The sequence below is a fragment of the Odontesthes bonariensis genome, chromosome 6, assembly GCF_027942865.1.
Source record: "Odontesthes bonariensis isolate fOdoBon6 chromosome 6, fOdoBon6.hap1, whole genome shotgun sequence".
NCBI classification, from domain to species: Eukaryota; Metazoa; Chordata; class Actinopteri; order Atheriniformes; family Atherinopsidae; genus Odontesthes; species Odontesthes bonariensis.
In genome coordinates, this window is record NC_134511.1 from 2,673,567 (window position 1) to 2,786,275 (window position 112,709).

Consider the following 112,709-nt stretch of genomic DNA (forward strand, 5'->3'; position numbering starts at 1 on the left):
ATCCTTTATAGTTGCTGCATCACTGTTTACATGCTTTAACTTGTACAATATTATCCAGCTTCTGTGTGTCCACAGGTGTCATGGAATAATTTAGGATATAAAAACAACTTAGTACGACAGATAGATGCAGTGTGAGGTCACACTTGACAAATGTTCAGCAACAGCTGTTGAGTTTTCTCGAGTAACTGATATGTTATCAGCCCAAGACCTCATCTTTGAATACAATTGTCTGCGTTGGCCGGGAATCGAACCCCGGTCAACTGCTTGGAAGGCAGCTATGCTAACCACTATACCACCAACGCTGTGGAGAACAACATCTGGCCCAACTGAAGCGAGACTGACAGGTAAGTGCTTAAGGGTTAGCTGTGGTCACATCATCCTTCACATACTTCGTAATTATCTGAAGCATCAGAGATCGATCAGAGAGCTTCAGATGACTCTGTGGCGCAATGGTATAGCGTCTGACTCCAGATCAGAAGGTTGTGTGTTCGAATCACATCAGGGTCATTGCTCATCCTTTATAGTTGCTGCATCACTGTTTACATGCTTTAACTTGTACAATATTATCCAGCTTCTGTGTGTCCACAGGTGTCATGGAATAATTTAGGATATAAAAACAACTTAGTACGACAGATAGATGCAGTGTGAGGTCACACTTGACAAATGTTCAGCAACAGCTGTTGAGTTTTCTCGAGTAACTGATATGTTATCAGCCCAAGACATCATCTTTGAATACAATTGTCTGCGTTGGCCGGGAATTGAACCCGGGTCAACTGCTTGGAAGGCAGCTATGCTAACCACTATACCACCAACGCTGTGGAGAACAACATCTGGCCCAACTGAAGCGAGACTGACAGGTAAGTGCTTAAGGGTTAGCTGTGGTCACATTATCCTTCACATACTTCGTAATTATCTGAAGCATCAGAGATCGATCAGAGAGCTTCAGATGACTCTGTGGCGCAATGGTAGCGCGTCTGACTCCAGATCAGAAGGTTGTGTGTTCGAATCACATCAGGGTCATTGCTCATCCTTTATAGTTGCTGCATCACTGTTTACATGCTTTAACTTGTACAATATTATCCAGCTTCTGTGTGTCCATAGGTGTCATGGAATGATTTAGGATATAAAAACAACTTAGTACGACAGATAGATGCAGTGTGAGGTCACAGATGACAAGTTCAGCAACAGCTGTTGAGTTTTCTCGAGTAATTGATATGTTATCAGCCCAAGACATCTTTGAATACAATTGTCTGCGTTGGTCGGGAATCGAACCCGGGTCAACTGCTTGGAAGGCAGCTATGCTAACCACTATACCACCAACGCTGTGGAGAACAACATCTGGCCCATCTGAAGCGAGACTGACAGGTAAGTGCTTAAGGGTTAGCTGTGGTCACATCATCCTTCACATACTTCGTAATTATCTGAAGCATCAGAGATCGATCAGAGAGCTTCAGATGACTCTGTGGCGCAATGGTAGCGCGTCTGACTCCAGATCAGAAGGTTGTGTGTTCGAATCACATCAGGGTCATTGCTCATCCTTTATAGTTGCTGCATCACTGTTTACATGCTTTAACTTGTACAATATTATCCAGCTTCTGTGTGTCCATAGGTGTCATGGAATGATTTAGGATATAAAAACAACTTAGTACGACAGATAGATGCAGTGTGAGGTCACAGATGACAAGTTCAGCAACAGCTGTTGAGTTTTCTCGAGTAATTGATATGTTATCAGCCCAAGACATCTTTGAATACAATTGTCTGCGTTGGTCGGGAATCGAACCCGGGTCAACTGCTTGGAAGGCAGCTATGCTAACCACTATACCACCAACGCTGTGGAGAACAACATCTGGCCCATCTGAAGCGAGACTGACAGGTAAGTGCTTAAGGGTTAGCTGTGGTCACATCAAACGTTTACATGGTTAAGCCTATTGAGGTTGGAAAATCGCGGGTTTTGGGACACTTCTAGTAAGCCAATAAGAGGATTTTTTCTGGTGTTCAATTAAATATTTATCAATTGACACTTTATATGGTTCATAGTTATTCAGCTAATACGTTGAAATCAGAGCTCATGAGAGAAGGTGGGGGGCTCTTAAAAGAGCCGTTGTGTTCTCGGTGATGTGTCCCAGCAGGTTTAACCACCGAAGCCGTACAGAGTGCGGCCCTGCCTCTTGAGCGCGTACACCACGTCCATGGCGGTGACTGTCTTCCTCTTGGCGTGCTCGGTGTAGGTGACTGCGTCACGGATGACGTTCTCCAGGAACACCTTGAGCACTCCGCGGGTCTCCTCATAGATGAGGCCGGAGATCCTCTTGACTCCGCCGCGGCGGGCCAGGCGGCGGATGGCGGGTTTGGTGATTCCCTGGATGTTATCACGGAGGACTTTACGGTGCCGCTTGGCGCCTCCTTTGCCGAGTCCTTTACCTCCCTTTCCTCTGCCGCTCATTGTGACTGATTATGTTGATCTCAAAGTTCAATATGAGTCTGAGCCACAGACACTCAATATTTAGATCTGAGCTGCGGACGTAACGGAGGACAGTTGGCGCCAGATTCGGTGGGCGGAGCCAAACTCAACGGCTCCTCCTGCATGACTCGTGAACATGTCCTCCATCCATCTTCAAATCTTGGCTAAAAACCTACTTATTTAGGATTGCTTTTAATACCCAGTAGTATGATGACACTTCTATCTTATTTTTATCTTATTTGATTTTGTTGTATTTTATTTCTTTCACTGTTTTTATTTGTTTTTACTTGTTCTTCTCTTTATTTATTACCTGCTGTAAAGCACTTTGGTACATTGAAAGGATTGTCTGTATAGGCTGTATAAATAAAATACATTTACATTTACATCCAGTTTTTACACCCGCTTTATCCTACCAAGGCCTCTTTATGTTTGTGTTTCATAAATCAGATCAATTTTTATTGATCAGTAAATGGTGCTGGTGTATAAAAAACTTTATAATCAAACAAACAACTTTGGAGTCTCAGCGTATAACAGATTTATCGTTATGGATCGGACCCCCGGACTCTCATCCATCATCAAAGCAGCACATAAAAATGAGCAGATGTACTCAGAGGTAAAAAAAAAATAAATGATTAAAGGAGCACAGAATATGAGCCAAAAGATGGGATTGTATTGTCTTTATTTCCATGACACTTTGATAACAAAAGCCCCTTTAAAAGTTACAGATACAATTAAATTTTATAAAGAATAACAGCAAATTATTTGGAATGAACAATGAAAAATGAATAAAAAGCAGGAAAAGGATCCCATCAATGTGACTGTTTATTGAAATGTTAAATGTTGCTGAATACAGTTAAAGTACTGCTGTGAGGGAGGCTCGTTGTTTATGAGTCCAAACAATAAAAAAAAGAGAAATGAGTAAAAAAAATGTAAAAAAAAAGAAAAGAAACAAGAACAATATCCAACGAGACAAATTTATATTTCTGCTTTCATTTTTATCTGCTTCAATTCGCTAAAACCTCATTATTCTGCTCTGTTTACTTTTTATTTTGATTAATTAACTTTTTAATTAATGACATGATATTGTTGTTGTATGATTTGAGAATAAAAGCTAGTCAGTGTAAACAGTAGGGAAGTTACAGACATCAAGTTATTTTCTTCTCCAATCACAGGCAGAAATACCACAAATACAACTAATGCAACTCCATTAGTCCAGTTACAGACGTGTAGACGGGTTCGGAAATTGAAATGCTGACCTATGAACTTGTCTCTAGAACATAAGACAGGCGTCTGCCGTCATGGGTTTGGTCAGTTGAAGGGAAATCTTTTCAGTCAGCTGACTTGATATTGGTGACCTGCTGTGTCCTCATTGAGATGGACGCTGGCTAATTTAGCTATGATGAGATATACTAGAACTAAGAGGTCCGACAACGCCACCCTGGGAATTACACCCAGGGAAATGTTCTACTATGTGAATATCCTTGAAGGCACCCAGGTTCGCTCACCCAAGCAGGAGACGAGAATCCATTTCCCAATACAAATATTTATTTATACACAAAAGTTAATATGAAAATATGAAAAATAAGAAATACAGTCCTTGGTGTCGACTTTCATCCCCGGAAGCTGTCAGACTTTTCAACACATTTACCCACTGATCATGTTGTTGCCTTTCCATGACAATCCACCACTCACAGAGAGATTTTTCTTTATCCGTATTTATTTATATTTTATTCATTTCTACTTCATAATGTGCAATATTATTCATACTTTACTTTTTAGTACTTGCTTTTTCTCTTTTTTTAATTTCCTGTTCATGTCTGTTGTTGCTGCTCTGGCAAGTGAATTTCCCCGTTGTGGGATGAATAAAGTCTAATCTAATCTAATTTAATCTAATCTAATCTAATCTAATCTAATCTAATCTAATTTAATCTAATTTAATCTAATCTAATCTAATCTAATCTAATCTAATCTAATCTAATCTAATCTAATCTAATCAATTCAATATATGTAACTAGTTTGATAAAATTCCATTTTTGCCATTTGTTTTCAAAGTTAATAAGTTTTTATTTGAAACGTTGTAGATTGATAACCCAATACTACATTTGCAGTGACATCATCATATATCCCCCTAAAGCTCTGACCCTAGAGGCTTCCCTGCTGACTCAGCTGCCGGTACAGCTGGATGGTCATGAACTGGATTTCAGGATCTCCCGGTTGGATGTCGATGGCTCTCAGGAAGAAGCCCAGCGCGTCGTCCAGCCTCGCCTGGCTGTAGCACTCCTTCCCTCTTCTGACCAGCGAGTCGTAGATCTCAGACTTGCACGTATCCATTGGTTCGCCAGAGGCCAGCTCAGGACCCGAGTTATCCTGAAGCTGATAAATCTGATTCTGAGGGATCCTCCTGCTGCTCCGCCTCAGTTGTCTCCCCACCTTCCTCTTCCACTGCAGTCCAATCACCTTCGTTGTCCTCCTCCTTGTCCTCCTTGTCTTCCCCCTCTTGTCCTCTTCTGAGTTACCCCAGACATCTTCTGGGTGCTCCTCCCCTTTCTTCCCCTTTTCTTCCCCTTCAGCCTGTTTTCCCTCAAAGTTCCTCTCTGAAAAGTCATCTTTGTCGTCACCGTCCTCCTCTGCATCCCTGGTGATGCACTGGAGGAGGGACTGGCATGAGACCAAAGAGGTGTTTCCTGCAACACTTATCCTGGACCAGTGAGGTGAAGAGGGCGCAAAGTTGGATGTAGAGGCTCCGAGCACCTGGGACAAGCTGTCAGGCTTATTATTCAACCCCTCCTCTTCTTCTTCTTCTTCTTTTTCTTCTTCTTCACCATGAATCGCTGCTGATCTCCTCTTCTTTGTGGATCCATTGGTGAACTCCTCCAGGTCTGATGCTCTGCTGATGTTGTGTCTGTGCAGACTCTCCGACAGAGACTTGTAGACGTCGAAGCTGCCGCTCAACTGCAGCTGAAACAGCAGCTTCTGCTCCTCTTCTTCAGTCTCAGCATCCTCCAGAACATCGTCCCTGTTATCGTTAAAGTTTCCGTCAAACAGTTCGAGCTCAGCGCTCACGCTGGAGCTTTCTGCTCTGATGCTCGAGTTGGACTGTCGCACGACAGAAACTCTTCTGTTCTGAAGGGGTGGCATGAGATCCAAGTCCATCTCAGAGTGGGCGGTTCCGTTTAGCAGATGGTTGTTGTCATCAGCTGTAACATACAGCAGGCTTCTGTCACAGCCTGAAGACACTTCAGCCTGAGACGTCTCTGATTTATCCACTAATTCTCCAAAAGACACGCCTGCTACATCAGCTGCTGTAGCATCTGCAGCCAGATCAATAACCCCATTACTCAGATTCTGCTGGGTGTCCTCTCCAGAACCAGACTGGTCCAAATCCACCACAACAGGTGACAGGTTGAGGTTGTTGTCAGACTGTGGATGTGAAGGACTCGGTCTTGGATTTGTCTCATGTGACCTCTCCCTGCTGTTAGTGTCAGGTGTTTTCTTCAGGTTGGTTGGTTCTGTGCTCTCTGCCAGCTGCATCTGCAGGAAACACCAGAACATGTTTTCAAACCCAAAAAGACAAAGCCAGTGTGGTGTTTTTGCCTGTTGTGTCTCACCTGATAAAAACAAAACAGGTTTAAATTTGTAACTATTTATTGGACTTAGAAAATAAACCTTCTAACATCTGTCTTTAGATTGCAAAGTGTTTACTCAGCAGTCAGTTACAACTCAAAAAGCTGCCATGAAGTAAAACAGAAAGACTTTACAGTCCTGATTCATTGTTGTTACTAGCCTGGGAATTCCCATGCTGCTTTGCGCGCGATTTCATTCACACTGCAAAGGCAGCCTGGAAACCACTGCCCTTATTTTTGCCTGAGTTAGGGAACCAATCACAGAACGGGGGGGGGGGGGGGGCAGCAAGACGATGACGACGTCTATGCGCGACACCGAAGCTTGTAGAGTGTTAATCCAACATGGCAGCGGACACAACGTTATCCTTCGATGCAGCCTTAGAAAGTGTTTTAAGTAGCTTAGAGCGCAAGTTTTCTTTTAAAAAAGAGCAACGTTTGGCGTTGAAAGATTTCATTGCCTTCTTCCTCGTCGAATTTCTGTCGCTCTACATACGTCATCTGGTATAAGTGATACAATTGGCTGTGAATCGCGCGCAAAACAGCATGGGAAGAACCCGACGCCATTTGATGGACATTCGTAGCGCCCAATAAACAACGTGCGCACATCTCGGTCCCGCTCAAGGCTGCTTGAAGCTTTCTTGTTACCTGTTGATTTCCATATTATTACCACACTATTACCATCTTTTTACCGAGCTGCGATGTAAAATTCAACCAACATGTCTACGAAATCCCCTCCATAGATTTAATTAGATGTCTCATCTTTGACCCACCTGCAGCTCATCTTCGTCCTTATCGTCCTCCACCAGATCCTGAAGGTCGTCCTCGAAGATGGACCGGAGGGGGAACCAGTGTGAGATCCCGGATCCTCTGGCACTCGTCCCTAACTGGTGATGGGCAGAGCCAGATCTAGGTGTGGAGGTCAGGGGCACGTGGAACAGGAAGGGAAGCTTCTTATTCAGTGGCGGCTCTTCTTCTTCTACCTCGTAAATCCCGGCGGATCTCCTCTTCTTCTTTGTGGATCCATTGGTGGACTCCTCCGGGTCTGATGCTCGGCTGATGTTGTGTCGGTGCAGACTCTGAGACGGCAGCTCCTCTTCTTCAGGATCCTGCAGAACATCGTCCCAGCTGTCCTCCAGCTGTAAGTGTCCATCACACAGCTCAGCGCTGGTTCTGAAGCTCCAGCTGGACCGAAGCGGGTCAGAACCTCTGTTCTCCAGGGGAGGGGGGAGGTTCCAGTCCACCTCTGAGTGGTTGGTTCCTTTTAGTCTGACCTCTCCAGAACCAGACTGGTCCAACAGGTTCTGCTGGCTACTGTTTTCTTCAGAACCAGACTGGTCCAACAGGTTCTGCTGGCTCCTGTTTTCTTCAGAACCAGAGTGGTCCAACAGGTTCTGCTGGCTCCCATTTTCTTCAGAACCAGACTGGTCCAACAGATTTTGCTGGATCTTATTTTCTTCAGAACCAGACCGGTCCAACAGGTTCTGCTGGCTCCCATGTTCTTCAGAACCAGACTGGTGCAACCGTTTCTGCTGGATCTTATTTTCTTCAGAACCAGACTGGTCCAACAGATTCTGCTGGCTCCCGTGTTCTTCAGAACCAGACTGGTGCAACAGGTTCTGCTGGCTCCCATTTTCTTCAGAACCAGACTGGTCCAACAGATTCTGCTGGCTCCCATTTTCTTCAGAACCAGACTGGTCCAACAGATTCTGCTGGCTCCCATTTTCTTCAGAGCCAGACTGGTTCAAAAGGTTCTGCTGGCTCCCGTTTTCTTCAGAACCAGACTGGTCCAACAGATTCTGCTGGCTCCCATTTTCTTCAGAACCAGACTGGTCCAACAGGTTCTGTTGGCTCCCATGTTCCCCAGAACCAGACTGGTCCAACAGGTTCTGCTGGCTTCCATTTTCTTCAGAACCAGACTGGTCCAACAGGTTCTGTTGGCTCCCATGTTCTCCAGAACCAGACTGGTCCAACAGGTTCTGCTGGCTTCCATTTTCTTCAGAACCAAACTGGTGCAACAGATTCTGCTGGCTCCCATTTTCTTCAGAGCCAGACTGGTCCAACAGGTTCTGTTGGATCCCATGTTCTCCAGAACCAGACTGGTGCAACAGGTTCTGCTGGCTCCCATGTTCTTCAGAACCAAACTGGTGCAACAGATTCTGCTGGCTCCCATTTTCTTCAGAACCAGACTGGTCCAACAGGTTCTGTTGGATCCCATGTTCTCCAGAACCAGACTGGTGCAACAGGTTCTGCTGGCTCCCATGTTCTTCAGAACCAGACTGGTCCAACAAATTCTGCTGGCTCCCATTTTCTTCAGAACCAGACTGGTGCAACAGGTTCTGCTGGCTCCCATTTTCTTCAGAACCAGACTGGTTCAAAAGGTTCTGCTGGCTCCCGTTTTCTTCAGAACCAGACTGGTCCAACAGATTCTGCTGGCTCCCATTTTCTTCAGAACCAGACTGGTCCAACAGGTTCTGTTGGCTCCCATGTTCTCCAGAACCAGACTGGTCCAACAGGTTCTGCTGGCTCCCATGTTCTTCAGAACCAGACTGGTCCAACAAATTCTGCTGGCTCCCATTTTCTTCAGAACCAGACTGGTGCAACAGGTTCTGCTGGCTCCCATTTTCTTCAGAACCAGACTGGTTCAAAAGGTTCTGCTGGCTCCCGTTTTCTTCAGAACCAGACTGGTCCAACAGATTCTGCTCGCTCCCATTTTCTTCAGAACCAGATTGGTCCAAAAGGGTCCGTGGGCTCCCATGTTCTCCAGAACCAGACTGGTGCAACAGGTTCTGCTGGCTTCCATGTTCTTCAGAACCAGACTGGTCCAACATATTCTGCTGGCTCCCATTTTCTTCAGAACCAGACTGGTGCAACAGGTTCTGCTGGCTCCCATTTTCTTCAGAACTAGACTGGTCCAACAGGTTCTGCTGGCTCCCATGTTCTTCAGAACCAGACTGGTCCAACAAATTCTGCTGGCTCCCATTTTCTTCAGAACCAGAGTGGTGCAACAGGTTCTGCTGGCTCCCATTTTCTTCAGAACCAGACTGGTTCAAAAGGTTCTGCTGGCTCCTGTGTTCTTCAGAACCAGACTGGTGCAACAGGTTCTGCTGGCTCCCGTTTTCTTCAGAACCAGACTGGTGCAATAGGTTCTTCTGGCTCCCATGTTCTTCAGAACCAGACTGGTTCAACAGGTGCTGCTGGCTCCTTTTTTCTTCAGAACCAGACTGGTCCAACAGATTATGCTGGCTCCCGTGTTCTTCAGAACCAGACTGGTATAACAGGTTCTGCTGGCTCCCATTTTCTTCAGAACCAGACTGGTTCAACAGGTTGTGCTGGCTCCCGTTTTCTTCAGAACCAGACTGGTCCAACAGATTCTGCTGGCTCCCATTTTTTTCTGAACCAGACTGGTCCAACAGATGTTGCTGGCTACCATTTTCGTCAGAACCAGAATCATCCCTTGGATTCTGTTGGCTTCCATTTTCTTCAGACTGGTCCAACAGGTTCTTCTGGATCTTATGGTCTTCAGAACTAGACTGGTCCAACAGGTTATGCTGGCTCTTATTTTCTTCAGAACCAGAATCATCCTTTAGATTCTGCTGGCTTCCATTTTCTTCTGAATCAAACTGATGCAACAGGTTCTGCTGGATCTTATTTTCTTCAGAACCAGACTGGTCCAACAGATTCTGCTGGCTCCCATGTTCTCCAGAACCAGACTGGTCCAACAGATTCTGCTGGCTCCCATGTTCTTCAGAACCAGACTGGTCCAACTGGTTCTGCTGGCTACCATTTTCTTCCGAATCAGAAACATCCTTTAGATTCTGTTGGCTTACATTTTCTTCTGAATCAAACTGATGCAACAGGTTCTGCTGGCTTCCATTTTCTTCAGAACCAGACTGGTCCAACAGATTCTGCTGGATCTTATTTTCTTTAGAACCAGACTGGTCCAACAGATTCTGCTGGCTCCCGTGTTCTTCAGAACCAGACTGGTCCAACAGGTTCTGCTGGCTCCCATTTTCTTCAGAACCAGACTGGTCAATCAGATGTTGTTGGCTCCCATTTTGTTCAGAACCAGACTCATGCAACAAGTTCTGCTGGATCTTATTTTCTTCAGAGCCAGACTGGTGCAACAGGTTCTGCTGGCTCCCATTTTCTCCAGAACCAGACTGGTGCAACATGTTCTGCTGGCTTCCATTTTCTTCAGAACCAGACTGGTCCAACAGATTCTGCTGGCTCCCGTGTTCTTCAGAACCAGACTGGTCCAACAGGTTCTGCTGGCTCCCATTTTGTTCAGAACCAGACTCCTGCAACAAGTTCTGCTGGATCTTATTTTCTTCAGAACCAGACTGGTCCAAAAGGTTCTGCTCACTCCCAATTTTTTCAGAACCAGACTGGTCCAACAGATTCTGCTGGCTCCCATTTTTTTCCGAACCAGACTGGTCCAACAGATGTTGCTGGCTACCATTTTCGTCAGAACCAGAATCATCCTTTAGATTCTGTTGGCTTCCATTTTCTTCACACTGGTCCAACAGGTTCTGCTGGATCTTATTTTCTTCAGAACCAGAATCATCCTTTAGATTCTGCTGGGTCCCATTTTCTTCAGAACCAGACTGGTGCAACAAGTTCTGCTGGATCTTATTTTCTTGAGAACCAGACTGGCCCAAAACGCTCTGCTGGATCTTATTTTCTTCAGAACCAGACTGGTCCAACAGATGTTGCTGGCTACCATTTTCGTCAGAACCAGAATCATCCTTTAGATTCTGCTGGCTTCCATTTTCTTCAGACTGGTCCAACAGGTTCTTCTGGATCTTATGGTCTTCAGAACTAGACTGGTCCAACAGGTTTTGCTGGCTCTTATTTTCTTCAGAACCAGACTGGTCCAACAGATTCTGCTGGCTCCCATGTTCTTCAGAACCAGACTGGTCCAACTGGTTCTGCTGGCTACCATTTTCTTCCGAATCAGAAACATCCTTTAGATTCTGTTGGCTTACATTTTCTTCTGAATCAAACTGGTGCAACAAGTTCTGCTGGATCTTATTTTCTTCAGAACCAGACTGGTCAATCAGATGTTGTTGGCTCTGATTTTCTTCAGAACTAGACTGGTTCAACAGGTTCTGCTGGATCTTATTTTCTTCAGAACCAGATTGGTCCAACAGGTTCTGCTGGATCATATTTTCTTTAGAACTAGACTGGTCAAACAGATGTTGCTGGCTACCATTTTCGTCAGAACCAGAATCATCCCTTGGATTCTGTTGGCTTCCATTTTCTTCAGACTGGTCCAACAGGTTCTTCTGGATCTTATGGTGTTCAGAACTAGACTGGTCCAACAGGTTCTGCTGGCTCTTATTTTCTTCAGAACCAGAATCATCCTTTAGATTCTGCTGGCTTCCATTTTCTTCAGACTGGTCCAACAGGTTCTTCTGGATCTTATGGTCTTCAGAACTAGACTGGTCCAACAGGTTTTGCTGGCTCTTATTTTCTTCAGAACCAGACTGGTCCAACAGGTTCTGCTGGCTCCCATGTTCTTCAGAACCAGACTGGTCCAACTGGTTCTGCTGGCTACCATTTTCTTCCGAATCAGAAACATCCTTTAGATTCCGCTGGCTTCCATTTTCTTCTGAATCAAACTGATGCAACAGGTTCTGCTGGATCTTATTTTCTTCAGAACCAGACTGGTCCAACAGATTCTGCTGGCTCCCATGTTCTTCAGAACCAGACTGGTCCAACTGGTTCTGCTGGCTACCATTTTCTTCCGAATCAGAAACATCCTTTAGATTCTGTTGGCTTACATTTTCTTCTGAATCAAACTGGTGCAACAAGTTCTGCTGGATCTTATTTTCTTCAGAACCAGACTGGTCAATCAGATGTTGTTGGCTCTGATTTTCTTCAGAACTAGACTGGTTCAACAGGTTCTGCTGGATCTTATTTTCTTCAGAACCAGATTGGTCCAACAGGTTCTGCTGGATCATATTTTCTTTAGAACTAGACTGGTCAAACAGATGTTGCTGGCTACCATTTTCGTCAGAACCAGAATCATCCCTTGGATTCTGTTGGCTTCCATTTTCTTCAGACTGGTCCAACAGGTTCTTCTGGATCTTATGGTGTTCAGAACTAGACTGGTCCAACAGGTTCTGCTGGCTCTTATTTTCTTCAGAACCAGAATCATCCTTTAGATTCTGCTGGCTTCCATTTTCTTCTGAATCAAACTGATGCAACAGATTCTGCTGGCTGCCATTTTCTTCAGAACCAGACTGGTCCAACAGGTTCTGTTGGCTCCGATGTTCTCCAGAACCAGACTGGTGCAACAGGTTCTGCTGACTTCCATTTTCTTCAGAACCAGACTGGTCCAACAGATTCTGCTGGATCTTATTTTCTTCAGAACCAGACTGGTCCAACAGGTTCTGCTGGCTCCCATTCTCTTCAGAACCAGACTGGTCAATCAGATTTTGTTGGCTCCCATTTTGTTCAGAACCAGACTCCTGCAACAAGTTCTGCTGGATCTTATTTTCTTCAGAACCAGACTGGTCCAAAAGGTTCTGCTCACTCCCAATTTTTTCAGAACCAGACTGGTCCAACAGATTCTGCTGGCTCCCATTTTTTTCCGAACCAGACTGGTCCAACAGATGTTGCTGGCTACCATTTTCGTCAGAACCAGAATCATCCTTTAGATTCTGTTGGCTTCCATTTTCTTCACACTGGTCCAACAGGTTCTGCTGGATCTTATTTTCTTCAGAACCAGAATCATCCTTTAGATTCTGCTGGCTCCCATTTTCTTCAGAACCAGACTGGTCCAACAGGTTCTGCTGGATCTTATTTTCTTCAGAACCAGAATCATCCTTTAGATTCTGCTGGCTCCCATTTTCTTCAGAACCAGACTGGTGCAACAAGTTCTGCTGGATCTTATTTTCTTGAGAACCAGACTGGCCCAACAGATTCTGCTGGCTCCCATGTTCTCCAGAACCAGACTGGTACAACTGGTTCTGTTGGCTCCCATTTTCTTCCGAATCAGAAACATCCCTTAGATTCTGTTGGCTTCCATTTTCTTCGCAATCAAACTGGTGCAACAGGTTCTGCTGGATCTTATTTTCTTCAGAACCAGACTGGTCCAAAACGCTCTGCTGGATCTTATTTTCTTCAGAACCAGACTGGTCAATCAGATGTTGTTGGCTCTGATTTTCTTCAGAACCAGACTGGTTCAACAGGTTCTGCTGGATCGTATTTTCTTTAGAACTAGACTGGTCCAACAGATGTTGCTGGCTACCATTTTCGTCAGAATCAGAATCATCCTTTAGATTCTGCTGGCTTCCATTTTCTTCAGACTGGTCCAACAGGTTCTTCTGGATCTTATGGTCTTCAGAACTAGACTGGTCCAACAGGTTATGCTGGCTCTTATTTTCTTCAGAACCAGAATCATCCTTTAGATTCTGCTGGCTTCCATTTTCTTCTGAATCAAACTGATGCAACAGGTTCTGCTGGATCTTATTTTCTTCAGAACCAGACTGGTCCAACAGATTCTTCTGGCTCCCATGTTCTTCAGAACCAGACTGGTCCAACTGGTTCTGCTGGCTACCATTTTCTTCCGAACCAGAATCATCCTTTAGATTCTGTTGGCTTCCATTTTCTTCACACTGGTCCAACAGGTTCTGCTGGATCTTATTTTCTTCAGAACCAGAATCATCCTTTAGATTCTGCTGGCTCCCATTTTCTTCAGAACCAGACTGGTCCAACAGGTTCTGCTGGATCTTATTTTCTTCAGAACCAGAATCATCCTTTAGATTCTGCTGGCTCCCATTTTCTTCAGAACCAGACTGGTGCAACAAGTTCTGCTGGATCTTATTTTCTTGAGAACCAGACTGGCCCAACAGATTCTGCTGGCTCCCATGTTCTCCAGAACCAGACAGGTACAACTGGTTCTGTTGGCTCCCATTTTCTTCCGAATCAGAAACATCCTTTAGATTCTGTTGGCTTCCATTTTCTTCGCAATCAAACTGGTGCAACAGGTTCTGCTGGATCTTATTTTCTTCAGAACCAGACTGGTCCAACAGATTCTTCTGGCTCCCATGTTCTTCAGAACCAGACTGGTCCAACTGGTTCTGCTGGCTCCCATGTTCTTCAGAACCAGACTGGTCCAACTGGTTCTGCTGGCTACCATTTTCTTCCGAATCAGAATCATCCTTTAGATTCTGTTGGCTTACATTTTCTTCTGAATCAAACTGGTGCAACAAGTTCTGCTGGATCTTATTTTCTTCAGAACCAGACTGGTCAATCAGATGTTGTTGGCTCTGATTTTCTTCAGAACCAGACTGATCCAACAGGTTCGGCTGGCTCCTATTTTCTTCAGAACCAGAATCATTCTTCAGATTCTTTTGGCTTTTATTTTCCTCTGGATCAAACTGGTCCAATAGGTTCTTCTGGATCTTGTTGTCTTCAGAACCAGACTGGTCCAACAGGTTCTGCTGGCTCTCATTTTCTTCAGAACTAGATTGGTCAATGAGATGTTGTTTGCTCTGATTTTCTTCAGAACCAGACTGGTCCAACAGGTTCTGGTGGCTCCCATTTTCTTCAGAATCAGAAACATCCCTCAAATTCTGCTGGCTCCCATTTTCTTCAGAACCAGACTGGTCAATGAGATGTTGTTGGCTCTGATTTTCTTCAGAACCAGATTGGTCCAACAGGTTCTGCTGGATCTTATTTTCTTCAGAACCAGACTTGTCCAACAGGTTCCGGTGGCTCCTATTGTCTTCAGAACCAGACTGATCCACATCCACCACAAGAGATGCCATGTTGAAGTTGTTGTCTGCATGTGGATTTGCGAGGCTTTTTTTCGTATTACTTGGTTTCTTCTCATGTAGCGTCTCTCTTCTGTTGGTGTCAGTTGGTCGTCTCAGGCCGGCTGGTTCTGTGCTCGGCCTTATGCCCTCTGTCAGCTGCATCTGCAGACCGCACAAAAGCAGATTATCAAGCTGAAATAAATGAGCAGGCATATTTCATTGTCTGTAGTTTTTCACCTCATCAAAGTAATTAAATATCTTTTATTTGATGGCAAAAAATTCTTAACCTGTCAACATGTGGATTTTAAGTGAAATACATCAAATTAACCCACATGAAATGACTCTGAAGTGCCGATATTCACCAGTTTAGACCGAGATTGAGAGGAACACGGGTGGAAACGGCCATACCGAGATCCCACCAATCCGGCATACCGCTATTCCGACATGCAAACGTCCCACCATTCCGACAAGGCTTAGCATATAAGGAAATGTGCGTTACCCAACAAGTGAGTCCCTTCTTTCTGTTCATACATACATTTCTCATGTTTTACATGATTTAACACGTATTAACTAATAATAAAAAAACAAAAAACGTTTTGGGATGCCTAATATAGGAAATTGGTTATATTTGCAGCTGTCATTGATGTCTGATCATAACTGAACTGCTTTAGAAGAGGACAGGGGAGGAGATTGCTCGTCAGTGGTAGTGATAGTAATGTTGTCATCAGACTCTAGTTCACGGTTCAGTTGTCCTGATCTGTAGTTCCCAGAGAATAGTAGTTTGGATCATTTGGGTATGAGTTGTTAGCAAGGAGCTATAACCAATGAGAGCACAAAAAGTGGAGTTAAGTGACAACAGGTCACGGCTAAAGCCTGATTTATGGTCGTCTACGGAGACCCTCCCAGAGACGCTCTCCGTCGCTTGCGTGCGTCGGCCAACATTCCTATCTATCTAACCGTCGCGGCGACGGAGACTCACGGAGACCGCAAGGGCTGCGATTGGTCGGCTAACAACATCATTTCCAGAATCACTTTTCCGGTTAGTTATCTCCCTCCTCTCACAACAACAAGACCGCCATTTTTTAAATGGTTTACTGTCTGCCGGTTAATATTTGGTCCAAATTATTTGAATTTCCACATCAATAAGCTCCAACTCCAACAACAGTCTTTCTCTCTCGGTCGCCATCGTTCACTGTGAGGAGTGGAACGGAGCCGGAAGGTGAACAATCAATCAAAGACTTTCACTATAGACGTTGCCAGATTGGGTCGTCTAACGTAGCGACGCCTACTGATCGGGAGGTGAACTGCCTTGCGTACCCGACATCCCGACGGAGAACTTCGAAAGGACTTGATGGAGAACACTGTGAAAAAGTGCAATCTACACAGGCAACTGAGCAGAGTTTGGTAAATATTGATGAAAACACCAATGCTTCCTTAATTCTTCCCAGCATGCAATATAATATCAGACTCAGAAAAGAGAAGATTTGGGGAGAAAATAACTTTCTCCTTGACTTCAATGTCAGTCAAACAGATTGTTTCATCGTGTATATTGTAGCATTACTGTGGAGAGAAAAACTTGTCTGCTAGGCACTTCTAACTGCTTGATAGAGATCATAGAAGTTGGGGTTAAGTATGGCAAAAAATCACGTGGTTTGAAAGCCCCTGGCACAGATTAACTTTGTGGCATGAACACAGTATGACTTTAAGAGTTTAAAGAGAAATTTGTTGTGTCCGGTGAATCATTTTTAAGATAAAATATATTTGGGATATTTAAGTAGATCCTTTGAATTTATTTTACACATTCCCAAAATATATAAAATCACTTCTGTAATAAATAAAAATCACTTGACCCACCTGCAGTTCGGACTCAGCCCTCACCAGCTCCTGAGCCTTCTGGACCCGGCCTTCGATGTACTGCTGCTCCTCCTGGTTCTCGGGGGCCTCATCACAGTTGATGTCGAGGGTGAACATGAGGTCATGATCCGAAATCCCAAACATGTCCAGAGCATGAAGGTGGGCGATGTGCTGGTCCAGTTCCGGGTCAGTCCGCCGGTGTCTGGAGTGCAGAGCTTGCAGCTGCAGCTGTGTGGAAGAGGACCTGGTGTCCTCCAGAGTAAAGAGCTCCTTCAGCTCCTGTCTGCTGAAGTACCGGAACGGGTTTTTCTCGTCCCCGGTGTTCTGTCGGATGAGGGAGTCTTTGAAAACCTGCCGCCTGTAGATCTTTTCCTCCACCGTGCCGCAGGTGATCAGCCGGTAGATGACAACGTTTTTGGTCTGCCCGATGCGGTACGCCCTGTCCACGGCCTGGGCGTCCATAGCCGGATTCCAGCTGGGATCGTAGATGACGACTCTGTCTGCTGCTGTCAAGGTGATGCCGACTCCACCAACCTGAGTGGTGAGGAGGAAGACCGAGTAACGTTTGTCCTTCTGAAAGAGGGAGATGAGCCTCTCCCGCTCTGTAATCTGGGTTATCGTGCCATCCAGTCTCAATACTTTAAAGCCTCTGTTGCCAAGGATACGTTGAATGATGTCGAGCACCCTCCTGTAATGAGCAAAAACGAGCGTGCGGTGACCTTCTTCTCTGAGCTTCTCCAGGAGCGCGAACAGAAAGACGAATTTCCCGGACTCTGATATCAAGACATTGTCGGGTACATTAGCGATGCTCTGAGCTTCAGTCTTGCTGCTGTCACCCATTGAGCCTTCTGCTGCATTTTCCTTTGAGCCAAGCTTTACTGCAGCACCGACAGAAAGCAGTCGCGGGTGATCACACAGCTTTTTCAGGATGTTTAATTCAGGAAGAGGTGACTTGGTCGTCATTAGCGACTCCTTGATGTGGTCCAAGCCAATGAACCGCTTGTAAATGTCCTCCTGAATGGCGCTCAAGTAAGTCCATACAATCAGGTCATTCTTTCTGGTCAGTTTGGGCATAACTGCTCCACCGACGGCCCGATCGCTCTGAACTTGACTGTCCTTATTGTCCGAGTGCTCCTCTTTGCCGTTCATCTTGTTTTTCTGCACTTCGGATTTTGTCCTTCGGAGGAAGTAGGGCTTTATTAACGCCATGAGGTTTTCGGACATCCGGGACCCGAGAGCCTTTTCACCTGGGTTGGCATCCTTCTCCCTGGCACGGGTGATGGGGTCCTCAAACTCCGTTTTGAAGGTCTTCGCTGTCCCCAATAGAGCACCTTTGCAAGCAAAGTTAAAGAGAGTCCACATTTCCCTCAGGTTGTTTTGGACCGGAGTTCCTGTCAGAAGAATTCTTTTCTTTGAAGGGATTGCGTAAGCACTTTTGGCTGCTTTGGTGGACGAGTTTTTTATTTTGTGTGCCTCATCCAAGATCACATAATCCCAACGGAATTCCCTTCCGTGGTACGAGGACAGCTGCTGCCAGTTGTGTATCAGCATGTTGTACGTGGTTATGATGACGCCCCCTCTCCTCTGAACTTTCTCCAAACTCCTGGTCCTCTCTACTTTACTGGCGCCGTGAAACTCTTTGACCCTCATGTCAGGAGTCCATTTGGCAAACTCCTTGTTCCAGTTTGTGATGAGGGATGTCGGCATGACGAGCAGCGTATGTTTTATCAGCTCATTGTCGTACATGCCCGAGAGGAACGAAATAATTTGGATGGTTTTACCGAGCCCCATTTCGTCGGCTAGAATCCCGCCTTCATGACTATCTCTGTAGAGACCATACAGAAAGGAAACTCCATCCTGCTGATAGTCGTACAGTTTGTCATAAAGTTTTTTTGACACCGTTAAACCACTGTTATTCACATTGACAACATCTGTCTTCTCTATCCTTTTCGGTAGATTGCGAGTCTGGTGAATGTTGTTGTGAGCCAGCTTGAGTAGCTCCGGTGGTTTCTGAATGTTCCCTTCTTTGGCATCTTTTATATCCGAAATCAGTCTGAAAGAAGACGAAACAAAATGAAAGAATGTGGGTTTGAGGTAAACCTGTTTTATATTCACATGAACCCTAATTCAGTTGTTATTTAGTTGCACAGTACATACATAGCCCCTAGCTATCTCACACCAGTGACCACTTCAGGGGCAATGTGGGGGTTCAGGGTCTTGCCCAAGGACACGCAGCACTTGGAGGAGCTGGGGATTGAACCACCAGTCTTGGGAGACAATGGCTGTGTTCGAAACAGCATACTTCCATACTGCATACTACATACTCATCAATCAGACAGTATGCAGAGCGTTTACCCACAATGCATTTCGCTCCTGCCTGAGCCGAAATCAGCCGGCCTGAAGCTGATTTTCCTTAAGCTCTAAACTCTGTAAACTTTAGCAACATTTGAAACATTTTCAGGCGAGAAAGTAGTCGTTTAGATCCCCAACGTGTTGAAAACCTGACAAAATACCGGCTATTTACAATTTTGTTCCCACGAATTCGGCGCTACTAAAGCTAGCCGCAGTGAGCAACACACTTCAGGTTATTTCCACAAAATAAAATACCCGTTGCCTTTTATCATAGGGAAAGCCATTACGATAAAATTGGTGCTTTTGTTTTGAAAACAGGAAGTGAACCTACCCTCGTTGTAGCTAGCTTGAAACTGCCGTTTTGACAGGAAATGACGATCGGCGACGTCACGTTACGTTGCATTTTGGGTAGTTTGAGTATGATTAGTAACCTCATGATGCATATCCAACATTTCGGAGAATCTAGTATGTATCCGGGAACTTCTCGCTTACTCAAACTAACTCAAAATGTTAGTAGGAGTAGTAGGAGAAGTATGCGATTTGAACACAGTCTCTGTTATCTGAGCCATTGCTGTAGATATGATTTAACTCTTTATGGTCTCATTGGATAGGGATTTTATTCATCCATTCACCTCTTCTTCCTCCAAAGGCTCTGGTGTTTTGTGCTCAGGTGCTTTTTGGTTGATGAAAGTAAAACTAAATGAGAACAGAAATCAGGCTTCTCTCTCTCTACACCAGTTGTTCAATGACTGTATAATTCAATTTCTCTGATATGCTCTTGTTGCTTCAGTGATATGTAGTCATGTTTTGTGGCTCCGCTTTTTTTAGGTTTAATTTGATGTTGGCTTATTTTGAAGAAAAGATGCATGATTTTACAATCCTTTTAGTTGGTCTCCATGGCATCCCTTCTTTGTAAATGTAGTCTAACCCATCAGTTTTATTAGAGTTGGTTTCAGATTGTTATAATTTAGCGTTAAAGTAGCGTTATAACCGCCAATAAGTTCTACAATAACATGTTTTTATATTTCCCACTAATCATTCACATTCTTAATTACAACAGGAATGGAAGGAAAAAGGGTAGAATACATTTTTTATTGCTGGATTTTCTGTGTATTTGAGATAATTGGGAATTAAATTTTTACCTACGAGCTACCGCTTTAATTATGATATTAGGTCAGAAATGAAGCATTAAAGCATGGAATTAACTGTGATACAATCAACAGGATATCATCAGACTCATACAAAAGAATGAAATAAATTTGTCTTGTTTATCATTTTAGTTACTTTACTTGTTTAGTTGTTTTTGTGTTAATTCCTTCTGTGGATGTCTGTTTTTTATACTTGTCAGGTTTTATAGCTTTTTTAAAGTCTGTTGAGCTTTTGCATTTAAATTAACTTCACTTCCTGTTTTATTTTGTAGAGTATTCCCCATTGTGCATTCTGTTTAGGTTACTTCTGCTTCCCACCTGTATCTTATTTCTAATTGTCACGCCCATGGACTCTTGTTTTTAGTTTTATGTTTTAGGTCACGTTTTTGTGTTTCGGTTCATGTCTTAGTTTTCCCTGCACTCTGTTAATTAGTTCACTCACTGCACCTGTTTATTCCCCACCAGTTGCACCTTGTCCCCAATCACTCTCACTCCCTATTTAAGTTCTCAGTCCTTAGTGTTCCTTGGTGAGATTCTTGCCATTCATGCCTGACCCTACCCCAAGTTACCTAAACCTGCCTGCCTTGCTTCCATGTTCCATGTTCCACGTCGTTTTGCAAAAGGCCTGACCAAGATCCTGACCAAGAGGCCCCAGGGCCTGACCACGAGCCTGACCATGAGGCCACAGGGCCTGACCACGAGCCAGACCACGAGGCTACAGGGCCTGACCACGAGCATGACCACAAGCCTGACCACAAGGCCCCAGGGCCTGACCAAGATCCTGACCAAGAGGCCACAGGGCCTGACTACGAGGCCACAGGGCCTGAACACGAGCCTGACCACGAGGCCCCAGGGCCTGACCACGAGCCTTACCACGAGACCACAGGGCCTGACAAAGATCCTGATCAAGATCCTGACCAAGAGGCCCCAGGGCCTGACCACGAGGCCAAAGGGCCTGACCACGAGGCCCCAGGGCCTGACCACGAGCCTGACCATGAGGCCCCAGGGCCTAACCAAGATCCTGACCACGAGGCTGACCACGAGGGCAAAGGGCCTGACCACGAGCCTGACCACGAGGCTGACCACGAGGCCACAGGGCCTGACCACGAGCCTGACCACGAGGCCAAAGGGCCTGACCACGAGCCTGACCACGAGGCCCCAAGGCCTGACCACAAACCTGACCATGAGGCCCCGGGGCATAACCAAGATCCTGACCACGAGGCCCCAGGGCCTGACCAAGATCCTGACCAAGAGGCCACAGGGCCTGACCAAGATCCTGACCAAGAGGCCACAGGGCCTGACCACGAGGCCCCAGGGCCTGACCAAGATCCTGACCAAGAGGCCACAGGGCCTGACCACGAGCCTAACCGCGAGGCCCCAGGGCCTGACCACGAGTCTTACCACGAGACCACAGGGCCTGACAAAGATCCTGACCAAGATCCTGACCAAGAGGCCACAGGGCCTGACCACGAGGCCAAAGGGCCTGACTACGAGGCCACAGGGCCTGACCACGAGCCTGACCACGAGGCCCCAGGGCCTGACCACGAGCCTGACCATGAGGCCCCAGGGCCTAACCAAGATCCTCACAACGAGGCCCCAGGGCCTGACCAAGATCCTGACCAAGAGGCCCCAGGGCCTGACCACGAGGCCCCAGGGCCTGACCAAGATCCTGACCATGAGGCCCCAGGGCCTAACCAAGATCTTGACCACGAGGCCCCAGGGCCTGACCAAGAGGCCACAGGGCCTGACCACGAGGCCCCAGGGCCTGACCAAGATCCTGACCATGAGGCCCCAGGGCCTAACCAAGATCCTGACCACGAGGCCCCAGGGCCTGACCAAGATCCTGACCAAGAGGCCACAGGGCTGGACCACGAGGCCAAAGGGCCTGACCAAGATCCTGACCACAAGGCCCCAGGGCCTGACCACGAGCCTTACCACAAGACCACAGGGCCTGACCAAGATCCTGACCAAGAGGCCACAGGGCTGGACCACGAGGCCAAAGGGCCTGACCAAGATCCTGACCAGGAGGCCACAGGGCCTGACCACGAGCTTGACCATGAGGCCCCAGGGCCTGACCAAGATCCTGACCACGAGCCTGACCATGAGGCCCCAGGGCCTGACCAAGATCCTGACCACGAGCCTGACCATGAGGCCCCAGGGCCTGACCAAGATCCTGACCACGAGCCTGACCATGAGGCCCCAGGGCCTGACCAATATCCTGACCACGAGCCTGACCATGAGGCCACAGGGCCTGACCACGAGGCCCCAGGGCCTGACCAAGATCCTGACCAGGAGGCCACAGGGCCTGACCAAGATCCTGACCTCTAGGCCACAGGGCCTGACCAAGATCCTGAACAAGAGGCCACAGGGCCTGACCAAGATCATGACCACGAGGCCCAAGGGCCTGACCAAGATCCTGACCACGAGGCCCCAGGGCCTGACCAAGATCCTGACCACGAGGCTACAGGGCCTGACCACAAGCCTGACCACGAGGCTACAGGGCATGACCACGAGCCTGACCACGAGGCCCCAGGGTCTGACCACGAGGCCCCAGGGCCTGACCAAGATCCTGACCAGGAAGCCACAGGGCCTGACCAAGACGCCACAAGGCCTTACCAAGATCCTGACAAAGAAGCCACAGGGCCTGACAAATCCTCAGAGCCCATGGGGCCCCGGCCCATGGACTCACCTTTTCAAGCCCAAGTTTTTAACAGACTGACACAGAATTAATAAAGTATTACATATATATAGAGATTAGGGCCGGACGAGTTAACTCGTTAATTATCTAACACCGATAAATATTTTGTCGCGCATTAACGCAGGTTTTATTATTTATTTTATTTTGTTAAAGTCTGTTGCCCATAGGCTTTTATTTTGTAAAAGTCTGTTGCTAACAGGCTTTTATTCTGTAAAAGTCTGTTGCTGTCTGCTGTGGAACCGGAAAAGAAAGTAATCGGGGATCTATATATATACATATCAGCCGCGGCTATTCAGAGACAACACTGGAAGCCTCTCCCATTCTCTGGCGAAATTGCTACATCTTCATGTTAAATTGACGATAAAACAGTTATTCACAAAACACAAGATATGCCCAATACTGCATTTACTTTCATAACTACAACATGGTGTCCTGTAGCTTAATGAAGTGATTTCTTCTGAAATCGCCGCCGTTCACTGAGGAAATCATGTTATGAAGCCGCCACTAACAGCCAGGCTTCCGAGCCGAGGGCTGCCCGGCTTCAGGAGGGGGGGGGAGAGTCAAGTTTTTTTCTACAATTCTACGTCATCATTGGCTAAATCGACAAAAACTCCGAGGCTGCTCGTCGTCTCTGGGGGTAGATTAGACGTGGGCGTGTCAATATGAGGGGCTGTGTCGTGATGATTGGAGTTAGTGTTTGTCCATCATGAGAGATGTTGTGGCAGCCGAATTTTTAAGCGGGGAGAAGCATGCAGGAACTTCAGTACCAAAGCGGATATGAAAGAGACTGGTTGTCTGTGAAAGTGATGTCGGAGTTTCACTCATACTTTTAGTTGTTTCTTTCCAGAATTCATGCTGCCCATTCACAAATGTTACCTTTTTTAAGAATACTTACCACCACCATCAAACTCTAAGTATTCATTATGACAGGGAAAAATGCTCCACAGATTCTGATCCAGCCATTTACAGGCCTTAGATTCGATCATACTTGATTTTGGCCTTGCTGTGTGAATTTTCAAAGTCTATACCTTCTTTCTGTGTATTTGCTGGGCATACTTGTCATACTAGACACAGCTATGTTATAACTAATTCTTTTTAACTTTGCTATCTTCTGCTTTGGGATGGCACGAGCCACTACAACCCTGAACGCGTAATATGGGCTTCCCCTGTTTTAAAAGTCAGCAGCTGCCACTGGTAAATATGTATAAATGTTATATCTTTACCTCTACCTCTGTTTTTTGGCCATTAGAGCTTTATCTTAAAGGCATCACACGGAAAAATTAAGCAGTAAAATTTCCAGGAGCTGTGAGATGGTGGACTGAGCACGCTATAAACATGCTATAAAGAACTGGATTAAATTCACTTAATGAGCGTAATGTGGACATATCTTCAATGAGCAGGTCACAAAATCTTACAGAATTTTAAGTCTTATTAGAAAAATGTGTGAAAATCCTTCAAACGTGAACAGTTTTTAAACTGTGAGGCTTTTCAAAAGGATACAAGTCTTACTTTTACTCATTTATTCAGTGTTATTTTTTTTGTTTGCATTGAAATGAAATGAAACATAATGAAAATTCATCTTAAGAGAAAACGTCTCCACAATGTTAGTTTGTTGGTAACATTTGACATATAATTTGAAATGTTCTTAACACAAATAATGTCTGACGGTGTCAAATACCTGTTGTATTTTTCCATCTTGTCCTTTGCACTGACGGATAAAAACCTGTCAAGGTTAGAAACACACAAACGTTTTCTGTTGCAATCAAACCAAACAAATCAAATACAGAGCCAACAAACATCCATCTCCATTACAATTACAACACAATGCAATTCTTTCAAGTTGAATAACATGCGGTTAAAACACACAAGCTATAAATGTTATATTACCTATTTCTAAGTCTCAGTGGAGTTTGGAAACCAAACATCTGGGAAGTTTATATTAACCAGAGCAAAAAGGAAAGTTTTACTTTTTGTTACTCGACATATAAATTCAGGTTAAACTCGTCAATCAAACCTGGAAAAACTCTTTTAAACACAGATCTTTAGTCATAAAACCTTGAATTGATTTTCTAAATGCAATAAAAGAGTTTCTTGGATATTTGGTTTGTTGTAGATATCCAGAACGTTTATAGTCGATATGAAGTATTCACCAGTGTCATTTTGACTTTAAAAAATAATTAAAATACCACATAAAGTGGTAACTTTACCCTTAATTCACTTGAAAATGATCCAACAGATGTTTGAAAATAGAAGAACTTCTGTGTTGAGCTCCCGATGTTTCAGGATCTAACAACAGATTCTGCTGGTTACGGTGTTTTTACAGGGAAAGGAGAGTGGGACCGGTTTAAAATGTCAGACTCTCTTGGTCACATTGGGCAGATTTGTTTGACCTTTAATCCGACAAAATGAATAAAAATGGACTGAGGAACGATTGCAGAGGTTATTCCTGAAGTGTCTGGTTAAAACGTGATTCTTATCGTTAGAAATTCAGCACGAGGTCCGTTACAGATTCCTCATCCTGTCACATCTTAATCTGAAATTTAACAACAAACTTCCATCCATCCATTTTCTATACTCCCATAACCCAACACTACCCAGATCCGCCCTCTGAGGACATCACCTGTTTCCTCCCAGCTGCTTACGCACTTAATTGTTTCCTAAATGGTCTTTTTTTTTTTCCCATTTGTCTCGGTACCTAACTTACTGCACTTACTCTAGCACTAGTTATGCTCTTAGCTGTTTGGTTTTGGAAGGAAATGCACTTATGATTTCTTGTGACCTGAAGTTCTTTTGCCTACCAATGTTGTCGCGGCCTTCTAAGTTTCCAAACTATATTTTCTAAGAAAGGCCGTGGGTGGCAGCAGGCGGTTTGATTCTTGCACGCACTTCAGACTTGATTGTTTAAAAAATATATGTAGTTAATTTCTAACAAAAAATATGAACAAAACAATAATTAAAAATCTCTTACAACTTAGATGAAAAACGAAAGTTAACTTAATCTGATTTTACAAGCTCAAAAAGTGTTAAAAAAAAATATTTTACCAAAACCTCCCGTCTTCATTTGACATGTCTTCATTTATTTTTGAATACCAGCTTTTGTGTGAGAATTTATGGTGAAATAACTGTTTCTATCCTTACAATATTTCATTCACTTGACTAATTTACCTTTTTTCTGTCATTGATTCACACGTCATAAATACTTGACATATAAGTTAATCACTAATTACAAATTGGATTTTCTAAACTATCACTTTGTCTTGTGGCTATGTCTGCATGCAAATCACTTTCTTTCTTTGCTTGAGAACACGTGCGTGTCTGAAGTTACTACCAACTAGAAAACACAGAAAAAACACAACCCTGGCATCTTGTTCTGGGCCCCCACAGGTTTAAAAATATCTCACTTAAAGAGCCAGTCAGATTTTCAATGTAAAGATATGTCACTCTTTAGGTTTATTCCGTTTATTATTATTTATTCCGGAATGTAATGTAATTTAATGTAATGTTAGATTAGATTTTGTAATATTTAAGTCTGAAATGTACTGACAGGATAACACAGACAGTATAACCTGGAACATGGTGCTCGAGGCTGAAAGAACAACAGACTAACCACAGTTTTGCTGCCACACTGTGCACGCTTTGTTGCTTTAAGTCTTCTCTATGAAAGGTCCTAATAACTCATAAAGTCTCAGCAGATGAAGCAGAAATCTACTTTACTTACTTTGCCCGCTCGTCTGAAATTTCGGCCCCTTTGTGGGTATCCCGATGATCATCTACGGTGTGTCGACGCCGACATAATGATCTAATGAAACACTCGCGGCTCAGCCCTGAAGGATTCATCCAATCAGAGCTGAAAAAAAGGGCGGCAACGGCAACCGTCAGGATGAGACGAGAAAGTACCGGATTCATATCGTGTTAATGGAAAGTCCCTCATTCAAACAAACAGCCCACGTTTTAGAAATGCCCAACAAGTACTTACACTCGCCCTCCTCTGCATTTAAACTCCTGGAGTCCTTCGCTTTCTGCCAGATCCTCACCTTCTCCCTCTCTGCTCCGAGTTCCTTCTCTCCATTTCGGTCAGTTTTCCATGTTTTAGTTTATGTATTTCCTTTGTTTTAGAATAAACAGTTTCTCGATCGGTCTGCACCTGGGTCCACCTTCCTCGTCTGCACCCACGTGTGACACTTAATTAACTCAATCAGATAATAAAACATAAGAAATTAAACCAGACAGCAAAAAATAAAACCCTCAAGTTTGGTCTTTAAAGCTAATAAAGAAGAAAGGAGCAGATAGTTGTGTGCTGAGTCACTGCGGTTCAGGTGTTTCAGACGCCTAAAGGCTTCGACAGACTTTCTCTGTTGAAACAGGTTTCATCAGGTTAACGGTTTACGGAGCGCCGTCTGCATCTGAATCAGCATCAAACAAACAAATTTACAGATGAGAACACATCCTCTGCGTCTTCAACAAGAGGGAAATTAGCAAATTAGCCCCCAGAGCTCTGACATGAGGCGTCAGAAACCACATCAGAGTAACTCTGCAAAGCTCAGGCCTGACAAGAAGCCGCAGCAGACGAAAACAAGAAGAAAAGAAAAACAGATAAAAAGAAACAAGACACGCAACCAAAGATGAAGAGACAATGAAGTTAAAAACAGCCTAAATATATATGGAGAGGCGGCAGAAGGGGAGTCAACTCGGGAATGTTGTAGTTTCTCTTTAAACGTGGGAAAGCTGAACGTTTACGGGAATTTTGAGGGGAGTTCCAATCATTGTCTGCAGCAAAACGAAAGGAATTCTGACCGAAGACAGTTGGGGGGGGTAATGATGCAAATGTTCAGAGATGCGAGTCGTGAGAAACTCCCAGACAGCAGCCGCCTGGCGTTATTATGCAAAGGCAGGGGTGAAGCAGGGATTTTAAATGTGGGGGTGTTCCAGGGGGGGCACATGAGCACCACATCAAGTTGATAGACTGTATATAAAAAGGTCAAGCCTCACAATAGAGGTACGGTATCATAATTTACACATTTTTAATCACAAAATGTAACATTTAATCACTATCAAGGAGTTATCACCGTGGATTTACTGTAGGCTACGAAGTTCCTGAAAAAAACTGCACTTCATGGCTTGATTGAAAACTCTCAAAGATATAATTGCCCTCTCAAGAGTAAGATTCTGATCACTATCCCCCCCCCCCATTAAGTTCCGATGTGTGGCTTGTGGGGGGGGGGGGTCTCACTAATACCTAATTATTATGACTTGATCAGGTGCAGTGACAATGCATCCTTGTTCATATTTCACCAAAAATCATTCCCTTCCAAACATCAAAACCAATCAGATAAGCTAGATATACAGTATATAATATCACTGCAAATATTGAATATAATTTTTTGGATGAATGTTATTTTAAGTCATTCAACAAAACTTGGATTTAAATTCTTCTTTTTGTTTGACAGTCCACAGGTCTGGCCAGTCACTACTGATGTCTCCAGAGAAACAGCTAAAATGATGCATGCATCACACATCTCACACACCCACTCACACTATTGTGATCACAATATTCACCAGCAGGACATACGCATCCCCCCTCTTTACATTAACAATCAGGGCAAAGTGAGGCTACACTTCTATAAACTGGAGATGCATTTAGCTGCCTTTGAATACTCCGACCTGGTGGTGGTAGCCTGGCTCCTTGTGTCTGCCCACACTGACCTGCTTCAGGTTGGGAGCTGCCAGGGCTGCTGGTTTCATGGCTGGGGTCTGTCTGGGTCTGTCTGGGCCTGATCTGGGTCTGACTTGTGCTTCTTTACAAAGAAGTATTTTCATTGTTATCTGTCCCTACACAAAATAACACAGTCTGGTTAAACCTCAATATTGTGTTCATCTTAAACTATTTGTCTCCATTCTTGTGCTTTAACTTACTTTAAAACCAACTCCAAGCCGAGCTGCTATAAAATTAAACCAGATCATGTAGGTTAGTCAGGTGAAGTAGTTTGGCTAAAGTTATACTTTTATACCTTTATAATAACAAACAAGCTTCATGGACATTGTAACAAATGCCCAAGGGATCATATCAGTTACATCTAACGTTACAGTTATGAAATCCTTATGAACTGTGTTGATTACACACTTACTGAAAACCAACAATGATATGTTTTTTTAAAGTGCTACATAGCTTCATGCTAACGTGACATTAGCCTTTCATAACTTTAGCCTACTCGTTTAGCCTAACAATTGGCAACAAAATCTCTTCTCTAAATGTGCAGTCTTTAAAAAGAAAACACATTAAAACTTAACTGAAAATGATGTATTCCCACGAAAGTAGGTTCACTCTGACAGTACTACAGGACACTCTCTATGCCTGCCACTCATTTCAAAGACGCCGCGTTTCTCACTCATCTTTCAACGAGACTTGCCTGTCAATTAACTGGAGTGACACCTGAGGTGTCCAATCAGGTTCCAGAGGCGGCCGTTCGGGAGTCGAAAGCTCTTCTTTGGCAGTCGATTCAAAAGAGCCGACTCTCGGAAAAGAGCCGAGCTTCCCGTCATTAGCTCCGACTGTTCGTCTTTGACATATCAAATTTCCCGGGCCGGGTCGCGGACAACAGTCTGTGATTGGGTGAATGTCCGTTCAGTTTGACCAATGCCTTTTCGTGCAGGGTAAGGGAGCTGAGGTGCGCTCCTTTTATGTATGTTGGTGCACTACGAGGGTGGGCAAACTGGTTTACCTTTGGAAAATGTGGGGGGGATGAAATCACCTTGCTGTAAAAGTGGGGGTGTCGAAACACCCCCATCCCCCACAGGTGCGACTCCCCTGTGCAAAGGTACAACAGACACAGCAGGTTGAGAGTGGAAACTGTTGGGAAAGGGATGAATGTGAATGAAACGGCCATTTTATGTGTTGTTCTAAATAAAGTTTACACATAGATATAATCCTAACACTTAATATGTTGTATAAAGTGCCTTATCTGTGCTAACAAGAAGCTTCCAGAACGTTGTTGTTGTTGAATAACTCTTAAAATGAGACAAATCTGCAGGATTTGTTTCATTTAGAAACACAAACGGCTGCTGACAGGTGACTCCAAGAAGCTGTGAGACATGGAGTTAAGTGATGAATGAATTAATGAATCTGAAAAGGAAAACACACTCCCACGCTAACCCGTTTTTCAGGATGTGTGGTTATTCCCTTGGGAAGCTCCGGTACTTTCCATCCAGGTGCTTGTTGTTGGCTCGACGTCACATGAGTGACAGCAACGTCTCACCTGTACGCTGAAGCTAAACCAGACATGATATTATCACATTAACATTTAAAAGTCAGCTGTTTTTAGATAAATTGATGCTTTCTGCAGGAGACTGGAACAGTGGCGATTCTAGAGATTTATACATGGGGTGGCATTGTAGGGTGGCAATTTTTTTAGGAAGCCCATCTTACTTTGTACTTTATATGAACCCATATACAACAGTTTTTTCAACACCCAAGTGTGATAAATTCAATATTTGGTCCACATACATGAGGATTTCACTTTTTAGTACATTAAAACAGTGATTCCCTTGGGAAAATTCCCAAGGGAAAATACCCTACAAAATTCCAGCATTATCCTAGAAGTAAAGCCCTCCCTCAAAGGCCTGCCTGCCAAAGTATTTTGTGAGTGTATGTGTACAGAATAACAACAATATATCAACATATTAAATTGGGGATTTTTTAAAAGGCTTAGACAGGCTGGATATAGATAGTTAGATACTGTAGCTGGCTAGTTAGATATAGGCCTACACAATTTAGTAACAAAATGTGTATTGATACTTTAAATAAGTCTTTGATACGTTTTGCTTTATTTTATAACAGCATTTAACCTACAGAAATAAAATGCAGATGATTAGCCTACCTCCACATGTTTTTACAGTCATTAAGTCCGCCGTGGGCAATACTGAAGTCACTGTTGCATACAGTGCACCTCGCCACGGTGTCATCATTCTTCACCTTCACTAGGCATGGGTATACTTTAGTATATTCTGCTGTAAAATGGGTCTTATATTTTCGTTTCCTACTCCAGGATTCACCCTCTGCCATTTGGCAGGATGCACAGTTTTGAGTGGTAACTTAGGTGACTGTCAGAGAGTAAATCGAAGCCCTCCCACACCGAACGTTATTGGCTTATTTTGCTGATTAAACCAATCAGCGCTCCCTCTGACAAGCAGTCGCCCTGAGCAGAGCATCGCTTTGGACAGATACGCACAGGTTTCACACCTCTCCCCACACCCCGCTCTCTCTCGTGCCTGCGCAGTCCAAACGCGCATGGTGCACGAGTTATTGCATAGTCTAAAATCCGGGATATTTTATCCGACTCGCGGGCATCCGTGATTAACTATCAATATCAGGGAGACTCCAAGAACTTCCGGGAGACTTGGGATGTCTGTCCCGAACTGGCTTGAAAATAATAATAATAATACTTTTATTTTGTACAGCGCCTTCCATCTATGAGGAATTATAAACGTTTCGAAACCATATTACACTTTGATGCATGTTAGGCTCCATCTGACAGCTTGTGTCCGCACTGACTCCACGTCAAGGCAAAGAGATTCTGCCATATGGATGCAACCATTCGTGATGGGGGAGGAGGAGGGGGGGGGGGACCAACGTGTTCCTTTTTCAAATTTAACATTCTGCAGTTTGACACCAATTTCAGATTGTTTTGCATTTGATTTGATCTTAAAACGATATTAACAATAATTATCCAATAAATAATCAGTTGGTATTTTTTTACTGGGGTGGCAGCCGCCACCCCTGAAAAGGGGTCTGGTAGTTTCGCGTGTGGACTGGCATACTTCTCCTACTACTCATACTAACTTTTTGAGTAAGCGAGAAGTTCCTGGATGCATACTAGATTGTCCTAAATGTTGGGTATGCATCATGAGGTTACTACTCATACTCAAACTACCCAAGATGCAACTTAACGTGACGTCGCCGATCGTCATTTCCTGTCAAAACGGCAGTTTCAAGCTAGCTACAACGAGGGTAGGTTCACTTCCTGTTTTAAAAAAAAAAGCACCAATTGTATGGTAATGGCTTTCCCTATGATAAAAAGCAACGGGTATTTTATTTTGTGAAAATAACAGGAAGTGCGTTGCTCACTGCGACTAGCTTTAGTAGCGCCGAATTCGTGGGAACAAAATTGTAAATAGCCGGTATTTTGTCAGGTTTTCAACACGTTGGGGATCTAAACGACTACTTTCTCACCTGAAAATGTTTCAAATGTTGCTAAAATTTACAGAGTTTAGAGCTTAAGATAAATCAGCTTCAGGCCGGCTGATTTTGGCTCGGGCAGGAGCGAAATGCATTGTGGGTAAACGCTCTGCATACTGTCTGATCGATGAGTATGCAGTATGTTGTATGTAGCATGTAGTATGCAGTATGCAGTATGTACTATACAGTATGTAGTATGTTGTATGTTGTATGTAGTATGTAGTATGTAGTATATAGTATGCGGTTTCGAACACAGCCTCTGACTTCATCAAGTCAAACTTGACTTGCTTTGTCTTGACAAGAAATTTATTTCCAACTTTCGAGCTAAATTTACTGAAATACAAGACGGGCTTCTGGTGAATAACTAGTCACGAATTAATTACATGAAATAAGTATTTTTTAAATCTAAGTTTAAGATTTAATACGATGTGATGAAAGCGAAACATTCCGACAGCGACTTCAATCAGTTTTTAGTTGTTTTTAACACAATCACCTTAAACGTAGAACATTAAATTTAACTCGAATTTCTGCCTCTAAGCTGTTCGCAGCAGCCTGAAACGCGTCGTTATTTCAGAAACGCCAGGACATGGTCAGTGGAGTTTATTGTGCAACTGTACCTCACACGTCTTCTGTTCTGGAAAATATGTCTCTTCATACTTTGGAAATTACTTTATTTGGTGAAATTATTGTTTACTTATGTATTTATATCCTCTTTCTCCTCCAGAACATGTTGTTACTGTTTGTTATGTAAAGTGTTTCTTTGTAAATAAAGTTTGTTTGAAGAAAAACTTTACTACAACTGTTATGATTAAAGAGGAAGAAAAAGAGCGACAAAAAGCAGCGTAACACCAGGCCAGGGATACCTGCTGAGAGAGAGAAACACAAGTTAATGACAACAATGATGTCATAATAACAAATGTCATCTGAACATGGAGAGGGAAGAGAGAAGAAGTGCATCATGGGAGAGGAAGATGGAGGCAGGACTTAAACTTCTGTTCTTATTCTTTCTTTTTCTATTTAAAGCAAGGATTCAGTCAAATGATTTCTAGAGGTTTCAGCAGCTCCACCCGACAGCGCAACTTGCTGGAGGGAGGGATGAACAAGCAGAGCAAGAAAAAATAAGTCCAAAGAAATACAAAAATAAACCAAATCAATCTATTTTTTTCTCCTGGAAGCAGATACATTATTTAATAAAGTCTTTAGTTTAAGTTTTGAGCCGTTTCCTGTAAGTTATTGAGGTAAAAGTTATTAAACTAATGTTCTACTTCTGAATGTGTCCGAGAGGCTGGGACACCAAAACAGCCTGAGAAGCAGTTTTATTGGCCCAGCCGCTGCTTGTTTGCTTCTTCATATTCTGGTCTCTGGATCAATATTTGTTCATTTTAGTCTTTAATATGTGTAATAATACTAAATATTTTGTGGATTACATATAGAGATTTGACTTTACTTCTTTGAAAGAGTTTAATGTGAGCTGCCTTGGTGTGTTTGTGGGTGTAAAGGAGGATTCGGCTCTTTAGCGGAGGCTGTGGTGGCTCTTAGAAGAGCCTTTGTTCGGGGTGTTGTTGTAATTTGGAGGAGTAGTTCACTTCTTGGCCTTCCTGGCTGCGGGCTTCTTGGCGGCAGTTTTCTTGGCTGCGGGCTTCTTGGCTGCGGCCGCTTTGGGCTTCTTAGCGGCGGGCTTCTTGGGGCTCTTCTTGGCTGCTGCGGGCTTTTTGGCGGCGGCGGGTTTCTTAGCCGGAGCCTTCTTGGGGGACTTCTTTGCCGCTGCTGCGGGTTTCTTGGCGGCGGGCTTCTTGGCCGCGGTGGTCTTCTTGGCGGCGGGCTTCTTGGCTTTAACAGGAGCCTTCTTCTTAACCACCTTCTTCACCGGTTTGGCGGCTTTGGGCTCCTTCTTGGCCAGCTTGAAGGATCCGGAGGCCCCCGTGCCCTTGGTCTGGCTCAGGGTGCCGGCGGTGACCAGCTTGGTGACGGCGGTGTTGATGCGTTTGTTGGACTTGGTGACGTCGACGCCATTCCCGGCCAGCATCTTCTTGAGCGCCGCCAGAGACATGCCCTTGCGCTCCTTGGACTCGGCCACGGCGGCCACGATGAGCTTGGAGAGGCTGGGTCCGTCCTTGGCGGCCCGGGGAGCGGCCTTCTTCTTCGGGGACTTGGCCAGGGCTTTAGCCGGGGCTTTGGCCGGTGCGGGTGCTGGAGCTTCTTCTGCCATGTTCGCGTGTTGCTGTTCAACTGAACGTCTCGAGCTCAGAGCAGGAGGCGGGACTTATTACACACATGAGAACCGTGGAGAGGCAACGCACTCCGCCGCTCTGCCGCCGCCTCGAATGCGGCCACACTTGTGTTTTCTCCGCCGCGTTTTCCACGCTAAATCCCCCCAAAACCAACGTTTTCCGACACAAGTCCGATTGGAGCAGGAGGGAAACCCTCGTCCCTCCACACTGAGCTCACGTTCGGCTTCCAGGACTTTTTCTCTCTGTTCCAGGAGGCTTCAAACCGCTCCGATACTCGGTCACTTGGAGCGGCTCGCAGCGAGTTTTCTCCACATTTCGTCTCCTAAAACGTCTAAAAGCGCTTTGTACGGGATATAAGAGCGATGTTCCCGTTAGCAGAGACATCTGTGGACAGAATTAAGACGAAATTGTGGATCTGCGGGGATTTGTTGAGTTGTAACGGAGGAAGTTTTGGCTGGAAGTAAACACACGGCCGCTGCCGCTGCTCGGGCCGGATATTCCTGTCACAGATGATCCTCAGGAACAGACTTCCTGTCTCCTCTAAATACACATTAATCAACAATTAGACCTAAAATACACTAGTTAGTCATGATCAGGCTGAAGATGACAAATAAAAGCTTCTTTCTTTGTGACAAAGAGACATAAAGTGAAATCTCTCAGGGTGCAGATTTGACCCCATCCAGGTTAATAATGATCATTTCACAGGTGAACCTTTTAAAACCATTAACAGGATCTAAATAAACACAAAGCAGCTGAGAGAAGCCCGACATGTTCAGTCTGCTATCAATTTATGATTTATTCTTCTTTTTTTTGTCTAAACTCAATAAGTCATCAGAGCTTCTCATTAAAAAACTGATATCTGGATTAAAACCAGTTTTAATCAGTTAAATGAATAAAAATCCTCCATCTGCTGATCTTTGATCCATCTTATAACACTTTAACCAACACGGAGTTCATAATGCCGCCTTTAATAACCAGCTGGCTCTGTATTAAAGACACATTTCATGTGTAATGTCGGTGGGATCTGTGCACATTCTGTGCTGATCTGAATAAATAATCAAACCTCTGATGGAGATAAGTGTGACGACATCGTCTGAGCGTATCCGAACTCTCCCACAGGGAAGGTGTGCTGTGATCCCAGCTGCAGGCGGTCCAACAGACCATCAGAGGGACGATCCCCTTGTTTCTATGAGTGAATCAATCAGTAGATAACAGAGTCCTTCAGGAGGGAGAATCTGCCCCTCACTCTCCTTCCTGGGGCTCCATCTCCCCCCAACAACACACAATCTGCTGCTGCAGGAGGATTTCTACAAATACACCAACAGCGCCTTACTGTACACAGAAAATCAGCCTGTGCTGGATGTATAAGAACATTTATTCACATGTGCATGAAACTCAACAGCTTTAACACAGGCTGTCCAAGCAAATAAAAACACCTTTGAGTTCAGCCATTTAGCTTTTCAATTCCTCCTTCTGTAGCTCATCAAACATAAGCAAGTCAGCTTTAACAAGAGGAAATATTACTAAAAGAACAAAATATGCAGACGATTTATTATTATACATCTCAGACCCTATTCATAGTCTACCACATGTGTTGAAAACTTTACAAACGTTTGGTGTTTTTTCTGGCTATAAGTTGAATTTTACTAAAAGTGAGTGTTTTCCTATAAATGCCAAGGCTCGTTCTCTTCAGGACTCTGATATTCCATTTTCTATGTCCAGAGACGGGTTTAAGTATTTAGGAATTTACCTGACTCCAACTTTTTTGGAACTATTTGGTCAAAATTTCACCCCATTGATGGATAGGCTAAAGTCTGATTTTCAGAGATGGAATGCCATTAATTTGACATTGGTTGGTAGAACTAACTGTATAAAAATGAATGTTCTTCCTAGATTTCTTTATCTTTTCCAATGTCTTCCAATTTGTTTGCCGAAATCTTTTTTTCAGTCTATTGATAAGTGTATTACATCATTTATATGGGCAGGTAAAAACATCACTCTGATGGAGGCTTGGGATTGCCAAATTTGCAAGTATTTATTGGGCGGCTAATGTCCAGAAAATACTATACTGGTATCAGTCATCAGATTATGTCTGGTGTGAAGCTGAAAATAATTCATGCCTTTCAACATCGCTCCCAGCATTGATAACCTCCAGAGTACCACTATCCATTTCATCATATTCTTCAAATCCTGTAGTGACTCATACTTTACGTATTTGGCATCAATTCAGAAAATATATGGGTCTATCTCAGTTTTCCATACAGGCGCCCATTTGCCATAATCAGGCATTTATTCCAGCTAACATAGATGCAACTTTCTTGAGATGGAAAAGACAAGGCCTTGTCAGGTTTAAAGATTTTTATAAGGATGGGGTTTTTGCAAGTTTCAATGACCTTTGTGTAATATTTAATCTCAACAATTTAGACTATTTTAGGTATTTACAAGTTCGCCACTTTATTTCAACTAATACACCAAACTTTCCAAATGACCCAGAGTCTACTGTTTTGGATGATATGATTGCACTTTCTCCTGATCTAAAGGGCCTCATTTCTAGAATTCACTCTATAATCACCTCGCAAGGGGAGAATATTCATGATAAGTTGAAAGTTAAGTGGGATAACGAAATGGGAGAGGCAATTCCAGATAGTATATGGGAGGAGGCTGTGCGTAGGGTGAATGGGACTACATCCTGTCCACGTTTAGCCTTAATCCAGTTTAAAATCTTACACAGGATGCACTACTCTAAAGCTAGACTGGCAAAGACATTTGACAATGTGGTTGAAAACTGTAGTAGATGCCATAGTGCCCCTGGAACTTTAACACATATGTTTTGGTCATGTCCATCTTTGAGCTCATTTTGGTTTGGAGTCTATAAAACAATATCTGAAGTAATAGGAATAGAATGTCAGCCTAATATCTATACCTCAATTTTCAGAACCATGCCACTTGATAGTATAAGTATCTCTAGGTTCAAAGAGGTTTTTAATCCTCCAATGGAACCAGACGCTGTTTATTTGGTGTAAGAAATGTTGAAGGTGACAGAGAATACTGGGAGACGCCAACATAAAGTGCATTGCAATAGTCTGACCTTGAGCTTTTTAGGGCATAAATGGCTTTCTCAAATTTGTTGGTGCCAAACAGCAGCTTTGACTGGTTCATGTGGAAAATATGAGAAAGATGTGACCGAATTGAGTTGGTGATTTTAGGTGTAATTGAAGCTTCTGTTGTAGCTGTGCTGAGATGAGTTTTTAAAAAGAATTAGATTAACTGAACTTTTATAAAATAATAGTGTGTAGCAGGAAAACTGCACACACTGAAACAATGAATAATTCATCTGAATGTGAGATCTCAGACTTTGCTGCCACAGAAGTGATAAAAACAGCAGTAAAGAAGGATGGAAAGCTGCTATAAAGTGATCTTTGTCTCTGCTGTTCACATTGAGGAACAAAGTCCATGAAAATGTTGTTTAACTTAATTTTTTACATTTTTAATGTGAAAACTGAAAAAGCCTTTTGAGTCTGTCATTGTAGTTCTGATGACTGACCGCAAGATGGCAGCAAAACACCGACTTTGAATAAGATTCTTCAATAAAAGAAGAAAATGTTGTTAAAAACGAGTTTTTATAGTTTCAGTCAGAAATATGATGAATTCTTATTCATTTGGGTGAATATTAAGCAAACTGATGGAGGATGAAGCTCTCGGATGGAGGTGTGTGGCTCTTAAAAGAGCCGTTGTGTGGTTAAGAACCGGCGGATCAGTCTAAGCCCTCTCCCCGCGGATGCGGCGGGCCAGCTGGATGTCTTTGGGCATGATGGTGACCCTCTTGGCGTGGATGGCGCACAGGTTGGTGTCCTCGAAGAGGCCGACCAGGTAGGCCTCGCTGGCCTCCTGCAGAGCCATGACGGCGGAGCTCTGGAAGCGCAGGTCGGTCTTGAAGTCCTGAGCGATCTCTCGGACCAGCCGCTGGAAGGGCAGCTTGCGGATCAGCAGCTCGGTGGACTTCTGGTAGCGGCGGATCTCCCTCAGAGCCACGGTGCCGGGCCTGTAGCGGTGAGGCTTCTTCACGCCGCCGGTGGCCGGGGCGCTCTTGCGGGCGGCCTTTGTGGCCAGCTGCTTCCTGGGGGCTTTGCCTCCGGTGGATTTACGGGCGGTCTGCTTGGTTCTGGCCATCGTTTCTGTGTCAAACACACAAGGAAGAAAGAGAGAGAAGAGTGTGAGTCTGAGAGGAGAGCCGCTGCTTTTAAGCTGTGGCCCCGGCGGGGAAGCGGTGACGCTTCTGCGGACCCCCGGCTCCTGATTGGACAGCGGCGCCTCGCGGAGCTCAGCCCCGGCTCCTGATTGGACAGCAGCTCCTCGCGGAGCTCAGCCCCGCCTCGAGGAGGCAGCTCCCGCCTGAATGCGCGCTGCTTATTGGAGCAAAGCGTTTTGAAAAAGTCCGCTGAAGGGAGAGCGGGCCGCCCCCTGCGGCTCTGCGGGACAAAGAGCCTCTTCCCCGGTTGGTGTGTCTGGAAGCGGCCCGCCAAAACTGATGGTCAATTATTACTTTATGAAGAATTTATTTCAAAATTTGGTATAACAGTCACTCCAAAAGAATATAATATAATCTTTAATGCTATCCCGAGGAATGTTTTGCAGCTTCTTTTTGGCTCCTATCAACAATATTTTTCTGGGAAATGTTGATATCACAATTAACAAATGTACAAATAAATATATACAAAATCTTTTGGTGAATTTAAGTATTCCTTCTGCGAATTTTTTTCGGAAATCTCTTTATAGAGATGTGGAATGGAAAAAATATGTGGTTGATCAGTGATAATCAGTCTAAACAATAAGATCGAGGAAGTATCTTTCAAAATTATACACAAAATATATCCAGCAAAAACACATTAGAAAGATTTAAACTTGATATTGAATACTCTGATTCCTGCTGCTTATACGATGAATCTATTGCACATTTATTTTTTCACTGTTTTTATTGTCAAATGTTTTGTTTGAATGTACAAAATTTTATTGAAAAGAAAACTGGACATCCACATTCAGTATACTTGTACGTAAAGGACATTTTTCTTTACTTTGAAAATAACCAAATGGAAAAGGATTTCCTTTTTTTTTGTACAACTTGTTTTATTTTTAGGTAAATTTCATATCCACAAAAGGATATGGAACAGACAGCAAACCAACTTTTACACTTTTTTTTAAAGAACTATATCAATACAGCACCGACATCAATGGTTTAGAAATGCCTAAGGCTTTAAAAACAAACTTTATTTTGGGAAAAAGTTTTATTTTAAAATGTTTTTCTCTACAGGGATGCATTTTATATGCATGATGTTTCTATACGTTTCTTTGTATAAATATACAAATAAATATACAAAGAAACGTAATATATGTAACCGGTATGAAACCTCTGCGTTGTGTTTAAGGTTAATGGATGGAGACCACACTGCTGCTCTTTCGAAGGTCTTTTTATTTTCCAACCTTTCCTCACCAAACATCACAAAAGAGAGGAAGAGTTTTGGCGGGACGGTGTCTTTTGTCACAAATGTTGCTCCCCCATAAAAGAATGTAAAAGAAACCGAAAAAGAAAACAGAAGTTCCACCTGACTAATCTTATAAATGCCATAAAAACGATTAAAACAATAATTTTGTGGAATTATACACAAGCCAAATTAACCCATGTTACATATATATTATTTTTTCTTCCCCTGGCTAAACAGTTTTGTTATGTATATAATTGTTAATAAAGTTTAAAAAAAAAAAAAGGCCCGCCTTTTCCCCTGGAAGCGGCCCGCCTCTCCGGGCATAAAAGGCAGACTTTGGCAGCCAGCGGCACACTTTCTCTGAGCTGACTGAGCAGAAAAGCCACAACGAAAACATGTCTGGACGTGGAAAAACCGGCGGCAAAGCCCGAGCCAAGGCAAAGACCCGCTCCTCCCGTGCCGGGCTGCAGTTCCCGGTCGGCCGCGTTCACAGGCTGCTGCGCAAAGGCAACTATGCGGGGCGTGTGGGGGCCGGAGCCCCCGTGTACATGGCGGCTGTGCTGGAGTACCTGACCGCTGAGATCCTGGAGCTGGCTGGAAACGCTGCCCGGGACAACAAGAAGAGCAGGATCATCCCCCGCCACCTGCAGCTGGCCGTGCGCAACGACGAGGAGCTCAACAAGCTGCTGGGCGGCGTCACCATCGCTCAGGGCGGCGTGCTGCCCAACATCCAGGCGGTGCTGCTGCCCAAGAAGACCGAGAAGCCGGCCAAGGCCAAGTAAAGCCCCGCTGCCTGCTACTACTGGTGGAAGCCCAGCCCCACAACGGCTCTTTTCAGAGCCACACACTCCTGATAAAGAGCAAATATCCTCCTGACTACCACACACATCTGTCTCAATTTAACTTTATCAAACAAAAATATTTACTCGGTAAACTGGAGAAAGAAGTTGGTGTGAATCAAATATTTGATTCTAAGTGTAACTGACAGTTTCTACAATTTCTACATGTTTTGTGTATTTTTAGATTAATTCTAATCTCAGAAGCAAAGAAATAATGTACACAAGTTTAAGAAAAGAAGCAAACCAAGAAAGCCTAATTTCTTACTCAGCCAATAAGGTATTTAGTCTGTTTTATGTTGTAAAAGTAGTTTTATTTGACAATTCTCTTTATTTTAATCAAGCTAATTGTTGTCCTGTCTGTGTTTAGTTTTGAGTTTATACCAAGATGGATTCAATAAAATGCATCAGTTGAGAAAACCACTTGTGTCTGTCGGTCTCTGGAGGTATTATAAAAAGCTTCTCATTCAGATTCAAACATCTCAGCCGGTGATGCTCGACTCCTTTTACTGACTCCAGTTTGTAGGAGTCGCTTACTAAATTGAACTGTGCAGAGTGTAAAAAAACAAGTTCCAAATCATTGTGAAGGAGGCGAAGCATTTATTTTTCTTTCTGTCTAAATAAATGCAAGTAACCCAAACAGCCAATAAATTAACATTGAGTGCGAAACTATAATAAAAAATGTATGAAACTGCACAAATTTGGTATCGATCCAATACCGAAAAAATAAAGTAAATAGAGGGCCAGTTTTGCCGATACTTTTTACTACTACCATCTACTTTTGTGTAGGAGAGAGCAATGTATCATCAAATGTGATGCATATTTGAATGAAAACTTGAATTTTCATGATTATTCAATTATTCTGTAAGTTTTCCTTTAATAATGTTTATGATTATATTAAAACACGGGACAACACAGATTTGAGGAGAATCTCAGTTGTTTCTGTAATTTTTCAGAGACGAGCCCCGCCCCTAAACAGCTCAGCCAATCACAGCCGTGGGACAGCGCAGTGGGATTTCCATACTCTGCCGCTAGCAGCTCGTTGCTGGGTTTTTTCAGGCAAAAAAAAAATACTTTTATTAAGTAACTGTTTATAGAAGAAATGTTTAGAGAAAATACTCTTTCTGGCTCTGTCTTTTTGCCCTCCTGTGTCCTAGAAATAACCCCCTGAAGGTCCCATTTTTAAACCTTTCCCCTTGTTGAGAACTACAGGTTTTATAGTTTTTTGTTCAGAAACAATAAAATGTTTACATTTTTCCCTTTTGTTGAACCTCTCACTTACTGAGGGGTGGAGGAAAGGGGGGCTAATTGAGTCCATCTCATCACACAAGTATCGATCAATACCTAATATTCAAGAAGGCAAAACATTTATTTTTCTTTCTTTCTCTCCAAACAGCCAATAAATTAACATTCAGTGCGAAACTATAATAAAATGTATGAAACTGCACAAATAGAACATTTAAATAACCTAAACAATAGTGCAGAAGTAATAATATTCAACATTCATTAGAACAAATAAAACAATTATGAACAGAATGAATGAACTGGAGCTAAAACAGCTTTAAACATTTACTCAGATTAAGGTGCTGTTTACACATACCCGGGTATTTTGATAAACGAAGACCTTTCCCTTCGTTTGTGCCTTTCGTTTATACACAAACAGAGTTTTTTCCTACGAAAACGAGGCATAAAAAAAAACTCCGGCAAAAGTTGAGATTTTTTAAAAACTCCGTTTAGCGTTTGTGTATAAAATGGTTGAAAGAGACAAAAACAGAGTTTTGGGCAATATCCACTGTAAAAGACCGACGTCCATTCAGGGCCGTAACCAGGATTTTTCAAATACCGAGGTCAAATATTGTGATAAATCTTATTTGACAAAAAAAAACATCCTACAGTTTTTCCCGATCGTTTTGGCCCATTTTTCCATTCACAGTTTACTTTTTCAAAACAGCTCACACAAAGCCCTTAACAGAAGCTGAAATAACCAAAACACTTTATGATGTTTGCAGAATGACACCACTTTCTCAAAACTTGTCACACATCCATCAAAACCAAACTTTTCCATCAAAACCTACAATTTGTGCTCAATTGAACATGTATGTTTTCTCATTTATTTAATAATGGAAAACAAAATTGAAACTACAGCTATCAATATCAACTTTTGTTCAACACCCTCATAGTATTGACTATTTTACAACTGACAACATACTACAATTTGGGTTTTGTATTGAGCACTCTAACTTAGTTATATAACTTAGAAATATACTGTCACAGAGTATTTACAGTAAAATCAGAAAATGTGTATACAGTAAAATATTGTAGATCTGTTTTTGTATTGCTGAAGTACCTGTCAACACCATTGATTTACATTTGTTCTACCGTGTACAAAATGGCAAGATTCTGACAGAAAAATATTATTATTGCAGTACTTGTCACATGCACATACTGTAAGCAATCAAAATGACAGGGTTCAATATGCAGTACAACAAAGGTCAATTCTCAAAAAAGAAAGTACTGTAAATGAAACACAATGAAATGAAACCCTGTAAATATGAAAAAAATAAAAATACAGGAAAATTACGCATTGTCGACACGGGCCTGACGATCAGGCCACATGTTCTCATCCACGTCCTCCTCGATCCATGCTTGGTGTCAACTTCAAGCTATTGACCTCTTTGATAGGTTGAGAACTACTTGCTTTGTTTTGCAAAGAGAGTTCACACAGGTGCTGATCATTTTTAGAATTGAGAGAGCAGTTCCAATTGGCTGCTACTAAGTGTCTGCAATGTGTTGCCATGGTAAATCAGTTATGTTTCGTGTCTCTTTGTGAGAAGTGTGTTAACTTTTTTGAAAAGTGTATTAAAAGTCAAAGAAAATTGTGTGAAAGCAATGAGAAATAGTTAACTGATTCACCAGAGAGGACTCTTGCTGTGCAAAGAAGGTGTGAGCATTAGATAAAGTTGACCCATGATGTGCAAAATGTGTCAAAGCAATCGAGAAAAACTGTAATATGGTGACTTTTTAAAATACAGTTTGGAAACGTGAATAAACAGAGGTAAATCACAAGCCCATCAAGGAGATGCATATGTAGGTGAACAAGTTTATTATAACAATTTGTGAGAACAAAAGTAGAGTATTTGAGTGAGTCAGTGAGTGAGTGAGTGAGTGAGTGAGTTGTAGGTCTTGTCACATCAGCTCAAGTCTCGTATTGGAGTATTCACATTAACTGCAATGACACAATGGATAGACAAAGCAACAGGTTAGCATCATTCATATCCTTATTACAGCAGTGTAATATAAGCATACGTAGTAGTAAAAGTCTTTCAGTTATATTTTGTCTCACCTTTTATCAAAACAGCTAACAACTCTTCGGTGGCCAGAGGCATCCCATCTTTGGAGCACTCGTTGGGGATCAATTGAGATGCTGTTTTGGTGGACATGCATGAGAGCAAGACCAGAAAGCCTGTCATCACCCATGGTTGAACGAAGCCATGTTTTGAGTCGCCGTAATGCAGAAAAAGACCTTTCGCATGAGCATGTGGTTACTGGCAATGTCAAGTAGAGGGATAGCATCTGCTGAATGTTTGGATAAAATCCTAAGAATTCACTTTGCAATTTCTCCATTGCAGTTGCAGGGAGGTTCCCAGTGTGATTTTGGAAGTGATACTTCCATTTGGGTATTTCCTGCTTTGCAGTGTCAGGATAAGGCAAGTCTTCTTTATACCACAGCAGTAAACTGTCCTCTTTCTCCTCACTTAGCTTTTGCAATTCCGTCGGCACCAAGAGTGCTGCAAGCAGGGCAGGCTCAGTGGATTCAGCAAACCTGGTCCTCAATTCTGTGGTGACATGGTCAATGAAGGGCATAAATAAATTAACCCTGTAGTGGTCCTCAATTGACTCTGCAGGTGCATTTCCTCTGTGCTGCTGTTTCCCCGCTATTCTTTTTCTCACAGGAGTAACACCAATGGAGTCTGCCAGCTGCACTGCCTTTTCGTACAGTTTGCTGAAGCCATCATTGCGGAGGCCCTCAATCACTTCCGCAACACCTCTCCCTTCTTTGTAGGCCATTAATAGATCCACTTTGGGCGACTGCAGTTGTAGGGTTAGTGGCCATATCTACCCAAGAACACTTTCTGTAACAACTGACGTAACAACCGTGTCAAAGGACTCCATTGTTTTCAGCAATCTGCTGGCCTTGTCAGAGTTGTGAGTGCAGTCGCTTTCTATTTCCTGAAGTGCCCTGTGAGTTGGCCCGAGTTTAGAAAGGAAAGCATTGACTGTTTTTATCCTGGACCCCCATCTTGTGTCTGACATCAGGGGTATTCCTCTGGGTCCATCACCCTCTTCTTCAAGCACAGCTTGGAGCTTGTGCTTCCTCGTTCCTGCTGAGAAAAACACAGCCACCTTCTCAATGAAGACCATTGTGTTTCTCACAATTGGGACATCTGAGCATCCATGCACAACAACCAAGTTTAGGGCATGGCTACGGCAATGAGTGTACAAAGCCCGTGGTTGCAGCTCCTGCATCCTCTTCTGTACCCCACTTAGCCTGCCACTCATGTTGCTTGCCCCGTCATACCCCTGGCCCCACAGAAAAGAGAGAGGAAGCCCCCATTTTTCCAGCTGCGCAATGATGGCCTGTGTAATTGATGCGGAGTCTTGCTTAAGAAGTGGAGAAAATCCAAGGAAGTCTTCACTGATATCAAAATCAGCAGTGACATAACGTATGCAGATTGACAACTGCTCCGTCCCACTGATGTCTGATGTTTCATCTGCCAATACTGTGAAATACTTTGCTTCCTGGACTTTTGCAACAATACCGTCACGGATTTCTTCACCACAGCATGTGATAAATTCATTCTGTACTTTCGGTGACAAGTACTTTGCATTTCCAGGTGCAGTCTCCAGGTGCTGTTTGAGGATGTCATCAAACTGAGCTTTCCAATGGATGAAGTGCATAAAATTGCCATCTTCACTGCTGTATTTCCAATTCCCATGGAAAGCAATGTTCCTCTTGCCCAGGTTTATTATCACGTCCAGTATAGACAGTAATGTCTTGCGATTTGTCTTGACCTTGTCCGAGTACTGAACGCTGATCACTGAATGTATGTCTTTGGATTCACCTTTTGCCACAGACAGGAAATTCTCTGCAAATACTGAAGCGGTTTCATGCCCTGGAGTGCGTTCGTGATTAGAGATTATCCCTCTTTTTTCACCAATAGCATTCTTCCAGTCCTTGAATCCCTCTGTTTGAAAAGTCATGTTTGTCCCCTTCTGTTTGTTGAACAGCATGCACACACAACAATATGCAGCATCCTCTGATGGAGAGTATCGTAGCCAGGGGTGTTTTCTTTCCCACTCAGCAATATATCTCAGAAGCCTTTTCCCAAATTGACGCTGGGGGTATTTATACTGGTCCTGAGTCCATCTACCCTGTAGAATGTTCCTTTTCTCCTCATCTGTGTAGGATTTTTTGTATTTATGCTGGATCATGGATGGAAAAACTTGTACCTGGACGTTCTTCATCTTCACCTGTCATTTCCCTATCTTTATCTCCTGACTCAGTTCTTCTCCTTTCTTCCTCTCCTGACTCAGTTCTTCTCCTTTCTTCCTCTCCTGACTCAGTTCTTCTCCTTTCTTCCTCTCCTGACTCAGTTCTTCCCCTTTCTTCCTCTACTGACTCTCTCTCTTCAACTCCCTGATTCTCATCCTCTCCTGTGTCATCTGTTTTAAAATATCATCATCATCAGCATTAATATTATTGTTATTAATATTACATTATTATTATTACTACTATTACTATTGTCACCATCATCACCATGCATGTGCATGACCCACTAAAAGGTCAAATGAATGAGTTGTTTTATTGGTCTAACCGATGTGCAAAATTTTAGACACCATTTGCAATAAAATCCAAATGGTTCATTAGGAAAAATGCAATCATTTTACCTATGTAACTGGTTGAATCCACCCACTAAAATTAACATCGTAGCATGTGCCAAACAGACCACAAGATGTTGGCTGTATGTATAGTCTCAATTCAATCCATTGACTCAACACAGAGAAGACAGAGGTATCATGCTGGGCCTGACAACTAGCTAAATGCTGGTAAAACTTGGCTTCATAATGCACCATGAGCAGCACAACTAACCTCAAGATTGTGTCATATGAGAGAGTACACGGGGTATTTCATTCTGTTATTTTGCCCTGCTGTGTGCATCATCAATTGTTTTAAGTAAAAGAAAAATATAAGTTTCTGACCCAGTTTCTATTAGTCTGCTTTATTTACATGTAGGAAGCCATATAGCACTGAACAAAACTGTAGCTAGTGAGGCTAAATGACCACTAGCCACAGTTGGCACAAAACTGTCAAGCCCTGATTAAAAAAAAAGTTAGCTTAAAGTGACCACAGGACCTCATTTTCGAGTCAGCCAGGGTGTAAGAAATGTGTCCAGAACGTTTTTTTTTGCATTCCATGCAGTCCTTGTGAAATCCCATATCCCTGTTGCTAAGCTAGCGAAAGTGAACGGCTATTCTCTAGCCTGTCCCAAAAACAGTCTTATCCAGTTTAAACAACATTCAAAACAAAACCGTAATTATGCCAGGCTCCGAATGTAAATGTTTGTCTTCATATAATGAGGTTTGAAATAAAACCGACCTAGCACTGCCTGGATGTTAGAATGTTGAGGGACTATTTTCTCGGGGTCAGCGGAATTTTACCTCGCTGTCTTCAGTTGTGATGTAACCACACTGTCATCAACAGGGAGCCGCAAGAGAGATTGATGGTGATCAAACACAATTGCAAGGTTGGTTAACTTCCTAAACGCCCCCATCAACACATATATTTGCATCGATAACCTGCCATGATAATTGAGTTGCTTTCAGTGTTAAATAAATAGGTTTAGAGTGTTTTCGGGGCAGGCTAGAGCATAGCCGTTCACTTGCGCTAGCTTAGCAACAGGAACACGAGATTTCACAAGGACTGCATGGAATGTAAAAAAAAAACACCTGGACACATTTCTTACACCCTTGCTGACTTGGAAATGAGGTCCTGTGTCCAAAATCCCGGATGGTCACTTTAACAGCCCAAGCCGTGTCACGATTCCCAATAATTTCATTACAGGTCGCGATTCTTTTTTGTGTTTGTGCCGACTGGAAAACGAAATCCTAACCAAGGGGCTTTGTGACTGTTGATTGAAATGCTGAGGACAACGATCTAGCATCCTCCTATTCCTAGCCGCGCTTTGAACGCATATGAACATTATGAACTGTCACTCATTCTCACTGGCGATTGGTGAAATTAACTCAACTCCTTCTCTCTTTCTTTTCCCCTGCCCAGTTGGTTTTCCAAAGCTGAGTTTAGTTTGTTTAGATTTCTTCATCTTGCTTGCTTCCATTTCCAAGCTGACTTTTGCGTCGAAGCTGCGTCATATCACAGCCATATGATAAACATGTTTCCAATATCGGGTGGCGTATTTCCGCTCAGTTTTAAAATATAACGTGATAATAAAGGGATTATGTGGACTTTATTTTCAGAAAAACAAATGAGTATGCATTCTGATCTTTCCACCAATCAAAGTCAGAACGATTTTCATCATATATTAATTTGACATTACTCTGAAGAAAAAAAAAAAGAAAAAGAAAAAACACCGGGGAAAATACAGAGGTCATGACCTGTGTGTCCTCAATGCTGGTTACGGCACTGCGTCCATTGTTTATCTGGCAAGCATGGAGGTACTAGCAGCATTTCTGTTTTTAAGACCTATACTCGCTTGTGTGCTTTTGAAAATTAAAGTCATACAGTATATTGACCAACAAAGACGCATTAGGGCTCGGAGGACAGAAATTGCGGAGCTTCTTTTGGCAGACAGAGCCCGGCCATACCACCGCCAGCGACGGCGATTCTGGGTTTGACCCGGACGGACTGCGTATTTATGCTGATCAATGTAGACGTGTTTTTTTTTTAAAAACGGGGCTGTGTGCACCTAGTTATTTTTGCAAACGAAGGTTAGAAAATATGCGTTTATCAAAATACCCGGGTATGTGTAAACAGCACCTAAGAGTTGTGTGGCTCCTGTTTGCAGTCAGCTGGCAGCAGCAGCAGCGGTGAGTCGGTGAACGAGTTAATGGAGAAAATGACTCGTGACTTAAGTCAGTAAAAAGAATCTCGAGTTTTGAACGATTGACTTACGAATCTCAGCTGGTATCAGCGGTTAAAGGTCTGATAACGGAGGCCGAACTGGACATGGGACTGGGTTTTAACATGGAAATAAAGATAAAATCTGTCTTTCATCGACTTTAAAAGACATTTATGTTGGTTGCTTATGCTTGTCATTAACATTCACATCTGGAAAATGATCATTTGTGAACAGTTGATGATCAACAGGGACTTTAATATTATTACTGATCTCAGCAGGAGAAAAACAAGACTTAAAGACCAACAATTGTAAATATTTTAATTGAACAAACGTTATTTGTTCAAATAGTATCAATTGTAAGTCGCTTTGGATAAAAGCGTCTGCTAAATGCATAAACATATTTGTATCTCAACTTGATCTTATAATCAATACATTTGTTCCTGTTTATATCTTTGATCGCTGATGAATGTGTGCACGGGGTGCAAAATAAGCAACATTTTATTTGTGACTTTGTAGCTCAGAGCCTCCTTCAGGTAAGGAAATCATATTGTATCACACTAACATCTCACTTAGTTAGAATTTGTCTTTTCACAAACATAAATAATTGAAAACTAAACCTTGTGCTCCTCCTTTTAGGAATTAGAGCTACACTATGAGCTACATAGCATCAGCTAAAGCTATAATAATATTGTTTATTCAACATGTACATCGTTCATGATTTTCCATCAGTAAACTAAGTGTATTTATGCTTTAACCCTCCTGTTGTCTTGCGGGTCAAAGGGGACCCACTACCATGTTTAGCTGTAGAAAAAATACCTTAAACTATCTTTTTCCAACTTGAAATTTTATGACTTTTCCTAAAGGGACCCCATCATCAGAAAAAGTCACACTTTATTTTTGTTTGTTTCCATGTTGACTGTACACCAAAGATTGTCTTATGGGTCATTTTTGACCTGTGAATTATAAAAACATTTAAACAGAAAAAAGTTCACTGTTTTTTTCCCCTTTCAATATAATTTAGAAGTAATTACTTCACATTTATAAAATAGCAATAATAAACCGTTATTATGTAAAGAAGAAAACTGAGAAAACAAGAAAACTGTTGGTCCGACTGACAGTTGGTTTGGTTTTAACAAAAAAAAAAAAAAAAAGCATAATCTTTAAAACCGGTGATTGTCTTTTTGTATTGTGTAACATAAAATACATGATAAATGTATTGAGTTGAATAGATAAATAACAGGTGGTTTCATCATACAAAATAGCTTTTGGATTTAAAATTCAATTAAGTTGATTTATTTTGGGGCTTTGGTAGGGAGGGTCATTCTTTTACCCATAGCACAAGGAGAGTAAACAGAATGTTAAGACCACACAAAGGGTTAAACTAGACATTGAATGAAAAAATTTCATAGAGAAGATGAATGATTGCAGCCAAATGTCCCATTGTTCGCAATTTATAGATTCAGTTAGCATTAGTGCGGTAAAAATTTAACCATAATTTATGGGACAGGTAATGCAGTCATCATTAGAGTAAAAAAAGTTTATCATAATAGCAGGATAATGAGCTCTCAGGGCTGGGTGGGTGGCTCTTAGAAGAGCCGTTGGGTTGTTGTAGCCTTGGAGCTGTTTACTTGGAGCTGGTGTACTTGGTGACGGCCTTGGTGCCCTCGGACACGGCGTGCTTGGCCAGCTCACCGGGCAGCAGGAGGCGCACGGCGGTCTGGATCTCCCTGGAGGTGATGGTGGAGCGCTTGTTGTAGTGAGCCAGGCGGGACGCCTCGGCGGCGATGCGCTCAAAGATGTCGTTGACGAAGGAGTTCATGATGCTCATGGCCTTGGAGGAGATGCCGGTGTCAGGGTGGACCTGCTTCAGCACCTTGTAGACGTAGATGGCATAGCTCTCCTTCCTGGACTTTCTCCTCTTCTTGCCGCCCTTGCCGGCGGTCTTGGTCACGGCTTTCTTGGAGCCCTTTTTGGGGGCAGACTTGGCGGGTTCAGGCATGTTTATTCTCCGGAACTTTACAGCAACGAATGAGCTGCTAATGGCAGAGAGACTCTTCTTATGCAGACTGTATGGAAATCACACTGCGCTGTCCCCCGGCTGTGATTGGCTGAGCTGGAGGTGAGGGGGAGGGACGCGTTTCCATGGTAACTGTCTTAGTTCCGCTGCAGTCCGGAGACAGTTTGAGTTCAGAAGAAGCAGAGAAAGAGAAAGAGGAGAAATCCCTCAGATGTGGCCGTGATCTCAGCAGCAACCCAACATCGGGGCTCTCTGGTTTCACCCAAAGTTTAAAGTGGTCGGCTGCAGTGGCGCCCCGGACCCCCCAGTCCTCTCAGTCATTCTGCTGCTTTAAACCACTTCCTGTTTGTAACTGACCAGCACAAACAGAAATGGAGATAATGGGCTGATGTAATAAAGGACAAAATGAACTGAATTACAACTTTTTTTTGTTTATGCATTAAAAAATAAATTTAAATAAAAAAACAAGACATTTGTTACCAGATGAGCCTCTTAAACAGCAACGCTCATTTTCTGTGTTTCAGCTTATAAATGTTGACAGTATGTTTATCTGTTAACTTGTTTTGAACCAACACTCTCTTTGACAACATGGCTGAAGTAAGATGAACTAAGATTTGATCCCACGTTGTCACACCTCCGGATGTGTAATAAACAACTGCCGACAAACTCAAAGCGTAAGTTACAGGGCTCTCAAGTTTAAAAAGTTTGCTGGGACTGAGATTCGGGCGGGGCAGGGGCCAGGTCGTGTGCCGGGGGGGGGGGGGGGGGGGCTGGTCCCTTGCAGTATCCCATCGCCATGAACTAGCTACTTAAAGACCAAAGAAATTGTTTTATTTATACCAAAATCACAAATCTTCACTTTTACACTAAATTCTGCAATATTTTAAAATAAATTGTTTTAGGTATGCAAAGTGTTGTTGTAAGTGTTTGTGGCAGATTTTGATGCTTGATGACTGATATTGGGGGCTCCCATTTAAAGCACTGTTGCTCAATGTCAGCCATTTTCACAGTCATGATGGATGACAGAGTTCCATTCAGAGCCAACGTGTTCCTGGTCTTGGTTTTATTGAGCCCCACCATGGAAAAAACCCTCTCTCTCACCCGGCAACAAGAAATTCTATTTTTTGATTTGCAGATGGGTTGCTAAATCAAGACAGCTGTACCAGAGCTATTCTGAGCTGTATGAGCGCACAGTAACCTGCCATTGACTCGTTTATAGTATAGGCCATTAGAATTTCTGTGCGACGAAGTTGATCATTTCTCAGCGTGAGAAATGGCATGTGTGGCGTGTGAGCGTGTGAACTTGTTGAAATGTGTGTGTTTCACGCTCATTGCGTGAGACTTGAGAGCCCTGAAATTATGTAAGTTTCATACCATTGTCAATTGTTAGACCTTTATTTTACTGTCCTAATGTATTTATGCTCTCCTCTTTGTGTTATAATGTGTTTACATAAAGCATGCTGAATTGTCTCTGTATGAGATGTACAGCACAAATATACTGGCCCTGCTCACTTTATTAATAACCCAATAATCGACACGCATCATCATACTTTGTGACTATATTATCGTGAGTGTGTGACCCACATATTATTTTTTCACTGTTACATCTCAACAGGAGCAATCTTAACAGCCAAAAGCGTACCTGGCAGCAGGTGAAGGTAAAGTACAGGAACATATTTCAGAGTGGTAAGTAGCCTTTGAAGAAATGTGTTTGTCCAATAAAGAGAGCACCAAACTAGATATGGAAGAAACTAAAAATAAAAAAAGATCACGCTAGAGATTATGAAACTGGAGAGGGATGTTAGTATAAATTCAGATAAAGGAGAAGGTTGTGGTGTGAACTATATTTAATTCAGTTTTCTCTCCACAGCTTGAGAAACATGTAATAATAATTAAACAATTCAACACAACTTGAACTCAAACTTGTCATTATTGTACGGTTCATGCAACGTGTTAGAAATGTGTTTTTTACATTTATATTCACAGTGGGGTGCCATGACCTAACGTGTGGGAAGTTATAAATCATCTCTGTCCATTTAGCCTTCTGACACTTGCTCTGACTTAAACTGCTACTGTGTCAATGCTAAATTATGAAAATTTAAGAAAAATTTAGTTCTTACTCAAAGGTCACAACAATAAGGATCAATGGAAATATGTGTCCCTGTAGCGTGTATTCCTTTTCCAACCCAGTTTAGACAAAACCACGCCCACTTCCGCAGTACGGAAGCCTAGTCGGGAAGCGAGAGACTGACCCATCAGTGATGGGAAGTTCGGCTCTTTTGACTCGGCTCCCAAAGAAGAGCCGGCTCTTTCGACTCCCAAACGGCTCTTTATTTAGGATCTTTTGTAGCCTATATTTTACCTTAACTTTGCAAAAAAAAAAAAATCATGGTTTATGTGTTGAAAACCCTTTTGCTTTCAGTGTTTTTATGAGAGACCTTATAATTGCCTAATTCTTTGCATTTATTCTGTGACAAAACCCCTTTTACATTTGTTTATTTCAATTCAACTTTTTTATTGCACAAATTAACAATAAACTTCAAACAAATCCACAGAACAGAACCAAACTCAAGCTAACATTAATAATGTCCTAAATTAAACTTTTTTATTGGACAAATGAACCAAAAAATTTCAAACAAATCCACAGAACAGAACCAAAACCAGAACCAAACTCCTTAATTCTCACGTGAATACCGCATGCTGGTCGCCATGCTGGCCAATCATAACAAAGCTCTGTAACCAGAGCTGGGACTGAGCACTGAAACTGAAAGCCGCGAATGGAAAAAAACTTGGAGTCGGCTTTCACTTGATGCGAGCCGGCTCTTCTGATTCACTACAAATAGCCGGCTCTCAGAGCCGATGCTTGTGCGCATGACCCATCACTAGACCCAATAGAAACTAGTACGAGAACGCGCCGCACGCTTATCAGTCGTTCCTAAATCGTAAATTTGCCCCTTTCAAGATGACAGATCACAATCATACATACGCAGAGCTTCTTTGGTACGTTAGCATGTTATGTGAATTAATGCCAGCACCAAAGTTGGTATAATAATACTAGATACAGTCTAGCTAATCTTCTAACGTTATCTCACGCTTTACTGACGCCGCCTTCATTCATATTTTTTACAGCTTAGCAAGTAAGTTATTATCATGTTAGTTTGGTGTTGTTCATAGATAACGTACCAAAGAAGCTCAAACCATCACAAAACAGCATGCCTAACTTAGCTACAGTAATTAATTATCTATGAACAACACCAAACTAACATGATAACGTGAGATAATGTTAGATGATTAGCTGGACTGTATCTAGTATTATTATACCAACTTGGGTGCTGGCATTAATTCTTTTAATTGCCTCCCAAAACGAATTCAAGAATATAAAAAAAATATGATGGGAGATAATCTTTAACAGAGAGTGGCGTAGTACACCAAACTACGCTGTCTGTCATGACAATTTATTAACATTACTAAACTGACTGCTTTACACACTAAAGATATGCGATAGCCGATAGCCTAGCACATAGGCGAGCTACGTCTTTTCGCATTTGTGATCAGAATGACATATGCGCTCATGACGATAAATAAACATTACTAAATGACTCCTTTTACACAGTAAAGTTACGATGGCGGGCGAGCAATGATAGCGTATGGGTAGCTGCTGCTTCGCGTCGGCATACGCGGCTTCCTTACTAGCGAGGGGGCATGGTTTTGTCCAAACTGGGTTGGAAAAGGGATACACGCGTTGGGCGCTGTCAGAGACAGTCTAATAACATTGGTTCGGGGTTCGCTACGCTGTCTTCTACATTCTAGATGTAGTTAGGGCCAGCAAACCCGATTGTTCTGGCCTCCCGGCAGATTTGTTTGCCAGGCAACCAATGATAGCTGAAATATGATTGGTTAAATGCGTCAATATGAAAATACACATCTGGCAGCAGCGCAGCCAGGGGAAAGGAAACGGACAGACAATAAAAAAGTAAGATATGAAATTAAATAAAATAATAATTAAGAAAATCACAAACAGATGTTCATTTTATTTTCTTTAAGATATTGTTTAGAACAGCAGAGAAGGCCTTGCAGGCCCTGACGGTCTGATCCAGGACCTTGGTAGCTTTCCTGGACAGCCATGGAGCTACTGTGTTCATACTATCCAACACGGGCAAAGAATATTACAAGTCCCAAGATGACGAGTCCTGCCACCACTCCAATGGCAATAAAGACCACTTTCTTGTTCTCACATCTGTTGTTTGGAACCAACTTGCGGGTAGTCTTTTCAAAGCCTTTAGCCTGGGGAAAAACACACAGTCAGAAGATTAGATTGTGTTCTTCTGACATTTACGTGCTTTTTAAGGTCATAGGCTGAGATAGGACACTCTGAAGTGGCAAAAAACACTGGCTGAAAGGGATGAAAAGACATCTCTCACATGAAAATGACATAGTTAATCACAGAGTTTCAGGCAAGTCTGAAAGTATGTTTCCCTGCTGATTTCACTCTTCAGAATAAATATCTTCATATCAACAAAGGATCACATGATCAGTTGAATGGGTCAACAAGTGGGACACAATGTTCCCACGCTGCCCTGCTGCTCTGTACGCACAGCTGAGCAGTTTTCAGAGGGATCAAAAAGCAAACATGCAAAGGATGGAGATTAATATCAAAAAGCCACACTTTACATCACATGGATGTGGAACAGACCAAAAAAGGACAGCAGATATCATTCTGAAGTTCAGCAGATCTCTGCGAAAAGACACCAACATTAACATAAAGCCTCACTTATCAGCATTTTTATGGCCATGTGGTCTGTGCGGATCTGCTCTGTGGTGCAAACACAATATTTATCTGAGCTTTTGTCTTCTTAACTGCTGCTGGAAATGAAAGAAAACAGAAAAGTCTTAGATGATCGTTCTTTCCTAAAAGCGATAGATGCAGCTGCCTGGTGAGGCATCTATAGAGGGATGCTGCTGTATCAGGTCTAATTTACATAAGCAGCTGTTGCCAGAACTCAACATCCTAGTAGTTTAGTTCATATTAAAACGAAGAAGGTAAAGAGGTTAAGTGTCCAGTGTTGAAAACAACCCACAGAAGCAGAAGAGAGGTAATACAAACAAGGGTGGTCCTTTATCTTATTTCACATGAATATATGTGAACTTCTTGAAACAAAAACTCCAGCACTTGTTATAGCATATAACTTTACACTATTTGTTATAGCAAGAAAGATATAATATTATGTAAAAAATTTTTGTATCATCAAAAACTATGTTTTATTCAGCATGAATGAACCTTAGAATGAACCATCAAAATCTGAAATATGAGAGAGCTGACCTTATTACTACTGTAAAAGGCACAAAGAAAAATGATGTTCAAAGGACAACAAAGTAGAGAAAAGTGGAGGAACCACTGGTTGAAAGTACCATTTTCTGGTAAATTTGAGGGTACTCATTTGGGAAGTGGAGGATCATACCCACTGTGTAACGACGTATGAGTCAACTAAAGTGAAAAGAAGAAGCCAATTTAAGGAAACTGAAGCCAGACAAAAGAACAAAGAAAAAATAAGAAACCCTAGAGTGGCTTTCCCCCGATAGAAAGTGCAAATGAAGAAATAAGGTCGGTGTGACGTCAAAGTTGCTTGTTTTCTCTTCGACAGGCAATTCTGACAACTGATACAGAAGAGATATGTTGCTAGATGGCTACGACTTGGCCACTGGATGTCTACTCTTTGTACTGTAATGTTCTTAGATCATCTTAATTATTGGTTGTAGTTTATTTATAGCAGTCGATATTATAAAATCCATGTAGATTAGTACAAGGGTGCCAGTGATGACATTTACCTGGGATGGACCGGCACTGTTTGTAGCAGCAGCTAAAGCGCCTTGAAAAAGCATTCGTACCCCTTGAACTTTTCCACATTTTCTCACGTTACAACCACAAATGGAAAGAAAAACATCTGCCTTTAGATGTCACCTAATTAGGAAAAAGAGTCCACCTGTGGGCACTTTAATCTCAATATGAATACAGCTGTTCTGTGAAGGCCTCAGAGGTTTGATAGAGAACATTTGTGAACAAACAGCATCATTAAGACTGAGGATCGCACCTGACAGGTCAGGGATAAAGCTGTGGAGAAGTTTAAAGCAGGGTTAGGTTATAAAAACATATCCCGGGCTTCGGAGCCCTTTGAATAAGTTCCAGGGGTGTGAGTACTTATTATACATATGATTATAATGGAGGCCTTCTTGAAAGGCTTCAACAAGAGTCTGATGTACCCTCGCTTCTACCGACAGGTGATGGGATCAGTTGAATATTTATTTATTTTATTTTATTTCAAACTTTGTTTACTGAACATTTTAAACATAACAAGACAGACATTGTTGGGACAGAATAAAAGTATAAATACAATCAGTAGCAGCAACAATTCTGTCAACCCCCAACCCACCCTGACCACCAATCCCGCCCACAGGGCAACAAAAGAGAGAGAGAAAAAAAAGAAGGGATAAATTATTAAGAATATTAGTTTAAATAAATAAGTACAGATACATAAAAAATATAAGCTTACAGGTTTGTCAGATATTTAAATGTCCTCAGTGTCAGAAAGAGTTAAGGAGTCAAAATACCTAAAGAAAAGGGGTCCCATGTAGCATAAAATAAATTATAAGAGAAAACCTCAACTTTTCTACTTAAAGGTTGTAGAGCACTTCTCGCAAGCGAGCGGACATGTGAAGGGGAATGAGAGACTTTCCAATTAAGTAGGATCAACCTTCGAGCGAGTAGAGTGGTGAATGCTATAGCTTGTTTCATTCCTTTCGGCAGGTTAGATGTAGCCTGGCTCTCACGCAGACCCTTCGTGCTTCGTGCATCTTCGTTACACTTCGTGAGCTCGCACTAGGGTCTGGGCTCGCCTTGTTGAGCCCGAAGTCTTCGGTTACCCCATAACCGGGCCAATCATAATCGTGGGGCGGGGTGTTAACAGGTATGACGTAGCATCCGGCGCGACAACGAACACAGTCAAACACAGCCATTGCTGGACGATTAGCTGCTGCTAGCTCCTGCTTTGCTCGCTGCTGTTGTGTTTTGTTTATTTTCCACCACAGACCGAAAGACTGGTCGCGCTCCAACGCGTCACGTCCGCTTTCGATATGATTGGTCGAAGTAGTACGTGACACACACATTGAATTCTCCAATCAGGTTCGAGAGGTTTTTGAATACAATCCCCGCCTACTCACAGCAGAGAACAGCTAGGCAACCGACAAAATTCCAGATGGATGAGAAACATCCATCTGCGTGAGAACCAGGTTAGGTTAGAAGCAGGGAGGATACCAAAAATTGTAGACATTGGATTGGGAGCAACCAGAAACCCATATGCTTCAGATAGGGAATTGAAAATTTCTGTCCAGAATGGTTTCAGCTTAGGACATGACCAGTTCAGGCAGGATCAGTTGAATTTTTACCTGAGATAGACCCACGGTTAATCCAATTACCTGCCCGGTATGTTTTGAAGGTGCCTCCCTTTTTATAAACACTTCCAATAACAACACCAAACAACGGCTTCACGAACATTTCTATTGAACAAACCGTTTGCCACGTCAGGTGGTTTAAGGCCTCGTTCCGAAGAACACCTAAAGCACCGAACTTCAACTCGAGATCTGCTCCCCTGGTTTGCCTGCTCCTTATCCACGTTATGTGCAACTGGGAAAATGAGTTTCTGATGCTTGAATTTCAATCCCTACCCCTTTTTTGCTTTTTCTTTTCAGCTTCCTGGGAGCTAAAACTGACAGTGTCATGTAACACAGGCCAGCAGGGCAACGTGGGAAAGATGTGTGACCTGTACGCCGACCCCCGGACCGACATTTGTCCTGGACTCACTGGGTCGTACCCAGGGAGAGCAGCTCTCGCTTCATTCAGCTTAGGAAACAATAGGAAATACCTTTCTAAATATAGCACCATAAAACACAATCAGGATGTAAAAACATTTGTTTTCCTCTCCAGCTCTACCTAAAGAGTATTTATATAAATCAATATGACATCTCTTAATTCTAATCCCAGGATGCCTATGAAGCATTTGCTCCTGTGATTCGCATCATATTTGCCTCTCAGCGGACTGCTCAAAGAACACGTTGTGATAATTATATTTTCCACTGGGACGGGTTCTCAGATTACTTGCTTACCTTTTCCCGCAGCACTTCAGCCCGATCATTCAGATCGCTCAGTTTTTCACCTCTGTCCTCAGCTTTATTCCGGTTTTCCAGCATGATAACCTTCACCTCCTCCACGTCACCCTGCAACCTTTCCAGCTTGCTATTACCGTTCACCTGCAAGTAATCAGCACACATTGATTTTTATGTTAACTTGTCCTGTCATTTGGTAGCCTAGCAAGCCAGACCCCTTTACAGCAAAAAGCTGTACAGGGGTCTAATGAGTTGCCACTGTTGTGATGCTTTTCATGTTTTGGGATAAACAGAAGTTATCGTGTGTCGTGGGCAGTTATCATGGCCAGTCACAGCTACTATGAATGTACCTGTACCATGTAGGTACAGGTAAAAATGTAAGGAACTTATGGATGTCCACTTTAAAGTGAAGCTTTAGTTCATAACAGGACGTAATATTAGACATTCCGAGCTGTTTTTATTTCATCATTTTTGTCACATTTAGTGCCTCTTGACTTAAACTTAATGTACCTGTAGCATTCACATGGATATTTATACTTTTATAAGAGTTATTAACAATAAGATGCAATTGCTAATAGGGGGATGTAAAAAAAAAAAAGTGGCTACCGAATTGAAAATGATGACAAAGCCCAGTCTGGTCACTTTATTTGAGGGCCGTCTCGATGTGAAAATATGTAATTCAGCTGTTCAGATTTGCAGGGGTCTGCAGATAAATCCACCGTCCTCATCTTTATCTTCACCCTCAACTTTACGGCTGCATTTGCTGTGCCTCAGAAGTGGGAAGTCAAAGTTCTCTTGCTCTTTTGCTTTACAGTTAACAGAAAATTATCATTGTACATGATTAAGAAAACTGACTTGCTTATTTTTTTCATTTTTACCCAACAGAGATTTGCTGTAGCTTGCTGAGTTTAGCAGATCACATCAAATCCCGCTATGACCTGTACTTCAAGCAGATTTGCTGTGTTTAAAACTAAAATGACCATTCTTTAAACAATAAGAAGTAACTTTCGCAACACTGAGTGAACCTTAAAAAGAAGGAAAGCAGCAACAACTTATGAGAAACTAAAAAAAAAAGTGATGAAGGACAGGTCTGCCCTGATGAAAAGGAATGCATCGAGCATGACTGTAATCAAGAAAAACAAGAAAAACTTTGGAGCAGAATGTTTCTTGAGCGGTTTGACCGCAGAGTAATTTCTATCCTGACAGCAGAAGGTGACAGGAACAGGAAACTTCATAATGGTTTCGTAACTAACTTATTACAATGTCTCAGCTGGCTTGTGGATGTGGCCACTTTATCTGGTGTAAGTTGATTTATGAACACCTGAAAGCCTGCTTATCTCATTCTGGGCACACCAAATAGCAGCCAAACAATAGTCTGCGTTTAAAATTCAACCTGCCGCACACCAACACAGGAACTGCTGCCTATTTCAGTTTCCCTCCTTGCCTCCTTTCTTTCCTCCCTCCTTCCTACATCTATATACCTGGCCTTGCCCTGGGAGGCCACAGTTATATGATGTTACAGTAGGCTCTCTAGCATGGCCACAGAAAGCATGTGTTGTGCGAATACACAATAAAATCACTGTGCTGTAATTAAGATGTAATAAAGGGGGTTAAACATTGGAAGTTAATGACTAAATTAAATCATTTAATCTTTAATAGATAACAAATACAATATAATCATATTTTAAGGTTCGCCTCTGGTATTCACTCACTTGTTGAGCTTAAGCTCACTTCGCAGCAGCGACCCTATTTATTTAGGGAGCTTTAACTTATTCTAAATCAAAGCGACTCGTATGCCTACAATTTAATAGGACTTTGCTCACAGATTAGAAAGGGTCACAGTACAATTTCAGAAAGCGTTCTTCCTTCATTCTTATCGGTATCAAGTCAAGCTGTTAAGTCTGTGTAGTAAAAGTAGTTTACCCCAGGAGACGGATATTTACTCACCATGTCTGTCGCTGAACTTGGGTCGTTACTGTCACTGAACTGCCTGCATTGAAAGGTCAACTGAAGACAGCTTTACAGAAACAGGAAATAAAGAGTGCACGTTCTGTGGGTTTGGTGTGACATCAAATAAAGCCACAACGTTTCTTCTTTCCCTTTGTATGTTATCTTCAACGTGTGAGTTTGTTCCTGTCGCTTTCGCTTCTGCCTGCAGTTGCCCCACAACCTCTTCTTACTTCTGCTTATGAGGCGCTCACGGTATTCCCGGAAAGTTGGCTTTTACACAAAGTAGTTACATGAGCGAACCAACTAATGATGAACCGACTTCTATTATTGTCACTGCTGACTGTAGAGGCTGTGCTCAGCGCCGTACCTCCATATTAAAACAAGTTCTGAACTTATTATATTCTAGTTTTTGCTCCACTACACGGGTTTGAACTACCCTTTAATGGTAAAAACCAGCCATATTAGTTTTCCAGTTTATTTGTATAGCGCCAAATCGCAATAATCATCTCACAATAGTCATCTCGAGGCACTTCATTGACACTCTCCAATTCAAACCATTTAGAGTACATTTCATTGTAGTCATAATCCAATCCAATTCGTTTAATTCAAAAACTATTTCCTAGCTAATGAAACCAACGGATTGCACCGAAACTTGTCTTTGGTCCAATCTCCTATTCAGAGCATGCATGAGGCGACTGTGGAAAGAAAAAACTTCCCTTTGAAGAAGAAGAAACCTCCATCAGAAACAGACTTTGGAAGTGTGGCCATCCGCCTTGACCAGCTGGGGTTTGAGAGGATAGAATAGAGGGGACAACAAACACCATAACACCAGGCCAGGGATACCTGCTGAGAAAGAGAAACACAAGTTAATGACAAGAATAATGACATATGTACATAATGTCATATAAGGAAATAAAAGGGGGGGAAAGAGAGCAAAGTGAGAAAAGGTGTGTCATAGGAGGTCCCCCAGCAGTCTGGGCCCATAATTGTATAACTATGGGATGTTTCAGGATCACCAGAGCCATCCCTCAGCTTATAGCTTTATCAAAAAAGACCGTTTAAAGCCTAATCTTAAAGGTGCCGTCGGCAACTTTTTTTTAGTCATATTAGCTTGAACTGTCATGGGATTCTGGAAGTAGAATATTAAATAGGCTGTTTAGGAAAAATCCCGAATTCTGTAGCTCCCTCTGAAGCCTGTAATCATGCTTGCAAAAATCGAGCGCTCCCGGCTGTTTTTAACCAATCACGTTAGGTTTATTATTTATCTATTATCTGAGCAGAACAGTCACCAACCACGTCTGAGCGTGAGTCTGCCCCAGCTTTTGTGCGTGCACACTGGTGTGAACTCACGTGCACAACCTCATCCACAGAGGGGGAGGGACCTGAAAGTTGTATCAGCTCGAATTTTCCGACTTTCGACTCGGAATTTTGAAAAACTGCCGACGGCAGCTTTAAGGGAGAAGACAAAGCAACAAGAAGCGCTCCCTTGGAGGATGTGTCCATTATGGCACACCTGTCCTGGTACTTGTTATTATAACCCTCCACCTGATTCTGCAGTGCTGTCAACATGCTTGGACCACTCTGCGTTCCATATTCCTCCCTACACACCTTATGGAACAGTCTAGGAAATACAAAAATTAGTTGTTATGGGTGTTACTTTCATACTGTGGAAAATTGTAAATACATTCACTGAATGTTACCACTGAATTGTATTTCTATAGAAAATAGTGGGAGACCATGTTTTCCAGTGCGATGCCCACCTTTGCACATAGCACAGGTCAGGGCAAATCTCCCTGTTGGCAGAGGCATATACAAACTGCTGACCATACTCCACTTGGAGGTCATGTTTTAGCACCACCAGAGCAGATGTGGGGGTGTGACCGATCTCAAACAGACCAATGAGAACCTCTTTGGCCTTTTCCCCAACATCCCGGTAGCGGATAGCATCGGCAACAAACAGGTGGTGATTATGCCTGTTTTCTATCCGTACTTCGAATGGGAACCTATGTGGGTCCTTAGTCCTATAACATATTTCAATATCTCAATATAACTATTATGTCTAAAACAATGACAGTGGATCAATAAACTCACTTTGTTTCACCACCAGAGTTCTTCAGAGTTACAAATAGTTTTGCTGGACAGCAGGTGTCTTTTGAATCCCTGCTGCTGCTGCTTGCGGCCTTGACATTGACCTTATGCTGGCATTTGTAACTTGCCTGACCAAAATATAGTGAATTTACAGCAAGGAAAAAGACACTGATAAATTGCTTTAGGAAATGTTGACAGCAAAACTTTTACCTTGAATAGCACACGGTGCCCCCGTCTCGGTCGGGTGACATCCACCCTCCATGTCACTCCCGATGACCCCTTCAAAAACTGCATCCACTGCTTTGCTTGATCCACGGAGGCGAGATCCACGCGGACTTTGGCATCAAAGCTGGTGTAGTCTCCAGCTGACGGCACCTCATTGTAATGGCAGACATGGCACCTAAATTAGTTTGGTAGCCAGCCCTAGAAGTAGGAAACAAACAACTAATAATTAAAATCCACACACAAAGGTAATACTTTTGCTGGCCTTCACAGATATCGAATAGATAGGCCATTCAAGACAGTGATACTGTAATGCTACTCAACTACTATACTGTGCTCTTTCAAAATAATCTGAATACTGCAAGTTAATACAACTATGTCTATGCTGTAATATTCCTCATAGTAACAGTTACTGAGTGACATATACTGTCAAGACACCTTCAGCTGTGGATACGCCAAGTTTTCTTCAGGTCCCAAGCACACACAAACACTAAGTCTGAAAAAGTAAAGACATTTACAAAACCATCACAAAACAGCATGCCTAACTTAGCTACAGTAATTAATTATCTATGAACAACACCAAACTAACATGATAATAACTTACTTGCTAAGCTGTAAAAAAAAATATGAAGGCGGCGTCAGTAAAGCGTGAGATAACGTTAGAAGATTAGCTAGACTGTCTAGTATTATTATACCAACTTGGGTGCTGGCATTAATTCACATAACATGCTAACGTACCAAAGAAGCTCTGCGTATGTATGATCGTGATCTGTCATCTTGAAAGGGGCGAATTTACGATTTAGGAACGACTGATAAGCGTGCGGCGCGTTCTCGTACTAGTTTCTATTGGGTCTAGTGATGGGTCATGCGCAGAAGCATCGGCTCTGAGAGCCGGCTCTTTGTAGTGAATCAGAAGAGCCGGCTCGCATCAAGTGAGAGCCGACTCCAAGTTTTTCCATTGGCTGCTTAGGTTTCACTTTCAGTGCTCAGTCCCAGCTCTGGTTACGACAGAGCTTTGTTATGATTGGCCAGCATGAGACCGGCATGCGGTATTCACGTGAGAATTAAGGAGTTTGGTTCTGTTCTGTGGATTTGTTTGAAATTTTTTTGTTAATTTGTTCAATTAAAAAAAAAAAAAAAATTAATTGAAATAAACAAAATGTAAAAGTGGTTTTGTCACAGAATAAATGCAAAGAATTAGGCAATTATAAGGTCTCTCATAAAAACACTGAAAGCGTTTAAAACACAAACCATGATTTCATTTTTTTTGCAAAGTTAAGGTAAAATATAGGCCACAAAAGATCCTAAATAAAGAGCTGTTTGGGAGTCAAAAGAGCCAAACTTCCCATACTATTAAATATGTTAACATAATAGTTACAGATACTCCATCATAAGGTTCATATCAGTAGGATAATGAGCTCTCAGGGCTGGGTGGGTGGCTCTTAGAAGAGCCGTTGGGTTGTTGTAGCCTTAGAGCTGTTTACTTGGAGCTGGTGTACTTGGTGACGGCCTTGGTGCCCTCGGACACGGCGTGCTTGGCCAGCTCACCGGGCAGCAGGAGGCGCACGGCGGTCTGGATCTCCCTGGAGGTGATGGTGGAGCGCTTGTTGTAGTGAGCCAGGCGGGACGCCTCGGCGGCGATGCGCTCAAAGATGTCGTTGACGAAGGAGTTCATGATGCTCATGGCCTTGGAGGAGATGCCGGTGTCGGGGTGGACCTGCTTCAGCACCTTGTACACGTAGATGGCGTAGCTCTCCTTCCTGGACTTTCTCCTCTTCTTGCCGCCCTTGCCGGCGGTCTTGGTCACGGCTTTCTTGGAGCCCTTTTTGGGGGCAGACTTGGCGGGTTCAGGCATGTTTATTCTTCAGTACTTTACAGTAACGAATGAGCTGCTGACGGCAGAGAGACTGGTCTTATTCAGACTGTATGGAAATCACACTGCGCTGTCCCCCGGCTGTGATTGGCTGAACCGGAGCTGAGGGGGAGGGACACGTTTCCATGGTAACTGTCTCAGTTCCGCTGCAGTCCGGAGACAGTTTGAGTTCAGAAGAAGCAGATGCAGAGAAAGAGGTGGAGATAATGGGCTGATGTAATAAAGGACAAAATCAACTGAATTAGAACATATTTTTGTTTAAACATTTGAAAATCAATTAAAATAAAAAAACAAGACATTTGTTACCAAATGAGCCTCTTAAACAGCAACACTCATTTTCTGTGTGTGTTTCAGCTTATAAATGGTGACATCATGTTTATCTGTTAACTTGTTTTGAATCAACATGGCTGAAGTTGTCTGAACTAAGATTTGATCCCACGTTGTCACACCTCCAGATGTGTTTATCACCACTGGATCATCTTCAGTCACACTGTGAGAGACAAAGAAGATCAGCCTGTAGATAATAATAATGATAAATAATAAATCACCATATTACTGGTATAATAAGCTTCTTATTAAAGTCCAAAACATCTCAGCTGGTATCAGCAGTTAAAGGTCTGATAACGGAGGCCGAACTGGACGTAAAGTGCATCATAATGAGCTGGAGTTCACTGCCTGAGTAAAACTATTTCACTCCAACTTTTAGAGGATATTATGAATAATGGGTAATGTTGATCATTGGACATGAAAATGTAACTTAAAAAACGTACAAACCAGAGCTTTGATAGTCAGGAAATACTCACGAGAACATTTGGCCTCTGATATTAAAACTAGAAACTAAACTTTGTTGATTTGAATACATGTTTTGAGCTGCAGTCCGCACACACGCAACCATCTTTGGCATCACCTTTTCCCCTGAGGCTAAAAGTCAATAGTTCCATAGTTTGGATGTCTTTGATTATGACTTTCCACTGTTTAACTGTGGGAGGTTCTGTGTTGAGCCATCTCCTTGTTATGGCTTTTTTACTTGCGGCCATAAAGATTTTCAGGAGGTATCTGTCTTTCTTTGGTAGTTCCTTATCTATGTTACCCAGGTAAAATGATAAACAGGTAAAATCAAAATTATACTGCAGGACTTCTCTAATTATGTTTTGAACTCCTTCCCAGAAGGATTTAAGAGTGGGACAGCTCCAGAATACATGTGTATGATCTGCCATACCATGTCCACATCCTCTCCAGCAGGTAGGTTGTAGTCCTGTCTGCTTAGACTTTTGCTTAGGTGTTATAAAAAATCTGATACAATTTTTCCAGGAAAAATCTCTCCACAGGTGTGAGGTCGTAGTGGTAATTTGTGTGTCAATAATATTTGTCCATTCTTCAGAAGTGATTACAGTTCCCAGTTCTTTTTCCCATTTCGCCTTAATATAGTTTGTTGAGTGGCCTCTCAATTCAGTTATATATCTGTATAGTTCTCCAATGATCTTTCTGGACAGTTTTGTATTATATGCTTTGATAAACATTTCTGTAATACTTGATAAGTTTTCCTGTATAAGTCCTTTAATGTTCTTATCAAAGTAATGCCGAAGTTGGAGGTACCTATAAAAATCCTGCCGAGCAAGGCCGTATCTATCTGAGATGGTTTTGAAGTCTATAAAATCCTGGTTTTTAATTAGTAGGCATAATGTGGAGAGTCCTTTCCTCGCCCATTGAATGAAACCTCCATCACCCAAACCTGGTTTGAAATCTGGATTGTGGGTTGGCCACATTAAAATTCTAATTTCGTTCTGAATATTGAGTTGTTTCGCCAGGCCAGACCAGATCTCCATAGAGAATCTAGTCCACCGGCTCTGGAAATCATATTGTTTAGCCAACATTGGGTTTCCTAATAGACTCTGTATAGGCCTGTCTGACAGTGATAATTCTAACTCTTTCCATTTTGCAAAGTAGTCTTTATTGCACCAGAGCAACAACAGTCTTATTTGTGCCGTTAAATAGTAATCTTTAAAGGATAAGACCGTTTTTTTTACATTGGGCCCTTGATTTCACATTATAACATGATGTTCTACTCACCCCTGCTTGTTGTTGGTCATTTGGAGCTGTTCCGAAGATATTCGCGAGGCGTCTGGCTGCTCTCTTGAGATATTTGGCCATGAAACGGTTTCCTATGGGCAAGCTTATACAGGCACAAACTATGCTGTTTATAATTTATTAATTACTGTACATTAGCACTGATAACGTGGAGGTGCGTCGCTTACTTAAAAAAATCCGGGTTACTGTAATTTTGATTTTTTTTGTCGTAAAGTGGGTGTTACTGACGTCCTCGTGGTGCTACTGCCACAGACAGCCCACAGACCTGCTGCCTATTTATTCATTCGGCTAAAATTCTAAATTAGGAACACAAATGGGTAAAGACTGGAACAAGTAAAGTAATCTAGGTAAAATATTTGTCTTTATTGTCAAAATCCTATTGCCAAGCTCCAGGGGCAAGGAAGCCCATCTGTCTAGTTCCTCCTTTATCTGGAAATTAATACTTGTATAATTTTCCAAGAATAACTGTGATATATCCTTTGCTAATTTCACACCCAAGTATTTAATAGAGGAAGAGTCCCAGTTGAATTTGTACTTATTTTTAAGATCTAATGATGGCATGAAATTAAAATATTAGGGCCTGTGTTTTATCGACATTTAGGGAGTAGCCGGACAAGTTTCCATACCTCCTCAGGAAGTCCATTAATTTTGGTATTCCTGACTCTGGATTCTTTAGGCTGACCAGAACGTCGTCCGCGTAAAGACAAATTTTGTATTCCCTTCCTTTTATTGTGATGCCCTCCAGGTCAGGATTCTGTCTTACGGCTTGTGCAAGAGGTTCAATAAAAAGATTAAAGAGCACTGGGCTGGCTGGGCAGCCCTGACGACAGCCACGTTGCAGGTGAAAAGTTCCTGACAGGCCTCCGTTTACCTTAATTCTAGCTATAGGGGACGTATATAGTGCCCTGATGCTTTTAATGAACTTCTCATGGAAACCAAATTTGTCCATAACTTTATAGAGAAATTCCCACCCCACCGAATCAAATGCTTTTTCCGCATCCATACTTAGTAAAATAGCTCCAATTTTCTAATTTTTTAAATGTTCAATAGTGTGGAGGGTCCTCCTTATATTATCCTGAGTTTGTCTACCCTTCAAAGCGACACGCTTTGAAGTCGCCGCTAGGGCTGTCACGTGGTTCATGTGAATCTCCGGAGTTCCAAACGTCACAGCGCTGTCAGTCAGTTTGAACGGGTCTTAGCGGGACGGAGCACAAAAACGATAACTTTAACATTTACGACGCAATTTTCGGTAAATATTGACCAATAATGTGCATTGATCACTTCACCGACGATGTATTTTATCAACGTTTTTCTTTTTTGGAGGGGCAGAGACACATTTATCACTGTTTTAAATGTTAGAGGGTACCCCTGCATGCTAGCAGGGGGCAGCTACCTCGTCCTCCTTTATACTGAATCATGCCAGCGGTCCAGCTTACCTTCAGATCTACATCCTCCAACAGAGCCTGATGTTACTGTCTGTTCCCAGGATCTACTCCTGTTGTCCCAAACACTCCATCTGTAGATGTCATTCAGTCTGTCTGTCCTCTCTGGTGTCAGATGGACAATGAGCCCCCCCCCACCCCCGCGACCCGACCGACGGATTCAGAGGGTATAATGGATGGATGGATGGATTAAAATATTAATTTAATAACTTTTTTTCTGGTTAAAACCATATTAATGACAAAATAAGTGTGTCAGTTGTGAAAAAAAAAATAAAAACAGATTTAAACCAAACATTTTATTATAAAATGTCATCATGGAAAATGTAAAACAAGCCTTAATAAAGAAGTTATTTTACTGCTATTTATACTGTTGGGTAGATTAATCTGCAACAATGAACTGTATTTTATCAAATTCAAGGGTTTGGACATTGTAGAAATCGGCTGAAGCCCTAATGAGGGTTGATCCATGACAGCAGCGAGCACCACATCTGCTGGCCTCCCTGACAACAACAACAGAGAAATTAATAAATTCATTATCACAGCTGCAAAGTCATGCTGAAAAAACACTTACTTAATTAAAGACCAGTCAGCTAATGCCTCACTATGCCAAAAATGTTGTAATTTAATCCATTTACCGGAGAAAATACGTCTGAAATACCAAAAATGTATTAAATGTATTATTACTATAGGCCTATATAGTATTTTGGTAATGTTTTAAAACCTAACAATCAAAACAACTTTACACAATGTCACCTGACAATAAAGAGTTACCGGACTTTTGTGAAATGATCACGTTAATTACCTCACGTTAGCCTCCGTTACCGAGCTTTAAGCTAGGTCTCTAAATCATTACATTTCTAACATCAACATCGACATTTCATGCTAACCAAATGTAAAAATAACTATATCTAAGAGTATACTTGTGATAGATAATGCTTAAAATTGTAAAAAAAACGTTTAAAATGCTGTTATTTTATTAACTTACCAGTAATTGCTCTTGACGAGCAATTGAGGTTAACAGAGCTGCGTTTCTTGTTTGGAACTCTGGCGTCTCCGTGACTCACGTGACTTCCGCATTCCTTTCTTTCTATGGGAGTCTGTGGGAGTGTCGCCACTCTCTTTCAACATCACTCTGGTTGAGGCCCTTGGGCTGCCCCTCCCGCCTCCACACAGCCTTTAATGAGTGTTCCCTCCCCTCTTTTTAGAAATATCACGTACATAAAGCTAAAACTGAAAGTAAGAACATCCCAGTGCACAGATTGCAGACTAACACGATTCTTTCACAAGCTCAGGTCCATCTTTACTCTTTCATCTGAGCCGGACAATCTCAGGTAAGTCTAACACATTGAAAATAATAATGATAATAATAATGACTGATTAATGGCACTGAGGTTATAACAGTGTAATAGATTTAATTCTTTAAGATTAGTATCAGTTACGGTCTGATACATGGGTACCCATTTTTCATTCTTTCATACAATGACATCATATTGGTTTAAATATAACCAAATAACTCATTCTTTGGTTGTCTTTTCATAAACTGCATCTTTACTCCTCACTCACACGGCTACATACGTGTCCCATCTTGTCCTTTCAACAGTTGAGTGATAAGCGGGATCGTCTATAAACACAAACCACCGGATAAAACCCAGATTCAGTGAATAACAAACAACGTGCACATTATATCACGAGCCAAACTCGTGTTTGGACTTTCAGTTCTGGGACAAATAAAACGTTGTCTCCATGACACTGAAAGGCCAACTTTCAGTAAAAAACGGTTTTACTCGATCCTTCTGAAAAAGGGAGGGTCACCCCTAGTTACAGACACTGGGACTGAGCACTGGAAGTGAAACCTAAGCAGAAAATGGAAAAAAAAAAAAAAAAAAAAAAAAAAACTTTGAGTCGGCTCTCAGAGCTGATGCTTGTGCACATGACCCATCACTATTCTGTTCTGTGGATGTTTGAAGTTAATGTGTGCAATAAAAAAAAGTTTAATTGAAATAAACAAATGTAAAAGTGGTTTTGTCACAGAATAAATGCAAAGAATTAGGCAATTATAAGGTCTCTCATAAAAAGACTGAAAACCAAAAGGTTTAACACAAACCATGTTGTTGTTTTTTTTGCAAAAGTTGAGGTAAAATATAGGCTACAACAGATCCTAAATAAGGAGCCGTTTGGGAGTCAAAAGAGCCGAATCTCTTCCCATCACTCTTCAATATGTTAATACAGTAGTAAATTTGTTACAGATACCGCATCAAAAGGTTCACAACAGCAGGATAATGAGCTCCCAGGGCTGGGTGGGTGGCTCTTAGAAGAGCCGTTGGGTTGTTGTTGTAGCCTTAGAGCTGTTTACTTGGAGCTGGTGTACTTGGTGACGGCCTTGGTGCCCTCGGACACGGCGTGCTTGGCCAGCTCACCGGGCAGCAGGAGGCGCACGGCGGTCTGGATCTCCCTGGAGGTGATGGTGGAGCGCTTGTTGTAGTGAGCCAGGCGGGACGCCTCGGCGGCGATGCGCTCAAAGATGTCGTTGACGAAGGAGTTCATGATGCTCATGGCCTTGGAGGAGATGCCGGTGTCGGGATGGACCTGCTTCAGCACCTTGTACACGTAGATAGCGTAGCTCTCCTTCCTGGACTTTCTCCTCTTCTTGCCGCCCTTGCCGGCCGTCTTGGTCACGGCTTTCTTGGAGCCCTTTTTGGGGGCAGACTTGGCGGGTTCGGGCATGTTTACTCTCCGGTACTTTACAGCAACGAATGAGTTGTTGACGGCAGAGAGACTCTTCTTATTCAGACTGTATGGAAATCACACTGCGCTGTCCCCTGGCTGTGATTGGCTGAGCCGGAGCTGAGGGGAGGAACGCGTTTCCATGGTAACTGTCTTAGTTCCGCTGCAGTCCGGAGACAGTTTGAGTTCAGAAGAAGCAGAGAAAGAGAAAGAGGTGGAGATAATGGGCTGATGTAATAAAGGACAAAATCAACTGAATTAGAGCTTTTTTTTGTTTATGCATTTAAAAACTAATTTAAATAAAAAATAAGACATTTGTTACCAAATGAGCCTCTTAAACATTGTCACACCTCCAGATGTGTTTATCACCACTGGATCATCTTCAGTCACTCTGAGAGACAAAGAAGATCAGCCTGAAAGAGGAATCTAAAGAAAATTCTCCTTCATCCACGTGGAGAAAGAGGAGTTTGGATGGATGAAGCGTGATTACAGGATGTCGTTGAGTTGTTTTTGTCCTCCTCACGAACAAATCTCTGTTTTGTGATATCGATCCACGTGGGAATTAAACAAACTTACAGTTTGTGGAAGAGTTTTATTCCTTTAATACGTAGAAATAGGTCAAATCAGCTTGACCTGGACGTGATTTGAACACGAAACCTTCTGATCTGGAGTCAGACGCGCTACCGTTGCGCCACAGAGTCACCTATCTCTCTGGCAGTAAATGAAACATTAGCAAAAATTAGCTAATGTGGCCCCTGCAATGAACTGGTGACCCAGGAAAGGTTCCAGTCCCCCAAGCTGCCTGAGTTGGTCTGTGGATTGATGTACAGCTAATGTGGCTAACAGGTTCTGTGGATCCAGTCTACTGGACGATATTTTCCTGATGCGTTATCTTTTGGTCTCTTTTATGCACATCTGGGTCATTATAAAAAGGATGTGGCATCAAAACTTGTGTGAATCCATGTTTCTTATCGTTGAACTTGCTCTAGCTTTGCTGCTCTTTATTTTTATTTTTTAAGGTGTAAAATCTTTGATACTAGAACAGCACTAAACGTTATTGCAGCGCATACATTTACACCTATTTTTCATTTTATTACCTAGTTCTCAGTGCATCTTTCTACTAGGGCTGGGCAATGATTAACGATGTTTAATCTAATTAATCACATGATTTCCCTTATTAATCACGATTAATCGCATTTGTACGCACAATCCAAAAATGAATCCAAAAGTAGCGTATAGCTTTTAGCATTTAGTTTTATTTTAAATGTGCTGCCATATGAATGAAAGTGCCATAACATTTGTTGTGCAAACACACTTTTAACATCAGCATCTTTCTGTAGTTTTTATGTAGAAGCCTCGCTCCACTGTCTGTTTCCTTGAATGACTTGCTGCTATCAGTTGTGTGTTTTGCCTTTAAGTGATATTTTAGACTGGAACTACTACGCTGAGAAGACAATTCAACTTGGCAGTGTTTACAGATGACTTTGGTTCTGTCGACTCCGCCGTCTGGAAGAACTTTAAAATGAAAATGGCAGAGTAAAAGTTCCGTACCCTTCTCCATGTTTGGTGGATCCGCCGATTACTTTCTTTTCCGGTTGCGCAGCAGACAGCAGCAGACTTTTACAAAATAAAAGCCTGTGAGCAACAGACTTTTACAGAGTAAACTTTTTTCAATTAAAAAATTGTTTAAGAAAAAAAAATAAAAATTAATAAATAAAACCTGCGTTAATGCGCGATAAAATATTTATTCTGTCCCTAGGTTTGTTGCTAATATCACCTTTTATGTGGTCAAATACTGCCATCTAGTGACCAAGTTAGGTATAGTTTTTAATTGTCAGTACGTTTTGTGTAGTCAGTGTGCAAATGGTAAGAAGGAGAACGACATGCTGTTTCTGTTGCTCGCGAATGCACTCGATACAGGACAATCTGTAAGTAGTTATCTTGCAACTAGGTCAACTATATGTGCTTAGGTTAATCTAAGCGTATATATTCATGTTTGCAATGTGTGAAGTGTAATTGTGCATTTAGTTTCGAAACATGTTGTGCTAGCTAACAATTCTGTGAGGCTTAGCATTGAACTGGTCCTTTGTTTAGCGTCAAGTAAATAGCGTAATGTTAGAATAGGTAAACAATGAAAGTGGGTTGAAACATATCTTTATTTTGTATTTTTGCAGTTTCACAAAATAATTCTGTCAAGTAAACGCTCTGAAAGCCTCTTCAGACTCCTCGACCAGTTTGTTTAGCTCGCTGTCTAGGCTGTGTTGCACCACATAGCTGAGGGCAGAAGAACATTTATTGTCGTTAAATAATTAACGCGTTAACGCGATAATAACGAGTTAGCTCGCCCAGCCCTACTTTCTACACTTGAACTGACTCTACAGCCCTTTTCAGCTATGAGACACGATAATGGAGCATGAACCACAGGACAAATAAATACCTGCAGAGATGACACACTTTTATTCTTATTTTAAAGCAAACAACAGCAGTATCTTCAACAAGTCATCATGATGTATTTGATATTTGACAGTTTTTGTTGACTGAATCTAAATCGGATTTATGACAGAGGTTAACTCTCAGCAGAAATGCTGCATGTTGGGAGTATGACAGTTTATGTAAATGTGATGAGGTACTCTGGATAAGCCTGGATGTCATTGAAGACAACAAACATGGTTGGAGCACTTTTGTGGTCAGTGACACTGTCATACAGGTCTGCAGCAATCCCAGATTTGGAAGGCGGGGTGATCATGCCAGAACTTCCCCGGGTGTAGTCTCCAACAAGAACCCGGGCCTGGTACATGCGCTTGTGTCCGTTGGCGTCGGGCTGGGCGTAACTACCTGCTGAGTAGACCGGGTCCACAGCAAAGTAAGAGCCTTTACCGTACATGGCACCTGCAGAAAGAGTGAGTTATGAGACAATTACAACAGATTTTCTAAATGCATAAAGTGAAAGTCGTGAAAGATTTTACGAAACATTTTAGGCATGAACAGCAGGCACAGTTGGGCTTCATCTGCGTAACACTCAGCGGGGTCACATGGCACTGAAAGGATCGGATTATTGGCTAATTTACAATAAAAATGAGTTATTAAATTCACGTAGACGCCTTAATCTGACAAGAAATTGAATCGAAAGTTACTCGCGATCCGATTAAGAACTCGAGATAACTCGGTTGAAAGTCAAATTAAACCTGCTTGAAGCTCGTTCCTATAAAGTCTGTTGAAGGCATCTTTTTTTTTTTTTTTTTTGGACAAAACACAAATTAATGGCTATTAAGCTCGGAACATGATTTAAACACTATATAATAATGATTTTAAAGTTTCTCAATTTGTTTATCTGTAGCGATGGATGTTGACTGATGTGAGATGTTTTCATGCAATTCGCTGAAATTTTTCTGTTTTTTTTCTTTGTTGGATGCGTTACATGATACATACTGAGTTCACAAAAATGAAGTTTTTGATAAATATGACTTAAGACTGTGAAACAAAGGCCGTTTACATGTGCTAAACTAAGCTAACGGCTAATGTAGCAGGCCACTGACAACATGCTAATATAAATTAGCCACGGTCAGTGTCTTGCACTGACTGATGTGATGCAGCTACACAAAAAACAACTCGACACTTTCACTCAGCGGGGTCACATGGCACTGAAAGGATCGGATTATTGGCTAAACTTAGGGGTGGGCGATATGGAAAAAATTTTGTATCACGATTTTTTTGCATAAAATCACGATTTCGATTTTTTATCACGATCTTCCATCCAAAAAAAAAAAAGACCAATTACAGTAGAGTTAAGTCGACATGCTGAACCACAGAAGAGCTAAGGAGTAAAAGAAAGAATTTGGCAATCAACACATTGTAATTCAACTGTAAGCCAATTCAAGATGAAAAATAATGATCTAATTGATGACATCTGACACAGTGAGAGTGAAGCAACCGGAAATAGAAAAACGAACCACTGATGACGACTTGACTCCACCTGTTAGAAAGCCCATGTTGTTTGGTTATTTTCAATTAAATACATTAATTTATATTGTGTTTTACGGTGAGTTTTCATACGTCCAACGTTCGTGAACACACCATAGACGTTCCGATGTTCCTGAATGTACCGCACCTGTGCGTGAGACGATGTCGCTGTAAAGTTTCGTTTCTCCTCCCGATGGAGCAGTGAACAGCTTGTAATTTTCCCTTTGCTGTTTTCACCTAACATTAGCCTGTACACCCTGGGTTTATTGTGTGTAAATGCCAGAAGAACCACAGCCAAATAAATCCACCACAAACTGGACATCTGTATCCGTGTCTTTTAACGGGGACACACACAATACACCAGCATTAAAAAAAAAAAAAAATCTTTGCGCTGATTGGCAAAGGCGATCTATACGGTTTCTCTAATTTGGTAGATCGCCTGCGATTCTCCACTCTTCCTGCCAGTCACGATGTTATATCTTCAGATCGCGCACCCCTTGCTAAATTACAATCAGACTGAGTTATTAAGTGCATGTAGACACCTTAATCTGACTAAGAACTGGATCGGATTCAGACCCCGAGATAACTGGGTTGAAAGTCACTCTAAACCTGCTTGTAGACGCTGAAGCACGTGGTGAATCAGACTTTGCGTTCTGCGCATGCTCCAGATGTTTTCCCGGGGTCGTGACCCGGAAGTCAAAGGAGACGATATTCCTGTTGTTGTCGCCGTCAGAAAGAAACAAACAACGCGATGGAGAATGCTCCGTTGGGCATCGAGTTTGTGCAACAAGCAGCTCATCACAGACCAAATGTAGAGGGACGTAGCTTCATCTGGCTCTGCGTTCTCCATCTTTCTCCAATGCCTGAGTTTGTTGTTGTTGTTGGTGGTGAAGAGGTCAACAGGAAGTGGCTCTATTAGCAACAGCTGGAATGGGTACAGCGCCACCTATCATACCGGGGTATGACACGCTTTGTGCCTCTGATCCCATTCATTCACCGCCAGATATCCAAGGAGAATTACCCTTAATAACTCATTCTTATTGTAATTTAGCCAATAATCTGATCCTTTCAGAGCCATGTGACCCCACTGAGTGACACCAAAAGCTAAACAAGAAGCATTTTCTAAAGTGAGGGGGCAGCTTTAGGGGCATCCCTGTAGACGGCAGGTAGGCTGTGGATGTTCAGGGTTCATGGCACAAGGAAAACACACCCAATGATGCAGGATTCATCTAACTGAGCCTGAACACATCTCTGGCTGCAATGAGCAAACACTTCTTTGCAGAAAAAGGTGCTCATTAACATCAATATTTCACCAACTCGATTGTTGCACGAGTCAAAAATACGTCGAGGCGTTGGTTACCGTGTTGCCCCGCGTAGCTGCGGTTGAAGCCCTTATTGTTGATGAGATCGATAGAGGTGGAACTGGTGCCGTGAAACAGCAGCTTCTCGTTGTTCTGGTGTTTGTTCTTCGTCTCCATCTGTTTCTTCATCAGCTGGTAGCTCTGCCACAGCGTGGCGTTTTGGACCCGTTCGATCTGCCAACACAGTTGAAACACAACACATTACTCATTTGGTCTCAGTCTGACCCGATTCTTTTCGCTCGTGACGTATTTAGTGTCGAAGTGAGGAAAACCTGCTGGGCTCAGTGACATTTATCCACCACTTCTCCCATCACTGGGTCACGGCAGGACAACTTAATGCTCTACAAATGTAATTTTCATTGTCATGTGAGAGTCGGCGTCCTTCGGATTTTGTTCAGATCCGCGTATATATCCATATTAAGGGAGTGAACGGGGCCTTTTCTCCCTGTTTCCCTTCCTTAACCTTGTAGCACCCACAGTTGCAGATATGCAACAAGCTTTTTATTTATTTACATTATATTTTTATTTACATTACATTTTTTGCATTTTATATGTGCTTCTGTGAAATCTGTTTGATTTATTGTTGAATGGAAAGTTTATGATGGTTGCGTTCCGCACTTTGTATTAAGAATGTTCAATAAAGGTTTATTATATACATTTTATTGTGGTAGCAGCAGTTACTGGTGAACTTTCACTATATCTTTTTTGCCAAACAATCTGCAGAGAATGACTTGGTTTTAAGAACAAAATTAATCAGGAAAGCCCACAGTTGCAAATATGCAACATTGCCTAAAATGATCAAAAATAGCCCAATTCCAAAAAATATTGGTTTATTCCCACCCAAAAAGATGCAAGAAGAGCCAAAATGATTTTTTTCAATGATTATTCATATGCTTGGGTGCTACAAGGTTAAGAACGGCTTCCTGACAGCCACCCTTCCATGGAGCCCATTTCTGATCAGGCTTCCTGACGGCCACCCTTCCATGGAGCCCATTTCTGATCAGGCTTCCTGACAGCCACCCTTCCATGGAGCCCATTTCTGATGAGGCTTGGGCCAACAGCAGATGGATCAGCTGAAGGTCCAGATGCATCTCTCAGCTCCTGTGTCAGGTCTTTGCTGGATGTTTTCCTCTTTCTTAAGGACATCACTTTCAGATCCTGCTCATCTGCTGTAGATAGTTCTTTAGGCCTGACACTTCTTCTTCTGTCCTCCACTTGTCCAGTTTCCTCAAATGTTTTAAGGACACACTGCACACCATGCTGAGATATGCCAAGTTTTCAGCTAACAGCTCTTTGGGAATCACCTTGTTGCTGCAGAAATCCTGTTTTCTGTCTGTCACACTGTGTTATCTTTGCTGTTTTTCACACATGCAGCTAAAGAAATGGGAACAAATCTTAATTCCAGCCTAAAACCCACAAAGAGCTTCTAGATTATTCATTTCTAGTGGCATAAAGCAGTTTAATCATTTCATTTATATTAATTGTTCCATAATTAGTAATTAGATTATATCTTATATTCCTTTTTTAAGCTTTAAGGCAAGACACGGCAGGCAAAAACAGGGATTTTTCATGCAGTGGTCAATTTTTAGATTTTGGGCCAGTCTACTCCTTCAACATGTGTTCTTTCAACCTGCTATAAAGAAAACTTTGAAAACATAAATTAAAATGTTTATTTTATTACATTTTGTTTACTCGCGGCAGCACGTTTCACCCGAATTTACCAAGAAGTTAGCATTCCAACGCGCCATGCCGAGCTTCGGCTATTTACTGAAGTCTGTCATGACCGGTGTCGTTGGAAAGCTCTGAGTCTCCTGCACAATGATATGTAACCCAAATAACGGCACTTCCTTTCTATCAGTAACCAATCGTGAATGTCTAAAGGCGGATTTATAGCTAATGACGAAATCTCATTGGCTGCTGCTCGTTTCTGCTAACGTGATTCGCTCAAACGCATCACGTGGTGGACTCTGACGCTCTGAAAATGCCCCAAAACACGGCAACTTTGAAAGAAAAATATCTTTTATTGTATTTTATTGAGCTTGTATTCTTTATTAATAGGATTATTTTATTCAATATTAGTATTACTAAGGGCCTAAACATTTATTCTGTTATTGAGCAATTGTTTCCAATACAAATGTTTTGAATTCCCCTATTTGAATCTGTAAATGCCGTTTTCTCAAAATCAGTTTTTTGTATTTTTCCAGTATCAATATCTCAGCCTATGGAGCACCTACTAACACCAAACTTTCCAGTTATACACTTAGCAGTATTCCGAAGATATTTACAGAAGGATTTGTTGATAAATCATTCCTGGCCTGATTTATGTGACATTATAATAAAAAATATGGCAGAAATCGATGTTTTTTAAGCTATGGACAGTATATTTTGATTTCCTAGGAAATGAAAGCAGATATCCTGAAATCCCTCTGTAATTTTCTTTTCATTTTGTGTGTAAACAAAATGAAAAAAGAATTTTGCACCTGGCTTTATCACATGTTCAGATCTAGCTTCCGGAAATATATGCAAATTGGTGCATATTTAAGATAATGCCTAATTTGCTAAATTAAACATACAAATTTCTAAAACTTGTAATACTTTTTTTTTCATACTTGTATAAGTAATCAACTGAGGAAGTTTCATGGTGATATCTATTATTCTAAAATATTACCCTATTCACCTGTAGCGTCTCGCCTTAAATTGAATCTTATTTACTTTTTCTTGATGTTGAATAACATATAATTCTTATTATTGTCAGTTTTTTTCCTACTTTTCTACTTTTAGACGTGATAACGTTCATTATTTTGGGATTAGGATTTTTTTTAAACTGAATTTCTTATATTAATTTGACTCTTTTGGTAACTGAAAGCAGTTTTAACGTAAATGTACAAACAAAAACTATGAAGCTGTTTTTCACAAATGCAGCTAAACAAATGGGAACAAATGATGCGTCTCTGTGACAGGCTGCTGGGAACAAAGTGCCTAAAGATCCAGTTTAAAACGGCTTCTTTGCTAAGTTGGACACAACACTGGTTCATCCCTTGAGTTAGGAGCCTTTTTCCTGCCTGGATGGTTCACAGCTCAGATTTAAGTGGCTTAACAAAGAACAAACACATTCCTCTGAAGAATCTCAGGTACAAGGACTGGACTGAATATGAGGGAAGAAGCAGAAAATGTCGAAAGAGAAACTCTGAGAGAGCTTCAGGAAGCTGCAGAACTGCTGAGCAGGACACTTTAAAGGTTACAGGAGAGTTGTAAAATAAGGGCTGGATCAGGACTGCTGGACAATACTGTTTGAAATGTATATTTATATGAATGAGAATATGAACATACGCTGATGATGATTGGGTTAAGTCCGGTCTTTGTAAGCTCCGCCTCCACGCCGCTGTATTCCTGAGATCCAGCAGTCAGAGGAAACAGCTTCACCATGTCGCCCTTCATGTCGTTCCAGTGTGGAGGCAGAGAACTGTCAGACGCTGTCAGATAATAGGAGAGCATTTAGTTCAGAGTGAAGTGGTCAATTACGAATTAACTTTAGGTGATTAAGTTGGTTTCCATCCAGAGGAGAAGAGCATTTAAAGCAAAGCTTTGAAATGTTACTTCATCAACTGGCTGGGATCTAATGCTGTAACAGTGATGGTGTTACAGCATTAACAAAACAAACCAGTGGCCTTGGAACATCTGAAGGAAATATTTTCAAACGTTGGGATTATTCTTTCACATCAGTGAGTATTGGCCATGTTTTCTCTTAAAAAAGAAGTCACATCCGTCTAGTGCAGAGATCCTCACTGTGCGGCTCCTCAAGCTTTAACTGGCGGCTCGCACTCCCATAGTAGCTTATAACAATATGATAACAATAATAAGACATTTGTTCAAATAACACACAGCGAATACTGCACAGTATTAAATATTTTTATTAAGTTTGTGTTTTTGTAGTATCAAGTATTTTTATTAAGCATTAATTAAGGCTTAATGGTGTTTCCTAAAGGGGGAACTGTTAAACCTGGCAACGCAGCCCGCTTAAACCACCTCACACTTGACCGCAGTGCACGCTAGCTCCTTTAGCCGGTTTTTAATTAAAAAAGGGCAAAAAGCAGCACAAAAACCAAAGGAAAATCAGCATGAAGACGCCAGAGAGGGGACGAGCAGGCAAACGTCGGGTATACCGCGAGATGCAGGCACAATGGATCCGTTTTTAATTAAAAAAGGGCAAAAAGCAGCACAGAAACCATGCTCATCCTGAATGTCTCACTATGATTACAACAACAAACTACAAATACAACATGAAGAAAGTCGAGCACATGCACGCCAGCTTCCGCTCATCCCAGTATTAAGATAAATGTGGTCTGAATTGAAAATGTATTGGCTGTGTTGTTTCTTTTTCTGTGGGATGTTTTATATGTAGAAATGCATATTTGCAAAAGGGGACTTTAGCATGTTGTGGTAAAAGTGGCTCTTGTGAAAAAAATAGTGAGAATCACTGAGCTAAGGTCACACGCTCACCTTTCAAGTCTTTTCTAAGCAGCTCCACTTTTCTTTTCCCACGTTTTGAAGCTGCTGTTTTAGACACGGGGTCAGCGGTGTACATCTCATTGTTGATTTGGATCTCCACAGATTCTTTTCTCTCGAAGGCTTCCTCGAGTTGGAGGTTGATATAAATATCAAAGGCCACCATAGTCCCACTGCGGTGCTGGAACTGCCACTCCACCAGTCCCCTCGCCAGCACAGCTTTGCTCTTCAAATTCTCCTCCCGCTCCACTCTCCGGATGATGTCGCTGCAGATAGAGATCGGTGAATAAAAACACGTTCATATTTAGTATAAACATCTTTTAACCAACACCAACAGACGTGTGCACATCACTCCTGTTCTGAACTCCCTCCATCGGCTTCCTGTCCTTTAGAGAACTGATTTTAAACTTTTAATGTGTGTTTTTAAAGCTCTTAGCGGCCTCGCCCCGTCGTATTTATCTGAGCTTTTAACAGTCCTGGTAGAGCTCTGAGGTCAGCAGATCAGTTTCTGCTGGAAGTGCCCAGGTCAGAACACAAACCCTGGGGTGAGCGAGCCTTTTCCCAAAGCTGCCCCCAGGCTCTGGAATAAGCCCCCCGTCCAGCTGCGTCTTATTTCTGACCTGGGCCTCTTCACATCTGGGCTAAAAACCTGCTTATTTAGGATGGCTTTAATACCCAGTAGCATGATGACACTTTTATCTTATTTTATCTTATTCGATTTTGTTGTATTTTATTGCTTTCACTGTTCTTTTATTGTTTTTATTTGTTTTTACTTCTTCTTCTCTTTATTCATTACCTGCTGTAAAGCACTTTGGTACATCGTAAGGATTGTCTGTAAAGGGCTGTAGAAATACATTTACTCTGCACTGAACATTCATCATTATGTGCGTGTGAATGCTACAAATGTGCACGCTGGTTGCGGACCTGACTGTAGCCTTAGCGGTGTAGACGTCCCTGGTCAGACCCTCCAGGTGGATCTTGGGCTTCTGGTCCTCTGCCCCTCTATCCAGACGGATACTGACCGTCAGTTTCCTCTGCAGGGCCGTCAGCTCTTCGATGTCAGCCTGAGACAGCTGATTAATGTACTGGTCAGTGATGATTTCCTTTGCCTGCTCACGCACAATCAGCTCGTTGATCTTCCTCCTGGCTGCAGTCACAGCCTGCAGGGAAAAGACATAACAAAGGACTGATGCCTTTCTACATATTTCACAAAAAGTGAGTTTTTCTTTTATATTTACATGACTCAAAGCAAACAAGTCTAAAGGAGAAATCATTTCATACGGACGTTTTGGTTGTCAGCACAGAGCTGAAACACCACAGGCTCAAACTCCTGCCTCTCCAGGGTGGAGGCATCAGTCCTGGGCATCTCCGTTCCGAGTCCCAAAAATGAGGTAACCGTGTCTGAAACAGGATAAAACATGTAAATCCAACATAAAAACAACACACCGGCTGCGTTCGAAACCGCATACTTCTCCTACTACTCCTGCTACTCATACTGACTTTTTTCCCCGGATGCATACTAGATTCTCCTAAATGTTGGGTATGCATCATGAGGTTACTACTCATACTCAAACTACCCAAGATGCAACGTAACGTGACGTCGCCGATCGTCATTTCCTGTCAAAACGGCAGTTTCAAGCTAGCTACAACGAGGGTAGGTTCACTTCCTGTTTTCAAAACAAAAGCACCGATTGCATCGTAATGGCTTTCCCTATGATAAAAGGCAACGGGTATTTTATTTTGTGAAAATAACAGGAAGTACGTTGCTCACTGCGGCTAGGTTTAGTAGCGTCGAATTCGTGGGAACAAAATTGTAAATAGCCGGTATTTTGTCAGGTTTTCAACACGTTGGGGATCTAAACGACTACTTTCTCACCTGGAAATGTTTCAAATGTTGCTAAAGTTTACAGAGTTTAGAGCTTAAGAGAAATCGGCTTCAGGCCGGCTGATTTCGGCTTGGGCAGGAGCGAAATGCATTGTGGGTAAACGCTCTGCATACTGTCTGATCGATAAGTATGCAGTATGTAGTATGTAGTATGCGGTTTCGAACACAGCCACACAGCTGGCCAAATGTTCGCAGAAAAAAAACCTAGAAACCTTTGATCTTGCCGAAGATGCTCTTCTCCTCCAAGTCCTCTCCCTGCTTCTTCTTCATGCTGTTGTGGAACTCATTAATCATGGCCGCCTGAAAAATCAGGATCTTCACACTGCAAACAAACTTTGGGTTCTTCTTCCTCACAAAGTCAACCACCGCCTCCACCATGGAGTCCGCCACCGCTGATGGGTTGACTCCTCCCTGACCTAGAAGGCGAACGAGTGCCAGCGGTGATGATCATCGTGACAATAATGACGATGATCAATAAGAAGACAGCACAGTGGTGCTTATGACAGAAGCTTATTAAGAGTAAGGTCTGTTAGCATTTCCTGCTTGAGGTGTCGCGATATCCCAGACAGTAATCTGACATCAATACAGAGGTGATAATATTATTAAGATAATACTGGGATTTGATTTCAATTTATAAAGTTAGAAAAATATTAAATGGTGAATAAGGGTTCCCTTCTATCTATAATTGAGATTCACAACTGAACTTTACAGCTGCGTCCAATAAAGACAAGAAAATTAAGTCCACGATCTGCTAAAAATGGCAAATCTTTCCCACCATCATAAGGCCAGTTGGGATGCATTGGGCCATAACAGTACAAAATAAATACTGTGTAACTCTTTGGGGGCTTGTCCGGGCTTGTTACAGTTGTGTGATAAAAATAAATGCAGTGATGAGGGCTTCATAATCATTATGTAAAAGTTAAGTAGTAATCTGAGACGGCAAATGCAAATGATGTGACTGAACAATGAATTAGCTGAAAACAAGAACAATTAATCCCATCAGAGGCTTTTGTTGCCGTTTTAGTGGATAACAGTGATGCGTTTGAATGTACAGACCTGTTCCCAAAGCTGGGAAGGCAACAGAGGTGAGCTTGTTGTCCTCACAACTCTTCAGCACTGTGTAAACTATGTCTTTAATCTTTCCAGGATCGTTCTGGCCAACGATGTGGATGACTTTTCTGCAAGGCAGCAGCCCAGCTGAGGTCATGATCATTTTACAAGGCAGCTGACCCGGAGAATTCGCTACATAAAAGAAACACAGCCTTAACACAGTCTGGAAGGACAATCTTTGTGGAAAATACATTTTAACAGATAGATGCAGTACAAATGAAGAACAACATTTTTATAATACATTCTTTGATCCTTTTAAAGCCAATAAAAAAGCACTATTTTCTGAATTTGAGATGTATTCAACTGAGCCAAAGTATTTTATCTGGACGAATTATTTTAGCTCTAATATGTTGGAAATTTACTTTATAGACAAGCCGTTAAAATCTATACTGGGAAAGTTAAAAATTTTGTTATGGCCGTCACTCTGTGCCTTTAAAGGTGTTGAACAGTCAGCCTTGGACCGGCTGTAATGTGCAGCAGCTGAGCCACGGACGCTAAACCGTCCTGAGCCCCAAAGGTTAGTCGATTCAATTTATAATTGGTGAATTTTTTTCAGATCCAATGTAACGTTAGACTGTACTTGGTTAATGGGGTTGAAACCTTCTTTAACAGACACACGTACAAAGAGATCCATCCATTTTCTTTACTCGTTTAATCCAATTCAGGGGTGCTGGGGGCGGAGCCTATCCCAGCTATCATTGGGTGAGAAGCGGGGTTCACCCTGGACGGGTCGGGTACAAAGAGAGTATTTTCTTTTTCTTAATTGGCTAATTTATTGGTCATCAGAAAATATAAACAAATCTAGAATTTGCTGCAAAAATGCACTCAAAGTGGTTATAGAGTCACGTTAATCGCTGTGTTCCATCAGCCTCTTTTTAACAAGCTACTGGTATTTAAAATTAACTGTAATCTATAATGTCAGAACACAGTGAAAACAATAAATAATATCTTGTTTTATGTGATGAAAACTCAAAATACTGCATGTTTAAAATGACAAAAAAAACTGTTAAATAAACTGTAAATGTGAGGCAGGGTGATGTTGGAGAAAATATCAAATATTCAGTGGATAAATAAAGGTTTAGTTTGGGATACACACCAATCTGTAAGCACTCCAACAGCACGGTTTGTCCAGCACCGTCTAAGATCGCCTTGGACACTCCTTAGAAATAAGAGAAAAAAAGAACCACAATCATCCAAATCTTACCGACACACGCTGCTGTTTTACCAACGCTGACACCGCTGATGTTCGTAAGTACGTAAGTAAGTAAGTAAGTAAGTACAGCACAAATGTACAAAGGCCCCATGGCATGTTTTTACATGTTTTCAGGCTTATCTAAAGTGCTAAAAAATGCTGTGTTATCACTTTAAACTTTGTCAAAAACTAAAAAGAAGGAGGTATGTGCATGCTTTAGTATTTTTTAGGGCTGGGCGAGTTAACAGGTTATTATCGCGTTAACTCGTTAATTATTTAACGCTGATAAATATTTTATCGCGCATTAACGCAGGTTTTATTTTACTTTATTTATTTAAAAAAAAAATAATATTTTTTTTGGGGGGGGGCTTTTGTGCCTTTAATGGATAGGACAGTTCAGAGAGACAGGGGGAACACCATGCAGCACAGGGCCGTCCGATGCGGGACTTGAACCGGGGCCAGCTGCAGCGAGGACTATAGCCTCTGTACATGGGGCGCCTGCTCAACCCACTACGCCACGGACCACCCCTGTTTTATTATTTATTTTATTATTGTAAAAGTCTGTTGGTCACAGGCTTTTATTTTGTAAAAGTCTGCTGCTGTCTGCTGCTGAACAGGAAAAGAAAGTAATCGGCGGATCCACCAAACATGGAGAAGGGTACGGAACTTTTACTCGGCCATTTTCATTTTAAAGTTCTTCCAGACGGCGGAGTCGACAGAACCAAAGTCATCTGTAAACACTGCCAAGTTGAATTGTCTTCTCAGCGTAGTAGTTCCAGTCTAAAATATCACTTAAAGGCAAAACACACAACTGATAGCAGCAAGTCATTCAAGGAAACAGACAGTGGAGCGAGGCTTCTACATAAAAACTACAGAAAGATGCTGATGTTAAAAGTGTGTTTGCACAACAAATGTTATGGCACTTTCATTCATATGGCAGCACATTTAAAATAAAGCTAAATGCTAAAAGCTATACGCTACTTTTGGATTCATTTTTGGATTTTGCGTACAAATGAGATTAATCGCGATTAATCAGGGAAATCATGTGATTAATTAGATTAAACATTTTAATCGTTGCCCAGCCCTAGTATTTTTATGCAAAAGGAACTCATTTCATCCAGTAGTCTCAAACTCTCACTTATGCATGAAATCTGCACGATATCTTTGAACTTATCTGGACTGTTGCTTGTTTTTAATCATTTAAATTATTTTATTTGTTTGTCTTTATATTCTTTTATGTATTTTTAATGCTTCTTACACTCCCTGCTGCAATGCTTGAGATCATTTAACTTAGTGGGGAACAGTCACCTGCTTGAAGGTTGAAGTTTTGATTGGAGGAGTTGACGATGACATCACAGGCCTCCTTAGTGATGTCTCCCGACGACACCTCGAGGGTGAGCTGGCCCATCTGCATGCGATACACACCGAGGGTGGGGGATGATACCTGGCTGAAGAACGCTGAGGCTGACACACACACAGAAACACAGCTTCATTTAGGATTAAAATTAATTTTCTTTTTTGTAGGTAAATCTAAAATAAAAGCAAACATCTGCTGGTTTAACTGACGAACTGAAAGCAGGAGTCATCTGTAAGTTTCGGCTCCGACTGACAACCGTCCATTTCAGCTCTCCGTGGGACACATTTGAACACATCAGGTAAAACATCCATTAACATCACGTCTCTGTCTTTAAAATCATTGATTAAACTATTATTAACATCATCTGGCTGTGTCTTAAGTCAACGGTTGGACTGACGGTTATGTCTCTAACTAACGATTTAAGAAACAACGATGAAGTTTATCTTTAATCACACCATTTAAACCATCTTCTTCGTCCCATCAGTCATTGATTATAATCACCATTTTGTCTGAGCCTTCAAAGTCAGGGAAACTTTGACATGTTCTGTCAAACAATATGGGGAGCTGACCAATCAGAGCAGACTTTGGCTGTGTTCGAAACCGCATACTACATACTACATACTTGCATACTCATCGATCAGACAGTATGCAGAGCGTTTACCCACAATGCATTTCGCTCCTGCCCGAGTTGAAATCAGCCGGCCTGAAGCTGATTTCGCTTAAGCTCTAAACTCTGTAAACTTTAGCAACATTTGAAACATTTTCAGGTGAGAAAGTAGTCGTTTAGATCCCCAACGTGTTGAAAATCTGACAAAATACCGGCTGTTTACAATTTTGTTCCCACGAATTCGGCGCTACTAAAGCTAGCCGCAGTTAGCTAACGCACTTCCGGTTATTTTCACAAAATAAAATACCCGTTGCCTTTTATCATAGGGAAAGCCATTAGGATACAATTGGTGCTTTTGTTTTGAAAACAGGAAGTGAACCTACCCTCGTTGTAGCTAGCTTGAAACTGCCCTTTAGAAAAAAGAAATGACGATCGGCGACGTCACGTTACGTTGCATCTTGGGTAGTTTGAGTATGAGTAGTAACCTCATGATGCATACCCAACATTTCGGAGAATCTAGTATGCATCCGGGAACTTCTGCTTACTCAAACTGGCATACTAACTCAAAAAGTTAGTATGAGTAGTAGGAGTAGTATGTGGTTTCGAACACAGCCTGTGCCTCTCAGGAGGCGGGGCCTTTAAAGATGGGCGCCACAGCGGCACGTTGTGAACTTAATGTGGTAAAAAAAGCTGAACAACAGGACAGTTTCAGAAAAATAATGTTTGGTTTCATGTCATTTAAGCATTCTAATGGACCCCAAAATGAATGCATGAGTCTGTGAATGAGCATAAAAAGCTATTAAGCAAATGTAATTACTGTAATTTTGCCTCAAATGTTTTTTTCCTAAATCAGTTACAACAAGAAGCTGATGTTCAAAGTTAAATTTAAGCATGCATTCAAATCTTCCAACAGTTCTGAGCCTGTAAGAGCAGGTTTCTCACCGGAGGCCTGCTGTGATTGGCGGAGCGGCTGCTGGGCTGCAGGCTTGTTGGAATTCCCCGCTGCATGCTGGATGTTCCCCGAACTCGTCCGACCGGTGAACTCTCTGCTGAAACACTGACACACAAGTTTGACATTAAGGCAGGTGGCTTTTCCTGCAGTGTGGTTTTCACTGTGTTCCAATTTTTATCTGTAATTTTCTGCCCCTGAGTTCCTTAAACATTTTGAACTATGTTGAATGTTTTCAACATGCCTCTCTGCAGCATGACGGACACACGTGAGTAAATACATGGCCGGTTTTTGCTATGGGCAATGTGGGCTCTATCAATTTGGCACTATTTCGCTTGGCCCTATTTTCTCTCCCTTCGTATCACTGCCTGCTGCCGCCTGCCGACAGCCGTGCCTGTTACGGTGTTTGCTGCTCGGTCTACACAGCAGGCAGTGATACGAAGGGAGAGAAAATAGTGCCAAGAGATTGTGAGGTCTGACTTTTTCCTGGAGAACCATTTTGTGATGCAAATGTATTACTCTTTTGAACGCATATTGTTCTGAGAAGCAAAACGGTTTATTTTTTAAACCCCAGCCAACTAGCCGGACTACCTTCGTCAACCTCAAAACGAGGCTGGAACTCTGCTCACAGGACGCAGCAGGGGATAAGAAGATGTTCAGAAATGATGTTGCTGATATGGGATGTCATACAGCTTCATGTCAAAAGAGGCGAACTATCCCTTTAAAGCAGGAGTGGATCTGATGATTTATGGCTGTTTCATCCAATGAATGTGCTGCATGTGTAAAAGTTTCAGCTTTATTCTGTTAGATTCTGTTTCAAAGCTCTTTGAACCAGTGTTTGGTTCTGGAGCAGGTGATGTTTCCAGCATAACTAACCCCAGGAAGAGGTGAACTCACTCTGAGACATGCTGGATGAGACACGGTTGCTATAAAAAGATAATTTCTGAGCTAGCCACACCTAAAACGGAGCTTTAAAATGACTTAATTCAGAGGATTAGACTGAACTCAGCTGTGTGTGCAACATCCTGAGAGAGTTTTTCACATAAACTGAACTCACGTCCACAGTTTGGCTGTCGCTGGGGTGCACGACGATGACCACCTCCCTCAGATGGCGAGGGGTCCTCCTCCGACTGAACAAGTGGATTTCCTTCAGCAGGACTCTGCTCACCAGGTCTCTGGGGAAGCCCAGGTTCCCGGTCCCGATGGCGGGGAAGGAAAGAGACGCCATCATGCGCTTCTCAGCCTCCTCCAGGCAGTACGTGACGATGGAAGTTAACTCCTGACACATCAACACACGACACAGTTCGTTATTACTGAACATCTGAGGTACCTGTACTCCAGTTCTGATGCAGTTCTGAATCACTTTATTTAGTAATAAGGTTTTAAACGCTTTGAACACTTCAACAGTGTAATACAGTAGAGTAATTATAAAAGATATATTCCTAGATTAGTTATTTTTTATAATAATTTCAATGGAGGAATAACATTTATATGAAGGCAGTTTTTATTGTAGCGTTGCAAAGTAATCCATCACAAAATTTTCGTGGTTGTTCTCTGAACTTTTCTGATGTTAGAAAATAACTGAAGACTGAATATAAATGACCAGAGGTGGGTAGTAACGAGTTACATTTACTTGAGTAAGTTTTTGAAAACATTATACTTCTAGGAGTAGTTTTAAATACTTTTTACTTTTACTTGAGTAGATGTGTGCAGCAGAAGCTGTCCTCTTACTCCGCTACATTAGGCTACAATGAGCTGGTTACTTCTCTTCTTACCTCTTTGGTATTCTACGCCTCATTATTTTTATCCCCCCGCGTACGCCTCATTTTAATGTTTTATTCTGACAGAGAGAGAGACTTCCACCAAAGGCTCTACCACCTGACTGTGTTCCACCAATCAGACGCAGCCGTGCAGTCTGGTCACGTGACCGTACTCGATCTCAGCGGCGGGACGGGTTAGCTTTAGCATTAGCAGTTGTAGCAAACAAAGAAAGAAACAGATGAAAAACGTCAGAACCAACGGTGGGAAATGAAGACGCAGACGAGGCCTCATACTGAAAGCATGTTTACCTTACAAAGAGTGAGAAACAGCAGCTACATTATGTGTCTTCTGCGTCAACCAAAACAAACGCACATTTCAGCAGAAACTCAACATCTAACTTGAGGAAACATGTAGCGCTAAGTTTCCTAAACTCGTTTTTTCCCCCATGGATAGATGAATGTTTGTTTTTTAGGTTACATATGGGTTACATATGTTTTAAACATTTCCTAAGTCTCTTTAATTTTTTATTGAAGTACTTGGATTTACCTGGATTATTTTAATTTAAGCTATTTTGTAATTAATTAATTCATTTTAATTTATTTTATCAATTGGATGAACTCTAATTTGCCTAAAGATGATTATTTAGTATGTTTGTCTGTCTGATTGAATGCTTGTGTTAACAAATAAATCAGACGTTACTCAACAGTTACTCAGTACTTGAGTAGTTTTTTTCACCGAGCACTTTTTTACTCTTACTCAAGTAATTATTTGGATGACTACTTATTACTTTTACTTGAGTCATATTATTCTGAAGTAACAGTACTTTTACTTGAGTACAATTTTTGGCTGCTCTACCCACCTCTGCTCATGATCCAGTTAATGCTCAGAGCATAAACATTTTGTGGCTTTTTATGCTGAAGACGACTGTGGAAACTCCTGAAATAAATCTTAAATCGGTCTTTCTGTAAAACTGAAACATTCCTGGAGTTTATTTGTCCAAAGTGTAGCGGCCATGTCAGAATACAACAGCTCGGCTCATATTTAAGGCGAGACACGGCGGGCAAAAACAGTGATTTCATGCAGTGGTCAATTTTTAGATTTTGGGCCAGTCTACTCCTTCAATATGTGTTATTTCAAAACATAAATTAAAATGTTTATTTCATCACATTTTGTTTAATCGCGGCAGTACGTTTCGCCCAAAATTTACCAAAATGAATTCCCCTATTTAAATCTTTAAATGCCTTTTTCTCAAAATCATTTTTTTGTATTTTTCCAGTATCAATATCTCAGCCTATGGAGCACCTACTAGCACCAAACTTTCCAGTTATACACTTAGCAGTATTGTGAAGATATTTACAGAAGGATTTGTTGACAAATCATTCCTGACCTGATTTATGTGACATTATAATAAAAAATATGGCGAAAATCGATGTTTTTTAAGCTATGGACAGTATATTTGGATTACCTAGGAAATGAAAGCAGATATCCTGAAATCCCTCTGTAATTTTCTTTTCATTTTGTGTGTAAACAAAATCTAAAAAGAATTTTGCACCTGGCTTTATCGTATGCTCAGATCTATCTTCCGGAAATATATGCAAATGTGTGCATATTTAATGAGATAATGCCGAATTTTGCAAAATTAAACATACAAATTATTAAAACTTGTAATACATTTTTTTTCATACTTGTATAAGTAATCAACTGAGGAAGTTTCATGGTGATATCTATTATTTTAAAATATTACCCTATTCACCTGTAGTGCCTCGCCTTAACTGATCTAAATAACCCAAAGACCGTCTCATCTCACTCTACTGCGCTGACTGAAAGCTTCCCCTGAGGGCAGGTAGAATCTCACCCCCTCTGCCTGGCCGGCTCCGCCGTCCCAGGAAGGGCAAACGGCATGAAAGACTTTCCGACACCCGAGTTTGAAGCCGTCGGTAATGACGACGTCGCCGTCTCGCAGCGAAGTCACTCCGGCTTCGGCCTGAACTGCGTTCTGCAGGCCGGGACCGGCTGCACCCAGGATGGCTTTGGACACCGCTCCCTGGGTCAGGTTCATGTTGTCTGCTATGGTGTTGACAATGACGTCGGTCTGTGGATGCAAATCACAGCATGGTGTGTAAAAGCAGCTCTCTGAATCCCAGTTATTAGAGCACTTCTCTGATATTTTTGCCCTTAAAGGGACAGTTTGCCTCTTTTGACATGAAGCTGTATGACATCCCATATCAGCAACATCATTTATGAACATCTTCTTACCCCCTGCTGCGTCCTGTGAGCCGAGTTCCAGCCGAGTTTTGGTGTTGACGAAGGTAGTGTGGGAGAGAAATGTCATGACATGGCCTAATTACATCGTGTGCTTTGTTGTTCATATGAATATGGTTAAAGGTTCAAATGAGCTTGTTTATGATTACGGCGAAAGCTAGGCGCCGCCAAGGAAGATTGGGGCCTGGTTACGCATGTTTGTTATGATTTAAGACAGTATAAAGTCAGATCGCAAAATGAGGTCGTTGGAGAGTTGTGAACATTCTGTAAGCACGTTGCTGTGACGACTGTTCAAATAAACTTCCCCAATGAAAGGCTGACCGACGCGGATTCGACTCCTTTTCTTCACAACAGTAGTCCGGCTAGTTGGCTGGGGTTTAAAAAATAAAGCGTCTTGCTTCTCAGAACAATATGCATTCAACAGAGTAATACATTTGCATCACAAAATGGTTCTCCAGGAAAAAGTCAGACCTCACAATCGCTTGGCCCTATTTTCTCTCCCTTCGTATCACTGCGTTCAGCCCCCTAGCGATAGCCGCACCTGTTACGGTGTTTGCTGCTCGCTCTGCACTTCGGTCTGCATGGTTTACACAGCAGGCAGTGATACGAAGGGAGAGAAAATAGTGCCAAGCGATTGTGAGGTCTGACTTTTTCCTGGAGAACCATTTTGTGATACAAATGTATTACTCTTCCATCCATTATCTTCCGCTTTTCCGGGGATCGGCTCGCGGGGGTAGCAGCCTAAGAAGAGAAGCCCAGACGTGTATTACTCTTTTGAACGCATATTGTTCTGAGAAGCAAAACGCTTTATTCTTTAAACCCCAGCAAACTAGCCGGACTACCTTCATCAACACCAAAACGAGGCTGGAACTCTGCCCACAGGACGCAGCAGGGGGGAAGAAGATGTTCATTAATGATGTCGCTAATATGGGATGTCATACAGCTTCATGTCAAAAGAGGCAAACTATCCCTTTAAAAGGAGGGTTTAGTTTCTTTTTTCTTTCCTTCTTCACAGAAACGTTTGGAGGGAACGTTGCCTTCAAACACAGAGACTGAAAAGCGGCAGCTTTAAAACAGACGTTACTGGACGTACAGACGTATCTTTTAGTGTGAAGTCAAATAAAACTTTCTCTGGAACGACGGTATTTATGTGAAGGAGCCTGTAGGGGGCAGTGTTGCACCACTCGTTAGTGAGGAAGCCTCTGAGAAGGGGAAACAGCAGAAAACAGACAAAGAACGAAGGGACTGGAGGGAAGAGACGGATTCACTAGGAAAGATCACGAATCAGCTGAAGAGTTAGACTGATTTAACTAAAAGGTTTTACTGTACAGCATTACATCGTGTATCCGTTTAAATCTAAATTCTATTTAGATCATTAATATTCATCATTTTTTAGTTTTGAGTTTTGAGTTTGAGCATCTCAGGGTCTTGTTCAGCCCTGGGGGGCTGTGGAGAGGGAACTTTAGGGGTCTCTGCCCTGAACGCTCTAATGTCTTCTCTTGTACGACTGCAGCGCATCATAAGCGTGAGGAATGTTGGGCTTTGGGTTGCCTTCAGCTCTAAAATGATGATTTTTACAGGGTTGGCACTCACCGTCTGGTCCTGAATGTTTCCTCTGCAGAGAACGATCTTCAGCCCATCAGGTGTCCACTGCTCCAGCCTCCCTGACCTGCAACCAATCAGAGAGCAGGACCGACAGCATTAATCCCCCCCGAGGTGTGAAATCAAATCTGTTTACAGAGGAGCGAAACCAAGTTTAGGGCAATGAAAGGGAAGCAGACGTGGAGCCTTACCCTCCCTGCTCCCCAGGCCTGGTAGCTCCCCCGTGGCTTTGACCTCCTCTGTTAGCCTGATAATTTCCTTTGAATCCCGTTCCTCCGCCTCCTCTGTCACTAAACCGACGGCCTCTGGGCGACTGGCTCTGACCGCGACCTCTCCCTCGACCCCGCTGGTAACCACTGGGAGGTAAACAACACAGTTCATCTGGTTTAAAACCTTGTTAATTCAGCAGGTTTAGGTACACGACACAGAATTCACAGCATCAAATTTGGTAGAAGGGCCAACAGGTGGAAGGGCCAACAGGTGGAAGGGCCAACAGGTGGAAGGGCCAACAGGTGGAAGAGCCAACAGGTGGAAGAGCCAACAGGTGGAAGGGCCAACAGGTGGAAGGGCCAACAGGTGGAAGGGCCAACAGGTGGAAGAGCCAACAGGTGGAAGGACCAACAGGTGGAAGGGCCAACAGGTGGAAGAGCCAACAGGTGGAAGGACCAACAGGTGGAAGGGCCAACAGGTGGAAGAGCCAACAGGTGGAAGAGCCAACAGGTGGAAGGGCCAACAGTTGGAAGGGCCAACAGGTGGAAGAGCCAACAGGTGGAAGGACCAACAGGTGGAAGGGCCAACAGGTGGAAGAGCCAACAGGTGGAAGGACCAACAGGTGGAAGGGCCAACAGGTGGAAGAGCCAACAGGTGGAAGAGCCAACAGGTGGAAGAGCCAACAGGTGGAAGGGCCAACAGGTGGAAGAGCCAATAGGTGGAAGAGCCAACAGGTGGAAGAGCCAACAGGTGGAAGGGCCAACAGGTGGAAGGGCCAACAGGTGGAAGGGCCAACAGGTGGAAGGGCCAACAAGTGGAAGGGCCAACAGGTGGAAGGGCCAACAGGTAGAAGGGCCAACAGGTGGAAGAGCCAACAGGTGGAAGGGCCAACAGGTGGAAGAGCCAACAGGTGGAAGGGCCAACAGGTGGAAGAGCCAACAGGTGGAAGGGCCAACAGGTGGAAGGGCCAACAGGTAGAAGGGCCAACAGGTGGAAGGGCCAACAGGTGGAAGAGCCAACAGGTGGAAGGGCCAACAGGTAGAAGAGCCAACAGGTGGAAGAGCCAACAGGTGGAAGAGCCAACAGGTGGAAGGGCCAACAGGTGGAAGGGCCAACAGGTGGAAGGGCCAACAGGTGGAAGAGCCAACAGGTGGAAGGGCCAACAGGTGGAAGAGCCAACAGGTGGAAGGGCCAACAGGTGGAAGGGCCAACAGGTAGAAGAGCCAACAGGTGGAAGAGCCAACAGGTGGAAGGGCCAACAGGTGGAAGGGCCAACAGGTGGAAGGGCCAACAGGTGGAAGAGCCAACAGGTAGAAGGGCCAATAGGTGGAAGAGCCAACAGGTGGAAGAGCCAACAGGTGGAAGGGCCAACAGGTGGAAGGGCCAACAGGTGGAAGAGCCAACAGGTGGAAGGGCCAACAGGTGGAAGGGCCAACAGGTGGAAGGGCCAACAGGTGGAAGAGCCAACAGGTGGAAGGGCCAACAGGTGGAAGGGCCAACAGGTGGAAGGGCCAACAGGCGGAAGGGCCAACAGGCGGAAGGGCCAACAGGTGGAAGAGCCAAAAGGTGGAACAAACTTTTAGTGTTTTTGAAGTTTTCTTTTCTTTTTTAAACTATTACTCATCAGCTTTGCTGAAAGTAAACCAAAAGCAGCAGAGAATGATGCTCAAAGATGAGACTGAAAAGCGTTTTCCTGCATCAAAAGAAAAAAAGAAGCACTACGGCAATTCTTTTTTTACCCATAAGCCCCGGCGCTCTTCCTGCCCGCCTGCTGTGGGAGTGTCATGGTCGGGCCGAGGTCGGCGAACTCTCTGCTGACAGCTGCGGCCATGACTCTGACGGTGTCGTCATTGTTGTCCACCAGGTGGATGGCGGTCAGTGGCCCCGCCCCCTGTGGACCGTCACAGTGCTGCCGCACAGCCTGGGCGATGGTCTCTGAGCAGAGCTGGACCGGGAAGCCGAACACACCCGAGCTGATCGCTGGCAGAGCGATGGAGGAGCAGTGGATCCTCTCTGCTTGTCTCAGACTTTCTTTAACCGCAGTCTTCAGGCGCATCACGGACGTCTGCTTGTCAGAGCCAGAGTACCGTGGACCCACCGCGTGCACCACGTGCTTACAGGGGAGGTTAAACGAATCGGTGACGATGGCGTCGCCGGGGCGCAGGTTCCCATGCTGAGCTATATAATCATTGCTGGCCTTCTGCAGCTGTGGTCCTGCTGCCTTGAGCAGCGCTAAAGCCAGGCCGCCGATGTGCTGCAGCTCCTCATTAGCGGCGTTGACCACGGCGTCGGCATCCAAGCTGCAGATGTCCGCTTTGCTGACGGATATCTGAACCCCGCCGGCTGTCTGCACTTTGCAGTAACAAAGGCTGGTTTCTTCCTCGTAGTTTTCTTCCTCCTCTTCTTCTTGAACCTCTGAGCCAAGCACAACCTCGCAGCCGAACTCCATCATAATAGGAGCCAGAAACATGTTTCCATCTGACAGGAAATACTTCTTGGCTCCGGGCTTGTCCACCGTTAAGGTATCAGCGAAGAGACCCGCAGCGAATTCCTGAAAGCAGGACCTGACTTTCTGGACGTGAACACGGGCCCCAGCCATGATGATTCTTGGCCTTTCTTGATCAAACTGGACTGACACGTCATCATGTTTGAAAGTTTTCGACCAAATCTCTGGCTTTTTCCTCTCAATGAACCGAACGACAGCGCAGGATTTAACCCGAACGGTTTCTTGAACTCGGGAGAAGTTCTGAACAAACTCCCTCAAAGTGCCGCAGACCTCTTTGACTGGGTTCACGAAGCCGGCCACAGTCACTTTGTCCCTTCTCTCCGGGTTGATCTGAATGGACACCGTCCTCTTGTTTGAGCAGTTGTAAGTGTCCAGCAGCTGCTTGTTCAGCTCCAGCCAGCTGGGAAGTTTCAGAACTTCCTGGTCTTGCACATTAACAGTCTGCACATCTAAATCTGCCTTCATCTTGCTCTCTGCGTCGGTAAGGACTCTGTCAGAGCTGCCCAGCAGGACGATCCCTTTGCTTTCATTACAGTAGATGGCACTGATGCCTTGAGAGGTGAACAGATTCCTTGACATGTCCATTGGATCCACCGTTCTGAGGTACTCCAGAAGGCCTGTGGAGATATTCAGCTGTTTTTTACTCATATTCACATTCCTCTCCAAGATCCACGCCTTGGTCTTGTACACTTCTTCAGGAAGACCCGCGATGCTCAACGCCTCTTTGTCTTCGCCGTAGGAGAGCTTCAGCTCGGAGGAGATGTCCAGGGAGGCTTTCTGGAGCCCCTCCTGCTGGAGGATGTAGAACCACGCCGGGGACAGGAGCATCGTCTCGGTGACACTCTTAGTGCGCCGTTCGATGAGGCTCACGGCTTTGAGGATGACGTTCTCCACGGGAGCTCTGACCTGCTTTATGTCTTCGGCTCGGCCAGCGACGGTCACGACCCCTCTGGAGGCATCGAAGACCGGGATGGCGTCTTCCTTCAGAAGCGAACGGACGTCTTTCTCCACAACTTTCCACGCTTCTGTGCTCACAACGCTCTCGAAGGCTGAGTACTGGGACATCAAGCGGCAGAAGCCCCTTTGGGTGGTCTTCATCCAGTTATCTACGACCTCAGATGTCAGACCGCTCTGCCTCAAGAAGTTTGGAAGCGGGCTGAGTTTCACCTCAGGGTCGTCCAGCTCCACGCTGCAGTAGTGCGGACGCATCTGATCGTTGATACTTTTCAGCTCTTTCTTCATCAGGAGGAACTTCCAGATGACAGGGTTAACGCTCTCCGTGAAGGGCTCGGGCATCTTCCACGCCGGCCGCTCTTTGCCGTACAAGGCGGTCCTCAGGGTGTCGTAGTACCGGTACAGCTTGACAGGGATGGACCTGATGACGTGGTCTTCTTTAAGGCAGATGCTGTCCACAACTGCAGCGAGATGGAAAAAAGAGAAGCAAAGGTGAGTGTCTGCTCCGCCTGAAGCTGAGGAGAACGGGATTAACTCGATTAAATCGTTCATGCGTCTGTGACAACCCTTAGTCAGGGCCGGTTTGTTCTATGGGCAATGTGGGCGACCGCTCAGGCCACACAACACAAACTGCTTCCAATCCAAATAAACTTTATTTCATTCCTAAAATGAACATAGATCCATATACCTTCATGTAATTAACACATTGACTCCCAAGTCACGTAAAACTACGTTTTTACTGCCCATGCGTTGGCTCCCACATGGTAAAAATACGTTTTTACGTTTTTTTTATGGATTCTGAATCTATACATTCTAATGCACATTCTGTGTGATTTTTGTAATTTTGTGATGAACAGAACTGACATAGATGGCAGTCAAAAACTGGTGTCATCATCTGGACATTTTGATCATTACGCCAATGGCTTTGCGTCAACTCAAGAACAATTTTGATAACGCTGCATTGATTGTTGTGCATTTCCGCATTTTATCCAATCGCACGTGTCGGTTTCCAGAGGGTGGCGGTAAAGTAACATAAACAAACAACAAGAAGGAGAAGAAGACACGCGACAAGTCTAAGGAGGCGGTCTTATGAACAGGTTAGCTTAGCTTAGCTTTGCAACATGCGATCACACTTGGAGGGAAAGGGAAGCCGATATCTCAGTTTGTTGTTGATTTTGGTGGATACCCGCCTTGGTTTAGCTAAGGATAGCTCGCTAATGGCGGCACCTAGAGACACGCAGTTTTGACCCACAAAGAGTTTAAAGTCTCAGCTTTCAAACGAGCCACAACATGTTTCAGTGACCCTATCACATAATATGCTGTGACTGTACAAAAAACGTCAAAAAATGGTTTAGAACGCTGATTCTACGACATAATTCCGTAAACACCGCCGGTATTCAATGTGTTAACTGGGTTATGTGAAAAATGTAAAAAAAAAATTGAAATCTGTGCAACCATCTACGTGAATGTGTTTACGTCACGTGACTCCGGTTGATTGACGGGTGAACGGACGGTGTTAATGGAAAAGCAAAGGTAATAATGTGGAGTCATCATGGATCATCATCATGGTGAAAGACCAAAGAAGCCATCAGGTGCCCAGTTTAGAAAGAGAAGAAAAGGAGAAACGGGCAAAAGATAAAGGGCGTAAATCTAGCCAGGTCCGCCACTGCCCTCAGTCATCTGCATACACTCTGACACACACTCTGAAGCACACTCTGACACACACTCTGAAGCACACTCTGACACACACTCTGAAGCACACTCTGACACACACTCTGAAGCACACTCTGATACGCATCCTTGTTAACCTCCCACTACAGGACCAAAAGTAGTTTACTGAGTTTTGGGGTCCCCCCTTTCTAGTGGTCATAGAACTATGAAAAAAAATCCGGCAAGTCCCAAAAAAAATCTTGATATTAAAAATGACTTTCAATAAACACAATTTGAAATTTTATTTTACATGTTAGTTCTTCAGTCACATGTGGGGCCCGTTTCTAACCTTCATGCTTTGCAGGGTCCACCTTTACACACATGACTTTTTTTAGCCAGGTATGGGGCTCGCTTTTAACATTTTACACTTGTTAGGTCTGCCTTTATAAAGATTTCCTTTAAATTAGGATCTATCAAGTTCAACCCTAATCTAACCCAAACATGCACACATCCCAAGCTGCTTTAGAGTGGTTTCCCATGTGGGGTCCAGGATTTTGGGCCCCACTTTGTTGGTGGGCTCCCTGTCTCAGGACCCTCCACGGTAACAAAAACAAGTGCACACTCTGACACACACTCTGACACACACTCGTACTCCCAGATGCTCTGTTTTCATGTTAGAATGACCTCTGTGAGGTCAGTGGGTCAGAATTCAGAAGCAGAGTCGAACAGGTAACCTTTAGAGTCAGTGAAAGAGACGATGGCGGCTTGTTCTTCGGGGATCATGACGACTTTGTCAGGCAGCACCCAGTTCTTCTCAAACCACAGCTCCAGCATCTCTGCAGAGGAATCAGAAACACTAAAATGACTTAAAGGGTTAAGAACCTTCCAACTGAGGCCAGGCGGGAGGTCAGATTCTCATCATTTATAGATGAGAATCTGCTGCTCTGAATTATTTAATTCATGGGAAGTTTCATAGATTTCAATGCAACTCGTTTTCAGAAAGAAAGTCAAACAATCCTGCAGATGTTGCTGTTAAAGTTTCCATGAGAGCATAAAGGAGAACTTTAGTCCTGTGTTCATCTCTCTCTGTGGCAGCAGGAGTAGAATAGAATAGAATAGAATAGAATAGAATAGAATAGAATAGAATAGAATAGAATAGAATAGAATAGAAAAATACTTTATTCATCCCCCAATAGGGGAAATTCAAATTAGTCAAGTAGCTCAAAAAAATTATTAATATTTACAATGATTGTATATTAACAACAATAATACAAATTCTAATAAAAATACTACTACTAACTAATAATAATAATATTAATAATAATAAATGACTAAATAAATGTAAAAAATAAATAAATAAAAAAATAAAAAAAATCAATCAATCAATTTGAGAAGAACCCAGCAGTCCCTGTTAAAAAGCCTTATGTCTGTGGGGACAAAGGACCTCCTGAACCTCTCAGTCCTGCAGCCTCTCACTGCAGCTGATCATTTTTACTTTACTCCACCAGTAAAGCTGCTGACATTAATATAATCTCATACTGAAGCTGTGTTGCACAGGATTTTACTCTCCAGCCACAGGAGCCAAACATTAAAACCACTGACAGCTAACATGTGCTAACATGCTGCTAACATGTGCTAACATGCTACTAACATGTGCTAACATGCTGCTAACATGCTACTAACATGTGCTAACATGCTGCTAACATGTGCTAACATGTGCTAACATGCTGCTGGAGTAAAACCCTTCTCTCATTCAGACCCACTCAGATCAACCTGGGACACTCAGAGTTCGTACCTTTAACCACAGCCGGAGGAAGACTCTCCATCCGGACGCTCTTTGCTGCCTCCAGCGGCCGGACGCTCAGTCCGTGTTTCTGCATCTTTGAGCTGGTCTGACCCACAGCGATGAACTTGTCCACATCTGTGACAGCGAGAACAGCGAGATGTTGTTAGAAATAACCGAAGCTCGGTTTATGAGTGCAGATGCATTTATTCTTTGACCTAGAAGACTGCCGGTCAATCAGGAGCAAAAGATGATATGAAGGTAACTTTTTTACATCATCATCCTGGTACCACAGAGAGGAACTTTGGAGTTATTTCTGATCTGTCCTGGCCTGGTGTTACGCTGCTTGTTGTCCCCTCTTTCCTGTCCTCTCAGAGGAAACAAACTAACCCTGGGAGCTCCTCTCGGTGGGGGGGGGGTGTGGTGGTTAATATCAATGATTAGTTCAGATCAGAGTTAGCACCACTCAGTGGGGTCACATGGCTCTGAAAGGATCAGATTATTGGCTAAATTACAATCAGAATGAGCTGAGCGAGGGTAATTCTCCTTGGATATCTGGCGGTGAATGAATGGGATCAGAGGCACAAAGCGTGTCATACCCCGGTATGATAGGTGGCGCTGTACCCATTCCAGCTGTTGCTAATAGAGCCACTTCCTGTTGACCTCTTCACCTCCAACAACAACAACAAACTCAGGCATTGGAGAAAGATGGAGAACGCAGAGCAAGATGAAGCTACGTCCCTCTACATTTCAATTCAATTAATTTTTATTTATATAGCGCCAAATACAACAAATGTCATCTCAAGGCACTTAGATAATAAAGTCCAATTCAAGCCAATTGGAATTCAATTAATGGTAATCATAATTATTCATAAAATAATCCAATTCGTTCATATAGAGCCAATTCAAAAAAAATTTCCTAGCTAAGGAAACCAACAGATTGCACTGAGTTATCTCGGGGTCTTAATCCGATCCGATCCGATCCAATTCTTAGTCAGATTAAGGTGTCTCACATGCACTTAATAACTCAGTCTGATTGTAATTTAGCCAATAATCTGATCCTTTCAGTGTCATGTGACCCACTGAGTGATGGGACACAGCTTTAAACTACCTGCAGGGTCGTTAAAGATGACCACGGCTCTGTTGGACTCCCAGATGATCTCCAGACTGAAGTCGTTCTCATCCAGCCCGGAGATGTTCTCCACCAGCATGAGCAGCAGATCTCTGGACATGGCGTCCGAGACCTTCTCCAACACCGCTGCAGCGCTCGGAGACTTTGAGCCTGAAAGGAAACGCTTCCACGTTGGATTAAAGGGGACAAATGCACATACTGGAGCAGATATGATGGAGACTAATTCTAACGTTCTGTCACTGAGTAGCAGAGATGGGACCAAGTCACACATGTGCAAGTCTCAAGTAAGTCCCAAGTAATTTTTTCTTAGGCAAGTCAAGTCAAGTCAAGTCACCTTATTATTGCAATTTAACCTGCAGAATCTGATATTAATAAAGTGAAAAGACAAGATATAAGTAACTGTCAGTAAACATCATTGGCCAATGTGTCCAACCTGTCCACCCCGTATCATATCAAGCTAACGTTAGCTAACTACCGACTAGGCTAACAGGATAATATTAGCTAATTCGACAAGCACTTACTGGTCAGAATGGATCTTCAAATGACGAACAAAGTTCGAAGTTATGCTAGATGCTTAACACTCAAGTCATTCAAGTCATCGTGTCTCAAGTGAAGTCAAGTGCCGAGTCTTTAACTTCCAAGTCCGAGTCGAGTCTCAGGTCTTTTATTTTTTGTCAAGTCACAAGTCATCAAAACAGCGACTCAAGTCGACTTGAGTCCCCATCTCTGCTGAGCACAGATGGAAAACATCTAAAAACAGCCAAAAAACTAAAGAAACTCAATCAAATGGAGTTCCAAAACAAACCACAATGACATTATGACATTCAACAATTCTTATAAAGAGGAATGAACCTGTATCTGTTCAGAAGGCGGAGAATTAAATAGGCTAAACCAGGGCTATTCAATCACAAATTCAGTTGGGCCAGATTTTAAAACCGAGGACATTTTCAGTGGTCAGTAAGGAGGAGGTGATGACAAATATAATGAAACAACATGTGATGTTTATTCATCATTTCCCCTCTTTGTATTTTTGTAAAACACGTTTCAAAACTTTAAAAAAAACTAAGGTAGTCGCAGTACTCTGACTCCTGAAATAACCCGGGTATTAAAACAAAAAGTGCACATCCATGGTGATGAAACAGTTTTCCCTTTTGAAATGAAATAAACATAAATAAAACTTCTCTAAATAAATAGAACCTGAGGTAACAGCAATGCTATTTTTCACTTTAAAATACTAAAAAGAATATTTTGGTCACAAAAGTGTCGTCTCCCTCTTGAAATGAAATCAAAGTAACATGCTGGTCATATCTGACCGTAGCAGAAGGTGCGTTTAAGTGAAGAAAAAAGAACCGTTTGGAGTTGGTGGTAAAATAAAACAGTATCTTTCCGCCCAGGCAGGGTTAAAACGACGGTTTCTCATCGTCAGTTTTTTCGTTTGTGGGTTGAGAGAGACGTACTTTTTTCAGTTGGAGTTGAGCTGCTAACATGGTTCCATCAGTAACTTTGGCTTTGTTCGAAACCGCATACTTCTCCTACTACTCATACTAACTTTTTGAGTTAGTATGCGAGTTTGTGTTCCCGGATGCATACTAGATTCTCTGAAATGTTGGGTATGCATCATGAGGTTACTTCTCATACTCAAACTACCCAAGATGCAACGTAACGTGACGTCGCCGATCTTCATTTCCTGTCAAAACGGCAGTTTCAAGCTAGCTACAACGAGGGCAGGTTCACTTCCTGTTTTCAAAACAAAAGCACCAACTGTATGGTAATGGCTTTCCCTATGATAAAAGGCAACGGGTATTTTATTTTGTGAAAATAACCGGAAGTGTGTTGCTCACTGCGGCTAGCTTTAGTAGCACCGAATTCGTGGGAACAAAATTGTAAATAGCCGGTATTTTGTCAGGTTTTCAACACGTTGGGGATCTAAACGACTACTTTCTCGCCTGAAAATGTTTCAAATGTTGCTAAAGTTTACAGAGTTTAGAGCTTAAGAGAAATCAGCTTCAGGCCGGCTGATTTCAGCTCGGGCAGGAGCGAGATGCATTGTGGGTAAACGCTCTGCATACTGTCTGATCGATCAGTATGTAGTATGGAAGTCTATAGTATGTAGTATGTAGTATGGAAGTATGTAGTATGTAGTATGTAGTATGCGATTTCGAACACGAGCTGCCTTGTGGGTTGGTTGTGTGTTGCTATGCTTGGTTTTCATGGTTTTTCTCTGCTTTTTTGTCTGAACCACACGTTGGGCCACTCGGGTTATTGCTTCTGGGCCGCATGTGGCCCGCGGGCCGCATTTGAACAACCCTGGACTAAACCATTCAGAAGTTCATCGTACCGTGTGTATAGTGACATTAACGCGAGTTGATTCATTAAAAAATAAGTGAATTCTGCAGAAATTTGCTTGAAAAAAGAAGATTTTTTCTTTTTAGTCGACCACACAGGAGAGATAAGCTGAGATTAACGATGAAATTCGATTTATTTTGTTGTGTTGAGAGTAAAATCAAGTCATGATTTCCCAACAGAATAATCAGCTGAAACTGGTTAATTACAGAAAATATGCTGTAATAATCACAACTTTTAGCCCAAAGGAATGAATGAGAGATTAACTTTATGAAACCAACAGTTCAAACAGAAAGCCCAGCTTGTTTTTACCTTCTTGGTTTGTTGCTGCAGCTTCATTTCCAGCTGCAGACTCTGACTTTGGACTCTTTGAATCCGTCGAGTCTGAGAATGAAGAATCAGGTTTGTCCTGTTAGACCATTTAAATCAACGAAATGACATTTCTGAGCAAAAAGGAGAGTTTTACACAGATACAACTGTATTTTATCCTGTTAAAAGTTGCATTTCTCCTCTTTAAAAACAGGCACAACTTATTTTTGACGACCTGCTCGCACATTTTCGGCTGCACAGGTCGGTTTGTGAATGAATTCTGGTGATTTTGGTCTGTTTTTAAAACTGATCCACACATTTGTGAGCCGTGTTGGAGCTTCTTTGGCTTCGCGTTTGGATAAGAAAAAAAGCTACCGACAGAAAAACACCTCCAGAGGACTCCTGTGAAGTGAAATGTGATCAGAACAGGAAGAGAAGCAGAAAGTTTTTACCTGAGACGCCATCGCCGCTCGTTGGGCTCTGATGAGAAAACACAAAAATCAGCTTTAAGCACACAGAGTTAATTTGTGTTCAATCATTCTGGATTAGATTTAAATCTAAAACAGAGATCCTCATTGCACGGCTCCTCAAACTTTAACTGGCGGCTCACACTCCCATAGTAGCTTATAACAATAACAATACATTTTTTCAAATAACACACAGCGAATACTGCACAGTATTAAATATTTTTATTAAGTTTGCGTTTTTGTAGTATTAAGTATTCTTATTAAGTATTAATTAAGGCTTAATGGTGTTTCCTAAAGGGGGCACACTGTTAAACCTGGCAACGCAGCCCGCTTAACCCACCTCACACTTGACCGCAGTGCACGCTAGCTCCTTTAGCCGGTTTTTAATCAAAAAAGGGCAAAAAGCAGCATAAAAACCAAAGGAAAATCAGCATGAAGACGCCAGAGAGGGGACGAGCAGGCAAACGTCGGGTGTACCGCGAGATGCAGGCACAATGGATCGGTTTTTAATTAAAAAAGGGCAAAAAGCAGCACAGAAACCATGCTCATCCTGAATGTCTCACTATGATTACAACAACAAACTACAAATACAACATGAAGAAAGTCGAGCACATGCACGCCAGCTTCTGCTCATCCCAGTATTAAGGTAAATGTGGTCTGAATTGAAAATGTGTTGGCTGTGTTGTTTCTTTTTTTGTGGGATGTTTTATATGTAGAAATGCATATTTGCAAAAGGGGACTTTAGTATGTTGTGGTAAAAGTGGCTCTGCCCTTGATTTTGCTGCCAATGTGGCTCTTGTGAAAAAAAATTGTGAGTATCACTGAGCTAAAATAATAAAATAACTTTATCGTCTCATCCTGTGGGTGGTTCAGACATGTTCTGGCTGGATTCACAGCGACTCGTCGTCAGGACCGGAGCGTCTCAGGGACACAACGTGGAACTTGTTTGAAGCTTTGGCGATCGCTCAGTGAAGGAGATCTGAGACACTTCTGCCTCCCGCTGTGGAATCTTCCACATTAACCCCTTAACGCCTGAATTTAAATAGCTGTAAATAAAAAAAATGTTTTGTGTGTGTTTTAGCCTTTAAGTAGATGGTAATTAATGCTGAGATTATTAATGTCACTTTTGCACAAAAAATAAATAAAACACCAGGCATAATGATCAATAATAAGATAACAACAACACAGTAATATAACAGTGAAAAAACAATGTTTTTTTATTCACATATTTATTTATATAAAGGTTCCTAGGGTCCGTAGTGAATGTGGACTAACCGGCATTGGGGGAATAAAGATGCTATCTCAGCTGGTTGATTGAGTCAAACGGTTTGTAGCATATATGCCACAATAGGCGTTAAGGGGTTAATTATGATGTCACCATTTAAAACGCTCGCTGTGCTTGTGGTGTCACACCAACTCCGCTTGAAGCCCACCACCAGCCTCTGGACTTCCCGGACCTCCCGCCTCCTGCAGCATGGAAGCTAACGGCCGAACCTTTAGTAATTATTGTTCATCAGTAAGTCTGTGTGCACTTATTTCTGCTGACAGCGCTTCGGCTCAGCTGGAAGAAGGTTAAAGTCTGGAGGTGAATAAATTCCTGAATGTGTGTCAGCAGCAGGTCGGTTCAGGACGCTGCGGTGTGACTGGGCGCGGCTCCTCTGAAACCGGCCCGACGGCCACCTTATTGACTATCTGATGACGTGTTCTCCGGGTTCACCAGGCGGTAAACACACTCCAGGAACACCCATATGTAGTTTTCCTGCACATTTCAGACGGATCTCACAATAATTCTGACAGAAACACGAGGCCTCTGTGTGTCTGTGAGTGTTTTTCCTACAGTAAAACTACCTGTTGTGTTGCCATAGCAACATCTGCGTACCGACTGATATGATACGAACCAGGAAATAGAAACTCTTGAGACTTTAAGTCTCGTTTTCCCGGCCGAGAGAAGCAGCCGCATATCAGCTGCAATAAAACCATAAAAGACTGTACTAAGAATAATGTTTGCATGTTCAGTGTTGTGCAAGTTTACACTTCACAGGAACTGGGTCACATTCAGGCCACTAAAGATGAAGCTTCATTTCTCTGTTTTTAACTTCCTATAGATGATCTTCCTCACATGCAGCGTAAAGTTGTAAAGAGCAGGAACACGAGCGCCATGTTATTGCGAACCATCAAGATGCTTACAGTCAACTAAAAACCTGTTTTTAACTGCAGAATCTGTCTTTATTAGATCATTTCTGCACACCAGAGAACTCATATCAGCCTTCAGAGGCCCAGTGAGACACGTCAGTCCATCAGTTACCATCAGACTACAGAACCAAGCAGCAACATCTGGTTTGGGACTCAGTGACGGTGCATGAAGCTGGATTTACAGCCGACCCGTGACGTCAAAATGACGTTTCAGGCATGGCGCTTTGCCTTGAAAAGACGGCGCCGCGCGTTGTCGTGCACCAGTCGATTTTTTTGTAACTTGGCTGCGCCGAGAACGACAAACCGGATGGACCGATGTGAGACCAGGCTCAGTCAGGAGGTGCGTTTGTACAGCACCTTTACAAAACTGCAGTGAAACAGCACAGGGAGCACGTAAACTCCCAAAACTGGTGCACAGAGATGGGCAGAACTTTGGGGAAAGAGGGAGAGTTCTGTAAGAATGTGTGGAAGAAGCTACGGGACAGATACGTGAAGGCAAAGAAGAGGGCAGAGACTCTGTTGATGCCGGGGGCTTCAAACCTTCACCTCTATTGGCTGAATTAAAACATTTAAATTATCCAGATACTGCAGCAGCATCATTGATGACAGTGTTCCTGTTCTTCATTGTTTTCTTCTCCACTTTCGTGGTTGTAGAGTAGCGGTAACCCTAACGTAGCAGCGACACCTCTGTGACGGAGAAAATTGCAACTACTGGCGCATCGACTCGCGCCACCGTATGTAGCCGGCACGAAATCGTGACGTCATCAACACCGCTCGCGCTAGCCGACGCGGCGACCATGCTAGAGGCTTGACACAGGTGAGGACACAGCTGTCTGCGTCAAGGCCAAAACAAAACATTTCAATAAAACTTCACACACACACACACATGAAATTTGTCCTCCGCCTTTAACCCATTCATGTTTTATCTCAATGCACTTCATTGATATAGTCCAATTCAGGCCAATTAGAGTCCAATTCATTATAATAAAATCCAATTAATTGAATTCAAAATTAGTCCAATTCATTCATACAGAGCCTAGCTTAGCATAATGCTAAGCTAGCTTTATGGTTTTTAAACAGCAGGTAAATTACCTCTGATTGTCCACTCGTTGGTGCAGAACTCAGTCGTAACGTCACGGTTTGCTTCTCCAGGACGATTTCGTGACTTTTCCTCGCCAGGACTCGCTCTCGCACTGGAATCACGTGGAACAAACGTCTCAAGTTATTCACAAACATCGTCAAAATATTCAATTAAAGTCCATTAATACATGAGATGTGAGGCGCCACGAATGAGCTTTGTTTAGAGTTTAGAGTTTTTCAAGTATTTTGTGCTGCATATTCAAACAAATGTATGTAATCAATAAACTTAAACTTTAAATGACTATATTTAAATATTTTTAAATATTTTGCTCTCCATAAAGACATATCCTGACAAAATTATAATATAAATTATATTAAGTTAGAAATATCCTGCAAAAAAAACGGAAAAAATAAATAGAAATTCTGCTTTTATGTAAACGTTAAAATAACAACAAATCAAAACATTCAGTTTTCTTTGCTCTTATGCCTTTTTGTCTGAGCTGGATGTTTACTTGGCAACAGGGAAAGTGAGGCAAGGCAACTGAAGCACTGCATTATGGGATCTGTAGTTGGTGTGTTATCAGCGCTGTAATAATAATAATAATAATAATAATAGATCTATATAAAATAATCTTGCGGGCCAGATATAATTGTATGCCGGGCCGGATGTGGCCCGCGGGCCTTGGGTTTGACGATTTTTTTGTAACTTGGCGGCGCCGAGAACGACAAACCGGATGGACCGTTGTGAGACCAGGCTCAGTCAGGAGGTGCGTTTGTACAGGCAGCTGTACGAAACTGCAGTGAAACAGCACAGGGAGCACTTAAACATGTAAACTCCCCAAACTGGTTCACAGAGATTGGCAGAACTTTGGGGAAAGAGGGAGAGTTCTGTAAGAATGTGTGGAGGAAGCTACGGGACAGATACCTGAAGGCAAAGAAGAGGGCAGAGACTCTGTTGATGCCGGGGGCTTCAAACCTTCACCTCTATTAACTGAATTAAAACATTTAAATTATCCAGATACTGCAGCAGCATCATTGATGACGGAAAACGGAAAACGGAAAAAATAAATAGAAATTCTGCTTTTATGTAAACGTTAAAATAACAACAAATCAAAACATTCAGTTTTCTTTGCTCTTATGCCTTTTTGTCTGAGCTGGATGTTTACTTGGCAACAGGGAAAGTGAGGCAAGGCAACTGAAGCACTGCATTATGGGATCTGTAGTTGGTGTGTTATCAGCGCTGTAATAAGAATAATAATAATAATAATAGATCTATATAAAATAATCTTGCGGGCCAGATATAATTGTATGCCGGGCCGGATGTGGCCCGCGGGCCTTGGGTTTGACACATATGCCTTAAAGAAAGGACAGAAAGCTCGTCTGAGAGGGTTCAGGCTGTGTTGGAGGAGAAAGCAGCTCAGAGCAGATATTCACTTTAAAGCTGCTCAGAACTGAACTAACTCTGGTTCTGCCTCAGATTCTGGGTTTATGTTCATGTTGGAACATGTTTCAGTGAATCTCTGCAGCTGTTACCATGGAAACATCTGCAGATATTCACTTTAAAGCTGCTCAGAACTGAACTAACTCTGGTTCTGACTCAGATTCTGGGTTTATGTTCATGTTGGAACATGTTTCAGTGAATCTCTGCAGCTGTTACCATGGAAACATCTGCAGATATTCACTTTAAAGCTGCTCAGAACTGAACTAACTCTGGTTCTGCCTCAGATTCTGGGTTTATGTTCATGTTGGAACATGTTTCAGTGAATCTCTGCAGCTGTTACCATGGAAACATCTGCAGATATTCACTTTAAAGCTGCTCAGAGCTGAACTAACTCTGGTTCTGCCTCAGATTCTGGGTTTATGTTCATGTTGGAACATGTTTCAGTGAATCTCTGCAGCTGTTACCATGGAAACATCTGCAGATATTCACTTTAAAGCTGCTCAGAACTGAACTAACTCTGGTTCTGACTCAGATTCTGGGTTTATGTTCATGTTGGAACATGTTTCAATGAATCTCTGCAGCTGTTACCATGGAAACATCTGCAGATATTCACTTTAAAGCTGCTCAGAACTGAACTAACTCTGGTTCTGCCTCAGATTCTGGGTTTATGTTCATGTTGGAACATGTTTCAGTGAATCTCTGCAGCTGTTACCATGGAAACATCTGCAGATATTCACTTTACAGCTGCTCAGAACTGAACTAACTCTGGTTCTGCCTCAGATTCTGCGTTTATGTTCATGTTGGAACATGTTTCAGTGAATCTCTGCAGCTGTTACTATGGAAACACCTGCAGATATTCACTTTAAAGCTGCTCAGAGCTGAACTAACTCTGGTTCTGCCTCAGATTCTGGGTTTATGTTCATGTTGGAACATGTTTCAGTGAATCTCTGCAGCTGTTACCATGGAAACATCTGCAGATATTCACTTTAAAGCTGCTCAGAACTGAACTAACTCTGGTTCTGCCTCAGATTCTGGGTTTATGTTCATGTTGGAACATGTTTCAGTGAATCTCTGCAGCTGTTACCATGGAAACATCTGCAGATATTCACTTTAAAGCTGCTCAGAACTGAACTAACTCTGGTTCTGCCTCAGATTCTGGGTTTATGTTCATGTTGGAACATGTTTCAGTGAATCTCTGCAGCTGTTACCATGGAAACATCTGCAGATATTCACTTTAAAGCTGCTCAGAACTGAACTAACTCTGGTTCTGCCTCAGATTCTGGGTTTATGTTCATGTTGGAACATGTTTCAGTGAATCTCTGCAGCTGTTACCATGGAAACATCTGCAGATATTCACTTTAAAGCTGCTCAGAACTGAACTAACTCTGGTTCTGACTCAGATTCTGGGTTTATGTTCATGTTGGAACATGTTTCAGTGAATCTCTGCAGCTGTTACCATGGAAACATCTGCAGATATTCACTTTAAAGCTGCTCAGAACTGAACTAACTCTGGTTCTGACTCAGATTCTGGGTTTATGTTCATGTTGGAACATGTTTCAGTGAATCTCTGCAGCTGTTTTACTGTAAATATTTAAAGAAATGAGGACTTTCACAGTCCTCTCCCTCACTGAGTCATTATGTTCAGAATAAAATTCAGACTGGCCCAGATTAGGATGTTATTATCTGCTCTATGAGAGCATTTCTGCTGTGACTCATCAGGTGGGAGTGGTGCTGTGGCCGGGGAGCTGCAGTGCATGCCGGGAAGTCAGCTGACAGGTTCAGAGTGTTTATTAACCAGCTTCGTTTATTTGCCTGGTTAATAAGATTACATGATGAAAACAATCACTGACTTTGTAGATTAAAAAGTTGAGAATTTCAAACTTTCCTCGCGCAGAGTGAAACTAAAGGCCCAAACTTTATTGTTCCAGCATTCTGATGCGTAAAAAGAGGAGCATCTTAAAAGCGTGAAACATTAATAAAAACAGAAGCATCTTAAAAGCGTAAAACATTCATAAAAAGAGGAGCACCTTAAATGCGTAAAACATTTAAAATGGCCGCTCCTTTCCTCTCCCACTAATTACTGTGAAACTCATCTGTGAGTGTGTTTGCTCCGGCTGTAACAGCCGTGCGTCCCGCTGTTATTGAACCTGATTTCGGGTTCCAGGCCTTCGGACACTCACCCTCCTCTGAGCGGAAAAACACGGCGGCTCTGGCCGCTCCGTCCTCCACCTCCACCCGGCAGTCTCCGCCGCTCGACTTCTTCTTGCTCTGGAAGTAGAGCTGCAGCTTGTTTTTCACGGTTTTGCTGGGGGCCGGGCCCCAGTCGCCCTCCACGGCCACCGGCGGACACTCGCACTCAGCCATCCCGCGCGCTCCGCTTCACGCTCGGACACAAAGTGGCTCCTCGGCGTCGGGCTCCAACTTTAAGGGGAGTTTCACTTTGCTTTCGCTTTCGTTTCTTGCGAAACACTACTGCTCATTTAACAGGGCTGATGTTAAATAAGACTCAGAAGGATAAAAACCGTCATATATTTAACTTTTTAAGCTGCTCTTTTAGCTGTGTTGATGTAAAAAGTTGCAGAAATTTGAATAAAATGTCTCTGCATTAGCTGCTCATCTCTGAGTTTTCTCATCACTTTTCCTCTTTACAACACTTTTTTTCACATTACTTTAAAGGAAGAAACGTGGATCTGATGCACCTGCTGAAATC

At 42.6% G+C, this 112,709-nt stretch overlaps 9 protein-coding genes and 7 non-coding genes across 16 annotated transcripts; 4 read left to right on the top strand and 12 right to left on the bottom strand.

The window, feature by feature from the left end:
- Nucleotides 1-230: 230 nt before the first annotated feature.
- trnag-ucc (transfer RNA glycine (anticodon UCC)) lies at nucleotides 231-302 on the bottom strand. Its single transcript has one exon. It is a non-coding gene; the product is annotated as a tRNA-Gly (tRNA).
- Nucleotides 303-435: 133 nt separating this feature from the next.
- Nucleotides 436-507, top strand: trnaw-cca (transfer RNA tryptophan (anticodon CCA)). Its single transcript has one exon. It is a non-coding gene; the product is annotated as a tRNA-Trp (tRNA).
- A 236-nt stretch (nucleotides 508-743) lies between these two features.
- trnag-ucc (transfer RNA glycine (anticodon UCC)) lies at nucleotides 744-815 on the bottom strand. The gene has a single exon. It is a non-coding gene; the product is annotated as a tRNA-Gly (tRNA).
- A 133-nt stretch (nucleotides 816-948) lies between these two features.
- trnaw-cca (transfer RNA tryptophan (anticodon CCA)) lies at nucleotides 949-1,020 on the top strand. The gene has a single exon. It is a non-coding gene; the product is annotated as a tRNA-Trp (tRNA).
- Nucleotides 1,021-1,251: 231 nt separating this feature from the next.
- On the bottom strand, nucleotides 1,252-1,323 carry trnag-ucc (transfer RNA glycine (anticodon UCC)). The gene has a single exon. It is a non-coding gene; the product is annotated as a tRNA-Gly (tRNA).
- A 133-nt stretch (nucleotides 1,324-1,456) lies between these two features.
- trnaw-cca (transfer RNA tryptophan (anticodon CCA)) lies at nucleotides 1,457-1,528 on the top strand. Its single transcript has one exon. It is a non-coding gene; the product is annotated as a tRNA-Trp (tRNA).
- A 231-nt stretch (nucleotides 1,529-1,759) lies between these two features.
- On the bottom strand, nucleotides 1,760-1,831 carry trnag-ucc (transfer RNA glycine (anticodon UCC)). Its single transcript has one exon. It is a non-coding gene; the product is annotated as a tRNA-Gly (tRNA).
- A 285-nt stretch (nucleotides 1,832-2,116) lies between these two features.
- LOC142382777 (histone H4) lies at nucleotides 2,117-2,469 on the bottom strand. The gene has a single exon (XM_075468898.1). It carries the CDS (start codon nucleotides 2,441-2,443, stop codon nucleotides 2,132-2,134), a length of 312 nt encoding a protein of 103 aa, XP_075325013.1. The 5' UTR covers nucleotides 2,444-2,469; the 3' UTR covers nucleotides 2,117-2,131.
- Nucleotides 2,470-33,645: 31,176 nt separating this feature from the next.
- Nucleotides 33,646-34,368, bottom strand: LOC142381824 (histone H1-like). The gene has a single exon (XM_075467080.1). It carries the CDS (start codon nucleotides 34,340-34,342, stop codon nucleotides 33,716-33,718), a length of 627 nt encoding a protein of 208 aa, XP_075323195.1. The 5' UTR covers nucleotides 34,343-34,368; the 3' UTR covers nucleotides 33,646-33,715.
- Nucleotides 34,369-38,115: 3,747 nt separating this feature from the next.
- On the bottom strand, nucleotides 38,116-38,574 carry LOC142381826 (histone H3). The gene has a single exon (XM_075467082.1). It carries the CDS (start codon nucleotides 38,532-38,534, stop codon nucleotides 38,124-38,126), a length of 411 nt encoding a protein of 136 aa, XP_075323197.1. The 5' UTR covers nucleotides 38,535-38,574; the 3' UTR covers nucleotides 38,116-38,123.
- A 1,623-nt stretch (nucleotides 38,575-40,197) lies between these two features.
- On the top strand, nucleotides 40,198-41,035 carry LOC142381827 (histone H2A-like). The gene has a single exon (XM_075467084.1). It carries the CDS (start codon nucleotides 40,240-40,242, stop codon nucleotides 40,624-40,626), a length of 387 nt encoding a protein of 128 aa, XP_075323199.1. The 5' UTR covers nucleotides 40,198-40,239; the 3' UTR covers nucleotides 40,627-41,035.
- Nucleotides 41,036-50,337: 9,302 nt separating this feature from the next.
- LOC142381829 (histone H2B) lies at nucleotides 50,338-50,846 on the bottom strand. Its single transcript, XM_075467086.1, has one exon. The coding sequence runs from the start codon at nucleotides 50,815-50,817 to the stop codon at nucleotides 50,443-50,445; it is 375 nt and encodes a 124-aa protein (XP_075323201.1). The 5' UTR covers nucleotides 50,818-50,846; the 3' UTR covers nucleotides 50,338-50,442.
- Nucleotides 50,847-53,391: 2,545 nt separating this feature from the next.
- On the bottom strand, nucleotides 53,392-63,754 carry LOC142381832 (uncharacterized). Its single transcript, XM_075467089.1, has 4 exons — nucleotides 63,691-63,754; nucleotides 63,241-63,453; nucleotides 58,993-61,788; nucleotides 53,392-55,119 (listed from the first exon to the last, which is right to left on the bottom strand). Exons 3-4 carry the CDS (start codon nucleotides 59,155-59,157, stop codon nucleotides 54,979-54,981), a joined length of 306 nt encoding a protein of 101 aa, XP_075323204.1. The 5' UTR covers nucleotides 59,158-61,788; nucleotides 63,241-63,453; nucleotides 63,691-63,754; the 3' UTR covers nucleotides 53,392-54,978.
- A 916-nt stretch (nucleotides 63,755-64,670) lies between these two features.
- On the bottom strand, nucleotides 64,671-65,134 carry LOC142381830 (histone H2B). Its single transcript, XM_075467087.1, has one exon. The coding sequence runs from the start codon at nucleotides 65,105-65,107 to the stop codon at nucleotides 64,733-64,735; it is 375 nt and encodes a 124-aa protein (XP_075323202.1). The 5' UTR covers nucleotides 65,108-65,134; the 3' UTR covers nucleotides 64,671-64,732.
- A 5,718-nt stretch (nucleotides 65,135-70,852) lies between these two features.
- LOC142381831 (histone H2B) lies at nucleotides 70,853-71,406 on the bottom strand. The gene has a single exon (XM_075467088.1). It carries the CDS (start codon nucleotides 71,377-71,379, stop codon nucleotides 71,005-71,007), a length of 375 nt encoding a protein of 124 aa, XP_075323203.1. The 5' UTR covers nucleotides 71,380-71,406; the 3' UTR covers nucleotides 70,853-71,004.
- A 2,407-nt stretch (nucleotides 71,407-73,813) lies between these two features.
- On the bottom strand, nucleotides 73,814-112,427 carry LOC142381822 (protein mono-ADP-ribosyltransferase PARP14-like). Its single transcript, XM_075467075.1, has 23 exons — nucleotides 112,180-112,427; nucleotides 108,571-108,671; nucleotides 105,271-105,298; nucleotides 104,822-104,893; nucleotides 102,146-102,316; nucleotides 101,047-101,172; nucleotides 99,986-100,087; nucleotides 95,881-98,062; nucleotides 94,123-94,287; nucleotides 93,923-93,998; nucleotides 91,923-92,159; nucleotides 89,364-89,585; nucleotides 88,300-88,414; nucleotides 86,702-86,857; nucleotides 85,298-85,360; nucleotides 84,148-84,333; nucleotides 83,304-83,507; nucleotides 82,492-82,607; nucleotides 82,131-82,366; nucleotides 81,201-81,472; nucleotides 80,031-80,173; nucleotides 76,700-76,874; nucleotides 73,814-74,268 (listed from the first exon to the last, which is right to left on the bottom strand). Exons 1-23 carry the CDS (start codon nucleotides 112,361-112,363, stop codon nucleotides 73,988-73,990), a joined length of 5,613 nt encoding a protein of 1,870 aa, XP_075323190.1. The 5' UTR covers nucleotides 112,364-112,427; the 3' UTR covers nucleotides 73,814-73,987.
- Nucleotides 112,428-112,709: the final 282 nt, after the last annotated feature.

Coding starts and splice junctions, on each gene's coding strand:
- LOC142381830 (XM_075467087.1), bottom strand. CDS start 65,107: ATGCCTGAACCCGCCAAGTCTGCCCCCAAAAAGGGCTCCAAGAAAGCC.
- LOC142381829 (XM_075467086.1), bottom strand. CDS start 50,817: ATGCCTGAACCCGCCAAGTCTGCCCCCAAAAAGGGCTCCAAGAAAGCC.
- LOC142382777 (XM_075468898.1), bottom strand. CDS start 2,443: ATGAGCGGCAGAGGAAAGGGAGGTAAAGGACTCGGCAAAGGAGGCGCC.
- LOC142381827 (XM_075467084.1), top strand. CDS start 40,240: ATGTCTGGACGTGGAAAAACCGGCGGCAAAGCCCGAGCCAAGGCAAAG.
- LOC142381822 (XM_075467075.1), bottom strand. CDS start 112,363: ATGGCTGAGTGCGAGTGTCCGCCGGTGGCCGTGGAGGGCGACTGGGGC. Junction 104,894..105,270: donor GAGCGGCGATGGCGTCTCAG/GTAAAAACTTTC, acceptor CTTCATTCTCAG/ACTCGACGGATTCAAAGAGT. Junction 93,999..94,122: donor AGGCCTGGGGAGCAGGGAGG/GTAAGGCTCCAC, acceptor GATTGGTTGCAG/GTCAGGGAGGCTGGAGCAGT.
- LOC142381826 (XM_075467082.1), bottom strand. CDS start 38,534: ATGGCCAGAACCAAGCAGACCGCCCGTAAATCCACCGGAGGCAAAGCC.
- LOC142381824 (XM_075467080.1), bottom strand. CDS start 34,342: ATGGCAGAAGAAGCTCCAGCACCCGCACCGGCCAAAGCCCCGGCTAAA.
- LOC142381831 (XM_075467088.1), bottom strand. CDS start 71,379: ATGCCCGAACCCGCCAAGTCTGCCCCCAAAAAGGGCTCCAAGAAAGCC.
- LOC142381832 (XM_075467089.1), bottom strand. CDS start 59,157: ATGTGTGCTGATTACTTGCAGGTGAACGGTAATAGCAAGCTGGAAAGG. Junction 55,120..58,992: donor CTGAAGTGCTGCGGGAAAAG/GTAAGCAAGTAA, acceptor GTTTTTCCCCAG/GCTAAAGGCTTTGAAAAGAC.